This window comes from Notolepis coatsorum, assembly GCF_963971535.1.
Source record: "Notolepis coatsorum genome assembly, chromosome: 1".
NCBI classification, from domain to species: Eukaryota; Metazoa; Chordata; class Actinopteri; order Aulopiformes; family Paralepididae; genus Notolepis; species Notolepis coatsorum.
Window position 1 is genome coordinate 200,294,127 of NC_140165.1, and position 144,179 is coordinate 200,438,305.

The following is a 144,179-nucleotide window of genomic DNA, read 5'->3' on the forward strand; positions in this document are numbered from 1 at the left end:
GTTCGATGATGTATTGATGACCTTTAATTGTTTTCTAACAAACCAAATAGCAGAGAATGGGGAGCGTGAGTCCTGCCCTGTGGTCAACTAGCCAGCCAAGCAGTAGGAGTTAGATCATTTTGTGTACTGTACTGTGTAGGGACTGTCCTGCTCCACTAGGGGCAGGCTTTTCTCATTCACTAGGCTGGGGGCGGGGCTGGCTTTTCTAATTCACAGGAGCGATCTTTTCTACTCTACGTTGGCTTTGAGAGTTGTGAATGAATGAATGAATGAAAACTTTATTTAACAGATTGCAGAATGGGTACAATACAGTACGGCTCAATACATACAATTGTTAAGGGGATGCAGACCTGAGAAAGACGTTTGTCTTGTTTCCATCAGGGTCCCCCATTTTCAATTCATATAGACATTTATGACATACACAACATACATGACATTTATGGCATAGGGTATTAGGGACATATAGGTATTTAGTACTGATACATTTGTAAATTGTGACATAACCGGTATTCAAATATACAGTACTGTTACCCCTAGATCCTGACAGAGTATATACATATGATGGGGAGGGGACTGTACATTAGGAGGGGGTGGGTGGGTGGGAGAGAAATATACATACGGCGGGGAGGGAATATATACATGTTTGATTGATTGAATTGATTGAAAACTTTATTAACAGATTGCAGAATGGGTACAGTACAGTACATAGATGTAGCAGTAGGCCTACTGTCTATCTGTATGTCATGTATGGGGACCCTGATGTAAACAAGACGAAAGTCTTTCTCTGGTCTGCATCCCCTTAACAATTGTGTGTATTGAGCTGTACTGTATTGTACCCATTCTGCAATCTGTTAATAAAGTTTTCAATCAATCAATCAAAACAGCTCAATACATACAATTGTTAAGGGGATGCAGACCAGAGAAAGACGTTTGTCTTGTTTACATCAGGGTCCCCCATTTTCAATTCATCATACTGTGCAGGACAGTGATGCAACAGTAGCAGGACAGTGGATCACAGTGATGTACTGTAGCAGGACAGTGATGTAGCAGGAGTCAGGACATTGGATCACAGTGATGTACTGTAGCAGGTCAGTGATGTAGCAGGAGTCAGGACATTGGATCACAGTGATGTGATCATTTTGTGTAGTGTACTGTGTAGGGACTGTCCTGCTCCACTAGGGGCAGGCTTTTCTCATTCACTAGGCTGGGGGCGGGGCTTGCTTTTCAATTCACAGGAGCGATCTTTTCTACCACATTGTACAACAGAACTGCCGAGTCCCGAGGCTGGTAAGTGCTAGTTAAAATGTACAGTAGTGCACAAACTCTACGTTGGCTTTGAGAGTTGTATTATACTGATATAAAAGTTATGCTGTAGGTTGTATGTGGGAGGGGGGCGGGGGGCTGCGTCGCCCACAGTATTTGGTTAACGTTACTGTGGGAAGTTATGCTGTAGGTTGTGTGCGGGGGGGGGGGGGGTACGTCGTTCACGGTCTATTTAACGTTATGTACAGTAGTTGTGTTTGATTGATTGAAAACTTTATTAACAGATTGCAGAATGGGTACAGTACAGTACATAGATGTAGCAGTACTGTCTATCTGTATGTCATGTATGTCTGTCCTGATGAATTGAAAATGGGGGACCCTGATGTAAACAAGACGAAAGTCTTTCTCTGGTCTGCATCCCCTTAACAATTGTGTGTATTGAGCTGTACTATATTGTACCCATTCTGCAATCTGTTAATAAAGTTTTCAATCAATCAATCAAAACAGCTCAATACATACAATTGTTAAGGGGATGCAGACCAGAGAAAGACGTTTGTCTTGTTTACATCAGGGTCCCCCATTTTCAATTCATCATAAACAGGGGTGTAAAAAGTACCCAGAAATTATACTTTACTACTACTATTATACTAAGTACACTGTACAACTGTACAAGCAAAACTGTACATTGGAATATTGACGAAACCATACTTGGTAATTTACTGTACATTGGAGGGGGTTGGGTTAGGACATTTACAGGGTCCAGTTTCGAATTGCAGTCTCCCGTAGTTGCTCTTTGAGAGTGGTTTTGAAAGTGGGTAGTGATTCACATTCCTTTACAGCAGGGATCAGCAACCTTTTTGATACAAAGTGCCATTTTAAAATGTTCTTGTTAACCAGTGTGCCATATCAATGTTAAGGTTAATTATGACACCACATCACAATGTAAATCTCCAACAGATCTGTAATTCTATTCCATCCATATAGGCAACGTGCATAGCAATAGTTTTAATAACCATTTTCCTCTCATAAATATATAAGAGAATGCTGCCGTCTTTATGAGATGCTTGCTTGCCATACCTGGACACATTCAGCCTTGTCTGCCTCATCCTTTAAAGTTCTCATGTTTGGTCTCAAAATGGCGTTTAACACTCAATGTTCGGCAAACAACAACAGACTGACCCTTCTCATTGGCTCTGACCATGAAATATCCCTGGTATATCAGTCAACCTACAGTACCATAAATAACAGGCTGTGCAACTGCCAATGGCTGTGAAAGAGGTAACTGCATGGGGAGGTAACTCAACATTTCCAAAAAGGTTCCTCTTACACATTTGCTAGTGTGCCATGTTGGTTTAGATAATGTGTACCAATGGTGGCACTCGTGCCTAAGGTTGCTGACCCCTGCTTTACAGCTTTGGGTAGGGCGTTCCACATCGATGTGGCATAATTGCGAACCGTGTTTAGTCCCTTGTTTGAGCCGAATCTGGGTTTAACATGATTTGTGGAGCTCCCTCTGGTGTTGTGATCGTGGTATTCACTGACCTTTGGGAAGTATTTTGACATGTACATGGGTACCTTAGTCGTATAGTGTATCTTGTTGACCAGGCCCATTGCAAGTTGCTGTACTCTGTCGTCTACTCTAAGCCATCCTAGGTTGTCAAAGTGGGCAGGGGTGAGGTGGGTTCTAGGAGTAAGGTCAAGCAGTAGTCTGACCAGTTTGTTTTGAGATCTGCCAGGTTATGACATTTATGCTTCTACCTAAAACTAGGTTATGTGAGTAGCTGGGATTGGTTCAGGTTCTGATATTGCTGTACAGGCCAAGATTTCACTGATCGCTTTAGTACTTAGACACATAGCACTATGTTGTATCCTCTCACCAGGCTCCAATGCAATGGGGCACATTTTCACATGATGTTGCTGTCAATGACGCATTATACAAAATGGTCATCAGTAGTGGCCACAGAAATAAACCCATATTCCATAATTGGACTTGAGTATACTGAATATTTGACCATACCAAATACCAAATATATTGCCAAAAGGAAAGGCCAATTTAAATTAGTATTAGCAACAGTAACAGTGTATTGCACTACTATTACTACTACTGTTAACTGTTAACTGTTACCCGTTATTGCACAAATGTATTGTTACCTGCTACCTGTTATTGCACAATTTTATTGCACACATTTTTTTGTATTGGATTCTATTATATGTTGTACCAATTGCACATCGTTGCGGGCAAGACCACCCGCATTTCATTGTATATCCGTATGCCATGACAAATAAAACTCTTGACTTGACTTGACTTGATCTCATATAAAAGGCCTTCTAGTAGGCCAGTTGACTAACTCACATAATTAGCATCATATAGCCACAATACTAACTAACAATGCTTTACTTTTTCTCTTTCCTTGGCATGTCTCCCAGGGGGCCCGGAATCACTACTTACTGGTCTGTTTAGTCCTATCTCATTCCTCATCTCTCCTGCTCCATCCCTCATCTGCTGACTGTGGTCATCCTGTCCTGGGTGTGTTTGGTCTCCTGCTCCACTCTTCTTCAGGCTCTGTGATCCTGCACCTTTTTAGGGTGGAGGATATCGGCAGCCATTGGACGTGGTTGGCTGCCTGAATTTAGCTTAAGTCTATTGCTCTTTTTGCCCAACAAAGTAACTGCAATTTTTTTGAGGACCAGCACCATGAAAGGACAAGACAATCTGAATGTGTGCACATAACCTCACCATGCTCACTGAGAACACCTGCACAATGAGGATTACAGTTGATCACAAATGATGTGCTTGTTTATGTGTTGTGCTTGTAGTAGTAGTGTTAGCTTGTGTGCTATTTGATTGTTATTATTTACACTGTTTCTAAACAACTCCTAACTGATCAGAAAAAGTTACTGGAATATGTTGTTTCTTTACACATATGTTGGATTATGTAATTGGTTTGTCTTTTTTTATTGGTTTGTCATGACAAACCAATTACATAATCCAACATATGTGTAAAGAAACAACATATTCCAGTTAACGGTATATTTTTTTAATGATTCGTTACGGCGAAATCAATACTTCCATTTGTATAAATTGCATTAAGCGGACCTTAGTATTGCTGCCTGGCTGAGGGGCTTGTTGCGGCTCATGTGCATGCGCACGCTCGGCCAATCAGAGCAACGCGGAAGGGCTTGTTGCTTACCGAAAGTATTCACGCGGTTGGGGCTCCTTTTGCACAAATGACTGCATCAATACAGCTAAATATATACTTTTCCACGATATTCTAATTTATTGAGCTGCACCTGTACATCACTGTGCTCAGGAGGCAAAACGATGTCTAACATGCCTGCCATGTATCACAAACAGTACTGTATTTGCAAATCTGGTATGTCATAAATGTATAGATGTAGCAGTACTGTCTATCTGTATGTCATGTATCAAGTTTCAAGTTCAAGTTTCTTTAATAGTTGTCATACAGAAGTACAGAATACTTTTATACAAAATGCTTCTTTCTGTTACGCTCCAGAGACTGCTAGACAAAAGATAAGTGAAATAAAATAGTATAGCATGTAAAAAAAATAGAAGTAAAAATAGAAGTCACGTACGTAGACACAGTGTAAGGGCCATATGAGTGTTTTGATTATGTCGGTAGCTTCTCCGATATATATATATATATATTTTGTAATTGTGTTTAGTTTAAGGCACAATTAGGCGCCGGTGTGTAGAATATTAGAATTCATTTTGTCTAGAATAGTGTCTTATTTATGTTTGAACACTAGAGGGCTCACCGCCTCCATTATAGCCAGCTGGAAGTCATGAGATTACTTGAATGTAATTCAAGCATATATACCTTTAGGAGTTGAACATGAAGTAGTATTTTAACTTTGGGTGGAATAAAGTTTTAGAAACATTTGGGATGAATACACCTTTAAAGCTATTTGTGGGAATACACATACAAAATTAAAAACGAAAGAATGGAAAAACATGCAGAACTGATCGCTAATGCTGTCACGTCCCTGATGAAGATGAACAGGAGCACTTGGATTGGCAAGGTATTGTATTGGAGCGGACCCACGACAGGATGAAGGATGACAGGATGGGTCAAGCGCAGATGACATCAATGGCAACCCCCCCAAAGGAATGCGTGTGTGCTGCCCATCTCACATGTGTTACAAATAAAGACTTCATAGTCCCATTTCATTCATTTATTCATTCAAACTATTTGGGGTTATAAGCTTTAAAAGGATTTGGGGAAGACACCATAACACAATTGGGTATTAGAACCTTTAAAACCATTTGGGTGGAATACACCTTTAACTGTCCTGCTACTGTTGCATCACTGTGATGTACTGTCCTGCTAACCATTTGGGTGGAATACACCTTTAACTGTCCTGCGACTGTACACCTACTGTACTGATACTGTACACATACTGTACTGATACTGTACACATACTGTACACACCTCCTGCACATTGTGATGGGGCTGTCCTGCTAACCATTTGGGTGGAATACACCTTTAACTGTCCTGCGACTGTACACCTACTGTACTGCTACTGTACTGCTACTGTACACCTACTGATACTGTACACATACTGTACTGATACTGTACACATACTGTACTGCTACTGTACACCTACTGTACTGCTACTGTACACACCTCCTGCACATTGTGATGGGGCTGTCCTGCTAACCATTTGGGTGGAATACACCTTTAACTGTCCTGCGACTGTACACCTACTGTACTGCTACTGTACACCTACTGCACTGCTACTGTACTGCTACTGTACACCTACTGATACTGTACACATACTGTACTGCTACTGTACACATACTGTACTGCTACTGTACACACCTCCTGCACATTGTGATGGGGCTGTCCTGCTAACCATTTGGGTGGAATACACCTTTAACTGTCCTGCGACTGTACACCTACTGTACTGATACTGTACTGCTACTGTACACCTACTGTACTGCTACTGTACACCTACTGTACACCTACTGTACTGCTACTGTACACCTACTGTACTGCTACTGTACACACCTCCTGCACATTGTGATGGGGCTGTCCTGCTAACCATGAATGAATGAAAACTTTATTTAACAGATTGCAGAATGGGTACAATACAGTACGGCTCAATACATACAATTGTTAAGGGGATGCAGACCTGAGAAAGACGTTTGTCTTGTTTCCATCAGGGTCCCCCATTTTCAATTCATATAGAATTTGGGTGGAATACACCTTTTTAACTGTCCTGCTACTGTTGCATCACTGTGATCCACTGTACTGCTACTGTATTAAAACCTTTAAAACAATTTGGGTGGAATACACCTTTAAAATCATTCGATTTGGGTTATAACCTTTAACACTATTTGGGTGGAATACACCTTTAACTGTCCTGCAGCCATTTTACCACTGTCCACTGTACTGTACAGTCCTGCTACATCACGGTCCTGCTAACCATTTGGGTGGAATACACCTTTAACTGTCCTGCTACTGTTGCATCACTGTGATCCACTGTACTGCTATTGTATTATAACCTTTAAAACAATTTGGGTGGAATACACCTTTAAATCATTCGATTTGGGTTATAACCTTTAACACTATTTGGGTGGAATACACCTTTAACTGTCCTGCAGCCATTTTACCACTGTCCACTGTACTGTACAGTCCTGCTACATCACTGTCCTGCTAACCATTTGGGTGGAATACACCTTTAACTGTCCTGCTACTGTTGCATCACTGTGATCCACTGTACTGCTATTGTATTATAACCTTTAAAACAATTTGGGTGGAATACACCTTTAAATCATTCGATTTGGGTTATAACCTTTAACACTATTTGGGTGGAATACACCTTTAACTGTCCTGCAGCCATTTTACCACTGTCCACTGTACTGTACAGTCCTGCTGCATCACTGTCCTGCTAACCATTTGGGTGGAATACACCTTTAACTGTCCTGCTACTGTTGCATCACTGTGATCCACTGTACTGCTACTGTATTATAACCTTTAAAACAATTTGGGTGGAATACACCTTTAAATCATTCGATTTGGGTTATAACCTTTAACACTATTTGGGTGGAATACACCTTTAACTGTCCTGCAGCCATTTTACCACTGTCCACTGTACTGTACTGTACAGTCCTGCTACATCACTGTCCTGCTAACCATTTGGGTGGAATACACCTTTAACTGTCCTGCTACATCACTGTGATGTACTGTCCTGCTACATCACTGTAATGTACTGTCCTGCTACATCACTGTCCTGCTACATCACTGTGATGTACTGTCCTGCTACATCACTGTCCTGCTACATCACTGTGATGTACTGTCCTGCTACATCACTGTCCTGCTACATCACTGTGATGTACTGTCCTGCTACATCACTGTCCTGCTACATCACTGTCCTGCTACATCACTGTGATGTACTGTCCTGCTACATCACTGTCCTGCTACATCACTGTCCTGCTACATCACTGTGATGCTACATCACTGTCCTGCTACATCACTGTCCTGCTACATCACTGTGATGTACTGTCCTGCTACATCACTGTGATGTACTGTCCTGCTACATCACTGTGATGTACTGTCCTGCTACATCACTGTGATGTACTGTCCTGCTACATCACTGTCCTGCTACATCACTGTGATGTACTGTCCTGCTACATCACTGTCCTGCTACATCACTGTGATGTACTGTCCTGCTACATCACTGTGATGCTACATCACTGTCCTGCTACATCACTGTCCTGCTACATCACTGTGATGTACTGTCCTGCTACATCACTGTCCTGCTACATCACTGTGATGTACTGTCCTGCTACATCACTGTGATGCTACATCACTGTCCTGCTACATCACTGTCCTGCTACATCACTGTGATGTACTGTCCTGCTACATCACTGTGATGCTACATCACTGTCCTGCTACATCACTGTCCTGCTACATCACTGTGATGTACTGTCCTGCTACATCACTGTGATGTACTCAGCGTTGCGTTGTTATTATGGGCTGAGCCGCCACGCAGGATAATGACGCCGCGCGCACGCGCGCGCGCACACGCACGCGCGGCCCCGCGCGCATGCGCATATGTTCCCTCGCGCACAATAATACACTTTGTTTGTATAGCCTTTCATACAGAAACTGCAGCTCAAAGTGCTTCACAACAGAATTAAGACAGGCATAAAATGAGCACATAAAGTGCAGACATATAAAATCAGTTTTTCACATTAGGATCTAACATCCCAACAGGCAACCTTGTTTATGGTTTGATTCAGTTTTAATATAAATAATAAAAATAAAGAGAAGATTAATTAATTATCTACTCAGTCCCGAAGTTTGTGATGTAGATATGGAATGTCCCGGGTTGCTGCTGTTTGCAGAGTGTGTTGTTGTCCGGGGGTGAGTGGTGGTGGGTGGGCTAATTCGGAATTGACGGCTGTTTTGATTTGGCCCTTCGTTCGCCGTCGTTCACCTTTGGACGGCAGTGCACTCTGTGGGCAGCGGCAACTTGGGACGTTCCATATTTACATCACAAAGAGTCCCAGACTGGTTGAAGACACCAGCCTATAGCGGCTATTGTTATGATAATGCGAGGTAGCGCCGCAGGTAAACACAACGATCCGAGCCGAGCGCAGCGCGTTCTCGCGCATGTGCGTGCACGCGCTTCTGCTCAAATCTTTAATACTCAGTGAGGTACCACTGAGTGGTACCCCGTGCCATGAACAACGCATGCCTGGATGTACTGTCCTGCTACATCACTGTGATGTACTGTCCTGCTACATCACTGTCCTGCTACATCACTGTGATGTACTGTCCTGCTACATCACTGTCCTGCTACATCACTGTGATGTACTGTCCTGCTACATCACTGTCCTGCTACATCACTGTGATGTACTGTCCTGCTACATCACTGTCCTGCTACATCACTGTGATGCTACATCACTGTCCTGCTACATCACTGTCCTGCTACATCACTGTGATCCACTGTCCTGCTACTGTTGCATCACTGTCCTGCACAGTACAGGACACAAAATGATTTAACTGCCTCTCCAGCCAAGGCAGGCCAACCCAATTTGACAGCTGGTGGCTAAGGCGCATGCGTCAGACACCGGCGAAGGCAAGGCACTGGCAGCAGCAACCCAGCAACGACCGATCAACCCATACACACACACACACACACACACCTTCTGCCAAAAATAATGTCCCCGAGGTGACCGTCTCACCAACAAGAGCAGGAATGGCACTGGTCACCGTTCAGCGCTCGCCAACACCGAGCACCACCTCCAGCCCCTCCGTGTCTGTGAGTAGAACGATGACTGAAATGTGACTGTGTGTATTGGTGGCTAAACCCAGCCGGTTAGTAGCCTGACATCTTTGCTTGCCTGGAGAGGGAGGGCCATTCACAGTTCTGCACAAATGTGCAGGTATGTGAAGCCCTTGGCCTCGCGTAAAGTTACGGTATTTATTAGTATGTCTCTTGGCGTCAACCGGCGAAGTTTTGCACTTGCTGCTAACATAGCAATGTCTGCTAATGTTTGCTAATCAGCCAGCCTCCCTCGAAAGCCAAAACCGTCCCACCCCAGCAGCAGAGAAAACAGGATGTTTGACCACTCATATCACTGAATGAATTTACAACAATATTTTGCTTGTGCGTTCCATTTGTAGCAACATGGACATGCTGTTATCTTGATGGAGACATTCCAAAGTAATTTGACTTCCAAGACGCTCATTTAACGTTGCAGAGCCACTACTACTACTACTACTACTACTACTACTACTACTACTACTACTACTACTACTACTACTACTACTACTATTATTAACTTACTGCTGTTAATAACGCCACTACTACTATCACTGGTACTATTGCTACTACTACTGCTACTACTACTACTACTACTACTACTACTACTACTACTACTACTACTACTATTGCTACTACTACTACTACTACTACTACTACTACTACTACTACTACTACTACTACTACTACTACTACTAGTACTACTACTACTACTACTACTACTACTACTACTACTACTACTACTATTAACTTACTGCTGTTAATAACGTCACTATTACTATCACTGGTCTATTGCTACTACTACTACTAGTACTATTAACTTACTGCTGTTAATAACGTCACTATTACTATCACTGGTCTATTGCTACTACTACTACTAGTACTATTAACTTACTGCTGTTAATAACGTCACTGTTACTATCACTGGTACTATTGCTAAGTACTACTGCTACTACTACTACTACTACTACTATTAGCATACTGTTGTTAGTAATGTCACTACTACTATCACTGATACTATTGTTACTACTACTATCACACTGTTACTATTGCTACTACTACTATCACTGTTACTACTACTACTACTAACTTACTGTTGTTAATAACGCCACTACTACTATAACTGTTACTATTATGACTACTACTATCACTGTTACTATTACTACTACTACTGGTACTATAGCTTGTATTACTGTTACCAGTTTACTATCACTGCCACTAGCTGCCTGTCTGACAGACAGGGATGGGAGGAAAGCAGGTTAGTGTGACACAGCTGTCAGATCCCATTGGATGCAGGGGGAACCCTCTTACTCTCTCTGACACTGAGGTCCAGGCCTCTGTGGTGGTGGACAACCTTTACTCCATGACCATGATGCTCTGCTTTATCACACCTCCAGCGAGTAAAGCTACAGCACTAGGCCTAAAGTCACACTAGCGTGCTCTATATGACAAGAGACTCTTAGTTTGACCTCGAGGAAGCAGGACCACAACGCCTGTCCTTTATTTTGGACTTTCAATGCCGATCACTTTGCTTCCCTGACAGTTTCCAAAATGGTATGCCTATTGTGTTTATCTTGCTTGTGTGTACCCACCTGCTTCCATAGGAACCTACACAAGTAGGCATCTAGGTACTTAGGAATAGTTTGTTTCCCCATCCTAGAGTGTAGCTAAATGGACAAAGAATGGCTTCAGTGTTTGTCTGTGACCAACTGTTTTCTAGGCTAGTTAGCGATGCCTGTCCATGGAGGATCACATGAGACAGCCATGCAAAACATGGTAAATGGATTAGTCCATAGCAGCACTGTTAGCACTGTACACTGATTCCCATATATACCATAAAATGAATTTTCCAAACCGATACAAAAGCACTGATTCTTGTCTTAAATACACACAGTCCATCTTCCATAGCTCGACTGTGCCTCTCACCCCAACCTGGCTTGACACCACCACAAACTGGGCGATATGGAAAAAACTGAATACCATGATATTCAGAAGGCATTTAAAAAAAGGTATTCATATGTAGTAGTAGTATAGTTATATTACAATATCTGGTATGGAATAAAAAAAAAATCACATGTCAGATCATCCAAACGATGTTTATCATATTGGTCTTGCACGGTAATGGAAAGTGAGATACAATCAATGGACCTATCTCAAGCCTGCCCCTTTTTCGTGATCCTACCAATCACAACTGTTGCTTCCCTTGGACCGAGGCAAATAACAGTTTGTGATTGGAGGATCAAGAAAAGAGTGCAGTGTTTGACATCTATAGGTCAATTTAATCTGTTACCTGCCATTCTCAAACATTTCAGAAATCAATTAATTAAGAAATTAAGAAATCCATGGTAAGATATCACAGTTTGGACAACAGGCCTTTTTTCGGCCATTTTGACATGTCATCATAGGGTTACCATAGGTGTAGTTAATAATGTTATAACTGCATTAATTAGGGTTTCAGTCATTCGATTTAGGTGTGCAAAAACCATTTTAGCGAGACAGCATGCATGATACCACAGCCCTAGCTCCGGCACAACTGAATGGAGTGGGACCATATTAATTACACCTGTTTACCCTGCGACAATATTACAAAATGGCTGCCATGAAGAGGGCCCGTATAGACTATGTCGATATATTGTCCAGCGCTACAAATAGCCTAACCTATGAGAAACATTGCTATAACTAACTACAGAGAGTTCAAAACATATGAGCCCATATTAGTCCTATATTGAGGACTAATAAGGTGACTGTAGATACTACATACAGAACTGTCTACAAAATTATGGGCAATAAGACCCTGAAGAAATAGACCAAACATTTCACCTGTTTTTACTGTGCATTTTACAATTTGATTTGATTTGATTTGATTTGAGGTAGAGAGTATATTAATGCCAAACAAGCTGAATGATGTGAGTTTCAGAAAAGCTTTCAGAGTAGCAAGGTGAATCAATTCCTCTACTTATTTTAGTAGGCTAACCCTTGTTAGCATAGACTAGACAGACAAGGCCAATGTAGATTGAAAATTCACCCAATCAAAGTTAACATTAAGATAATAATGGGTAATTTTAGACAAATCTGTGATGTCATCTAGCAACTCTTCTCTGGAGATGCTCCATTGGCAGTGTAGGGCGCCCTACCTTTACCTTAGACACAGCCTACATAATAGTATGGTAGTGCTAACAGTCATGAGCCAGAGAAATGCACCCATTTCACCCGCCAGACGCCCTGGGTACCTTAACACTTTGAGTGCCAGCCACGAGAAATCTCGTTATTTCATGCCATGCGTTGAGTGCCAATGACGAGAAGTCTTGTTTTTTAATTGTTATTGCTTTTATTAGCGATATCCATAAATTTTTCATCAATCTAGCCTCACGTTACCATTGGGATTGGCTCTGAGCTCGAACAGGGAAAATACCGCCCCTTATCGTCTCCCGGATGGTAATGCATCCATTGGATTGGACTCAATGGAAATGGATGAGAAAAGAAAACTCCGGAATCCACATTTTACTTATCAGGCATGTAACCCGAGCCGATCCCATTCATTGTAGACACTCAGAACAGCGTGGAATATGTGTTTTGAGTACCTAACGTTGGATCAATAAACGCGATCGATATTTGGAATGGCGATCAGGAATTGGAATAATCTTTTTGCAGAACATCTGATGTGAGGTAAGGAATCTATTTTACCAGTTTTGTGTGTGTGTGTGTGTGTGTTGACCAGGAAATAGATAATCGATTTTTCAGCCCGCTTCTCTAGCGTGCATGAGTACACATATACTCTAGCGTTTATTTGAAAACTATTCATAAATAGGCCGAAAAATTACAACGTGTTTTGTGTATTCCACTAAAGGAGGTTTATCACAGAATCTTTTTTATTTTCTGGAAATGTCCAAAAACTAGCGTTTTTCAAAATGGTATAAAACGGAAATGTACCGATGAAAAAACTATCCGTTTCGTACATGTTGACTGCAAGCAAGTCATTGATAAGCGACGGGTGTATTAGACACATAGCCATAATATAGAATATAGAAATAGCTCCGTGAAAATTATGAAATATCGGAAAATCAGTCTAAAAAGGCTGGCATTCAAGCGATAAATCGTGCGCCCCCTGCTGGCACTCAAAGTGTTAACAGAGTTTTCAAAAAAGCTGCCTCCTTTTGATAGTCAGTGGAGCAGCTCAGCACGTCTCCACTCTAGGGTGGACTTTGAGCAGAGAAGTCAGGATATTATGTGTAGCCTTGTTGTGTAGGTAAAATACCTGAGGTTACCAGCTGCTTGTCATGAGACCCATGTTGATGTGGAACTTCCCAGCTCTCCAGCTCCTGACTCCTGTGAGATGCCCGGAGGAGGTGCACAGAGGGAGAGGACTGGTGACAGAGGAGGAGGAGGAGGGAGGGAGGGAGGGAGGGAGGGAGGGAGGGAGGGAGGGAGGGAGGGAGGGAGGGAGGGACAGCTGGCATGTCATTGCCGCCACGGCAAGTCATCTGTGAAGGGTCTTTCCGACGGGCCCTCATAAATCTCCTATTAGCGTTTAGCTAAATTAAAGCTAAGCGTTCCGATTATTGACCCCTTGATTAATTAGTCATTGTTTACTATGAGCACAGCAGGAGGATTGTCAGCCTACGTGGTTGTATAATCTGCCTAGCAGCACACTAAATCCTCTGTTTCCATTGGCTAAAAGACCTATCCCCTATACGTCCACATGTACTGCTGGTATGGTAACCATGGAGACCAGCTTGTCCATAGAATCATGGCCATGTTCAGGCTTATTATGGTATGTTGACTTAATCAGATACGGAACGTAGGTATATGGTCCCTGCCCACGACTAAAATGTGTGTGAGTGCTAGTGTAATGGTGTCCTGGTGGTATCCCATTTCACATTAGCCCTAGAAATCTGCCTGGCTAAGCATTTTTTTCAGAGGCACGTGTGTATGTGTGTGTATATATATATATGTGTGTGTGTGTGTGTGTGTGTGTGTGTGTGTGTGTGTGTGTGTGTGTGTGTGTGTGTGTGTGTGTGTGTGTGTGTGTGTGTGTGTGTGTGTGTGTGTGTGTGTGTGTGTGTGTGTGTGTGTGTGTGTGTGTGTGTGTGTGTGTGTGTGTGTGTGTGTGTGTGTGTGTGTGTGTGTGTGTGTGTGTGTGTGTGTGTGTGTGTGTGTGTGTGCGTGCGTGCGTGCGTGCGTGCGTGCGTAATGTGTGTTTGTGAGTGTGATTCCATTGTGTGGTACAGTAGATTTCTCCTTGCTACAGTGTCCTGTTTCTCCAGTGTCACCATGTTCCCTCCTAACTACATTTACCCAACATCGTTAGACAGCCAGAGGCAATGTCAGTCTAGCTAATGGGATCAGTGTGTGTGTGTGTGTGTGTGTGTGTGTGTGTGTGTGTGTGTGTGTGTGTGTGTGTGTGTGTGTGTGTGTGTGTGTGTGTGTGTGTGTGTGTGTGTGTGTGTGTGTGTGTGTGTGTGTGTGTGTGTGTGTGTGTGTGTGTGTGTGTGTGTGTGTGTGTGTGTGTGTGTGTGTGTCTGTGTGTGTGTGTGCGTGCAAGCTGACGGCTGCCCACACACTGACAGCCCAGGATTGACAGCTTGATGCCAAAGAGAGAAAGTTCCCTGAGTTTTTCAAGGGGGGGGGATTACTGATACAAGCTCGGATTAAAATTGTGTGGTGCGTGCGCGTGTGCGTGCGTGTGTGTGTGCTGTGCGTATTTGGGATGGTTGTGGTTGTGGGAGGAGGAGGATGATTGGATTTCAGAGAGAGAGAGATAATGAAAGAGAGGGACAGTCTTATCTCTGTGCCTTGTTCTGGCTTCAGTTAAAATAGCGGGCCGGCCTCACCCTGCGACTGAGCCACAGATGAAAGGGGTTGACGTTAGCCACCCCCCAGCTAATCTGACACTCTTTAAAGAGAAGGTTAATTGAGTCTGACTCAACTGGGGTGGGTGGGGTGATGATGCTAAAACAGCCAGGCGCCCAAAACTCTGCAGACAATTTAATGCCAGAGTATGTATGTGCTCTTTCTGAAATGTTAGGCTGTCATATCAGTGGCCTGTTTGTCAAAGAAAATATTTTCTCAGTGGCAGCATTTATGGGTATCAGTGTTTACCAGTAGTCCACTTGTCAGACTGTAATACCTGTACTCTCTCTCTCTCTCTCTCTCTCTCTCTCTCTCTCTCTCTCTCTCTCTCTCTCTCTCTCTCTCTCTCTCTCTCTCTCTCTCTCTCTCTCTCTCTCTCTCTCTCTCTCTCTCTCTCAGGAGGCGGGCAGTGGTGATGATGACCGTCGCTCCCAGACCAGGAGGTGAGACCACTGTTTTTGTCTTCCTACAAATCTGTCCACTCGGTCATCTGCACGTCCATAGGAATTCTGGTTGCCAGTTTAATTTCAATGTGACCACTGTAATTCTATGCTCAGGCCACCAGGGGGGGTTTGGACATCAGTATTTAAGAAGAGAAGAACCAGAGCCTTGATCCAGTTTCCCCTGCTTGTTGAGGCTTAGGTGGGTTACATCATTGGTGACGTGGGGTTCTGGCGCTGGGATGAAGGGTTCAAAGTCTCTCAAATACCACACAGTGAACTTATGCCACAAACATAAGGCTATCAGAACCCATTCACGAGGGCTATAGACTTAAAAGACACTTGGCCTAGAGGTCAAGAGAATGGCCTAGAGGTAGAAAGGCCAACAATGTTGCTGGTTCAATCCCTGGCACTGATAGGAGGGTGTATTCCAGCTGTGAGCTGGTGACTGAAGGGTAGACAGGAGGGTGTATTCCAGCTGTGAGCTGGTGATTGAAGGATAGACAGGAGGGTGTATTCCAGCTGTGAGCTGGTGACTGAAGGGTAGACAGGAGGGTGTATTCCAGCTGTGAGCTGGTGATTGAAGGATAGACAGGAGGGTGTATTCCAGCTGTGAGCTGGTGACTGAAGGGTAGACAGGAGGGTGTATTCCAGCTGTGAGCTGGTGATTGAAGGATAGACAGGAGGGTGTATTCCAGCTGTGAGCTGGTAACTGGAGGATAGACAGGAGGGCGTATTCCAGCTGTGAGCTGGTGGTTGAAGGGTAGACAGGAGGGTGTATTCCAGCTGTGAGCTGGTAACTGGAGGATAGACAGGAGGGCGTATTCCAGCTGTGAGCTGGTGGTTGAAGGGTAGACAGGAGGGCATATTCCAGCTGTGAGCTGGTGGTTGAAGGGTAGACAGGAGGGTGTATTCCAGCTGTGAGCTGGTAACTGGAGGATAGACAGGAGGGCGTATTCCAGCTGTGAGCTGGTGATTGAAGGGTAGACAGGAGGGCATATTCCAGCTGTGAGCTGGTGGTTGAAGGGTAGACAGGAGGGTGTATTCCAGCTGTGAGCTTGTAACATAAGGGGTTGCTAGTATTACATCTATGCCTATCAACTACACAGTGGTTCCCAAACTTTTTGTTTATGCGGACCACTAATTGTTATAAAAAAAAATTGCGGACCACCTCATATGCAAACAGTAAAAAATAAATAAACATCAAACTAGGGATGTCCGATATTATCGGCCTACCGATATTATCGGCCGATATTGGCATTAAAATGTGATATCGGAAAATATCGGTATTGGTTTAAAAAAAATAAAAAATAAAAAATCTTTTTTCTATAACATTTATTTACCCAGGCAAGCAAGTAAGAACAAATTCTGATTTGATTTATTGTCAAAAGTATGCATAATGTTGTGTTAATTCCACAACAAGAGATATGTAATGTTAATTACCTGAAATTATTCCATTTTTGGGGGGGGGGACTCTGCATATATCGGTATCGGAAATTAAGAGTTGGACAATATCGGTATATCGGTATCGGTAAAAAAGCCAATATCGAGCATCCCTACATCAAACATATATATAAAGTAAAGACCGGAGATGGGACGTGCGCTCGGCGGATGGGTACCGAATTCGGTACTTTTAAGGTACTGAACCGAAACACGTCGGTACTACCGAGTATCGATTCAAGTGAGATACTGAAAAAAAATATTCATTTTTTTTAACCTTTTTTATTTTCATGTCAACGTTCACACGCACAATATATGCTTACCTAGGATTTGACTTGATTCAACAACAAAGCAGTCGGAGCAATGGCAAGCCGAAAACGGTCGAAATTGTAGTTATTTGAAGTTTGGATATTTTTTTTACGACTGAGGTGGGTAAATAAAATTAAAGTACAGAAAAAAGGTACCGTTGGGTACCGGTATTGATTCACAGGTACCGGTACCGGTACCGTATCGGTTCAAATGTGAAAGGTACCCATCTCTACCGCTTGCGTGCACACACACACACACACACACACACACACACACACACACACACACACACACACACACACACACACACACACACACACACACACACACACACACACATGTTTACGCTTATAGCAGACTTAATGATTTTAGAATAGTTCAGCTAATGAAGTTAAATCAACTATCCAGTTCGTTTTATAGTGTAATTTGGCTACTTGAGAGAGAGTGAGAGAGAGATATAGAGATAGAGAGAGATTCTTGTTACGCACGGCGTGCGGAGTGCACACTGAGTCCGTTGTCTCAGAATGGATTTGGTAAAGAGAGAGAGAGAAAGAGAGAGAGAGAGAGAGAGAGAGAGAGAGTGGAAACGGATAACGTTATCACTTACCTAACGAGACAGGTGATGTTGCTTCGCGTTTGTCTTGCATGTGAAAAAGTGTCACTGACGTCCCCTGAAGACTCCGATTGAGTCCATTCAAATGCTAAAAACATCTGCCATGTATGCCAATTTGGCAAGCCACTGAGCATCACAGAAACTATGCGAAAGATAAAAAAAAAATTGTATCCTCTTTTTCTCCGCCTGATTTTTCTGTGCTTTTTCCTCCCATCCCAATTTAGCCGTTATGCCAATTCCCCCCTCCCCTACCTGGTTGTTGTGCGCATGTGCCCCCTACTGGTCGGTCAAGGGAGCCCTGAGGTCTACCACATGCTTCCTCCGACACATGCGGAGACAGCCATCGGCTCTCTTTTCACCTGACAGCGCGGACTCTCATTGGTGAAGTGTAACGCGTGGGAGGTCACGCTGCCTTCACCACTTCCTGTCTTTTTTGCTGTGCAGGCGCCCTGACCTGTAGGAGTCGCTGTCCACAACGCCAGATTACCACCCCATCGACTTCCCTCCCGCTAACTCAGCCAAACGAGTTAGTATGACGGCTGGCCAAAGCCGGTGGCAAATGCTGACACCCGGATTCGAGACCGGAGTCTCTCGCATTGGTGACGAGCGCAATCTCCGCTGCGCCACCCAGCCGCCTGAAAGATCAAATTCTGAGTCAAGTAAAAACATTCAAACTTCCTCACACAACTCGTAGAGCCGTGCACGCACCTTTCCTCTCGATAGCCAGCGGTTGCCGGTGATCACTGCCCATCTCATCGCATAAAGCTGACTGTTCTTACCGCTTCGTCCAAAACAGTTTTGAGATCAGCAGGCATTTTTTTGGCAGCTAGAGCCTCCCTGTGGATGCAGCAGTGAATAGATTTAGCTTGCGGAGCTCAGCTTGCGGAGCTCAGGGACCTGGGCTTGAACTATGACCTCTGCCAGTGGGTCTTGGACTTCCTGACTGGCAGACCCCAGGTGGTGAGAGCAGGCAACTGCACCTCCTCATCCATCACCCTCAACATAGGGGCCCCCCAGGGCTGTGTTCGGAGCTTTTACACGAGTGCAGAGGTGCAGGTGTGTTGGTAAAACTGTCGTCATGCACAAGCACCACTATTTACCCATAATGATTAGCCTAATTTGAGAGAATAACCAACTATAATACCATGTTTATATTACACAACAGTTAAAAAAATTATTTCAAAAATAATTTTGCTTTTTTTCCACGGACAACCTGCAATACCCTCGCGTACCACCAGTGGTCCGTGGACCACAGTTTGGGAACCACTGATCTACCATGAATAGGTGCCCATGAGCCATGAGCAAGGCGCTGATCCCCCAAACCAAACCAGGGGCACTGCAGGCAACCCTGCAATCTGACCTCTCTGATGAAGGGGGGCTGTGTGTATGTGTAACTAGGAGGGATATTCAAAGAATATCAATTTAAATTGCCTTGTGCAAATAAATAACAATAAAGTTATTTTAATACTAATGGAACTCTGGTCTACTCACAAAATATATTGCGTATTTGAAATGTTCCTCTAGGTTACTGGTTTCTTACCATCTCCAAAGGGACCTCAATAGAAATAAGCCTTGGGGCTTTATTGTGTTTTCCTGACCTTTCAGTTTAATGTATGCACTCACTGCCCTGGCAGAGCTGTTGTTTTGTTTTTAATTAAATTGTCAAATAAAATCAATCATTCAATCACCATTTCACAGGTGGGTTGCAGCAGGATTAAAGTAGGCCTATTGGGAGCGTTTAATTGACCATAAATCACATTTTGCTCTCCTTAAAGGAACCCAACCTGAGCATGACATAAGAGCAAAATGGCTGCAGTGTGAATATGGTCAATGGTATCTAAGTTACAAATGCTCTGTGAACAAACTAGACAACTAATGATACACTATTTTGAAAATAACCCCCACCTCTCCTGTCATGGTGAAGTTTGAGAACCCCACCTCTCCTTGTAGGACCTGTCATGGTGAAGTTTGAGAACCCCCACCTCTCCTTGTAGGACCTGTCATGGTGACGTTTGAGAACCCCACCTCTCCTTGTAGGACCTGTCATGGTGACGTTTGAGAACCCCCACCTCTCCTTGTAGGACCTGTCATGGTGACGTTTGAGAACCCCCACCTCTCCTTGTAGGACCTGTCATGGTGACGTTTGAGAACCCCACCTCTCCTTGTAGGACCTGTCATGGTGACGTTTGAGAACCCCCACCTCTCCTTGTAGGACCTGTCATGGTGACGTTTGAGAACCCCCACCTCTCCTTGTAGGACCTGTCATGGTGAAGTTTGAGAACCCCACCTCTCCTTGTAGGACCTGTCATGGTGAAGTTTGAGAACCCCACCTCTCCTTGTAGGACCTGTCATGGTGAAGTTTGAGAACCCCACCTCTCCTTGTAGGACCTGTCATGGTGAAGTTTGAGAACCCCCACCTCTCCTTGTAGGACCTGTCATGGTGACGTTTGAGAACCCCCACCTCTCCTTGTAGGACCTGTCATGGTGACGTTTGAGAACCCCACCTCTCCTTGTAGGACCTGTCATGGTGACGTTTGATAACCTGTCATGGTGACTTCTCGCATTAAATGCTAAAATCCGAGCCGTTAAAGTGTTTTGCTGGGAAAGACTGTTCATCACTGCATACAACTTGGTTTAATCCAAAAGTCCATTTGGAAACTTTGTATTATGAAATATGACATTTGGGGGGATGTCTGGTCATGGTACTATTCACGAATGTAAACAAACGCGTCACCAGCCACCTGGGAAGAGAACAAGTTCAGCCCTATTTCTCTTCCCCTTGGGCAAGCACCAGCTATTTTTTAGAAAGTGTGTTTGTACCGTTGGGTACTTAAGGTTTCCATCACATCACGTAATATCATATCATATCAGATAATTTATGGTTTCCAAGGAACGGTTAGCCCTGCATTATAGTAATACCCTGTAGAGATACCAATGCCCCTTTATTGGATATGGAGTGAGCTTTCTGGATTTTTTATCTTAGTGGACTTTGGACAGCACTTTATTAGACTAATCTAGCTTTGTTTAGTCTAGCTGAATAGCCTGTCTTTGCTATTTGGCGTTTTATCAATATAAAATCATATTACAGTAACACCAAGTGCTGTTGTTGAAATGTCAAAATAGGATTATACAACAAATAGTTTCAGCTCAGCAAGCTGTGCTTTCTGAGCCTGTAAAGCAACTCTACCTTTGTGGATGGGCTGCTGGACAAACTAGTGGTAACTAAGGAGATATGAGCCTGTAAAGTACATCTACCTTTGTGGATGGGCTGCTGGACAAACTAGTGGTAATGAAGTACATAGTTTATTATATCCATGTATGATTTCTATATTGAAATGTCCAACAAACATCTTCTACCATTAAGGCCCACATTTCTCTAGCTGACCTGCAGCTTACAGTGTAGGGTTATAGACCAGAACAAGAGGCCTCATGATAAGATATTTGGCCCATTGGAACAGAGCACAACACAACACAATCACAGAACATTCTCTATGTAGGTTTCTGGGCCTATCACACTTTTCTGAATTGAAACACAGTGACCTCACCCCTAAGAGTCGTTTACCCCCCCCAAATACTGCCTCCCTCGCAGGACATGTGGACCCAATTATCTGTTAGGTAATACAGTGGGTCTGCAGCTGGTGAAGTCATACACATACACATGCACGCACACGCACGCACGCACACACACACACACACACACACACACACACACACACACACACACACACACACACACACACACACACACACACACACACACACACACACACACACACACACACACACACACACACACACACACACACACACACACACACACACACACACACACACACACACACACACACACACACACACACACACACACACACACAGGCCTCTATCACCGTCCCCCATTAGCCTAGCATGAATGTGATATTATTTTGTCATTTGGCTCAATATGCAAGCTCTCTGTCTTGCCAATTCCTCTTGCGCGCACGTGCACACACACACACACGCACGCACGCACACACACAGAGGGTGCAGCCAAAGGCTTTGCTGCCTGACCCTTTGTGCCTGTTACATAAGAGTTTAGCTAATTTAACTGTGTGCTCCACACCCTGCATATGGATCTAACTAGTTGTACCTCTAGTATATCTGGCTGTCAAATCGGGGGGGGGGGGGGGGGAGTCTTTATTTCACTTTCTCTCAAACACACACACACACACACTCACACAAACACACAGAGACAGCTGTTGATTTCCTCGCACCACGCAGATCAAGTGTAACATTACTGCAGAGCAATAACGACTCTCTGCCATGCCCTGCTGCCTCTGAGCGTTAAGGACGGCATTGTGCTCTAGAAGCCTTCTACTTCTTCAACGTGCAATCAATAGCAATAGCAAGGTGGAAGGCTGCTTAGTTAGTTGAACAGCAACAATGCGCTCACAGGGGATATGGTGGGGTTTCTTATTTTCAAATACACACAGTGTGATAGAAAAACCAGCAGAAACAAAGCGTCAACCTCTCTCTGCTTTCCTTTATGTTTGGCTTGTGGATGAATGAGTGCTGCTCGGGCCTGTGTGAAGCAGTAGCCCTGTGGCCGGGTCACCTCAGGATTGACTCAAGGCCGTCCTATTGTACCTATAGCAACAGAAGCGGTGGAGCCAGGGACGGATGTTGATCAGTGGGAGCAGGAGGAGGGAGAATGTTCAGCTTGTTCTCCCTCTGACCTCGCCTGTCCGTTGTCTCCGCCGCTTCCTCTCAAATGTCCACCGACTGTAACAGCAGCCCCTGGTGTCAGATTTGAGCAGTGGGTATTTCTGTTTGCGGCATCCGTGTTGCTAGTCATTTTAGTTTTCTTCAGATGCAGATGCTTTTTGACTGCTGTGGGTGGTATTTTGGGCTGCTCTATATCAGCCATGTTGGCAGGTGAAAAATGTTAGAATCATTCCTATCCACCAGACATTGTCAGTTAATGGAAAAAGTTTGTTTCCTTCCCTGAGCCTGAGCCATGTAGTGGGCTATTTCATTGTTTTCAGTACCTGTGTTATTGGCTGTGTCTGTATTTGTTTAAGTTCCCATGCAGTAGGCTATTATTTCAGAACCATGTTTTTCAAATTCTGGGACAGGGCCCAAAGTTGGGTTGTGGGATGATGACTAAATCCTAGAGAAAGTAATTGCTAGCTTCAGCAGCTGAAAGTCTTTGACTGAAAATGTGTAATTACCTCCACAAAAAGGTTATGTTTTCGCCTTTTGTTTGTCTCTCTGTCTGCCTGTTAACAAGATATCTTGAAAAGTAATGGCCAGATTGCCATAACATTTGCTGTGAAGATTCATGAACCTGAACAGAAGACACATATTGATTTCAGTGGCCCCCTGACCTTTCCTCTAGCGCAGGGGTCTCAAACTCAATTTACCTTGGGGCCGCTGGAGGTAGAGTCTGGGTGAGGCTGGGCCGCATCAAATATTCCACAAAAAAAGGGTTTAAAGTATTCCAAAAAAAGTACAACTGATCCAATCTTCTCACAAACTCACTAAAACCTCACAAACACCAGCAACTGAGCATTCTCAGTGGTGTCAGTGGACTCATCCACAGCTATGGAAATGCACTGTGCATTTTTTTTTATTCTATCACAAAGCTGTTTAATCAAATCATCAGCCAGTATTTCAGTTATTCTGGTTGCGGTGCTATCTGAGGAGGATTTGCTTTTGTTTGCCTTCAAACATGGTCTCCATCACTTCAGTCATACATTATTTTATTATTTATGCATCAGAGAATGGCTTCTTGTGTTTAGCCAACACCCATGCCACTGAGTGAGGACTTGGTTGCTTTTTCTCGTTGTGACATAGCTTTAACAATAATTCTGCTTGCAGCTTGATATGATTTCATTAAATTTATTTTTGTGGTTCTTAGCACTGAATTTTGAGGAAAGGCTGCATCAAAATAACTGTGTTTTGTTTCGTAGTGGCGTTTCAAATTGCCACTTCACAAGAGCATATTAGGCACATTGGTTTGGTGCTGGGAGGATGCACGCATATTTTTCAGTCCATTCACCTTTGAATTGCAGTGATTGTCACTGTCGACTTTTCTTTTACTGGCCATCTTTGAGCATGCCATATTTTTCTACTAACTGCCTGCTGGCCAAACTACATTTATCTCAGGGGGATAAAACTGGGAACGAGGTTACTAGCTACAGTACCTGCAGATTAGACTACCAGTAGATGCGCTTTCAACTCTCGCTCTGACTCGGACCCGTTGAAAGACAACACGCATTCCGTGAAGACACGCCTTACTCTGCTCTGATTCGCAGACTGTGGGTGAGGGGGGGGAGAAACGCTGACGGGACGCTGAATGTGATTGGACCAGAGTAGCCAGACAGACACAGACAGGCATAGCACTGCTTGCAGAGGAGACAGCGGAGAATTTCGAGGATGCCTGCCATACGCACTGGATATATTTTCCTTCCACTTGCTATCACTCCGGAATCACGTTTCAACCAAGTTGCTGTCATGAGCCTGCGGCCCTGCGCTATGGTAGCCTACAAGTGATAAAATAAATAAAACATCCAACTCGCACAACGACGCAGCAAAAAGTTGCGCGCGGGCCGCACTAACACTAAACTTTGATGTCAAGTAGGGGGCCGCAAAATATCATCCAGCGGGCCGCAATTGGCCCGCGGGCCGCGAGTTTGAGACCCCTGCTCTAGCGCAACCATCAGGCATACATCAGGTATACATGACCCCAAGAGGAAGAAACCTATTTTGGTGACCCGATGACCTTTACTCTAGTGCACCATTAGGTCAATATTCAAATGAGCATATTTTCTGACCTGGTAGTCATACATTCACAAAAAGTTACGGAAAATTGGGGAGATTGTTGAGCCTTGGCGGAGGTCTCAAGTTTGTAGGCTAAAAAACAGACACATTTTGTAAAATGTTCTGCAAACAGTGGTCCACAAAATCAGTTTGGATCAAGATAAACATTTTAAAATATGGATGCCTAAAGGGAAATGTTTGAGCGTCTGTGCTTTGGAACACAACAGCCTAGTTCTGAATCCTTCCAAATCATTGGTGGTACAAGCCGCTACCTGCAGTGTTTTAGTATACAGGCTATGGTCCTCTGGAGTCCTGCACATGACCCAGATCCACACCGGAAGAGCAGGTTAATCAGGGAGCAAATGACAAGTGTGCACTGTGCACCACCACTGCACACGGGAGGGGCAGCAGGGAGGAGGTACAGCAGCAGCAGTGCATGTTGAGACATGCCTCTCTTTCCTCTCTCTCTTTAGGCACCTGTCTCCTCGCTTCCTACACCTGCTCTTTGAACACTGAGCACTCACACCAGGAAGTAGGTTCCCACAGAAAGAAGTAGCAACCGACACAATAGATGCAAGTGGCCATTGACAAGTACTTGAAGACAAAGTGCTGCTGTCATTCAGGCCAAAACAAAGCTCAGACAGCTTTATGAGGACTATGTGCTGGTAGAGCCCTAGCATTTCCTTCTCTCCTACTGCATTCCTGTAACAGGCCTGTCTTTGTGTGTCTTATCGCGCTGTTAAAATAGGCCTCTCTGCTTTCCCCTACTAGGTTAAGTGCTTCTATCGTATCAAAAGTGTGGGCTGAGTGGTCAGCAAATATGTGAGCTAAAGGTGGCGTAGCCTAGACTACTCTTTGGTTTGGCCAGTCTTTTGTTCTAGTCTTTGGTTGGTGTAATTTAGCTGCAATAACTATTTTCTGACAGTATTTTTCACATTTTCAAAACGTCTTTATGACCACCTGCTTTCAGAAGGTGTCATTGAGTCTTCTCATCGAACAGATACAAATCCTTTATTTACTGGCTAGATCAATGGTAAGAATCGCCATGTTTCGGCCACAGACTGGCAAGAGTACAAAGCAAAGTGAATTAGTTATGGTAAATTATTCCAATTTGTTATGACATTGTAAAGATCTTTTTAGGGAGTTAGTTCTCTGACAGGACTGCAAAATCTGTCCATAATCCACATTTCAGGTGTTGTGCTTTGTACAACATTAGTAAAAATGGTTGATGTATATGAATGATGTTACTAAAACATGTGAGGGTTTGGTTAATTTATATTATCAATTGCTAATGCCGGAGTGCATATTAATTGCATTGACTGTAGATTGCTTTATCAATGTTTTTACCAGTAGACTCATACAACAATCCCAGTGTATTCCCTGGCTTTTAGAGAGACCTACATTGGGTGTGGTTCACATGGGAGCTGGTGTTTAAAGACCCTCCCCCCCAAAGAGCACACAACAACAACAACGATAGTGGCTCAGGAGCGTTATTTTCTTTCGTAGCTGCATTTTGCGGAGACGCTCTCTGATTGGCCACTTCATGTGACATGTGCACCAAATCGTGTGACGCCTGTTTCTACACCGGTTAAGCTTAGGCACTCGTTCGAAGTTGGTTAAGGTTAGAGTTTGTCTTAGAGCAGGGCGATAGAACACCAGCCCTGATTCCAAACTCTAACCTTAACCAACTTCGAAAGAGTCGCCTAAGCTTAACCAGTGATAAACTAGGCGTTAGGTAGTTTGCAGGCTGTTAGACCCGGAAATGGGCAAAGACACAGCTCGTCACGCGATTGGGCGCACATGTCAGTGGCCAATCAGAGAGCGTCAGTCAGTGGCCAATCAGAGAGCGTCTCCGCAAAATGCGGCTACGGAAAGAAATAACGCGGCTCAGGAGGTAGAGTGGTCATCAGGTAATCGGAAGGCTCCCGGTTTGATTCCCGCTCGATTCCCCTTTGCTCCCTTTGCAGGTTGGCACCTTGTTCGCCTCTGCCGTCGGTGGGTGAATGTGAGGAACAAAAATGTTAAGTGCTTTGGATAAAAGCGCTATATAAATGCACCATTTACATGACGTTTTTCAAGGCCATTCTGGATCTGTAAGCAACAAAACATACAAGGACTACATACATACAAAACTTGTAAAATCTCAGATTTATTTATTGTTATTTTAGTTTTCTTTTAGTTGGTTGCCCTGAATGTTTAATATTTAAGGAAAAGCCTGCACTCTGTGCAGTATGTAGATCATACTAGAGACTATAGTAGGTGTGTTATCCTGCACTCTGTGCAGTATGTAGATCATACTAGACTATAGTAGGTGTGTTATCCTGCACTCTGTGCAGTATGTAGATCATACTAGAGACTATAGTAGGTGTATTATCCTGCACTCTGTGCAGTATGTAGATCACACTAGAGACTATAGTAGGTGTGTTATCCTGCACTCTGTGCAGTATGTAGATCATACTAGAGACTATAGTAGGTGTGTTATCCTGCACTCTGTGCAGTATGTAGATCATACTAGAGACTATAGTAGGTGTGTTATCCTGCACTCTGTGCAGTATGTAGATCACACTAGAGACTATAGTAGGTGTGTTATCCTGCACTCTGTGCAGTATGTAGATCATACTAGAGACTATAGTAGGTGTGTTATCCTGCACTCTGTGCAGTATGTAGATCATACTAGAGACTATAGTAGGTGTGTTATCCTGCACTCTGTGCAGTATGTAGATCACACTAGAGACTATAGTAGGTGTGTTATCCTGCACTCTGTGCAGTATGTAGATCATACTAGACTATAGTAGGTGTGTTATCCTGCACTCTGTGCAGTATGTAGATCATACTAGAGACTATAGTAGGTGTGTTATCCTGCACTCTGTGCAGTATGTAGATCATACTAGAGACTATAGTAGGTGTGTTATCCTGCACTCTGTGCAGTATGTAGATCATACTAGAGACTATAGTAGGTGTGTTATCCTGCACTCTGTGCAGTATGTAGATCATACTAGAGACTATAGTAGGTGTGTTATCCTGCACTCTGTGCAGTATGTAGATCATACTAGAGACTATAGTAGGTGTATTATCCTGCACTCTGTGCAGTATGTAGATCATACTAGAGACTATAGTAGGTGTGTTATCCTGCACCCTGTGCAGTATGTAGATCACACTAGAGACTATAGTAGGTGTGTTATCCTGCACTCTGTGCAGTATGTAGATCATACTAGAGACTATAGTAGGTGTGTTATCCTGCACTCTGTGCAGTATGTAGATCATACTAGAGACTATAGTAGGTGTGTTATCCTGCACTCTGTGCAGTATGTAGATCATACTAGAGACTATAGTAGGTGTGTTATCCTGCACTCTGTGCAGTATGTAGATCACACTAGAGACTATAGTAGGTGTGTTATCCTGCACTCTGTGCAGTATGTAGATCATACTAGAGACTATAGTAGGTGTGTTATCCTGCACTCTGTGCAGTATGTAGATCATACTAGAGACTATAGTAGGTGTATTATCCTGCACTCTGTGCAGTATGTAGATCATACTAGAGACTATAGTAGGTGTATTATCCTGCACTCTGTGCAGTATGTAGATCATACTAGACTATAGTAGGTGTGTTATCCTGCACTCTGTGCAGTATGTAGATCATACTAGAGACTATAGTAGGTGTGTTATCCTGCACTCTGTGCAGTATGTAGATCATACTAGAGACTATAGTAGGTGTGTTATCCTGCACTCTGTGCAGTATGTAGATCATACTAGAGACTATAGTAGGTGTATTATCCTGCACTCTGTGCAGTATGTAGATCACACTAGAGACTATAGTAGGTGTGTTATCCTGCACTCTGTGCAGTATGTAGATCATACTAGAGACTATAGTAGGTGTGTTATCCTGCACTCTGTGCAGTATGTAGATCATACTAGAGACTATAGTAGGTGTGTTATCCTGCACTCTGTGCAGTATGTAGATCACACTAGAGACTATAGTAGGTGTGTTATCCTGCACTCTGTGCAGTATGTAGATCATACTAGAGACTATAGTAGGTGTGTTATCCTGCACTCTGTGCAGTATGTAGATCATACTAGAGACTATAGTAGGTGTGTTATCCTGCACTCTGTGCAGTATGTAGATCACACTAGAGACTATAGTAGGTGTGTTATCCTGCACTCTGTGCAGTATGTAGATCATACTAGACTATAGTAGGTGTGTTATCCTGCACTCTGTGCAGTATGTAGATCATACTAGAGACTATAGTAGGTGTATTATCCTGCACTCTGTGCAGTATGTAGATCATACTAGACTATAGTAGGTGTGTTATCCTGCACTCTGTGCAGTATGTAGATCATACTAGAGACTATAGTAGGTGTATTATCCTGCACTCTGTGCAGTATGTAGATCATACTAGAGACTATAGTAGGTGTGTTATCCTGCACTCTGTGCAGTATGTAGATCACACTAGAGACTATAGTAGGTGTGTTATCCTGCACTCTGTGCAGTATGTAGATCATACTAGACTATAGTAGGTGTGTTATCCTGCACTCTGTGCAGTATGTAGATCATACTAGAGACTATAGTAGGTGTGTTATCCTGCACTCTGTGCAGTATGTAGATCATACTAGAGACTATAGTAGGTGTGTTATCCTGCACTCTGTGCAGTATGTAGATCATACTAGAGACTATAGTAGGTGTGTTATCCTGCACTCTGTGCAGTATGTAGATCATACTAGAGACTATAGTAGGTGTGTTATCCTGCACTCTGTGCAGTATGTAGATCATACTAGAGACTATAGTAGGTGTGTTATCCTGCACTCTGTGCAGTATGTAGATCATACTAGAGACTATAGTAGGTGTGTTATCCTGCACCCTGTGCAGTATGTAGATCACACTAGAGACTATAGTAGGTGTGTTATCCTGCACTCTGTGCAGTATGTAGATCATACTAGAGACTATAGTAGGTGTGTTATCCTGCACTCTGTGCAGTATGTAGATCATACTAGACTATAGTAGGTGTGTTATCCTGCACTCTGTGCAGTATGTAGATCATACTAGACTATAGTAGGTGTGTTATCCTGCACTCTGTGCAGTATGTAGATCATACTAGAGACTATAGTAGGTGTGTTATCCTGCACTCTGTGCAGTATGTAGATCACACTAGAGACTATAGTAGGTGTGTTATCCTGCACTCTGTGCAGTATGTAGATCATACTAGAGACTATAGTAGGTGTGTTATCCTGCACTCTGTGCAGTATGTAGATCATACTAGAGACTATAGTAGGTGTATTATCCTGCACTCTGTGCAGTATGTAGATCATACTAGAGACTATAGTAGGTGTGTTATCCTGCACTCTGTGCAGTATGTAGATCACACTAGAGACTATAGTAGGTGTGTTATCCTGCACTCTGTGCAGTATGTAGATCATACTAGAGACTATAGTAGGTGTGTTATCCTGCACTCTGTGCAGTATGTAGATCATACTAGAGACTATAGTAGGTGTATTATCCTGCACTCTGTGCAGTATGTAGATCATACTAGAGACTATAGTAGGTGTATTATCCTGCACTCTGTGCAGTATGTAGATCATACTAGACTATAGTAGGTGTGTTATCCTGCACTCTGTGCAGTATGTAGATCATACTAGAGACTATAGTAGGTGTGTTATCCTGCACTCTGTGCAGTATGTAGATCATACTAGACTATAGTAGGTGTGTTATCCTGCACTCTGTGCAGTATGTAGATCACACTAGAGACTATAGTAGGTGTGTTATCCTGCACTCTGTGCAGTATGTAGATCACACTAGAGACTATAGTAGGTGTGTTATCCTGCACTCTGTGCAGTATGTAGATCACACTAGACTATAGTAGGTGTGTTATCCTGCACTCTGTGCAGTATGTAGATCACACTAGACTATAGTAGGTGTGTTATCCTGCACTCTGTGCAGTATGTAGATCATACTAGAGACTATAGTAGGTGTGTTATCCTGCACTCTGTGCAGTATGTAGATCACACTAGAGACTATAGTAGGTGTGTTATCCTGCACTCTGTGCAGTATGTAGATCACACTAGAGACTATAGTAGGTGTGTTATCCTGCACTCTGTGCAGTATGTAGATCATACTAGAGACTATAGTAGGTGTGTTATCCTGCACTCTCTGCAGTATGTAGATCACACTAGAGACTATAGTAGGTGTATTATCCTGCACTCTGTGCAGTATGTAGATCATACTAGAGACTATAGTAGGTGTGTTATCCTGCACTCTGTGCAGTATGTAGATCACACTAGAGACTATAGTAGGTGTGTTATCCTGCACTCTGTGCAGTATGTAGATCATACTAGAGACTATAGTAGGTGTGTTATCCTGCACTCTGTGCAGTATGTAGATCATACTAGAGACTATAGTAGGTGTGTTATCCTGCACTCTGTGCAGTATGTAGATCATACTAGAGACTATAGTAGGTGTGTTATCCTGCACTCTGTGCAGTATGTAGATCATACTAGAGACTATAGTAGGTGTGTTATCCTGCACTCTGTGCAGTATGTAGATCATACTAGAGACTATAGTAGGTGTGTTATCCTGCACTCTGTGCAGTATGTAGATCACACTAGAGACTATAGTAGGTGTGTTATCCTGCACTCTGTGCAGTATGTAGATCATACTAGAGACTATAGTAGGTGTATTATCCTGCACTCTGTGCAGTATGTAGATCATACTAGAGACTATAGTAGGTGTGTTATCCTAATGGTAGAAACATAGGTTAGATCCCTTATATGTCCTTTTGTAATACAGTACAGTGTGTGAGCAGAAGCCCAACTCCAGTTTGGCCTCATGCTCAAGGCTGGGAGGGAAGCAGGATGGTAGGGCCAATGCAGGGGGGACTCAGACAGACAGAGCCGAAATATCAGTGTCCTGCCTGCTTTTGGCAAGTTTCTACTCATAATTTAGAGAGAAGGGGCAGAGGGTAAGAGAGAGAGAGAGAGAGAGAGAGAGAGAGAGAGAGAGAGAGAGAGAGAGAGAGAGAGAAGGAAGAGGAGGAGGGGGAGGAGGAGGAGAGGAAGACGGTTGTGCAACTCCTTCGTCTAGTTGCGCCAAACAGTACAACAACACCATCTCATGTTACCAGACCACAGACGAATACCACATTACTGGGTATCGGTCTGTTTGAGGTCTTTAAGCAGAACCACATGACTTGTGTGTGTGTACGTGTTCAGTGGTGCTGGTAACTGCCTCGTGATGCAGCTGGGAGGACGGTGAGGCGATGTCTGGTGCAACGTAACCAGAGGAGTGCAGGTGTGGTTCCTGTATGTTCATACATTTTCTTCTGTTATGTAATCAACTGTTGGGGGCCAGTGCTGTCCGCATCTCACACATCACTACTTATTATATACGGTAGTCATTTACTTCTACCAACATTGTCCTTTGCCATATGGTTAGTCGCCTGTTCTGGGCAAACTACTATATTTCATAATATTGCTGAGTAGATTTATACGCACATCCTGGTTGGTGCTGAGTCAAAAGATCACGACAAAAAGAAAACTCTTGTATTGTAAGTAGGGGTGTAAAGGTTTCAGTGTGTACCGTACCGTACCGATCGGCTGTGTAGTGTACCGAACGAATACAACGGTATGTTAACCACTAACGACCGCCCACCGGGGGCTGTTTTTTTCACAATCTAATATAATTATTATTACTTTTAAACTTACTTTTTTTACGAGTCGATTATTAACTCATTCCCCGCCAACGACGAGTATACTCGTTATTGGGCGCCAATCGTTGAATGCCAACAACGAGTATACTCGTTATTTTATCATTATTTCTTTTATTCGATATTTCTATTTATTACAGGCTCACAGACTCGGGGTTAACATGGGGAATCCTCATGAGAATGTAAAAGTGCAATACCGGCCGCATCACGCTAGACGGCGGTATCGAGCACCCTTTCTACCCTTGTATCTTTCTCTGTGGGACGGCCCCAGGTCTCCGGTTTCATGTTTCCTTGTCGGGCAAGGGCAGTCGTTCTGCCGGTTCCATCGAAGCACGTCAAATATCTCCGATCCATATGTTGTGGTGAATTATGCCATAGACAAAATGGACATTGGATATACCAGTTTTAGCTTGATCCTGCAATGCTTTCATACCGATCGAGCTGATAACCGTTTTTAGTGTTCAATGCGAATGCCGTTACTGACAATCAAATAATCAGAAACGACCCCCCCCCCCCCCCTTTCATGCATTCATGATGGAACATAATAGCTATGATATAGATTTGATTTTGGGATAATAGCGTATACAGGCAAGACATGGCATGTCTATAGTGGAATCGACGTATAGGACTTTAACTTCACCTGACCGCTCTAAAACCATACTTATATTCACCACGGTATAACACGGGAACGTATGGATGGAAAAGATTATTCGTTCTCACATATTGAACGATAGATAGGTGATGTCAAATGGGCCATAGTATTGTATCCATAGCTATAATATAGAATATAGTTATAGCTCTACAAACAAGGGGACTCAGTCCTATATTTTAACGTGTGGCAATGCGACCACAGGGCAATGGCTAATCCCCGGCACTGAATGAGTTAATTTCAATATAGAATATTCATTGACAGCCCTACAAGTACAATTAGTTACTGCACACTACAGTACATCACCCCTGAGTGGAACATGGAAAGCCAAACGTTCACCCACTGTACCGAAAACCCGTACCGAACCTTGACTTCAAAACCGAGGTACGTACCGTACCGTGGTTTTTGTGTACCGTTACACCCCTAATTGTAAATAAATTGCTCCCAGAATGAAAAAGGTTACAACGTGTCGATCCCATAACGGATCTCATCAACTCTGGGGACATAGGAAACTGCCCTAAGTTTTCATTTAATATTTCATAATATACGGCGGCTAAGTGGCGCAGTGGGCAAGGCGCTCGCCACTAACGCAGGAGATTGCTTCCGGCTTGGCTGGTCGTTCATACTAATACAATTGGCAGTATTAGGGGGTGGGAAAGCCGGTGAGTGGGGATCGGACGTTGTGGACAGCGACTCCTACAGGTCGGTTGGTGCGCCTGTACAGCAGAATCAGGAAGTATCGGGGGCAGCGTGAGCCTCCCACGCATTACTCCTCGCCACTGAGAGATCGCGCTGTGCAGGTGAAAAGATGCGACGGCTGCCTCCTCGTGTACCGGAGGGGACACGTGATGCAACGCTTCGTCCACATTGCAGCCGACCAGTGGGAGGCATGGTCTAACAACGTTCGAGACAGGGGAGGGAAGAATTGGATAATACGAAATTGGGATGGGAGAAAAATAGAAAAATGGGGAGAAAAAGTAGATAAAAAAATATGTATTTCATAATATACCTGAGAATGAACAAGCCTAATAAGAATACTCTGTTATTTCTAGATCCTCTACACCTAGTCTGGGTTGTTGTAGAGTAGATATAACATTGACATACACAATGGAAGGCCTACTACTGTACATCCTGCTGCACTGAGTCTAGTGTCATTGTGCCTTGCATCAGCTATACTGTAGGCCTGTGTATACATCAGGGAGTGAACAACTGACTTATATAACCCATTCAAGGATCCAATGCAAGGAAAGTACGGAACTTCAGAAGAACAAGGAATATGACTCTATTGTCAGTTTATATAGTTTATATAATGCTAGTGAATGAATACACATACTCATAGCCCCGAACACAGACACACATTCAGAAGGCTTGTTTAAGGAAAATATAAAAAAAATATCGTATGTGCTGAAATGTTGCTCTTAAATGGTCAGAAACAACACAGCTTGGTTGGCTGCCTAAGTGTATTAGGCAGAGACAACCCTGGTACATTTGTCATTAGGGCTGACCTTCAAAGCTTTTTTTGGCCGTCGAAGCTTCGGGGCCGAGATTCGATTTTAATTCGAAGCTTCGAGATAAAAAAAATTTATAATTATAATTATAATATTTTCTTTTTCTTTTTTTTTTATCTTATGTTGTGGGACTTGTACAGCACTTTGGTCAACTTTGTTGTTTTTAAATGTGCTCTATAAATAAAGTGGATTGGATTGGATTAATTAATTAAATGAATAATGAGTCTGGAGCTGCGCTGCCTGGGTGGCTGCTCTCCGTTACACAGCCAACAACATTACATTACATAATTATGTTGCAACCTTCGTCTATAAAGCAAACAATTATATAAATATATTTATATGTAGTTAATAGAGACAAAGGCAGAATTCAACTTAATCTTTTATTAAGACATGTTTTTATATGGGTCGGGACACTATAAAAAATACTATAGAGAATTGTCAGTGCTGTAAAGTTTAAACCTTTTTAAATCTTAGACAAACGAAACACTTTGCTTTTATGAAATATTGTAAGCCATCATTTGAGGCTTCATAAAAGCAGCACAATGAACACAAATCTGTCAGTGCCGAGTCCGATCTCATCTTAAATAACAAACGGCATTGCTTGTTGTAGTTAACAAAGAGAGGCAGAGTTAATGAGGCGTATGATGTTCGTTGCATTGGAGGCGCAAGATTTTGCAGGTGGGAGAGGGAAAAAAAAGAAAAAAAAATGGTCATACATGGATTGGTATTGTTTACTTTAGCTGCATAGACATGGAAGGAAAGAACCGAAGAGAACAGAGGAAGAGATGTGTTCTCTCACAACACACGTCCCCCACTACACACACCCTCTCTGTATTGTACATGTTTTGCGTCAGTTGTCCTCTGTCCAAGGTCTTGTAAGTGCTATGAAGCTAAGTGACTTTCCAGGCATAACGTTACCTTGTGCTTACTACTGTGGCCAGAAGGACAATGAGGAAGAGGAGACCGTGCTCCAGCCTCAGGTCATTAGACAACCCTACTAAAACAGATGTTGTTGTTGTTGTTATATTTAGTACATTATGTTTCTTACTGCACGATTCATCTTGCCATTGAATACGCTGGTCTTCCCATATTTGATACGGATTTTTCATTTCCTTTAACCTTTATTCCATTCTATAAAACCATTGGTGGTCCCTCATTTTCAATGATGCCAGGATTACAATAGGCAGAAAGAAAACAACAATAACACAAACAAGGATAGTCAGACAATCAAAACACAAATATTACCATTTGTTCAAACAAATATGCTCAAAAAATATTAAGATTTAAAAACATATAATGCTTATTTTTATCCACAGCATTCACAATATAATCTAAAATGAAAGATGTTGCAGAGATGGTGTTATGGTTAGTCCTGAAACCAGACTGGTGAGGGCTCAACGCAGAATACCCACTAAAGAGAAAAGTATTGATTAGAATTCGACTTGTTGTGTTTAGGCCTGTTTCACCTCTCTGTACATAAATCATAAATCAAAGGGACTGGCAAGTTTGTACAGTACATCCTCAAAGGGTGGTTCTAGCAAATTACAGTTGGCTTAATGATGAGTCTGGCTTTATTTCATGCATAACCATATGCCTGCCCAAACACAAACACAGAACACAGTACACACACACACACACACACACACACACACACACACACACACACACACACACACACACACACACACACACACACACACACACACACACACACACACACACATGCACGCACGCACACACACACACACACAGGCACTATGCAGATTACAGAACAATAGGCTTGCAAAGTTTGTAAACACTGAGATGAAGTGTGTTGTATAACAGCAGGGTTTGATAGGCCTCTGCTGTTTCCCATTCAGACGCCCTATCATTAACCAGTCTGCACTGATAAGCAGCCAAAACATGAAGCTGCCCTATGATAAGCAGCACGGTGCAGCTCAGTTTTGATACGTAACAAAGAGCTGCTACGTTTTAAGGCCACTCGCATGTTTGCTTAGTCTGAATAAGGTACTTCATTCAAATGACGGGTATGTTCTTTGTTATGCTAGTAACACATCTGTGGTGAATTGTATGGACACAACATGGGGTGTTTTTAATAGGCTATAATTAGCCTAAGCTTTGTCACCAACTAATAGCCTAGAGCCAGTGATAGAGTATAGATAGAATAGAGTAGCTAAATATGTCTGGGCTACAGTAGTAGTGAAGTATATATTTTTCTATGGTTGTGAAGTATGTGTAGTTTTGTAACTTGTACATGTACTGTTGCCTGTTCTTGTGATTATGCAGTTTGTGTATATTTGTAATGTGTCTGATCTGTTAACATCAACCTGCAAGGGACTAGATTCAAGATTCAATAGTTTTATTTGTCACATACATGACTACAGGTAGAAATTAGCCTCTGGCTAAAATGTTAAATGGCTGCATTTATTTATATAGCGCTTTTATCCAAAGTGCTTAACAACTTATGCCTCACATTTACCCATTCACTCACACATACACATACCGTTGGCAGAGGCAACCTCATGCCTCATGTTATCATTGGGACTGTCTATGAGCTCGAACAGGGAAAATACCGCCCCCTATCGTCTCCCGGATGGTAATGCACCCATTGGATTGGACTCAATGGAAATGCATGGGGGGGGGGAAACCCGGAATCCACATTTTACTTCTCAGGCATGTAACCCGAGACGATTGCATTCATTGTGGACCCTCAGAGCAGCGTGGAATATGTGTTTCGAGTACATAACGTTGGATCAATAAACACGATCGATATTTGGAATGGCGATCAGGAATTGGAATAATCTTTTTGCAGAACATCTGATGTGAGGTAAGGAATCTATTTTACCAGTCTTGGGGTAATCAGATGTATTTTTCACATATATCTCAACGTGTCCCCTATGTGTGTATGTGCGTGTATGACGTTAGCGCTGACCAGGTCATATATAATCGATTTTTCAGCCCGCTTCTCTAGCGTGCATAAGTACACATATACTATCGATAATCTAGCATTTATTTGAAAACGATTCATAAATCAGCCAGAAAATGACAACGTGTTGTGTGTATTCCAGTAAAGAGCTATTATCACGGAATCTTTTTTTTCTTCTAGTAATTTCCAAAAACTTCAGTTTTTCAAAACGGTATTTACCGATGAAAAAACAATCCGTTTCGTACATGTTGACTGCAAGCAAGTCATTGATATGCGACGGCCTTATTAGACACATAGCCATAATATAGAATATAGAAATAGCTCAGCGAAAATCATGAAATATCGGAAAATCTGTCCAAAAAGGCTGGCATTCAAGTGATAAATGGCACTCAATGTGTTAATAGAGATGGACATGGTTAATCGACTATTTCAAATGACGTAGGTATTAGACTATAGCTGATGGTTTTGTTTGTGTCAACAGATTCAGCCTACTGTAATGTTACTGATGTTTGAGTTTTCTTTTCTTCTATGTCCAATAGGGCTGGGTATCGAAATGTGATACTTTTATGGTATCGATCGAATCGCTTCAATACTATCGAGTATCAAAAAACGCTGTGGTATCGGAATTTGGTATGGAGTGAAGTCATTCGATACCACATTTCTATACGACAGTAGTTAATCTCATCAATGTCAGCCAATAAGCATGTTTGTTCCAATATGTAATATTTCTTCTGGTTCAGAATCATCCGAAATGTAACAACCTCCGATTGGCTCACACAGCACATAGAATAGAAATACTTTTATTATCCCGAGGTAAATTTGATGCACAAATCCCAAGTATCGGTATTGGCAACTGTATCGAATATTTTCAAATGATACCCAGCCCTAATGTTCAATAAATAACACATTTTATTAGGGATGCCCCGATCACGTTTTTTGCCACCGATCACCGATCGTCTATGAGCCGTATCGGCCGATACCGATTGTTTTTGGTTTTATAAAAAAAAAATGTATATTATTTTTTTTATAAAATATATATATTATATAATCATACTTGTAGTTGTATTATCTGCGAGACATCGCCACCACGCAACAAGTCAAAATGCTCGCTATCTGCAAACAGCTCCACTGTCTGTGTGTATTCTCCGGCGCTGCAGCTGGACCCTATTGGTATACTCTGCTTTGGTCAAATCACATTCAGCATACCCTCAGCTAGCCCCTTTCGTGACTGCGATGCAAGCCAGGGGCTTGAATACGCATCGAATCAATGTTATAAGACATTGATATCAGGAGCTATCTATAGCTACTGCTAGCCGGCTAGATAACGTTAAGACAACGCCTCAGTGAACTATTTAGTTTAACTCTTTCAGTGCCACTCACGAGATTTCTCGTTTTTTTTATAGGTGGTTGCATGCCACTCACGAGATTTCTCGGAATTATTATTTTTTTATTTTTTTTGCGATCTGAAAAATTATTGCATCACCCGAGCCTACCCGAGTATAGCCGAGCTGCGCCGGTGATCACTGTGGAAAAAAGCGCCCCCTGTCGTCTCCCAGATGACATAAGTGATTTTGGAATGGACTCAATGAAAATGAATGGGGAAAAAAATCCGGTACTCCACATTTTCCAGTTCACTGATCCAGCCGGGGTTACCACAGTTCATTCTGGAGCCTCAGATCCCCGCGGATCATGGAGATCTACTGTGTCGCGTTGGATCCATACATGTATCGATTTTTTCGAATGGTGATCAGGAATTGGAATATACCAGTTGGATACCATCTGATGTCAGGTAAGGACTCTATGTTATCAGTGGTAGGATAATCGGAGTAAGTTTGATGAAGTTATAAGCTGTTTTGTGAAATGTCTTCTTTCGGTTTCACTGTAAAAGTCTGTGAGGAAATCAACGGAGCGATTATCAGTGCGCGGCCGTAATGTGCTTGCGTGCACGTATAATATTGATCATCTAGCGTTTATTTGAAAACGATTCATAAAAAGGCCGACGAATATCAACGTTGTGGAATATTCCACTAAAAGACGATTTTCATAGAATGCTCCAGAATGAGCTGTTTTTTATATCAAAACGGGGGCTTTTCTAACTGCTCTGAAACGGAAACGACGCGATAAAAAAACAATCTGTCTTCACAGCACTGACTGGAAAATAGTCTTTGATAATGCGATGGGCAGATTAGACACATAGCCATAATTTAAAACATAGATTAGGTGATATTAACGTTAACATTGGCGCCGATGGTGGCATTCAAGCGGTAAAACGGAAAACCAGGCGTGGCACTGAAAGAGTTAATGGGACGTTTCGTTTTGAACAGTGAGCTAACGTGAGCTAACGTGAGCTATCATGCACGTCTACTAGACTATTTTTGGAGCATTTGTTGATATCAGGAGCTATCAGTAGCTAGCCGGCTAGATACCGTTAACAATGCCTCATGTATTAAACTAAAAGTGAATAGTTGACTGGGTCATTCTGTTTAAACAGTAATGGTAGCTAACGTTAGCTCACGGAGCTCGCATGCACTAGGTTAGAGCAGACTATTGCCCGAGCTTGTTTACACGGGGAAGGGAGGAGGAGGCGGAGGAGGAGGAGACAACGGAGCGTCTGAGACAGAACTCAGCGAGTGAGATCTCGTTTTTCGATCGGTTTTGACGATCGGCGAAAATAAAGCATTATCACCGATCACCGATCGCATATTTATACTGATTATCGGCCGATAACGATCGGTGGCCGATCGATCGGGGCATCCCTACTAAAAACGCTGATCAGCTGGATCGGTATAATAACATTGCACGATCAAGCTAGAATTGACGTCAGATAGTCCCTACCTGTGATCGGGAGTATTCCAAAAATAATATTCCAATTGTTTGATCGCCATCTGGTCCATCCGATGTCCATTTGGTCCACGACATAACCCACCACAACATATGGATTGGGGGCATTTGACGCGCTTCAATGCAACCGGGAGAACCGCTCGACTCGCCCAACCCAGAAAACTGCACCCGGAGACATTTGAGTGTAACACAGGCCAAGATACAAGGTTTCAAAGGGTGCTCGATACTGCCGTCTAGCTAGATGCGGCCGGTATTGCACTTTGGCGATCTCAGACTCATTCTATGGTAACACCAAGGTCCCTGGATGAATAATGAATAAAAATATCGAAAAAAAGGAAAAACTATCAAACCCAAGATATCTCGGGTCTGGCGTCCAAAGCATGGCGAGTTAACCCGACTTATCTCGGGTCTGGCCTCCAATGAGTTAAGGGGCGACAGTGGCGACAGTGACTCAGGAGGTAGAGCGGTTGTCTGGTAATCGGAAGGTTCCCGGTTAGATTCCGACTTCACTCAGCAGCGTGTCGAAGTGTCCTTGAGCAAATCTCCTTAACTGCTCCCCTGCTCCAGATGAGCAGGTTGGCATCTTGTAAGGTTGCCTCTGCTGTCGGTGTGTGAATGGGTGAATGTGAGGCATAAGTTGTAAAGCTCTTTGGATAAAATCACTATATAAATGCAGTCCATTTACCATTTAACCAGACTTGAAGGTGTGTGGTCTAGGGGTGTTGGAGGAAGAAGCTACAGTAGATTGTTCACACCGAGCTGCCAGTCAGCCAACTATTGACACTGTAGCCTTCCTGCGGTGTGATTCCTAACACAATGTGTCGTCTGCTTTCTCTTTGTTCTGGTTACTGATGTAATGACACAAGGCTGCTGGGAACACAGAGAGCAGAGAGAGAAAGGCAGAGAAGTGTAGAGAGCAGGTCATGTGGCCTTAGGCTGCGGTTACACTATGGCCAGTTTTCGTTTCGTTTTCAGGGTCAGTTTCGCTTTTCAGAATGCAACGTAATGGCAGGCAAGTTAGACATCGTTTTTGCCTCCTGAGCACAGTGATGTATATACATGTAGTACAATGCCAAAGCAGTAGGTGGCAGTAGGTGGCGATGTAGTTCAAACATGAAGGCCATTTTCAACCAATCAGAAAAGTTGAATGTGCCAATACACTTACTGCTAAAAATCAACAATCCACCATCTTTAAATGCCTCGCGTGAGCCATTTAGCCAACGTAGCATTTATTTTTCAGCAAAGAAAGTGCAATAAAAGTGCAATAAACAAAACAGATACATTCACTGTGTGTTCTGCCTCTCATTTGTTGATGAAACAAAACCAACATCAACACAATTGACCACCAAGAGCAGAGTTTAGTCTCACAAAAAGATCATCGCCGATTTCGTTAGCTTACGTGCTAACGTGATTGGAATATGCCAGTATAACAGTATAGCATTGTGGCTAGCAGCGTGGTAACGTTAATGCTAGCAGAATGAATGGATATAAATATTATTTAACAAAAGGGAATGCAGACTGTTGTAGCTTGGACTGGGCTCCTTATAACAATAACTTGACAACACGTTGGTAGCCGCAGCTAACAGGGTCTGAAAGTAACGTTAGCTAGGTAGCTAACGTTAGCTCACGAGCGACGCTAGCCAGCCAGCACCAAACTGATGATATCAGACGTTGATATCAGGAGCTATCAGTAGCTAGATAACATTAGACAACGCCTCATGTATTAAACAAAAGTGAATAGATGACTGGGCCATTTTGTTGATGACTGGCCAAACGTTGCTGTATTCCCCAGTGTAACCATGGCCTTAGTTGACTGTCTTACATCCACCATCACCAGCACTAGGGCTGCAACTAACGATTATTTTGGTAGTCGACTAATCTGTCGATTATTTTTTCGATTAGTCTATTAATCTAACGATTATTTCTGTCACACCCTCCATCTCTGCTTCCTGTGGGCGCGGCTCATTTTCAGGGCTCCAGTGCATGTTTTACCTCACCCTCCCTCTGCCTTAACATGATCCCATAGCAAATTTAAATAAGGACTCATGAAACATTTGAATTTGGATCTTAATTAAACTTGCTTAATCAAATTTATTTTAATAACAAATACAATAAATTATCAATCATAATGAAAACAAATCCTTCTTCTTCTTTTTCTTTCGGATTTTACCGTCGGGGCTCGCCACAGCGGATCATACGTTTCCATCTGTTTCTGTCATCTGCGTCGTCCTCCGTCACTCCCGCTGCCCGCATGTCCTCCTTCACTGTGTCCATAAACCTCCTCTTGGGCCTTCCCCTCCTCCTCTTTCCTGGCAGCTCCATCTCCAGCATCCTCCTCCCGATGTACCCCACCTCCCTCCTCCGCACATGTCCAAACCATCTCAGTCTTGCTTCTCTCACTTTCTGCCCGAACTGCTCAACATGGGCCGTTCCTCTGATGTAGACATTTTCGATTTTGTCCAACCTTGTTACTCCCAGAGAGAACCTTAACATCTTCATCTCTGCCACCTCCAGCTCCGCCACCTGCTTGTTGGTCAGTGCCACTGTTTCTAGACCATACAGCATAGCTGGTCTCACTACCGTGCTGTAGACCTTTCCCTTTACTCTTGCTGGTACCCTTCTATCGCAGATCACCCCTGTCATCCTTCTCCACCCGCACCACCCGGCCTGCACTCTCTTCTTCACCTCCCTACCACAGTCCCCATTACTTTGGACTGTTGACCCCAAGTACTTAAACTCGTCCACTTTTGGTACCTCTACTCCTTGCATCATCACCACCCCTCCGTCTTCCTCCCCTTCTCTCCAGTGCATGCCTCCACTTCTCCAGGTTCTCTTCCACCTGCTCCCTGCTCTCACTACAGATCGCAATGTCATCTGCGAACATCATGGTCCACGGGGACTCCTGCCTGACCTCCTCTGTCAGCCTGTCCATCACTACTGCAAATAAGAAAGGACTGAGGGCCGACCCTTGGTGCAATCCTACCCCAACCTTGAACCCTTCCGTCACTCCCACTGCACACCTCACCACAGTCGCACTGCCCTCATACATGTCCTGTACTCCTCACAAACTTTTCAGCTACTCCTGACTTTCTCATACAGTTCCACACCTCCTCTCTTGGTACCCTGTCATACGCCTTCTCTAGGTCTACAAAGACGCAATGCAGCTCCTTCTGGCCTTCTCTATACTTCTCCATTAACATTCTAAGGGCGAACAATGCGTCTGTCGTGCTTTTCCCTGGCATGAACCCATACTGCTGCTCACTAATCCTCACCTCTCCTCTTAACCTAGCCTCCACTATCCTTTCCCATAGCTTCATGCTGTGGCTGATCAGCTTTATTCCCCTGTAGTTGCTGCAACTCTGTGCGTCTCCCTTATTCTTAAAAATCGGCACTAGCACACTTTGCCTCCACTCCTCTGGCATTTTCTCGTTTTCCAAGATGTTGTTGAACAATCTTGTTAGAAAAACCACTGCCATCTCGCCTAGGCATCTCAAGGCCTCCGCTGGTATGTCATCTGGGCCGACCGCCTTCCCACTCTTCATCCTCTTCAAAGCTGCCCTCACTTCCTCCTTACTGATCTGTTGCACTTCCTGGTTCACTGCCTCCACACTGTCCGAAATGAAATAATGAAAACAAATTAAATAACACAAATTAAAATGCAAGTTTAAATGTAAAGATAATGTGCAAATAATGTTTTAAAAGTAGCAGCCTCTGCCCCAGCACTGCGGTTCTGATGGGGCTGTTAACCTGGTCCAGGAGGGTGATGTGGATCCACTCACTAGGCTCCACCATCTCCAACAGCTGTAGGGGGAGAGGAGGACGAGTCAGATCAGACAGACTTCTAGGTCTTTTGTTTGCTGTGTGTGAGTGAGAGGAGCTGTGTGTGTGTATGTGTGTGTCTTACTCTGATCTCCTGCAGAGGAACACACCATTTACAAACAGCATCCATAAAGGAACCCCGTGATTGCATTGCTATAGCAAACTTATAAATCATCAGATATAAGATAGCTAGCACTAACGTTCCCTGTCTCTGCAGTCTTAGCCCAAAAAGTTCAACTTTTTTCAACTGAGAAAAAAAAGCAGCCTAGTCTAGACCATGGCACTATATAGACAGTGGACGTTAGCACTAGCTATCTTAACTTACCTAATTAATATTCCAGTCTGCAAAAATACGACACTTGGTGCTAATTCACGGAGCTGTAAACACAGGTAGCCTAGCCAAGCTCTAGTAGTATCCGCTTCAAGGCCCTCGACCTAGCATACCGTGCGGCAAAGGGAACCGCTCCCGCCTACCTCCGGTCAATGGTCTCTAACTACACACCCTCAAGACCCCTACGCTCTGCGTCTTCTGGCCGCCTCAGATCTACTCCTATCCAAGCTCCCGGAGGGGCATCAAAGAGAAGCCGCCTATTCTCAGTCCTTGCCCCACAATGGTGGAATGAACTACCCATCCCAGTTAGGACAGCCGAATCCCGTCCAATCTTTCGCCGTCGACTAAAGACTCACTTCTTCAACCATTATCTGAAATGATAAAAAAAAAAAAAAAAAAAAAAAAAAAAATCTAACCCCGACTAACCTTAATGTCATGCACTTGTCCTAATAAACTAACCTACACTGTAACACGCAACACTTTGATGAACATTGTTACTCAGCTGATAGAGTTATACCCTTCTTGCTGTCTTGTCGCACAGAACTTGTAAGTCGCTTTGGATAAAAGCGTCAGCTAAATGACTAAATGTAAATGTAAATGTAGGCTGTAAGCTTGGCGCTGTTTAGCGTTAGCTAACATTACATAGTAGTTGGTGGACACACAGCCTCAACAACATATTAACTGAAATAGCGTTCGCTTAGCAAGCATTAGCCATGAGACATTCTGTTTTCCAACATGTAAGCTAAAACGTACCCATGATCCGAGTAGCTGTCATCACGGTTCGAGGGTGCTTGCTCGTGCATCACTGCTTTCTTCTTCTGTCGTTAGTACACAGAATGCATGGCAGACAAGGGAAATTATACTGTCCCCGCACTTCCTGTAGTGCATTTGTGGAGTTTTGAATGAACGTTACCGGCTCTCTGTTTACTTTTTATACGACACATCGACACTAAAATTCCCGTTGACGAATTTTTATGATCAACGTCGTCGATTATGTCGACTAATCGTTGCAGCCCTAACCAGCACACATCACCTCCTTACTGTGTCATAGTGTGGTCTGACTGGTGTCTCCGACATCAATGTCCAGTCAGTTGAAGATTAAAAGCTCTGTCAGTGATGAACAGGCTTATAAGTCAGTTTCCCTTTTGTGAAAATGCACTCAACACGAGACACCACTGTAACTGTTTAAAAAATATGATAATATTTGCCATTAAGGCCATTAACCACATGGCAATGAATATGATGAGGTAAATAAGATAACACTAAATAAAAGAAAGAAAGAAAAATAAATAAAAGCAAAAAAACAGAGCATGTACAGAAGTACATGCATATGTTTATGTTTATTAGGATCCCCATTAGTCGTCACCAACGTGTTGACTATTTTTCCTGGTGTCTGCACAGATATATACTGTACACATACAAATATGAAACATTCAGTATAAATCAGTCATATATCACATACATAATCAATACAAAATAAAACAAAAGAAGGTCATAGGTGAATCCATTTCACCATACCTTTAAAACAAAAACAAAGTAAACAGAAGAAGTTTGGATAACATGGCTACAGCTACACTCATGCATGACATATATTGATTTCCTTCCCGATTATGGCTCCTTTAAGTTTATTTTTGAAACTGTCCTTGTTTTCCGTTTGTATGATATGTAATGGGATCCTATTCCAATATGTTATGGCTCTATATGCATTATGATATGACTAATACCAGTAAGTGTACAAGTGGCTGCTGAAATGAACAGTACCATGTGAGAGAGCACACGGACTGCTGCCAGCAGCCGGAGAACTAACGGCGGCAGAACTAGAGAACTACTAGGAATGTCTGATCACTAAGGCTGCGGTTACATTATAGCCAAAACGATTTCGTTTTCATTCGCTTTTCAGAACGCTGTGTATTGGCAGGCAAGTTAGACGTCGTATTGTCTCGTGAGCACCGAGTGATGTATATATATGTAGTACAATGCCAAAGCAGTAGGTGGCGATGTAGCTCAAACATGAAGGCCATTTTCAACCAATCAGAAGAACAGAACGCGTCACTACACATCCTGCTCAGTCAAAACAGAAATCCGCCATCTTTAAATAGCTTGCGTGAGCCATTTAGCAACATAGCATTTATTTTTCAGCAAGAAACAAAGTGCAATAAACAAAAAAGGATACATTCCCTGTGTGTTCTGCCTCATTTGTTGATGAAACAAAACCAACATCAACACAATTTACCACCAAGAGCGGAGAGTTTAGTCTCACAAAAAGATCTCTGATGTTGTTAGCTACATGCTAATATGATTGGCATATCCCATTTGTAGCTGAGGGGTACAATTCCCTGACTGTATTGATAAGTATGGTATCATTAAACCACTACCGCTTGATGTACTTTAACTTCTGGCCATCCAGTACACGATATCTAAGTATGATGAACACTTTCCCACATATGAAACCAGGTCCACACAAATATAACAGTCGAAGGTTTAATATAGCAAAGGGTATATACAACATTCACTTAATTACATTTATGATTTGAATGCACTTGTAAGGCAAATGAGTATTCGTAGGCAAATCAACACTGAATGTCCAATCTCTGGTTACGCAGGAAGCAAGTATACAACCTGGTTCTTTAGGGAAACTATAGCGATGGTACTTAAGGATTATAGCGGGATACTAAAGGGGTCCTGCTGGTTGTAAGTCAGTAAGGGGGGGGGGGGGTTTGGAGAGCCGTCAGCTGCATCCCATCTGGCCAACGATTCCTGGGGAGAATTCAGGTACAGAAAACAGTGCCCGCAGGATCTTGATCCACAGATGAATACACTTGGGCCCTCTTGTAGACGGTAGCTGTAGGTCCACAACGAAGGAGAAGCGAGGCGGCCTCGGTCTGGGTTGAGCGCCGTCTCACCTGGGCTCCTCTCGGGGGTAATTCCAACACTCACTGGCGTTGGCTGTTATCCGCTCCACAAATCAAAGCACCCAAAGCAAATAGATATTCCATGCCGTATAGGCTCAGCAGTCGTCCGGGTAGGTAATCCAATGTGCAGGTCCACTCGTCCTCGCCCAGAACTCCTCGGATGAAAGCACCACGCGTGGTCTGCCCAGCCTGGTTAAGACTCTAGATAACGCGAGGAAACGATGGGGGTGCTGCTCACTTTAGAACTTTAACCGAACGATGCACCATACATAATAGACTATTATTACTTAATAGAAATACGTCCCACTCGACGGTACAGTGCCAAACTATGACAATTCAGCTATGCATTTACACGAGGTCTCAATGCCTATTCTGGGGCCAAAATAGGCCATACTGCACCACACGTGGGTCGTGGGTGAGGCTTCACGTCTGTTACTAGGTTGGAGGGTAAAGGACTAATGGACTAAAAGAAAGTTCTACTTTACTTGCGCCCTATTTATATGCACGGTGAACAAATAGTACCATTCGTATTTCGGTAGCCGTATTCCTACGCGGAACCGGGGCTAGTTGGGACATGTTCGTCGGCACTATTGAACTTGACTCAAGGGGCCTGTCTGCTGGCGCCAGGTTCTTGTCCAATGAGAGAATGAACTATTATGGGCTGTAGTAGACTAAAGGGATATTCAATGTATATGTACAAAGAATATACAAGGGATATCAAACGATATACAAATACTATTAAATATATATCCATAAATAAATATATATATTCGGTTTAATCTGATCCTTCACAACAGCCGCCCCCTAATTAGTCCCACCTAATTAGCTAAGCAGAGACAGATTAACCGCACTGTCTACCACTCAAGGTCCGCTGTAAGGGTCAGTCAACTCACAAAGTCGTGGGGTCATGGTCGTCATCGATAGTGTCTGGGAGTCTTGGCAGTTCTATTAGCCTCGCCACGGGTCGTGTGTAAGTTCGCCCTTGGACGAGCACTTCAGCTGCTCGGACCTTGCCATCGGCACCGGTGATCACTTTGCTTACGCGGCCAGCCGGCCACATAGCTCTGGGTAGTGACTGGTCGATAATCATGACGACTGTTCCTTCTGTCAAATTGTCTCTCTCTTTTACCCACTTCTGGCGGGTCTGTAGAGACGGTAGATAGTGGAGTAGGAAGCTATTCCAAAACTTGTCAGCCAGTACTTGACTGTACCTCCACATTCTTCGGCCGTTCGCTTCTTCAGGCCTGTACATTGTCTGGGGTAGCGCGGGGTCCAGCCGCCCCATCAAGAGTGTGTTGGGGGTGACTGGGTCGACATCTGCTACATCACTTGAGACGTAACCGAGGGGCTTGGAGTTCAATACTCCCTCGATCTCCGTGAGGACTGTCATTAGGACTTCTTCCGCCACAGTCTGGGCCCCAAGCACGGCGTACAGGGCTGTCTTTATAGAACGTACTTCTCGTTCCCAGGTTCCACCGAAGTGGGGTGCGTTCGGGGGATTAAACTGGAAGTCAATCTGGGATGGAGCGAGGTGGGTCTTAAGTTCTGGGCCCATAGCTTGGAAGCTCTCTCTCAGCTCTCTTTCTCCGCCTTTGAAGTTTGTCCCGTGATCAGACAACAATGTAGACGGTTTTCCTTTCCGCGATGTGAATCTTCGGAAGGCCATAAGGAATGAGTCTGTGCTCATGGTTGGAAGGAGTTCGATATGTATCGCTCTGGTGGTCATGCATTTGAATACAATACCCCACCGCTTCTCGGTTCCTCTTCCTTTCTTTATATACAACGGGCCAAAACAGTCCATGCCTGTGGAGTGAAAGGGCTTGTCGCCGAGTCGGAGGCGACAGGGAGGTAGGTCAGCCATCCGGGGTATGCTGGGCTGCGCGCACCACTTTCGGCAGTCTAGACAGGTTCGCTGGAAGCGTCGCACTGCTTCTCTCCCTTGAAGTATCCAATAGCGACGTCTGATCTCCGCGAAGACTCTCTCTGCTCCTGCGTGGTGCACATCCTCGTCGTATTTCTTTATGATCAGCTCTGTGACCTTGTGTCGGCTGTTCAAGACTATCGGGTACTTAACGTCATCCGGTAGGTCGGGGGCTCTCCGCAGACGACCACCCACTCTGATGAGATTATGGGCGTCACTCTCGGGTGCCAGGTGGAGCAGTCTGCTGTCTGATGGGACGGGCTTTCCTCCCTGTAGACAGTCTAGCTCATCGGGGAACGAGTCTCTCTGGGCTCGTTGTAGTAGAAGAAGTTCTGCTTCTTCGTAGTCAGCTGCTGAAATGTCAGTGGTGGGCTGAATCTCTGGGTGGTGCCACAGGAATGTCTTTAGCTGCGCACTCTGTAGGGTGAGGCAATCATCTATGTTGGGGGCTGTGGAGGCGACTCTGCTCAATCCACAGAACATAGGTTTCTTGTTTTCAGCCTCCTCTTTACTCGCTTCCCGTGGGGTGGGCGTAGGCCACTCTTCTTCCGGGAGCTTGAGGAACTCTGGTCCGTCACTGTAGATGTTGTGACGGGTGAGGTCATCTAGGGACATTCCCCGGGTGATGACGTCAGCTGGGTTGTGTTTGGTGTCCACATACCGCCAGCTTGCTGCTTCTGTTAACTCTTGAATCTCTGTGACTCTGACTCCCACGAAGACCTTGTATCTGCATGAATGAGACTTGATCCATGTGAGTACTGTCGTAGAGTCTGACCACAAGATTGTTCTTTGCACCGGGATGGTGAGTTCACGTTGGATTAACGTGGCTAGATGCGCTCCTGCTAGGGCTGCGCAGAGCTCTAGACGCGGGATAGATTGTTGCTTTCGTGGGGCTATTCTTGAGCGAGCCAGGATGAAAGCGGTGTGTATCTCTCCTCCCTTCTCTTGGGCACGCAAGTAGGCCACAGATCCATAGGCTACTTCGGAGGCATCGCTGAAGACGTGTAGATCCATCTTGCATGTCTCTGGCCTCACTGTGGGTGGGAAGTAGCTGCGGCGTATGTTGACGCCTGGGAGTGAGCGGAGTTCCGTCTCCCACTCTCTCCATGTGGAGGCAAGGTGTGCGGGTATTGGGTCGTCCCAGCCCTGGTCCTTGTTCCATAGTGCTCGTACAATCATCTTTGCCCTGGTGGTGTAAGGTAGAATACATCCCAACGGGTCATATTGTCTGGCGAGTGTTCTGTACACACTCCGTCTGGTGGTCGGTATCGCCGTCGACCTTCCCTGCTCCGTGGTCAGGGGTTTGTGTCTATAGTGGAACGAGTCTGTTTTGAAGCGCCAGACTAGTCCTAGTGTCATTTCTTGGGCTTCTCCTGGGATGGTCGCCATCCAGGTCTCGCTACTGGCTGCCTTGTCCGCGGGGGAGAGGCTGCGCAATACTTGCGGGTCGCTGCTGGCCCACTGCCTGAGATCAAAGCCGCCTTTGATCAGGGAGGCGCGTAGCTTGAGTAGGAGAGCCTCGGCTTCTTCTTGGGTCGAAACGCTTTGTAAACAGTTGTCCACGTAGAAACTGTTCTTCACACTGTGTCGGACCTCTTCATCTGCTGCTGGGTCCTCTGCGACGTGTTTCTGCAGTGCAAATGTAGCACAGCACGGGCTGCATGTGGTTCCGAAGGGGAGGACTTCCCATTGGTAGATGGCTGGGTGCTCATCTCCGATCCTCTCTCTCCATAGGAACCGCAGTAGGGGCTTGTCCTCCTCCACTAGTCTCACCTGCAGGAACATCCCTTTGATATCCCCGCTGATAGCCACCTTGTCCTGGCGGAAGCGTAGTAGCACGCCTAGTAGAGAGGGGCCGAGTGTGGGGCCGGGCAAGAGCTCTTTATTCAGATTCTGGGATCCGATCTGGTAGCTGCAGTTAAACACAATGCGATCCTTGCCGTTGTGGTGGACCTTGTGGTGCGGCACGTACCATGATTCGGTCGTCTGATCGGCCTCTTTAATGTCAATCTTCATTACGTGTCTCGCTGTGATTAGCTTCTCAATCTCAGCGCGGTACACACTCTCTTGAGCGGGGTTTTTGGCTAGGCGCCGCTCTGTGTTCAATAGATACCGCTCCGTAGCTTCTTTCGTGGCGTGAAAGGTGGGCATTCCCTCTCGCCTCAGGAGTGGAGTTGCGTATCTCATCACTCCGCCGACTGTGACTCTCTTTGTCCCTTGCTCGAGGAGGTTTATGGCGTAAATGTCTTCTTTAGAACGAATGTCTTTCTTTTCGTTCTTAAAGGGCATTGTCTCTAGTGTCCATAGCCTCTCGACATGCTGCAGGAGAGTGGTGTCTTCTTCTGTCACTCTGGAGTGGAGGCAGCTAGTGGCTGCTGTTCGGTTGAGAGATTTAGCGAGGGGGCCTTGTAGTGTCCATCCTAGGCGGGTCTCGACTGCTGCAGGACAGCCTCTGGGTCCTGTATGGACCCGGTCTATCGGGACTATGAGGTCTGCATGGTCGGAGCCTATCAGCAGGGTCGGGGTGGCGCCGTCTATGAGCGGGATAGGTAGTTGACGCAGGTGCACATATTTATCCATCAGTTTGGCGATGGGGTAGGTGTACTGTGATAGTCCTATTTCTTGGCTGGTGAAAGCATTTGTAATCCTATACCGTCTCTCTGGCAGCCCGCTTGCTGCGGTAGTGAAGGAGACATTCTCGCCTTTTATCGTCTTTAAATCTCTTCTTATTGTCCGAATCGTCATCTGGTTCTCGCTCCCCCGCAGTCCCAGCTGGGCCGCAGCGGATGCGAGGAGAAGGGTCTTCTCTGACCCGTCATCAAGGACGGCGTAAGTGTCCATGACTTTATCTTGGTGGCTCAATGTTACACGGACTACCTTTAAGAGCACCTGGGCGCCGCTGCTGCTGGCGGGGTCAATGTACATGACACTTGCCTTTGTGCTGCTCAATGGTGCAGGTGCAGGCTTTCTTCTGTTACTGTCGTGTAGGACATCTAGGTGGGCTCCGTCACACCGACTGCACCTCTTCTTTAGGCGGCACTCGGCTGCCATGTGACTGCGCGCACATCGGTAACAGCGCCTGTTGGACTTTATCCATTGACTCACTTCTTCTGCATTCATCTTCTTGAATAGGTCACATTGTGACAGCCAGTGTTCCTTCTCGCAGTACGGGCACACCATCTTCCACTTCTCTTTTCTCGAGGGGGTACTGTGGTTCTTACTGCTCGGTACTGATTCTGATTGGTGCATGACAGTCACTGATCTTCTTCCATCGTTTACTCTCCTAGGTCCCTCTCTGGAGCTTGGTGTGCTCCGCACGAATGTATCCAAGCGTAGGCTGCTGACTTCTCTCGTCAGGAAGTCGGCTAAATCGAGGAGGGATGGTTCGGGACCGTTAGGATCACGGTGGTCTCTCTGCCGCCTAAAGCGCTCTTGTCTGGCGGGCGGCAGCTTCTCTAAAATCCTCTCGATGTTAGAGTTGGCGTATAGCTCGTGTATACCCTTTTCTCGTTGCGCTCCCAGCATCCCTACCAGGGACTGCACTTTTATAGACAGGTCGTCTAGTGAGCGATTGTCTGTTGCTGGGGGTAGGCGGTCAATATGCCTTATCTCTTGGATTACGTAATCCCATATACGTCCATATCTCTGGTCCAGCGCTGCTAGAGCCGCGGTGTATGGGGTCGTAGAGGTGGCATAGGCCAGCGCTATATTGTGCGCTCGGGGTACTTTCAGGTGCTTCAGTAATATTGCATACTTGTGGCGTTCGTCAACGACATCCACCATCATTGTCTCTAAGCACATCCGGAGCTCCGTGTACTGTGCTCGATTCTCATGGGTGAAGTCTGGAAACGTCGGTGTGCCAATGTATGACGCCGTGGATGGCTGGCACATCGGTGAGCGTTGGGAGAGAGGCCTCCTAGGCGAGTCTCCTCTTGCGCCTCTCTGTGGGCTGGTACCGGCAGGGTACCATGGCCCGCTGGTCCAGGTGCTGTTCCTCGGGGCTGGTCGTGCGTCATGCTCACCCGTGAATAGAGTCGGGGGTCTGTAGCGCAGCGCCGCGGGGGTATAGCCTGGGCTGTACTGGACCTCCTGGTCCGGTGGAGTACTGTGCTGTCGTCGGGCTTGGTTCTCCTCCTCTCCCTCTTCTTCTTCTGTCAGGTCCTCTAGATCCTGTAGTCGTTTATTTAGCCTCTCCGCAGTGTATGCTGCTCCTTCCTTGTAGCTGGGTCTCGCTTGGACCGGTCGGGGAAGGGGGTCTGCGGGGGGTATAGGCTCTCTCTGGTGGTCAAGTTCAGGGTCGCTTGGTCGGTTAGGGGATGCTGCCCTTGACTGTTGTCTCGACGAGGCCCTTGAACCCCTGGCGGAGGGAGAGGGTGTTGCCCTGGTGATCAGCTGCTCCATTAGCTGCGCTTGTAGTCTGTCGCGCTCGGCTTGTAGTCTGTCGCGCTCGGCTTGTAGTCTGTCGCGCTCGGCTTCACGCTGGATGAGAGCGATGACGCGCTCTGCTTCTCTTTGGGCACCGTCAGCGGCGCGCTGGGTGTCGGACCGGTCTCTTGCCATATTCTCTTCCGTCTGAAGGCGTCTCATCTCCAGGCGTATGTGCTCTTCTTCGCTCCGCTGCTGTGTTTGGAGTCGATCGCGTTCACCCTGAAGTCGATCGCGTTCACCCTGGAGTCGATCGCGTTCGGTAGAGGCTGTCAGGCTGACGAGGAACGCCTGTGACAGCATCCTCTCCGCCTCGCTGGGGGAAGACGCTTGTAGAGGTGAGCCGCTCCTGGCTGTCCTCGTTGGGGAGTCCTGGAGCTCTATCTCCTCGGCGCTCTCCTCATCTTGTTCCGTGCAGGGTTCCACCTCTGGAGGGTTGTCTTCCTCCCGGAGCTGGTCGGGGACTACTTCTTCGGTATTGGCGGGGGGTAAAGGCATGTCTGTTCCCTCCTGGTCCCCACCGTGAGCTTGGTCAGTTACATTAGAACCCACTAGGGCCTCTGTGGTCGGGGTAACCTGGTCGTTAAGGTCAGACATAATTTTACTTTCTACTTTTACCGCGTTTACCGTCTGTAGAAGGCTAGGTAGTTGACTGACAGCGTAATCCTCTAAGTACTGAGGTGTCTGTCGTCTGCGCCGCGGGCGTTCTACGTTAGGAGGACCGTTTCGTGGAGTGTTCATCATAGGCCATTTCAATATTAATAACACTATATTAATATTACACTAGTTACGCTCCGGCTCGAAGGACCAATTGTAGCTGAGGGGTACAATTCCCTGACTGTATTGATAAGTATGGTATCATTAAACCACTACCGCTTGATGTACTTTAACTTCTGGCCATCCAGTACACGATATCTAAGTATGATGAACACTTTCCCACATATGAAACCAGGTCCACACAAATATAACAGTCGAAGGTTTAATATAGCAAAGGGTATATACAACATTCACTTAATTACATTTATGATTTGAATGCACTTGTAAGGCAAATGAGTATTCGTAGGCAAATCAACACTGAATGTCCAATCTCTGGTTACGCAGGAAGCAAGTATACAACCTGGTTCTTTAGGGAAACTATAGCGATGGTACTTAAGGATTATAGCGGGATACTAAAGGGGTCCTGCTGGTTGTAAGTCAGTAAGGGGGGGGGGGTTTGGAGAGCCGTCAGCTGCATCCCATCTGGCCAACGATTCCTGGGGAGAATTCAGGTACAGAAAACAGTGCCTGCAGGATCTTGATCCACAGATGAATACACTTGGGCCCTCTTGTAGACGGTAGCTGTAGGTCCACAACGAAGGAGAAGCGAGGCGGCCTCGGTCTGGGTTGAGCGCCGTCTCACCTGGGCTCCTCTCGGGGGTAATTCCAACACTCACTGGCGTTGGCTGTTATCCGCTCCACAAATCAAAGCACCCAAAGCAAATAGATATTCCATATGCACGGTGAACAAATGGTACCATTCGTATTTCGGTAGCCGTATTCCTACGCGGAACCGGGGCTAGTTGGGACATGTTCGTCGGCACTATTGAACTTGACTCAAGGGGCCTGTCTGCTGGCGCCAGGTTCTTGTCCAATGAGAGAATGAACTATTATGGGCTGTAGTAGACTAAAGGGATATTCAGTGTATATGTACAAAGAATATACAAGGGATATCAAACGATATACAAATACTATTAAATATATATCCATAAATAAATATATATATTCGGTTTAATCTGATCCTTCACAACACCATTTATATAGTTAGCATTTACGTACATTAACGTTAGTAGAATAAATGGATGAAAACGTTATTTAACAGATTGCAGAATGGGTACAATTAGGCTTGGGCGGTATAATTTTTTTCATACCGTCATAACTTGATGACCTAATACCCCGGTATACGGTATATGATGTATGACTTTCATTTTCATCAGCGGGGGGGGGGGGGGGGGCAACCCGTGTTACCAAGTAAACAAATCACGGAGATGGCCAGTTAGCCCGCAGCATCCGAGTGCTACTATCGTTAGCTCTCAGAATGGTAGCCAGAAGCCCGCAGCATCCTAGTACTACTAACGTTAGCTCTCAGAATGGTAGCCAGAAGCCCGCAGCACCCTAGTACTAGTAACGTTTAGGGATGTCCCGATCGCCTTTTTTTGCTTCCGATCCGATCCCGATCATGTGATTTTAAATATCTATCGATCCGATCGTTTCCGATCCGATCTTTCACATTAGTAATCAATTTTGATGCATTTTTGTCAGAAACTGGCAGAGCGAGACAAGCCCATCTGTTGCCTATAGTCCGGGGCGTGAGCACGGAGGCTTTTGTTATTACATTCACCCTGAGAAATGTGCTTCTGCTTCATATGAGAAATATTAAAAGTTTCAATATATGTTTGCACATTAGTATACATTCAGTGTTCGACTTACGTAATGGTCCATTCTGGTCTGAAACGCAGACGATAATCCTCAGTCACGTTATCCTCCAGGTGAAAAGTTAGTCTGAAAACTTCGCCTCCAGCCTGTCCTCCTTGCAAACATTGCAACTGGCTTGACTTTCTATTTTAAAATGCTTAGTTCCAAACCTCTGACATTAAGTCTAGCTGCTCAAGTCAGTGGATATTAACCGTGTTTCGGGAGCGACGTGTTGTACTGTTGTTGTGATGTGGAGCGTGTAGCGTGTAGCCGGTCTAAATTAAAGGGAATGTGTTTGTTGCAACGGTGTAAATTAAAGGGGAATGTGTTTGTTGTGGACAATTATTCTGCTCTGTGTGACAATAAATACATTAATGATGATATATTATATGTAATTTAAAACCAAAACTAAGGCCTCCGTATCAGGGGCGGATTTAGGATTGTAGGAGATCCGGGGCTTAGCCCAGATGGGCCCCCCCTTTTTTTTTTTTTTTTTTTAATCTTTAATTTTTTTTTATATATATATATATATATATATATATATATATATATATATATATATATTTTTTTTTGGGCAGGCAAGGGGTGGTTTGGAGGGGCTCAGGCACGACCCCCTCCACGACAGATTTTTTTTGAATTTAATGAACCTGTACGTGCAATTTCCTGCAATATAGAGCCTTCAATCTTGACCAATAAAGCTGCTCTTTTCACTATAAAACTCAGTTAACCATAACGTAGTTATGGTTAGATTTATATATTGGGGGGGGATATATCATATTTTTCATATAATCAAAAAGTGGTGAAGCAAGATTATACCTTTGCTCCCCCAAGTTCAATAGTGGGAGAGCAGAGATGCTCCGAATGCTCTTATGGCCAGGCGTCTATGATTCACTGATACAAAGTAAAATAGTGCAGTGCAATAAAATAGTTAGTAAAATAGAATAAAATAATGCAATAGTGCATTGCAATAAAATTGTTATCATCGTATTTAATCGGGAGGCCGGTAAGGAGTGCATTACAGTAGTCGAGTTGGCTTGAGATAAAGGCATGGATCTGGTTTTCAGCGTCCTTTTGATTTATAAATGGCCGTACTTTAGCTATGTTTCTAAGGTGGAAGAATTAAGTTTTTGTCAACTTGTTGATTGTGATTTAAAGCTTAGGTCTGAGTCTACCATAACACCAAGACTTAACTCACTCAAATACAGTTAGCAGCTGGATAGACCACAGATGGAAATTAGCTTCTGCTAAATCTGGTGCAAACATATTTTCATGTAACAATGATGAATTGTAAAAAAAAAAAAAAAAAAAAAAAAAAAAAAAAAATATTTTTTATTATTTTTTAAATAGATTCGGGGCTTTTCAGAATACATCCGGGGCTTGAGCCCAGGTAGCCACCCCCTAGCTCCGCCCCTGCTCCGTATGAGTTTAAGACGTGGACATGGTCATGTTTGTTGAATAAAAATTTTCTTTTTTTGACTGCCGATTTTTATTATTATTTTTTCCCGATCCCCGATCCTCTGAAAAGCACGTGATCGACGCCGATCCTGATCACGTGATCGGATCGGGACATCCCTAGTAGCGTTAGTATTGTGTATTCAAAAACGCACCGGACTGCGACGTAATGTTTTACCGTTTATTTGCTTGCTCCACCAGTGCACAACAACACACACTCTCGTTACCACAACGCTTTACGGTATTTTCACAGTACTGTCGCAACATTACCGTAAAGTGTGAACACCGTTGTGATCCACATACACAACAGTTAGCTCTCAGAATAGCCAGTTAGCCAGCAGCACCAGCAACGGTAAGCGTGTCTCATTTAATTTGCACCACTGAAGCGGGGTTTCCCCTCCTCCTGTGTGTAGAAGACAACCAGCTCTGCGTGTGCTCGCTCCACTAGTGAGGACTGGTCTCGCCCTCTGCTGGCACGTGTGTGCACTACAACCAACCACTGTCAAAACTCCGTTTCAGTGTAATATAAACTGAAACGCATCTGTGATTTTGACGGTATTGATTTTCAATACCGTCGGGATTTCTAAATACCCTGGTATACCGTAATACCGTCATACCGCCCAAGCCTAGGTACAATACAATATGGCTCAATACAAACAATTGTTAAGTGTGCTGACTCTTACCACCTAACCTGCACGGACTACAACGTATAACGTATGATGTATATCATGCCAGTTAGGGTACCTTGTGTATACTGCACCTGTGTATACTGTATACTTTACTTTACTCATAGTATATATTCAGATACTAATTATTTATTACCCATAATTATTGTAACATGTAATATAGGGCATACAGACCCTCATCTGCACCTTTGATTACACTGTTTACTTTCTCATATTCATATGTTCAGATTTAATTCTTGTATTTTCTATATTTATTTCTACTATTACCATGCCCGTACCTCCGGTCAATGGTCTCTAACTACACACCCTCAAGACCCCTACGCTCTGCATCTTCTGGACGCCTCAGACCTACTCCTATCCAAGCTCCGGGAGGGTCATCAATGAGAAGCCGCCTATTCTCAGTCCTTGCCCCACAATGGTGGAATGAACTACCCATCCCAGTTAGGACAGCTGAAACCCGTCCAATCTTTCGCCATTGACTAAAGACGCACTTCTTCAACCATTATCTGAAATAAATTTAAAATAAAGAAAGAAAGAAATCTAACCCTAACTAACCTTACTGTCATGCACGTGTCCTAATAAACTAACCTACACTGTAGCACTCAACACTTGATGAACATTGTTACTCAGCTGATAGAGTTGTGCTCTTGCTGATGACTTGTCGTACAGAACTTGTAAGTCGCTTTGGATAAAAGCATCAGCTAAATGACTAAATATAAATGTACATGTACCCTCCTGTATGCTGCTATGACACCTGCATTTCCCCAAGGGGATCAATATAGTCAAGTTAGACCGCGCTCACAAGTTCTCACACTGGGTGCTGTAATCCCATAAAGTTCAGTATATCAAAAAACAGGGTAGCCGGACCAGCACTCACAGGTTCAATGTTTTTTAATGGCAGCCTGAATAAATAGCAGACATGTTTCGGACAATGTCCTTCTTCAGTGATATGGCTAGCACTGGAAATACATTCAAGGTGATAGTTAAATACACCTGGCAGGTAATTAGATGACATGACACGGCAGGAAATGACATCACAACGCAGGTGTGCCTATGCAATGTGACCAAAGGAATCAAAATAGAGTCCAATCATAAATTATAAATTATACATATATATAGATATATCTATATCTAACACCAATCTATATTATAAACAATACAAAACAAAACAAAATTACCAGAAACTTGATAACATATAACATGCCCATTAATTTCTAGGGCTAATTGAGCCACTTTACATATTTAATTAAATAGTTTCAAATTATACATTGGGCATCCTTGTGAAACATGCCTCTAGTTTAGCAACAAACAACAACTTTAATAAAACCAGAAATAACACTGTAGGTGTAAGGAGGTTAGAGGAAACAGGTTAAAACGTTCTCTTCATTCATTCCTCTAGGTTCGATGCAATTGAACAGGTGGATATAATAACATTCACGTTGCAACAGCAACTTGTGTCTGTCTCCACCTCGCGCTGGCCTGAGTACTAACTCTAGTCCCATATATTTGAGATCGTTGACGGTATGTTTACACTTAGAGAAATGTCGAGCTACGGACGACTTGACATCTGAATTTCTCACAGCACATTTGTGTTCACTTATTCTTGATTTAAAGGCTCTCGTTGTTTTGCCCACATAAGAAAAATTACAAGGACATTTTAGCAAATACACCAGATTGGACGAATTACATCGAACCTAGAGGAATGAATGAAGAGAACGTTTTAACCTGTTTCCTCTAACCTCCTTACACCTACAGTGTTATTTCTGGTTTTATTAAAGTTGTTGTTTGTTGCTAAACTAGAGGCATGTTTCACAAGGATGCCCAATGTATAATTTGAAACTATTTAATTAAATATGTAAAGTGGCTCAATTAGCCCTAGAAATTAATGGGCATGTTATATGTTATCAAGTTTCTGGTAATTTTGTTTTGTTTTGTATTGTTTATAATATAGATTGGTGTTAGATATAGATATATCTATATATATGTATAATTTATAATTTATGATTGGACTCTATTTTGATAGGTCATTCCTTTGGTCACATTGCACAGGCACACCTGCGTTGTGATGTAATTTCCTGCCGTGTCATGTCATGTAATTACCTGCCAGGTGTATTTAACTATCACCTTGAATGTATTTCCAGTGCTAGCCATATCACTGAAGAAGGACATTGTCCAAAACATGTCTGCTATTTATTCAGGCTGCCATTAAAAAACATTGAACCTGTGAGTGCTGGTCCGGCTACCCTGCTTTTTGATATACCCAAGGGGATCAATAAATGAATATCTTATCTTATCTTATCTTACACAGTATGTAATACAGAGCAGGGTAACATTAGCCAACTGATATTCCCATCATAGTAATAATGATAATGTAAAACAGTCAAATAAAATACAGTCAAATGGTTTTCCAGAGGTACAGCGATGAAGAAGGGGTTTGCTAACTGGCAGTAAACGTAATATGTATGTATTGTATATATAATATATATGTATATATGTATATAAAATGGCTAGAGAAACTATACAGGGTAACCTACAGTTTTGGCAAATATTAATAAGGTATTCAAAATTTTTTAGTTAACTAAGTAAATGTTTTCAATATGAGTCTGACAATAAAACGAGCAGTTTTAGTAAAGTATGAATTAGTAAAGTTAATATAGTATGATCTGATGATGAGTAAAAAGGGGTGGGATTAAATAAGTGTATGCTTCTTCCCACTCCTTTTCAAATATGTAAATTACCAACAAAAAAAAATTATTTAGTTTAACTTTTGTGTTTTTTGTTTAGTTTTTAATTACATTTTTGTTATATACATTTATTATTTGAACGGCTTAAGGCTATATCTGTACTTGATGTTTGTTGTTGCATATTTGAAATAAACTTCAATCAAATCAAATCAAATGTGCCCAAAAGTAACATAATATATATGGCATATAATACAAGCAGGGGTGTAGCTGGGGGGGGGGGGGGGTAGCCTAGGATGATTCCAAGGGCCCAGCACTGGGGGGGGGGGGGGGGGGGGCAGAGAACACTATTATTATCTTTTTATTAATATGGTTTTATTATTATTATCCTAAAGTAAGTTAATGTAATTGACTCAAACGTATTAATTGCCTGTATTAAAGAAAAACATCACAAAAGAAACAAACAGGTGCTTGTTAGTTTGTTTGACGATATGAGCACCCCTCCCTTCTTTCATTGCATGGTTCAGTCCACATACACAGCAGCGCACAGCGCGCAGCTTGAACAGAGTCAGACTGACAGGAAAATGTCCTCAGCTCATGTTTCAGGAGCTCAGAAACTATCAGCATTGCAAGAGGAAAATAATAAAATGTTGACAGCTAAAGTAGTCACCAAGTATTTTCACAAGAAAGGTATTTATTCACAGAACTTGTTTTGAAGCTCATAACAGCTTGGCCAACATTTTGTGGCTGACGTTAGCTGATTGATTGATTGAAAACTTTATTAACAGATTGCAGAATGGGTACAATACAGTACAGCTCAATACACACAATTGTTAAGGGGATGCAGACCAGAGAAAGACTTTCGTCTTGTTTACATCAGGGTCCCCCATTTTCAATTCATCAGCTACCTGTTGCTATAAAAAAATTAGATGAGTGTAGATGAGCCCAGTGCATTTGTATCCAGCAACTATGCCCTTTTGCTATGGCTAGCTAACCTAACCTGTATAATGTTACATGCTAACATTGCACTGCTCTAATGCACAGATGCGGCTTCAGGATCAGTACCCCTTGTCCCCTTCCCTCAGGCCAGCTCCCAGTTGAAGGAGAGGGAGGTAAGCAGCAGGGCTTGGGGTTAACAAACAGATTTTAAAATATGCTTACCATGCATGCATTGAATACAACTTTAGGTAATATTCACATTTAGTTACTCTAGTACTTCCAGTAATTGCAATACCATTGACCACTGGCACATTAAATTGAGGTTGTTACAGTAGCTATAGCTATATTTGAGCAATTGGAAAATATCTATACAAATTATTATTATTATTATTATTATTATTATTATTATATTATTATTATTATTATTATTATTATTATTATTATTATTATTATAACAATTAAGAGATAGCTCGAGCTGTACTGTGTTATTACTATTATAGGACATTTTATAAATCATGTACACTATGGATACTCGAGCAAGGCAGCCAACGAGGAGAGCAGAGGTGAAGAGGCAGAAGTAGTACAAGAAGAAGTTGAGGACCATGAAAGCAGCACAGATGAGGAGGAAGCAGCTACTGTATGGACAGTCAATGTCAGGGACAAAGTGAGGCTCCGACACAGGATTCCACAGATACTGAGCCACCTGTAGTGGTGTCTGAGGTAGAAGATCTGCTATTGAATTGAATTGAAAACCTTTATTTATCCCCAAGGGGAGATTCAGATGTCCATTACAGCATAACAGAAATTTAAAATCAGTTAGTGGAAACAGTTAATACATAACATACACGTATTAGTATGTGTTAAAAACAAGATGGACAAATACATAGGGATACAAAGAGCTAAAATAGGGCTAAAATAGAGCTAAAAGTGGTGAAAAGAAAAAGAAACAAGTCCAATCATGATGTTAAATAATAAAATGTATTGGTTACAGTCCACAACCCAGCTCCTCCAGTCCACGGCAGTTGGCCCGTCCTCCTGGCCCTGCCTGGTTGTGGAGCCTGATTGCCACCGGCACAAAGGACTGCCCGAAGCGCTTTGTGGTATGTCGGGGGGGGGGGGGGGATAAGTCTGTGGCTAAACGTGGACCGCATTGCGGTCAGCTCATCATGGAGGGGGTGGCAGGGGTTCTCGAGGATAGCATACAGCTTCCTCCTCGTCCTCCCCCACTACCTCCAGACTGTCCAGGTCCGCTCCCACCACAGAGCTTGCTTTTTTGACCAGTTTGTTTATTTTGTCTGTGTTGGTGTTGCCCCCCCAGCATACCACAGCGAAGAAGAGGGCACCAGCAACCACAGACTGGTAGAACATCTGCAGCAATTTGCTGCAGACATTAAAAGACCTGAGCCCTCTCAGGAAGAACAGTCTGCTCTGTCCCTTCCTGTAGAGGGCCTCGATGTTGTTCGTCCAGTCCAGTTTACTATCACTTGACTTGACCCAGGGTTGTTCCCAGCCTAGTGCGACTCAAGGTTCTTTGGTATAGACTATTGCATTGGTCCATTCATTGAAGATGAACGCAATGCGACATCCTCTACTAGGCTCACCCACCAACAGTGCAGGTGCTGAACTGCTGATCCGAATGTATATAGGTAAAAACCATATTATGCGTTTTCATCAATAAATAAATAAATGGCCAAAAAAAATTCTGTGGGCCTACAAATACATTCTTTCATGGGGCCCAGAATATACATTAAATTAAATGAAATAGATCATCAACCCAGCGGAGATGATGGGGAACTGAACGGGCTATTATCAGCAGACTCTCTCCGTATTGTCCATGCAGAAGTGCCGATGCGCTGGCCGTCGCGCTCCCCCCGCCCTCTGGCTCGGGCCCCCTCCCAACTCCAAAGCACATGTCTCTGTAACCCCTCCCTCCTCCTCATGAGTTTCACCGAAGTCGCTGTCCCGCTTGGAAGTCATTATGCCCACAGTGTATGAAGGACAGGACACGCTTATTTGGGATATGAATAGATGATTGTGTTTAGGTAATACTGCAGATTGGTTTTACAGCCTGTATCGCGTTGGGTGGCGATTGATTGTAAGATTTGTGAACTGTCGCAGCTGTCGGCACGCGTTGGAATACTTACCGCAACAAGGAACATAATGTGCTAAGCTTTCCGATGCGCTGCTCCGGGCGAGTTACTGCAGCAGCAGCGGGGACCTTTGGACTTGGACCTCGTTTTGGCTCTGCTTTGTTTTTAAGCGTGGTGGGGCTGTAAGCAGAGCGACCCTCATCTCATCCATCTTATTCGATTCATCTCGTCGGACTCGAAGTCGACCATGGTGGTCGGAGTGGAGTGAAAGTAATTCCCCGGGACCCCGATCTGTCTTGCTCCCCTCGGACCCGTGTCCCCAGCCCGGTGCTCCAGCCTGCAGCCCAGCAGCATGACTCTCGGGACGGGCTCTGCGGAGGAGAGCTGCTTCTGCTCCTGCTGCGGGGCTCAGATGCCTCATTTCACAGAGGACGCGGTAGTGTCTCACAATACGATCAATCAGCTGTAAGTATGTATGGCAATTAATGCTTTCTGAACGCAGTATTTGATAACAAGAGTATAATAAACTCAGCGCTGTCACCAGATGATGTTGTCATTGTCAACATGCATCATCAGCCTATGGGATTTGTTATAGGCAGCGATACACATGTGGACAGAACAGTAGTGTTCATGTGACAGTGTTCTATTCGCTGTATCCGGCAGGAAGATGATGCATGCATCCCTAGATTTGCAACAGGGGTGTGTGATGGTATGTCTTGGTGACGCATCGGGGCGTCAGTAGTGTTGTTGGTTCTTCCTGTCCTTATTGAGAAATAATAGCGCGACACGAGACATGAATCATCCCATCTCTTTACCTGTCTCACTGGTTCGGACATGCGCGCGCACACACACACACTACACAGACAGAGATAGCCATATAAAGCAACATGGTGTACTACAGTCAGAAGCCATAATAAACCCCAGCTGACCTTCATATCAAAATCAGTCATCTCTCTCTCTCTCTCTCTCTCTCTCTCTCTCTCAGATTAAAGTGTGCAGGTTGTTCATTTTATTTACAAGCCTTGAGACAAATATGTAATTACCCTATCTCCTCTCTACCTCTCTCTGTTTTATGGCTGTTTTGTAAGGGTGTGTGTGGGTGTTTAGTGTGTTCACTTCCCAGTAAGACTAGTCCTCTTCCAGATGTCAACAACACACTGATTTTTTGTGTGTGTGTCAGTGAGAGACAACTGTGAATGGGGCTTTTATCTATTGTCCTGTAGCAGAACAGAACTATAACCATATTTGATTATGGAAAAGATTGGAAGACCTTCTTATGCAGGTTAATTAGCCAAGCAGAAGTTGAGCAAACATGTTTCCCATCAGTGCTGCCTTAATGAGACATTTATTGTCTTGCCCTGAGATGAAAGCTCATCAAAACAGAGTGTATTATTTGGTACTCCTATGGAGACCAAGAAGCAATATGCCCGTGGGCCATAAACCAGGAAATAAGAGATATACTATCTTTGTTATGTTTTACTTTAGGCCTGCACTATTAGATTAGGTTCCCTGGCAACTAGGCCTGTCACTGGTTAGGCCATTCGTCCATAAATCAGTTTGTTGACCAAGACTTTCTTTAGTCAATTTAGTTGTATATATTTTTTCCAAAGCTTAATGAGTTAGTTATTCTCTGAAAAGTGACAAGCACTAGAATTAAAAGAGGTCTACATGCATGTGGGAAATACAATTTTACAGGTTTGTCGATTTATCGACTATTAGTTGATTTAAGAACTTATTTAGTTGGCAACGGGCGACGGCACTCCTGAGTCCTGGCAAGTGGCACCCCAGTTCTATGAGATGTTTACTACGTTGATTCATTGATTGACCACTGTTCAGATAGGAGCCTCTAGCTTAGAAGACATGCAGAGCTATCGTCTACGCTATGTTCCCAATGTGTGTAGTTGAAACTAGATGCTATCTTTCTCTCTGTCTATATCAATACTAGGGATGGGCACGAGTACTCGCATGAATTACTGAGTAGTGCTTGAGCAATTGTTTAGGGAAATCTATTTTTAGAACGCATTGGCATATGCCATGCATAGAAGTGCATGGCAGCAGCAAGAATGACATATTGTGTGGAGTCACACACACAATGCTATGACATGTCATGGACATAACAATGCACCGCAATATACCGATGCTTAATGCGTATTGTCAGTCAAAACAGTCAGTTACCATTTGTAATAATTACATTACCTCCACTGTCTGCAGCAGGGCTCTCCGCTCATGGAACGGCATGTCAGTATCAATAGCCCATGAACGCTACGCAAATTGGGCGACATGTTGTTGGCACAATTTGGAAATGCACAAACACGCGGTAAAGTTAAGCATAGTATCCATGCTCCACAGCTTCCAGCTTCCTGCAACAACTCACACCTCACAGGATTTCAGAGCAAGATTTCGAAGAGAGTTTTCTGTTTCATTGGCACAAACAGACACTTTTGGTGGATGTATTTGGTGGTAACCACATTTAAAAAGAAAAGAAAATCGAGCAGCGAGCACCCTAAAAATCACTCGAGTTCAGTTGAAATGGTGAGTAATCGATTACTCAGGCTCATTCCTAATCAATACTACAACAAAGATTGAGATAATTAGCATTTTCTTTTTCTGTGGCAATAGAGAGATAAGATAACTTGTGTGAGATGCAAAGCGTGTGTTGGACCAGTACAGTCGGTGTAGAGTTGGTAAGAAATGGGGTCATTAAGCTTACTGGACACAGAGGGTGTTTTATTGGAACACAGTGAGCGAGGATGGAATCCTACATTTACTCGAGAGTTCAAAGGGAAGCCTGCAGTGCAGTGTTCAGGATGTGCTGCCTTGAAATTGAGCTCAAATGTGAAAGAAACTAAAAAACATGGGTTTTTATCCTGTACTGATTTTGGAGAACGTCAACTCTATTCTGGCGTCGATCAGAAGTCAGTCACGTTTCAAACTGGTTCAAAATGCAGCAGCTAGGCTTTTAACGTTAATTACATTTTTGATTTACATTTTAACTCGCCCCAATTAGTAAATTCAGTTTTTAGGCCATGGCATTTATTATACTTAGGCCTAATTCTCTCAAGATTCCTGTGATTTGCTTCTTGGAGAGTATCTCTTTGAATTCTGCCATCTCATCTTGTATGATCACACTAGTTTTTATGTTAAATAATTGCCTCAGTACTTTGCACCGTGACCTGACAGCTGCCCAACTCTCACAGACGACGATCGTCATTAGTCACAGGTAGATTTCTGGTCAATTCTTTGTCTTCAAGCCTTGCAACACGTGCATGTGTGGTGAGGTTATTGGAACATAGCATTATGTCATTAGGTTCTATCTAGCCATTACACAAATTAATTATCTTTTCTCAATTTGGCTTTGCCCAATGTTGTTTTGTGGGTAGATGTTTTAGCAACACATACATACTGTACACGCATACAGTACATACATACAGTACATACTATACAGACATACAGACGCACACATACCACATCCTGGCAGCAGGCCTGGTAAGTGGCAGCAGATGGAGAAACCCTGCGTCTGACTTCCTTGTTTTCAAGCAGTGTTGTGTGATGATGGGGTTTGTTTTTCTCTGGAACTGTCAGGATGGACAGTAGGGATGGGTACCGAATTCGGTACCTTTTGAGGTACCGAACCGAAACACGTCGGTACTACCAAGTATCGATTCAAGTGAGAAACCAATTTTAATTTTTTTTTTATATGTCAACGTTCACACGCACAATATATGCTTACCTAGGATTTGACTTGATTCAACAACAAAGCAGTCGGAGCAATGGCAAGCCGAAAACGGTCGAAATTGTAGTTATTTGAAGTTTGGATTATTTTTTTCACGACTGAGGTAGGTAAATAATTTTTTTTTAAACTAAAGTACCGAAAAAAGGTACCGTTGGGTACCGGTATCGATTCACAGGTACCGGTACCGTATCGGTTCAAATGTGAAAGGTACCCATCCCTATTGGACAGTCACACTCTCAACATCTCACGTGTGACAGCCTTGACATTATATCAATTCACTGACAGACTGGCTGTCATTTATGGGACAAATATAGGCTGTGTCTTTTTCTATGGACGTGTGTGTGCAAGTGTGCAACTCTCTTGATCCTATGCCTCAGAGTGTCAGCAGGGCTTAATGTTTAACCATTGGCTGGTTGGTAATTACAGGCCTTACATTGCTATTGATGGGCACAAGTGTTATGTTGTCCCACTCATTTAAAAAAAGATACAGTTAAACGCCCCCTTCCGTTCCATTCCATGTTTGTGTGCATGCATGTTTTCCAGAGAAAACAGAGGAGACTGAAACTGGCAAGCTGGATGGTGTGTGTGTGTGTGTGAGTGAGAGAGTTTGGCAGCTGTACAAGGAAGGCATATATAGGTCAGTCTATGGCGTTTATGTGCTTGTATCAGGTCATGTTTTCATGTGTGTCATGCCAGTCAAATCCAGTAGTCTCAGCAGATGTTGTGCAGTGTGTTTTTATAGTTTGCACTATCAGTAAACCATGAGGAATGGGAATGTGATTGGCTGACACTGACTGTCATTGTCATTGCAATTGCTATGGAATCTTCATGGTAATCACCACATGGCATGTGTGGCTTAGAGACTTTACAGAGCAGTGGAGGCTACATGCAGGCTTGGCCCAGATGGAGGATAGTTGGACAGAAGTAATTTTTTTACCTGCTGATCGCACGTTTTGACCCACATCAATAAGGTGGAATGTAGCAGGATCTAATAATGATGCTCCCATTCCCTACAAGTGGAATCCACTCGGTCTTGTCCTATCTTCCAGCTTACACTTGGTTTTGCTGACCAAGATACATTGAAGGGTCCCGGTGCACTCTCCAATTTCTCTGCGTGACCTCCCTGACCAGTCTGTCAGATCCGTCCGTCCGTCCGGAATTCTATGTAGGCTAGTCGTGTCCTGGGGTGTACTTCCTCTCCTCTCCTTTCCACTTAACTCATCTCCTCTCCTATACCTCCTCTCCTAGCTCTTCTCCTAGCCTCTCAGAATAGAATGTATGTAGTTGAGTGACACGTTTGGCTTACTGGGCCAGTTTCCATCCAGCCCTGACCTGCACACGTCTAAAGAGAGAGCAACCTGAACTCGGAGGCAGTTCACACTCACACAGAATCCAAGAGGTCTACCAGTTCAGAGGGTTGCAGTCAGGGAGATATCCAAGCGCTATATAAATGCACCATTTTCCATTTACTATAGTCCTTATCTCTCTGTCCTATAGTCCTCATCTCTCTGTCCTATAGTCCTCATCTCTCTGTCCTATAGTCCTTATCTCTCTGTCCTTAGTGTCCTATAGTCCTTATCTCTCTGTCCTATAGTCCTTATCTCTCTGTCCTATAGTCCTCATCTCTCTGTCCTATAGTCCTCATCTCTCTGTCCTATAGTCCTTATCTCTCTGTCCTATAGTCCTTATCTCTCTGTCCTATAGTCCTCATCTCTCTGTCCTATAGTCCGTATCTCTCTGTCCTATAGTCCGCATCTCTCTGTCCTATAGTCCTCATCTCTCTGTCCTATAGTCCTTATCTCTCTGTCCTATAGTCCTTATCTCTCTGTCCTATAGTCCTTATCTCTCTGTCCTATAGTCCTCATCTCTCTGTCCTATAGTCCTCATCTCTCTGTCCTATAGTCCTTATCTCTCTGTCCTATAGTCCTCATTTCTCTGTCCTATAGTCCTCATCTCTCTGTCCTATAGTCCTCATCTCTCTGTCCTATAGTCCTCATCTCTCTGTCATATAGTCCTCATCTCTCTGTCCTATAGTCCTCATCTCTCTGTCCTATAGTCCTCATCTCTCTGTCCTATAGTCCTCATCTCTCTGTCCTATAGTCCTTATCTCTCTGTCCTATAGTCCTCATCTCTCTGTCCTATAGTCCTCATCTCTCTGTCCTATAGTCCTCATCTCTGTCCTATAGTCCTTATCTCTCTGTCCTATAGTCCTCATCTCTGTCCTATAGTCCTTATCTCTCTGTCCTATAGTCCTCATCTCTGTCCTATAGTCCTCATCTCTCTGTCCTATAGTCCTCATCTCTGTCCTATAGTCCTCATCTCTGTCCTATAGTCCTCATCTCTGTCCTATAGTCCTCATCTCTCTGTCCTATAGTCCTTATCTCTCTGTCCTATAGTCCTCATCTCTGTCCTATAGTCCTTATCTCTCTGTCCTATAGTCCTCATCTCTGTCCTATAGTCCTCATCTCTGTCCTATAGTCCTCATCTCTGTCCTATAGTCCTCATCTCTGTCCTATAGTCCGTATCTCTCTGTCCTATAGTCCTCATCTCTCTGTCCTATAGTCCTCATCTCTCTGTCCTATAGTCCTTATCTCTCTGTCCTATAGTCCTCATCTCTCTGTCCTATAGTCCTCATCTCTCTGTCCTATAGTCCTCATCTCTCTGTCCTATAGTCCTCATCTCTGTCCTATAGTCCTCATCTCTGTCCTATAGTCCTCATCTCTCTGTCCTATAGTCCTCATCTCTCTGTCCTATAGTCCTCATCTCTGTCCTATAGTCCTCATCTCTCTGTCCTATAGTCCTCATCTCTCTGTCCTATAGTCCTCATCTCTCTGTCCTATAGTCCTTATCTCTCTGTCCTATAGTCCTCATCTCTCTGTCCTATAGTCCTTATCTCTCTGTCCTATAGTCCTTATCTCTCTGTCCTATAGTCCTTATCTCTCTGTCCTATAGTCCTCATCTCTCTGTCCTATAGTCCTCATCTCTCTGTCCTATAGTCCTCATCTCTCTGTCCTATAGTCCTTATCTCTCTGTCCTATAGTCCTCATCTCTCTGTCCTATAGTCCTCATCTCTCTGTCCTATAGTCCTCATCTCTCTGTCCTATAGTCCTTATCTCTCTGTCCTATAGTCCTTATCTCTCTGTCCTATAGTCCTCATCTCTCTGTCCTATAGTCCTCATCTCTCTGTCCTATAGTCCTCATCTCTCTGTCCTATAGTCCTTATCTCTCTGTCCTATAGTCCTCATCTCTCTGTCCTATAGTCCTCATCTCTCTGTCCTATAGTCCTCATCTCTCTGTCCTATAGTCCTCATCTCTCTGTCCTATAGTCCTCATCTCTCTGTCCTATAGTCCTTATCTCTCTGTCCTATAGTCCTTATCTCTCTGTCCTATAGTCCTTATCTCTCTGTCCTATAGTCCTCATCTCTCTGTCCTATAGTCCTTATCTCTCTGTCCTATAGTCCTTATCTCTCTGTCCTATAGTCCTCATCTCTCTGTCCTATAGTCCTCATCTCTCTGTCCTATAGTCCTTATATCTCTGTCCTATAGTCCTTATCTCTCTCTCCTATAGTCTCTATCTCTGTCCTATAGTCTCTCTGTCATATAGTCCCTATTTCTCTGTCCTATAGTCCCTATCTCTCTGTCTTATATAGTGCCCACCCCTCTGTCCCATATAGTGTCCATATCTGTCCTCTATAGTGCCCATCTCTCTCTGTCCTATAGTCTCTCTGTCATATAGTCCCTATCTCTCTGTCCTATAGTCTATGTCCTATAGTCCCTATCTCTCTGTGGTCTGAACTCAAAAGGCCTTAGCCAGGGCCTGCATGCAGCCTGGCCCTATATTTATCCCTCTGCCCTCGTCAGAGTGACTAATATGGGCAGGGACAGGAGAGGGGTCATCTGTCTGCTGTGTGGAGGGGACCGTACATAGCGATGATTGGGACTGTGACTGTTGCCCTAACAAGTACCTACCGCTGCTGCCTACGGCCAGGGACGGCCATTTGCCAAAAACAACACAAAGTCCCCCCACCCCCCCTCTCCTCTCCTCTCACTCTCTCTCTCTCTCTCTCCATTCTGACTCTGTCTTTCTCTGTTCCTCATCCCTCTAGGCCTCTCAGCTAGCGTTTGAAAAAAACCTGTAAGTTTGGAACAGTTCTGGGACGGTTGTGAAAAATCTGAATTGTGAGACCCCCCTCCCTCCATAAATAAACTGCATTTATATAGCACCGTTATCCAAATCGCTTTACGACTAGTGTTGTCAAAAATATCGATTTTTCGATACATATCGATTCTGAATATTTAAAACTGTTTCAATACTAATTTCCCGCAATATCGATATTTAATTATTCATACATTTTTATTTTATTTTGTGTATAAGGAAGTTGCATTGTTCATTTCAATACCTGTAATAGTACAGTAGTCCACACACACACACACACACACACACACACACACACACACACATGTGCATTCAGTTAAGTTGGAATATGACTGTAATACAAACAGTTCAGTTTGTCAGGTACATGCAACACAGATTACAGTGTTTACATCTGTCTGCTTGAGAAAATACCATGTTCTGCAATACAAATGATTGAAGTGAGATGAACAGACTGAACTGTATTTTATTAGATAAAACATGTTGACAAAGTTTTACTTTGCAGTTGAAAAAAGGTAATCAATTAAATTGTATTAAAAAAATATATTAAAAAAATGTCATATGTTATGATGAATTGAAAACGGGGACCCTGATTTAAACAAGACAAAAGTCTTTCTCTGGTCTGCATCCCCTTAACAATTGTGTGTATTGAGCTGTACTGTATTGTAGGGCTGCAACGATTAGTCGACATAATCGACGACGTCGATTATAAAAAATCGTCGACGAGAAATTGTTGCGTCGATTAGTCATAAAAAAAAAAACTTTATTTAATTTTTTTATTTTTTTTTTGCACTACCTATCTTTGTGAGAGTGGCTTCTCAGGGTTCCAGACAACATCATAACATGATGATCCCATAGCAAATTTTGGACATTGAAAACATTGTTCCCCTGCAGGAGATGATGATCAGACTAGACACACAATACATTACACACGCACTCCTCTCACTCACACACAGCGATCAGAGTAAGACACACACATACACACTCCTCTCACTCACACACAGCCATCAGAGTAAGACACACACACATACACACTCCTCTCACTCACACACAGCGATCAGAGTAAGACACACACACATTCACACTCCTCTCTCTCACACACAGCGATCAGAGTAAGACACACACACATTCACACTCCTCTCACTCACACACAGCGATCAGAGTAAGACACACACACATACACAAATTACACAGTACACACCTCTCACTCACACAGCGATCAGAGTAAGACACACACAAATTACACAGTACACACACTCCTCTCACTCACACAGCGATCAGAGTAAGACACACACACATACACACACACACGGACTCCTCTCACACACAGCAAACAAAAGTTATTTAAAGTACACTTCCACTTTAATTTGTATTTAATTTATTTATCTTGTTATGAGTGATTGCTGTATTGTTCTTCAAATACATTTTCATTTAAAGTGGCTTAAAGATCCAAATTCTAATGTTTCATGAGTCATTATTTTAATTTGCTATGGGATCATCATGTTATGATGTTGTTGTTTGGTCCTGACAAGAGTCTCAAAGTCTGGGGTGATGGTAGACAAGCAACTCTGAGGTCATGCTCAATGTCCAATCTGTTCCTCTGCTCTGTCTTCAGCTGGACCAGAGCTGAGAAGCCACTTTCACAAAGATAGGTAATAATAAAAAAAAAAAAATCCTATTTTTTTTTTGTTGTTGTTTACATTGGTTTTCGATTAGTCGACTAATCGAAAAAATAATCGGCAGATTAGTCGACTACCAAATTAGTCATTAGTTCCAGCCCTACTGTATTGTATTGTACCCATTCTGCAATCTGTTAATACAATGTTAATACAATTTGCAATCAATCAATCGGTTATGCTTAACACTATTAACTTTACTTAATTTCTAAGATTATATCATTTAGTTATTTTTATATGTGTGATCTAAAGATAAACAAAGGGTTTTAAAAGTGTTCTATTTGTCTTCTCTTATAGTACCAGAGAGAAGCTGAGGAGAATCAACCAGCAACAAAAGCAACATTTATTTAAAAAAATATATATATATTTATCTTACATTACATTTTAAGATTGAACCTTTTTCCCTGTGGTATCGAAAATGGTATTGAATATCGATACTTTTCAAGGTATCGTATCGAAGTTCGAAATTCCCGTATCGTGACAACACTATTTACGACTGCACACATTCACCATTTCACTCACATTCACACACACCATCAGCGGAGGCAACCATGCCAGGTGCTGCCAACCTGCTCATTGGGAGCAGTTAGGGGTCTCTCTTGCTCTCAAAGACACTTTGACACGCCATCGGGAGGAGCCGGGGAAGGCATCCCCTTCACTCACTCACTCACTCACTCACTCACTCACTCACTCACTCACTCACTCACTCACTCACTCACTCACTCACTCACTCACTCACTCACTCACTCATTTTCTCTATCTTTTTTCGACTCCCAGACCCTCTTTCTCTCTGTCCATCTCTCATTCTAAACCAAGCCTATTTGGGAAGACTATTTGTGTGTCTTATCTGTCTGTCTGTCTGCCTGTCTGTCTATCTTTTCTGTCCTATCAAGTAGGAGAAGGTCAGAAAGGAACTACTAAGTCTATGTATAGGCTAGCAATGCATGCATGCACAGGCATCCACACACCCACACACACACACACACCCACACCCACGCACAGAGCCTTTTTTAAAGAGAATTTCACACAGACTTAGAACATATGAATGATCAGACACAGCCATACAGTGATGGCTGTTCTGAGGTCTGCTGCTATACTGAGGTCATACTAGTCAATGAGGTCATTGGGTCTCATTCTCCAACGGACTTAAGACAAAAAACTTGCTCTTAGGGCCATTTAAGACATCTTAGGGCCGATTTTGGGATTCCCCAACCGTCCCTACTAACACAAAAAGAAAATTATGATGAAAGAAAAAAAAGAAACAAAAAAATATATATTTAAATTTTTTTTTTTGCATTCGACTAAGAGGTTGGCAGTCGACTACGGCTCCTTTCGATCGATTAGTCGACTATTCGACTAATAGGGGTCAGGCCTAATATAGACAAGGAAACGCCACGTCACCATTCAACCACATGGATAGAATAGCTGTACTGTAATCCATAACGGCCACAGATGATTTAGTCAGATGTGGATTTAGGTCACTCTGCCATACAAAGGGCTCAGATTAAAGTCCTCATCATCATCATCATCACTGTGCAGTCGTCATCATCATCCATCACTGACACAATGATGTGTGTTATTATTACCCCTGGGGATAATAAAGTTTTCTCTTATCAATATCTCTAGGCCTGTATTACAGTGGAGTCTACCACTACCACCGTCGGATCTAATGAATGCAGTCTATCAATAGCCTACTGTATTCTTAGCTACAGTAGTTGACAGTCGTTTACACCTTGACACACAGTTTTAAATTCATAGAAATCTTAGTCAAACCTTTAGTATTATGGATATTAAACATGCTGGCAGAGTACATGCTGCATCCATGTTGTTGTGAAATTTATTATTAAATAAAGAAATTCCCTATCCATATTCGCCGTGGGAAAGAATAAAATAAAATAAATTCCCTACTTAACTGACAACCAACAGGAAACAAACAATATTTTTTGTTATGCCCTACTATAGAGGGTCACGCACCTTCTTTTGTATGCGCGTAAGCTTGCTTGTGTGTGTGGGAGGGAGGGAGGGGTTACTGATGCAGCAGCCTAGATGCTGGACCCGACTGAGGTGACTATCACAAAGTGATGCTTCTAGATCAGCTGTTCTCAAACTACAGGTCGCGACCCAAAGTGGGGTCGTGGGTAGGTGACAGTATTATTATGAATACATTTTTTTAATTTATGTTCTGGCAACATATTTTGGCTAAATATGCCTCGTTTTATAAATGTGTATTGATAACATAGTGCTATAATACATTTATCTAATAAATATACATTTTATTTTGATATTCCTTAATTCCATTTCCACGTTGAAATTACACGATACATTAACTGTGGGGTCGCCAAAAGAAATCCTAAATAAAATGGGGTCGTGCCGTCGTAGTATAAAAAAGTTTGAGAACCCCTGCTCTAGATCATTTTCTGCTACCAGGAAGCAATGTTCAAGGTTATTGAGCTTGAAGGAGGAAGGGATGATGACGGGACATATGATGACAGGACATATGATGACAGTCAGGACATATGATGACAGGACATATGATGACAGTCAGGACATATGATGACAGGACAGTCATGAAATGGAAGAATAGGAGGTGACTTACTGTAGAAGAAGGAGAGGTGTAGAGGAAGTGTGTGAAATGCTGTCATAAGTCTAGGAGAGATGCTGAGACACAGAGAAGAGGAAGTAAGAGAGAGACAGAGAGAGGAAACAGCTGGGTCAGGGGTGACTGGGTTATGGGAAATTAGCTCAGCACAGTCCAGCCTTTTTATGTCTCTCTCTCACACACACACAAACTCTCCTGGTTGCCATCAGCGCTGCACATCCTTTTGTTCTCAGCGAGAAAATAAGGAAGGACAGACAGAGGGAGGGAGGGAAGGAAGGAAGGAGTTCCAGGGAGGAGGAAGGACAGACAAAGGGAGGGATGGAAGGAAGGAGTTCCAGGGAGGAGGAAGGACAGACAAAGGGAGGGATGGAAGGAAGGAGTTCCAGGGAGGAGGAAGGACAGACAAAGGGAGGGATGGAAGGAAGGAGTTCCAGGGAGGAGGAAGGACAGACAAAGGGAGGGATGGAAGGAAGGAGTTCCAGGGAGGAGGAAGGACAGACAAAGGGAGGGATGGAAGGAAGGAGTTCCAGGGAAGGAGGAAGGACAGACGGAGGGAGGGAGGGATGGATGGAAGGAAGGAAGGAAGGAAGGAGTTCCAGGGAGGAGGAAGGACAGACAGAAGGGGATGGAAGGAAGGAGTTCTAGGGAAGGAGGAAGGACAGATGGAGGGAGGGAGGGAGGGATGGAAGGAAGGAGTTCCAGGGAAGGAGGAAGTGGGGGACGGGAAGTTGGGGGCAGAGACACTGAAGCAACTAGAGGGGTTTATATGCTGACTGTAGGCCGGACCTCAGTCAACTAGTGGGTTGTTTGGGTCTTAATCAGCTAGTCAACTAGTGGGTTGTTTGGGTCTTAATCAGCTAGTCAACTAGTGGGTTGTTTGGGTCTTAATCAACTATTCAACTAGTGGGTTGTTTGGGTCTTAGTCAGCTATTCAACTAGTGGGTTGTTTGGGTCTTAATCAGCTATTCAACTAGTGGGTTGTTTGGGTATTTCTTTTGTAGACTTTTTTATGTTGTACGTTTTTGTCTTTTTATGCTGAATGAATCCTAGAAAAGGATTAAGCATATTTCTGGCATCATAACAATAGTGACAAATAGCTTCTGTTAGTTTTTTAGAAAGCAATAGCACTCACACAACCAATCTTTCCACAGTCGAGTAAAAACACTTCTTCAATCAATATCTGACATTTTTAAGAATTAAGTTGTCTTTTACTATCATGCTCATTTCCACTAAATAATCTTCCTTGCCTATTACTACCTACTATAGGCCTATATGTCTTTACTACTAATGCACTCAAGACTGTAGCACCCAAGTTTCAACACTGTTTGTCTGATGAACCTTGTTACTCAGCTGAAAGAGTTGTACCCTTTGCTGACCTGTTGTACAGAACTTGTAAGTTGCTTTGAATAAAAGCGTCAGCTAAATGACGAAATGTAAAAAAGAAAATAAATTTTAAAATGCAATAGCCTACATGGGGTCCGCTTGCAGGAGTGCATCCTAAATTTACAGATAATAATGTTGAAAAAGAGATGTTGAGGATTTGTCAATTAAATCATCTAATTGATCGGTCGACAAAGAGTGTCGTCTTATGTAAGAATCTCTCCAGTGGAGGACGGCCGCAGTGGTCACTAGTCTACTGTCCTCAGTGAAGCTGCAGTGGTCACTAGTCTACTGTCCTCAGTGAGGCTGCAGTGGTCACTAGTCTACTGTCCTCAGTGAGGCTGCAGTGGTCACTAGTCTACTGTCCTCAGTGAAGCTGCAGTGGTCACTAGTCTACTGTCCTCAGTGAGGCTGCAGTGGTCACTAGTCTACTGTCCTCAGTGAGGCTGCAGTGGTCACTAGTCTACTGTCCTCAGTGAGGCTGCAGTGGTCACTAGTCTACTGTCCTCAGTGAAGCTGCAGTGGTCACTAGTCTACTGTCCTCAGTGAGGCTGCAGTGGTCACTAGTCTACTGTCCTCAGTGAGGCTGCAGTGGTCACTAGTCTACTGTCCTCAGTGAGGCTGCAGTGGTCACTAGTCTACTGTCCTCAGTGAGGCTGCAGTGGTCACTAGTCTACTGTCCTCAGTGAGGCTGCAGTGGTCACTAGTCTACTGTCCTCAGTGAGGCTGCAGTGGTCACTAGTCTACTGTCCTCAGTGAGGCTGCAGTGGTCACTAGTCTACTGTCCTCAGTGAGGCTGCAGTGGTCACTAGTCTACTGTCCTCAGTGAGGCTGCAGTGGTCACTAGTCTACTGTCCTCAGTGAGGCTGCAGTGGTCACTAGTCTACTGTCCTCAGTGAGGCTGCAGTGGTCACTAGTCTACTGTCCTCAGTGAGGCTGCAGTGGTCACTAGTCTACTGTCCTCAGTGAGGCTGCAGTGGTCACTAGTCTACTGTCCTCAGTGAAGCTGCAGTGGTCACTAGTCTACTGTCCTCAGTGAGGCTGCAGTGGTCACTAGTCTACTGTCCTCAGTGAGGCTGCAGTGGTCACTAGTCTACTGTCCTCAGTGAAGCTGCAGTGGTCACTAGTCTACTGTCCTCAGTGAGGCTGCAGTGGTCACTAGTCTACTGTCCTCAGTGAGGCTGCAGTGGTCACTAGTCTACTGTCCTCAGTGAAGCTGCAGTGGTCACTAGTCTACTGTCTGCTGTGAGGCTGCAGTGGTCACTAGTCTACTGTCCTCAGTGAGGCTGCAGTGGTCACTAGTCTACTGTCCTCAGTGAGGCTGCAGTGGTCACTAGTCTACTGTCCTCAGTGAGGCTGCAGTGGTCACTAGTCTACTGTCCTCAGTGAAGCTGCAGTGGTCACTAGTCTACTGTCCTCAGTGAAGCTGCAGTGGTCACTAGTCTACTGTCCTCAGTGAGGCTGCAGTGGTCACTAGTCTACTGTCCTCAGTGAGGCTGCAGTGGTCACTAGTCTACTGTCCTCAGTGAAGCTGCAGTGGTCACTAGTCTACTGTCCACAGTGAGGCTGCAGTGGTCACTAGTCTACTGTCCTCAGTGAAGCTGCAGTGGTCACTAGTCTACTGTCCTCAGTGAAGCTGCAGTGGTCACTAGTCTACTGTCCTCAGTGAAGCTGCAGTGGTCACTAGTCTACTGTCCTCAGTGAGGCTGCAGTGGTCACTAGTCTACTGTCCTCAGTGAAGCTGCAGTGGTCACTAGTCTACTGTCCTCAGTGAGGCTGCAGTGGTCACTAGTCTACTGTCCTCAGTGAGGCTGCAGTGGTCACTAGTCTACTGTCCTCAGTGAAGCTGCAGTGGTCACTGGTCTACTGTCCTCAGTGAGGCTGCAGTGGTCACTAGTCTACTGTCCTCAGTGAGGCTGCAGTGGTCACTAGTCTACTGTCCTCAGTGAGGCTGCAGTGGTCACTAGTCTACTGTCCTCAGTGAGGCTGCAGTGGTCACTAGTCTACTGTCCTCAGTGAGGCTGCAGTGGTCACTAGTCTACTGTCCTCAGTGAGGCTGCAGTGGTCACTAGTCTACTGTCCTCAGTGAGGCTGCAGTGGTCACTAGTCTACTGTCCTCAGTGAGGCTGCAGTGGTCACTAGTCTACTGTCCTCAGTGAAGCTGCAGTGGTCACTAGTCTACTGTCCTCAGTGAGGCTGCAGTGGTCACTAGTCTACTGTCCTCAGTGAAGCTGCAGTGGTCACTAGTCTACTGTCCACAGTGAGGCTGCAGTGGTCACTAGTCTACTGTCCTCAGTGAGGCTGCAGTGGTCACTAGTCTACTGTCCTCAGTGAGGCTGCAGTGGTCACTAGTCTACTGTCCTCAGTGAAGCTGCAGTGGTCACTAGTCTACTGTCCTCAGTGAAGCTGCAGTGGTCACTAGTCTACTGTCCTCAGTGAGGCTGCAGTGGTCACTAGTCTACTGTCCTCAGTGAGGCTGCAGTGGTCACTAGTCTACTGTCCTCAGTGAGGCTGCAGTGGTCACTAGTCTACTGCCCTCAGTGAAGCTGCAGTGGTCACTAGTCTACTGTCCTCAGTGAGGCTGCAGTGGTCACTAGTCTACTGTCCTCAGTGAGGCTGCAGTGGTCACTAGTCTACTGTCCTCAGTGAAGCTGCAGTGGTCACTAGTCTACTGTCCTCAGTGAGGCTGCAGTGGTCACTAGTCTACTGTCCTCAGTGAGGCTGCAGTGGTCACTAGTCTACTGTCCTCAGTGAGGCTGCAGTGGTCACTAGTCTACTGTCCTCAGTGAGGCTGCAGTGGTCACTAGTCTACTGTCCTCAGTGAGGCTGCAGTGGTCACTAGTCTACTGTCCTCAGTGAGGCTGCAGTGGTCACTAGTCTACTGTCCTCAGTGAGGCTGCAGTGGTCACTAGTCTACTGTCCTCAGTGAGGCTGCAGTGGTCACTAGTCTACTGTCCTCAGTGAAGCTGCAGTGGTCACTAGTCTACTGTCCTCAGTGAAGCTGCAGTGGTCACTAGTCTACTGTCCTCAGTGAGGCTGCAGTGGTCACTAGTCTACTGTCCTCAGTGAGGCTGCAGTGGTCACTAGTCTACTGTCCTCAGTGAGGCTGCAGTGGTCACTAGTCTACTGTCAGTGAGGCTGCAGTGGTCACTAGTCTACTGTCCTCAGTGAGGCTGCAGTGGTCACTAGTCTACTGTCAGTGAGGCTGCAGTGGTCACTAGTCTACTGTCCTCAGTGAGGCTGCAGTGGTCACTAGTCTACTGTCCTCAGTGAGGCTGCAGTGGTCACTAGTCTACTGTCCTCAGTGAGGCTGCAGTGGTCACTAGTCTACTGTCCTCAGTGAGGCTGCAGTGGTCACTAGTCTACTGTCCTCAGTGAGGCTGCAGTGGTCACTGGTCTACTGTCCTCAGTGAGGCTGCAGTGGTCACTAGTCTACTGTCCTCAGTGAGGCTGCAGTGGTCACTGGTCTACTGTCCTCAGTGAGGCTGCAGTGGTCACTAGTCTACTGTCCTCAGTGAGGCTGCAGTGGTCACTAGTCTACTGCCCGCGGTGAAGCTGCAGTGGTCACTAGTCTACTGTCCTCAGTGAAGCTGCAGTGGTCACTAGTCTACTGTCCTCAGTGAAGCTGCAGTGGTCACTAGTCTACTGTCCTCAGTGAGGCTGCAGTGGTCACTAGTCTACTGTCCTCAGTGAGGCTGCAGTGGTCACTAGTCTACTGTCCTCAGTGAGGCTGCAGTGGTCACTAGTCTACTGTCCTCAGTGAGGCTGCAGTGGTCACTAGTCTACTGTCCTCAGTGAGGCTGCAGTGGTCACTAGTCTACTGTCCTCAGTGAGGCTGCAGTGGTCACTAGTCTACTGTCCTCAGTGAGGCTGCAGTGGTCACTAGTCTACTGCCCGCGGTGAGGCTGCAGTGGTCACTAGTCTACTGTCTGCAGTGAGGCTGCAGTGGTCACTAGTCTACTGTCCTCAGTGAAGCTGCAGTGGTCACTAGTCTACTGTCCTCAGTGAGGCTGCAGTGGTCACTAGTCTACTGTCCACAGTGAGGCTGCAGTGGTCACTAGTCTACTGTCCACAGTGAGGCTGCAGTGGTCACTAGTCTACTGTCCTCAGTGAGGCTGCAGTGGTCACTAGTCTACTGTCCTCAGTGAGGCTGCAGTGGTCACTAGTCTACTGTCCACAGTGAGGCTGCAGTGGTCACTAGTCTACTGTCCTCAGTGAGGCTGCAGTGGTCACTAGTCTACTGTCCTCAGTGAGGCTGCAGTGGTCACTAGTCTACTGTCCTCAGTGAGGCTGCAGTGGTCACTAGTCTACTGTCCTCAGTGAGGCTGCAGTGGTCACTAGTCTACTGTCCTCAGTGAAGCTGCAGTGGTCACTAGTCTACTGTCCTCAGTGAAGCTGCAGTGGTCACTAGTCTACTGTCTGCAGTGAGGCTGCAGTGGTCACTAGTCTACTGTCCTCAGTGAGGCTGCAGTGGTCACTAGTCTACTGTCCTCAGTGAGGCTGCAGTGGTCACTAGTCTACTGTCCTCAGTGAGGCTGCAGTGGTCACTAGTCTACTGTCCTCAGTGAGGCTGCAGTGGTCACTAGTCTACTGTCCTCAGTGAGGCTGCAGTGGTCACTAGTCTACTGCCCGCGGTGAGGCTGCAGTGGTCACTAGTCTACTGTCCTCAGTGAGGCTGCAGTGGTCACTAGTCTACTGTCCTCAGTGAGGCTGCAGTGGTCACTAGTCTACTGTCCTCAGTGAAGCTGCAGTGGTCACTAGTCTACTGTCCTCAGTGAGGCTGCAGTGGTCACTAGTCTACTGTCCTCAGTGAGGCTGCAGTGGTCACTAGTCTACTGTCCTCAGTGAGGCTGCAGTGGTCACTAGTCTACTGTCCTCAGTGAGGCTGCAGTGGTCACTAGTCTACTGTCCTCAGTGAAGCTGCAGTGGTCACTAGTCTACTGTCCTCAGTGAGGCTGCAGTGGTCACTAGTCTACTGTCCTCAGTGAGGCTGCAGTGGTCACTAGTCTACTGTCCACAGTGAGGCTGCAGTGGTCACTAGTCTACTGCCCGCGGTGAGGCTGCAGTGGTCACTAGTCTACTGTCCTCAGTGAGGCTGCAGTGGTCACTAGTCTACTGTCCTCAGTGAAGCTGCAGTGGTCACTAGTCTACTGTCTGCAGTGAGGCTGCAGTGGTCACTAGTCTACTGTCCTCAGTGAGGCTGCAGTGGTCACTAGTCTACTGTCCTCAGTGAGGCTGCAGTGGTCACTAGTCTACTGTCCTCAGTGAAGCTGCAGTGGTCACTAGTCTACTGTCCTCAGTGAGGCTGCAGTGGTCACTAGTCTACTGTCCTCAGTGAGGCTGCAGTGGTCACTAGTCTACTGTCCTCAGTGAGGCTGCAGTGGTCACTAGTCTACTGTCCTCAGTGAGGCTGCAGTGGTCACTAGTCTACTGTCCTCAGTGAGGCTGCAGTGGTCACTAGTCTACTGTCCTCAGTGAGGCTGCAGTGGTCACTAGTCTACTGTCCTCAGTGAGGCTGCAGTGGTCACTAGTCTACTGTCCTCAGTGAGGCTGCAGTGGTCACTAGTCTACTGTCCTCAGTGAGGCTGCAGTGGTCACTAGTCTACTGTCCTCAGTGAGGCTGCAGTGGTCACTAGTCTACTGTCCTCAGTGAGGCTGCAGTGGTCACTAGTCTACTGTCCTCAGTGAGGCTGCAGTGGTCACTAGTCTACTGTCCTCAGTGAGGCTGCAGTGGTCACTAGTCTACTGTCCTCAGTGAGGCTGCAGTGGTCACTAGTCTACTGTCCTCAGTGAGGCTGCAGTGGTCACTAGTCTACTGTCCTCAGTGAGGCTGCAGTGGTCACTAGTCTACTGTCCTCAGTGAGGCTGCAGTGGTCACTAGTCTACTGCCCGCGGTGAGGCTGCAGTGGTCACTAGTCTACTGCCCGCGGTGAGGCCCAACACAGAGCCTCGCCCGCTTTGTCCATGTCAGTGAAAATGAGCACAATAGACTAATTCTCCTCGTCATTAGGAAGGATTACTCTGCTCTGACGTGCGCTTTTGAAGGACATTTTGGGATTTGAGTGTTTTAGGTCAAGCCTCTCCTTTCAGCTCTGTCTATCAGTTTCTGGCCCTGCAGGATATGAAACCAGCGCTGTAAGTGGATCTAGTATCACAGAGTCCCACTCCAGGCAGGCTAGCCGTTAGCTTAGCATCATTCAACGTAGGTGTTGTGGGGCTGTCATTTGACACAGTCATCATAACTAGCTGCATAAGTAGGACTACGGGTGGAAATTAGCCCTGTGCTATTCCCGGCATATTTACGTCCTTATCATGCTGTGATGTTATGCATACACATGTAAATGATGTTCATTAATTTGCATTGTCCTTAATAAACAAATCTTAATCTTAGGTTTCCTTTCATTATTACAGAGAAGGTTATATTTGTGCCCCAGTAGGACACTGAACAAAAGCCATAGATATTCACATTTCACACACACACACACACACACACACACACGCACACACACACACACACACACACACACACTCTTCCCTCTCTTTCGAATACAAGTGGGTGACCTCACGTCACGTTACATTTGGTCCTCACTGACCTCAGTCATCACTAATCATATCAGGAGCCTCATTTATAAAACTGCGAATTCACACAAAATGTTTGCGTACGAAGGAATGAGGAAACATAAAAACATTCAGATGTATAAAGCGTGTCTACACCTACATATATACGCAGGTACTCTGGTTGTGTACGGCACTCCGGCACATGAACAAGCCTCGAGTCCCACCCTGTTAACTCCCACAGTTAACCATAAATGTCTGTTGAAACGCTCCATACCCACCATCTGATATCACTCTTGATGAGAAAATTACAAATGTAGACGGTAGTAGGCCTATTTACTGAGCAAACATTTGCCTTTGCCATCTGTGAAGTTGATTAAATAGGATATAATTTTGAAGAATGCTTGTTGACATCACACTACTAATAAAATTCACAAGTAAACTTCTGAATCGATCTCATCATCAATAAGCAGAAACGTGTTATGATCTGAATTCTACATCCCCATCAAAGTACTAGGCCGACTGTCTCCAACAGCACTAAAGCAGTCCTTACACATGGATAAAAATGTGTTTTAATTAAAGCAATGCTTTGTACCTAGCAATTAAAGTGTGTCCCATATGTGCATGCGTGCATGTCTTGAATTACTATAAGGAAACGGGTCAAACGTAATCAGGGTTATCTCTTGTTGTTTAAATCAGTGGTTCTCAAACTGTGGTCGTACCACTAGTGGTACTTGGTGGTACTGCTGGTGGTACTTGAAAACATTTTTATTATTTTTTTTTGCAGTCAGGCCACTGAACTTAGAAGCAGGCCAGGCCAGTGTTTCTGGTTGCGGCAGCGCGATAGTTAGATAATCTAAGTGGGGAACAACCAGGAGATCACTGTGACAGAGAGTAATGCAGTCTAAACAGTCATAAATCTTTAATTCAACTTCAGCCCTGATCATAACCATTTATTTTTAGATTTCTTGTAATGTCGGATAAAAAATGAAATACTCCCACTTTTCTGAAAAGAGTTGGTGTTAAATCTGACATTACAAAAAATCCATCAAAATATGTGTTGCTGCTAATCATTGACACATGCCTAGCCTGTAATAATCCCCCCCAGAAAAATGTACTTTGCATTTGATATATTGTAAATATTTTACTTTTTGTGTGTTTTTAACAATAATTTGTGATGCCATCACACAAACTGGCATTTAAAGGGTAAACATTCAAAAATGTATTGAATATGTGTTTTCTTTTCTTTTTTTTACAATAATTTGTGATGCCCATCACAAACACTGGCATTTAAAGGGTAAAAATTCAAAAATTCAAAGATTCCTGCACCAGAATGCAGGAAATTAAGTTTTTGTAACAAAATAATTGTGTGTGTGTGTGCGCGTGTGTGTGAGTGTGAGAGAGAATGACGGACAATTGCTTGCTGTGTGAGAGAAAGAGAGAGAGAGAGAGAGTGAGAGAGAGAGAGAGAAAGATGGAGAGAGAATTAAGTATATTTGCTGAAATACAGTTGTTCTTAATTTTCTCACTTGCTATGTGAGAATGTTAGTTATTATGTTCTCAATGCCCCTTGCATTGTATGAGTTGTGTGGAAGCATTTGCTAGTTCTAGTGCTATCCCTTTGTACATTGTGGCTGTGTCTGACTAAAGTTAACAATAAATAATGGTATTAGAAATACATTTGCCTCCTGCGTGAACTGTGCATAGCTAATAGACTGTATTTTAACGCCGGTCATATGGTGGTACTTGGAGAGCCAGCTTCGTTCTCAGGTGGTACTTGGTGTAAAAAGTTTGAGAACCACTGGTTTAAATGTTCATTTAAAAGCCACATCCAACATCATGCTTTGTGACGGGCCTATTTCAATAGTAACAGCAAGTAGAGTAATTGGAAACCTTGTCCCATACACATTCTTTGCAATCTTTTGAATTTATTTATTATATCCTCTCATAAATGCACACATCATCAAGAGCCAGAGCATCCACTTCAATTCACTTTCTCATAAAACTCAACTGTCTTCCAACAGCCCCAAAGCAGTCATTGTGCATCATTATGCACAAACACAATCCACCATAATAATTATAGTTGTGATAGGTTTGCGAGAGTTTGAGGAATAGCTACAGTATTAAAGCAGGGAGTGCATGTAAGAACATTGAAATTACTGTATTTAATAAAATCTCAAGTATATGCAGATTATATGTCTGGGTTAAAAATCAGCAAACTGAGAATTGTGAGCGCGGGATGAATTGGCATAACGACTCAATTGGGATGGGAGAAAAATACAGAAAAAAGGAGAAAAAGTAGATAAAAAAAAAGATAAAACAAGTAGGGGTGTAAAGGTATCCGTACCGAACCGTTTCAGTGTGTACCGTACCGAACGGCTGTGTACCGAATCTACCTTTACCATTTGCATCGCTAGTTCCCAATCCCTCCGAACTGTGCGTACACATGGTGTAAAGTCTCCACGGCTGGAAGCCCATTCTCACGTCACGTTTGCTCTTATAAATCCCAACGTCTGCTCAGAAAGTGGCATTTCAAGCCCTGTTTTGTGCTACGCAGTGGTTCTAAATGAGGCCCCAGATGTTCCAGATGTTCCAGAGAGAGAGATAGGCTGAACCCCTGCCAGCAGGGAGCACTGCCCTCGCCAGCAGAACATTGGGAGGGGTCTCTCTTTCTAGGACCCCCAGTTCCAGCCTTCCCTCCCACCCTGTCCCCGGTAGCAGCTGTGTGTGTGTGTAGTCCAGCTGTGAGGAGGAGCAGAGAACATTGTGTCCTGAGCAGTTGTGAGTTCAGACGGGGGCCCAGTGCTTGTGGCTGTCGGCTCAGTGTTTCGGCGAGTCCTGAGGCGAGCTGAATGGAGCATTGTGATGTAATAAACCCAATGACAGTGAGCACCCTTCTATCTGTTCATTGTCCCTCCCAGTGTGCCCTTTTTGGGGAAATCTAGGCCATTGTGAGTGGGGGAAATGGTATCTATTTCTAATGATGTAAACGGGATATTATTAGATAAATGTGTTCAAACCAGCCTCTCATTGTGACATGTTGCATAACCTCATGGCAGCTAGGGATGGGTACCTTTCACATTTGAACCGATACGGTACCGGTACCTGTGGAACGATACCGGTACCCAACGGTACCTTTTTTCGTTACTTTAGTCTCAAGAAATTTTATTTACCTACCTCAGTCGCGAAAAAAAAAATCCAAACTTTAAATAACTACAATTTCGACAGTTTTCGGCTTGCCATTGCTCCGACTGCTTTGTTGTTGAACCAAGTCAAATCCTAGGTAAGCATATATTGTGCGTGTGAACGTTGACATGAAAAGAAAAAAGGTAAAAAAAAAAATAATAAGTAATTTTTTTTTATTTTTCTTATTTATTTTTTATTTTTATCTCACTTGAATCGATACTCGGTAGTACCGACGTGTTTCGGTTCGGTACCTCAAAAGTACCAAATTCGGTACCCATCCGCAGCATGCCTCCATTCATTCATTGATCCCCACATCTGATTTTGTTGAGACACAGTGAAGTGATACATTATGATTGTGTAAATAATATCCGCAATGAACTAAATACAATATATGATTTGTTTATTTTTAGTTTGATTTAAAAACTCCAGCCTCTAGAAGTAGCACACCATGCATCGCGAAGCGGCCGTCCCGGGTTCGCTTCCCACTCCCGGTGACTTCCATTTGTCGCATGTCTAACCCCGCCTCTTCTCCCGTTCATCCTCTCCTCATCTGTCGGTCATGTCTGACCATGAAACGTGATAAACGCTAAAAATGTATCTTAAAAAAAAAAAAAACTCCAGCCTGTAAGTCTCTTTGCTTTATGATCTAACATTGACATCCTTCTCTTCTCCTTGTCATTTCCTCCCCTCTCCAGCATCAGTGAGAGCTTCTTGACAGTGAAGGGCGCCGCCCTCTTCCTGCCCAGAGGAAATAGCTCCTCCCCAGACTCATCCCAAAGCATCACCCAGAGCAGGAACAAACACACAGGTAAGACTCTTACAAACAACTGCAATGTTTCCTAATGCATCCTCCCCATCCATTTGACTGGCATCCAGTGGTCTGAAGCGGAGCCCCTAGTGGTCCATTAGATAAATAACAACATATTGTCCAGTTGGCTTCCTATTCCAGCTCATTGTTAGCCCTTTTACACCGGCAGGGCTCCGGTTCAAGCTCCAGCTCCGCTCTGGAGACTCTGAACTTTGGTGCTCTCTGGCGAACCGGCCCGCGTTCACACCCATTTAAGCAGAACCAACAATCCACCGTGTCCGTCATCAACAGGGGCTTTACTCAGGCGGAGGTAAAAATAATGTGTGGAGAAAGGCTTAGCGAGCCTCAATGCGTGAGCGCACACATGCACACACACGCACTGTATACGTTTGAAATTAATAGTTCCAGCAAAGTAGGCTTCTATTATTCGAATTACTGTTTTAATGGGTATCATAGTAGTAAGTCCTACTGTAGAACATGACATATTAGCATGAGTGCGGCACGGTGGTGTAGTGGTTAACACTGTCGCCTCACAGCAAGAAGGTCCAGGGTTCGAATCCCGCTTGGGGACCAGTTTTCCATGATGCCAGTTACCCAGGTGGGGTATCTCCCAGGCCTTTCTGTGTGGAGTTTGCATGTTCTCCCCGTGCTCGCAAGGGTTTCCCCCCCCGATAAGATAAACCCAATGGAAAAACATGCACAACAACAAGATCGCTAACGCTGTGGCGTCCTTGACGAAGACGGACAGGAGCACTTGGATTGGTCCCCTGGCGCGGCTCACGTGGCGCCTGTCTGCTCCCGGCTGCCCTTGGGGGGGAAGGACGACGGGATGGGTTAATCGCAGATACGCATTGTATGCATGGTTCGCATGTGTGCCAAATGGTGACCTCGGAGCAGGTCCTAAATTATTATTATTATTATTATGACATCTGATTTATTAATGCCAATACTAAAGATTAGGGACAAACGCAATTGGCACAAGTGTAAATGATGGATTAGTCACTCACAGTTAGGGATGTCCCGATCACGTTTTTTTGCTCCCAATCCGATCCCGATCATGTGATTTTGAGTATCTACCGATAACGATATTTCCCGATCCGATAATTTTTTTTTTTCTTTTTTTAACAGTTATTTTTTTATTCAACAAACATGACCATGTTCACGTCTTAAACTCATACTGAGGCGCCTTAGTTTTGGTTTTAAATTGCATATCATCATTCATTTATTTATTGTCACACAGAGCAGAAGAATTTTGCCAAAACAAACCAATAGTATCCAGCTGCAGAACGACCCAAACGCATTTCCTTTGATTTAATTATACATCAAATGATTTATGAAGTTAACTTTTCACCTGGATAACGTCAACATACAGGGTGAATGTAATGTGAGAAATTGGGATAAAAAAAATAATAATAATAATTTGGGTCTGAGAGTGTGGCTGGTCTGCCGTTCTGCAGCTGGATACTATTGGTTTGTTTTGGCAAAATTCTTCTGCTCTGTGTGACAATAAATAAATGAATGATGATATGCAATTTAAAACCAAAACTAAGCCTCAGTATGAGTTTAAGACATGAACATGGTCATGTTTGTTGAATATAAAAAAAAAAGGCAGATTTCTTTTATTTATTTTTTTGCCGATCCCGATCTTCGGAAAATCACGTGATCGGCCCCGATCACGTGATCTGATCGGGACATCCCTACTCACAGTTAGGGATGGGTACCATTCACATTTGAACCGATACGGTACCGGTACCTGTGAATCGATACCAGTACCCAACGGTACCTTTTTTCTGTACTTTAGCCTCAGTTGTAAAAAAAATTTAAATAAAAATCCAAACTTCACATTTTCAACCGTTTTCGGCTTGCCATTCCCCCGACTGCTTTGTTGTTGAATCAAGTCAAATCCTAGGTAAGCGTATATTGTGCGTGTGAACGTTGACATAAAAAAAATTAAAATAAAAAAAGTGTAAAAAAGAATAATTTATTTTTTTAAATGGTAAAACGACGTGTTTCGGTAAGTACCTTTTAAAAGTACAGAATTCGGTACCCATCCCTACTTCACAGTTAACATCCGACTGATTAGCTCAACTGGTTAGTCCGCTGGCTGTGGATCCTATGGTCACAGGTTCAAATCTCTTGGTTGCAAATGTTTTTTTTTAAACGTTAATTCATTTATCCAGTGCCAGCTGAGCACCGATTTGTCACGTTTTGAACCAATTAAATCCCGGTGTGAACACGCTGGCCGGTGCGAGATTACGTTCGGAACCGGCTCCAGCACGGAGCCTGGCCGGTGTAAAAGTGCTATGAGAGAGAGAGAGGAGAGAGAGAGAGGAGAGAAGAGAGAGAGAGAGAGAGAGAGAGAGAGAGAATATAATGTACCTCACCTTATTCCTGAATAGGCCAATTTGTTTAATTACACACTACTCACAGAGCAAGTATGCAGATATCTTGTTTATTTGATGTAACTGCCTTTAGTTTAATCTGCACTTTTAGTTTAAACTGGCCACTTATTGTAACCACACACTAAACACATAGTAACTATACAGTTAGCTTGTTTTTCCACTGGTGTTTTTCTTGAATGAATAAGCCAGTATAGAGATGAAAGAGATAGATAGGTGAGGCTGTGGTCTGATAGGAGTCATGCAACTGATGGTGTGTGTCCGTGTGTGTGTCCGTCCGTCCATCCAGGGGACCTCCAGCAGCATCTACAGACCATGTTCACAGTGCTGAGACCAGAAGACAACATCCGCCTGGTCAGTAACACACATGTACTGTGCATACTATAAAAAGAATCAAGAGTACAGGTTGTTCATTGAGTCTGTTGACTTAACATTTTAATCAGCTGAGGGATTGAGGGATTTACAAACTCTGAGACGAATATGTAATCATTTACAACACTCTTACCTTATCTTCTGTGCCCCCTCCCCCCCAGGCGGTGCGTCTGGAGAATGCCTACCCCCAGTCCACCCGCTACATGGTGGTGGTGTCCACCAATGGCCGACAGGACACTGAGGAGAGCGTAGTGTTGGGCATGGACTTTGCCTCCTCTGATAGGTCAGTGCCACAGTAACCGCCACAATGCTTAACACTTTCAATGCCCAAAACGTGATAAGACGTTTTATCAGCCCAATGCCTGAATGCCCACGACGACAATTATCGTTTTATTTTTTTATTAGCGATCTGAATTACCGTAATTCCTCTAATAGTAACCGGGTATCGAATACAAGCCGGGTCTCTATTAATGGCCGGGTGCGCTCTTGAGCTAAGCAATTATAAGCCGACCTCCTAATACAAGCCGGGTTACTAATATACTGAGCTGCATACTGAGCTAGTTACTTGATTTCACTTTGAAAACGTTGAAATGACCAGTGACCACCTGTAATTGCACTGTTTACTATTTCATACAGTACTTGGTTTCAATAAATTAACCCAGTACATTTTACGGGGTTCAAACTGACACAAAATGTTGATTTATTCATTATGATCCGTTTGAAAATTAGAAATATAGGCCTCTCTCTTATACATGCCTCCTCCTAATACAAGCCTGGTACCCGCTACAGTTGAGACAAATACAAGCCGGGGTTACTATTAGAGGAATTACGGTAATATTTCATCAACCGAGTCTCCCGTTGGTATGCAGCCCCTGTAGGAGCTCAGATGTGAAAAAACCGCCCCCTATCATCTCCCAGATGGTAATGCACCCTTTTGGAATGGACTCAATGAAAATGGATGAGAAAAGAAAAATCCGGAATCCACATTTTACTTCTCAGGCATGTAACCCGAGCCGATCGGATTCACTGGAGCCTCAGAACAGCGTGGCATACATAATACAGTATGTAGCGTTGGATCAATAAAAGCGATCGATCTTTGGAATGGCGATCAGGAATTGGAATGATCTTTTTGGAGAACATCTGATCTGACGTAAGGAATCTATTTTACAAGTCTTGGGATAATCAGAGTTGTATTCGCTGAGATCTCAGCGTTCGCCCTATGTGTGTGTGTGTGTGGGCGATCGCTTTGAGGAAACCATAGAATCGATTTTTCAGATCGCCTATATAGCGTGCATACGTACACATATACTATCGATACTATTGAAAACGATTCATAAATATGCCGAAAAATGACATGTATTCTAGAATATTCCAGTAAATTCCCTTGAAAACGAGGGCTTTTCAAAATGCTATAAAACTAAAATGAACCGATAAAAAAAACAATCCGCTTCGACAATGTTGACTGAAAAACGAGTCATTGATAAGCGACGGGCAGATTAGACACATAGCCATAATTTAAAACATAGATTAGGCGTTATTATCTTTTTTTAACTGGAACTAATTTTTTTCATTATGTGGGGAATGGAATGAATGGAAGCGGATCCGGACCACTGGCCTACTGTAGCTTAAAAGACCAGGAGAGGTGTTTTTGGCCACCAGCTAGGCTATCTGGTCCGTATCCGCGTCCGTACAGTATGTGCTAAGCTGGGCCTAACAAAAATAATAGTTGGTTTCAGGTTGGTTGTCAGTTTGGCCATGGGTAGGTAGGGAATTTTTTTTTTTTTTTTTTTTTTTTTTTTTTTTATTCTTTCCCACGGCGACTATGGATAGGGAATTTCTTTATTTAATTAACCCTTTCACTGCCACACGACAGAAGGTTAGCCCTTTACTATCACACAACCGACGGCGATGCTCCATCATTAGCATCATCAGGATGCGGAGCTAATGATGCTAATGATGGAGCATCGCCGTCGGTTGTGTGATAGTAAAGGGCTAACCTTCTGTATTGTCACAGTGAAAGGGTTAACCGGCTGTCGTGTGGCAGTGAAAGGGTTAAAATGTTCACAACAACATGGATGCATGTACTCTGCCAGCATGTTTAATATCCATAATACTAAATGTTTGACTAAGATTTCTATGAAACTTTATTCTTAAAAAAAAAAAAAAAAAAATGATTTTTTTTTTTTTTATATATAATTTTTTTTTAAAACTCATAAAATATATTGGGTCGCACCTAAATCGGCAGGGTCGGTCGGCAACCTGAAACCAACCATTATTTTTGTTAGGCCTAAGCTAGGCTAGCTTGCAGCTGCATAGCTTTCTACTGAAGGCACAGAGAGGAAATTTGTATCTATCTTCTTGTCTGACTCTGAACTCTTGTCTGCCTCTTTTTAGGGTTATATATGAGAAAACCTCTTCAAATAGCTCCTGATCAACTACTTTAGATGAATTAGAAGCTACATTTCAGCAGACCTTGAATTGGTTTTGTTTTGAACCCTTTTGTTCTTTCCTCTCTGCAGTGCATGCACGGTGGGGCTAGTTCTACCTCTGTGGAGCGACACCTTGATACACTTGGATGGAGACGGGTAAGACGCCATGCGTAGCCCCCCCCCCTCCTCTTCATGCTCAGTGGGCGGTTGGGGGTTAGAGAACTGTAGTGAAAGTGCATAATACTGTTGCATGTCAAAATGTTCATTGTTGTTAAAGGAGGGATCACATGAGTTTAATCACTCTGTCTTGGTCTGTGTCTCTGTCTTGGTCTGTTTCTCTCTGTCTTGGTCTGTTTCTCTCTGTCTTGGTCTCTCTCTCTCTCTCTCTCTCTCTCTCTCTCTCTCTCTCTCTCTCTCTCTCTCTCTCTCCCCCTCAAGGGGGTTCAGTGTGTCGACAGTCAGCAGGGTCCATGTCTTCAAGCCTGTCTCTGTCCAGGCCATGTGGTGAGTCTACTGTCCCTCCTCTCATCATCCCTCCATTAATGTTATTCTCTTCTCCTCTGACTTTGACCTCTACCTTGTTTCTTATCTTCTCGCCCTCTTTGCCATTTCCTCTTATCTTTTCTTCCTTATGGTCTTTTTTCTCGTTAATCTCTTCTCTCATTCCCTCGTTTCCTCATTTTTGTCCCTTGTTGGTTGCCATCCTCTTCTTGTCTCAACCTCTCTACAATCTCTCTCTCACCTCTGTACAATATTTCTCTTCCTCTCTCTCTACAATCTCTCCCGCTCTCTCTACAATCTCTCCCTCTCTACAATTTGTCTTCCCCTCTCTCTCCCTACAGTCTCTCTTTCTCTACAACCTCATCTGTGTCCTTTACTCTTTATTCCTGTCATCACCATGTTCTATCCATCTCTATTTGTGTCTTACCGTCATGTGACCTCCTCTCATCTGTCTTCCTTTCCACCGCCCTCTTATCCCGCTCTCATCCACTTCTCAATCGTTAGCAATCAATTTTGTTATTGTCCTTTTTTGTGTAAGGCACTTTTTATAGGGTTGTTGACAATGTTTTATCCTCCCCCTATCCCCCCTACCCTTTCTCCCTCCTTCTCTCTATCTCCCTACCCCCCATACCCTTCTCTCTCTCGCTCTCTCCCACCCCCTCACACCCTCTCTCTTCCTACCACCCCACCCTCTCTCTCTCCCTCTCCCCAATCCCCTCTCTCTCTCCCTACTCCCCCAATCCCCTCTCCCTCTCTCTCTCCCTACCCCCCCACCCTCTCTCTGTCTCCCTCTCTCTCTCTCTCTCTCTCCCTACCCCCCATCCCCTCTCCCTCTACCCTTCTCTATCTCGCTCTCTCCCACCCCCCTCTCTCTCCCTACTCTCCCAACCCCCTCTCCCTCCCTACCACCCTCTCTCTCTCCCTACCCCCCTCTCTCTCCCTACCCATCCTCTCTCTCTCCCTACTCCCCCAATCCCCTCTCTCTCTCCCTACCCCCCCACCCTCTCTCTGTCTCTCTCTCTCTCTCCCTACCCCCCCACTCTCCCTCTCCCAGGTCGGCGTTACAGTCTCTGCACAAGGCGTGTGATGTGGCTCGCTGCCACAACTACTACCCCGGCAGCCTGTTCCTGACCTGGGTCAGCTACTACCAGAGCAGGGTGTCTTCTGACCAGTTCTGCATCAACGAGTGGAACGCCATGCAGGATGTCCAGTCACACCGCGCAGACTCACCCGTCCTCTTCACCGACGTGTGAGTAGGAGTCCCCACGGCCAAGGAAATATAGCCCCCTCTCTAAATGTAAAGGCTTTGTGGTGCACTTCACACAAGCGCTAGATAAAGCATGGCCCATAGGCTTAAGGGAAAGAGGTAGCATGCACACACAACTATCATACGCACACACAGACACACACACACACACACACACACACACACACACACACACACACACACACACACACACACACACACACACACACACACACACACACAATCATACACACACACACACACACACACACACAATCATACACACACACACACACACACAATCATACACACACACACACACACACACACACACACACACACAATCATACACACACACAGACGCACAATCATACACACAGATTTCTAAGACAAAGTTTTAGTTTCATCACTTGAAATGAATACCCTGAAAGCCACACGGTTGAAACCTAAGCATCTCACTTGACATAATGGCCAAAATAAATGGGCGACATTTTAAGTAAGCCAACTCTCTCCTGAAGGTGTGTGTGTGCGTGTGCTACCTCTTCCCCTTTAGATATTTGATTGTGGAAATATGACTTTGCATTAGCACCACAGACACACTTTCATACATGGGGATACAGTAGATAAAACAGCTCGGAGGGAAGCACCTCCTACCTAGTACAGACTAGCGTACTGCACTGCCGCACGGGGAGAGGATCAACACACACAGAACGTACTGCACTGCCGCACGGGGGGAGGATCAACACACACAGAGCGCACTGCACTGCCGCACAGGGAGAGGATCAACACACACAGAGCGTACTGCACTGCCGCACGGGGGGAGGATCAACACACACAGAGCGCACTGCACTGCCGCACAGGGAGAGGATCAACACACACAGAGCGTACTGCACTGCCGCACAGGGAGAGGATCAACACACACAGAGCGTACTGCACTGCCGCACAGGGAGAGGATCAACACACACAGAGCGTACTGCACTGCCGCACGGGGGGGAGGATCAACACACACAGAGCGCACTGCACTGCCGCACGGGGGGAGGATCAACACACACAGAACGTACTGCACTGCCGCACGGGGGGAGGATCAACACACACAGAGCGCACTGCACTGCCGCACGGGGGGAGGATCAACACACACAGAGCGCACTGCACTGCCGCACGGGGGGAGGATCAACACACACAGAGCGCACTGCACTGCCGCACGGGGGGAGGATCAACACACACAGAACGTACTGCACTGCCGCACGGGGGGAGGATCAACACACAGAGCGCACTGCACTGCCGCACGGGGGGAGGATCAACACACAGAGCGCACTGCACTGCCGCACGGGGGGAGGATCAACACACACATTGAAGAATCAAGAGGTTTATTTGTCACATACATACCAGGGCATACAGTGAAATGCGGGTGGTCACGCCCGCATTGATTGTGCAAAATACAATAATAAAATAGGCATAGAAAAAATAAAATGGGTAAGACACAAGATATGCATGGTAAAAAAAGACATGCTAAGTTCCTGAGAAACTGGTTCCTATATACACTACTATACAATATACAATTTACAATCTTAACTCTTTAACTCCTTAAAGTATCTATTCTAAACTATACTATACAGTACCTCCTTCCTTTAAAGTGACTGCACTGCCACGTTGGGAGAGGATGGGGTGCAGGGAATGTACTGTTCTCTCTAAGAAACGAAACAGATGTTCTCTCTCGCACATGAGCTCGTGCATCACCGGTCCAGAGAAGCCAGAGCGGGTGTCACTGTAGATTTATTCCCGCACGGGAACGAGTCGTGACTGATGTGCGCTGTCACAACGGTGGAACAACATTGGCTAACCACCCCCCCCTCTCCCCGGGGTGAGCATGTGCCCGCGGTGTTGGTGCAACACTCTGCTCCAGGGGCTGTTTGTAAACGAGTCCTATGTGACCTGAACTCGGGAGCACCAGGGGTGATGAGGTCAATCGCACAGTTGACTCCATGCTGGCTCCCAAGGCAACGCGCACAAATAGTAACTGACGCATAACAAGCGCACACAAAGGCGTAATGTAGGCACTAGGCACGCGAGCAGTTGCACACACACGTCCAGGGCTATCTCAGAACCCTGTGCTTTTGAGGTCTCAACACCAACCAGGACGTGTAGCTACTTTAAGGCAACTGGGATCTATTTCTTTAGTGGTAGCAGGGAAATTCCCCCCCAGCAGCTCGCTCACGTGCCTGGGGGCCTGACCCACCCCCCCCCCCCCCCCCCCCCTCCTAATTATAAACACACATTCTAATGGCCTTGCTCTAAGGTCTAAGGTCTACCACACGCCTCGGTGTGTCTGAAATAGCTCCGCTCAGCTTGATTTACAGATGGAAAGAAGGGAGCCAGACAAAATAGACACACACACACACACACACACACATGGAGGGACAGGAGCAGGTGGTGGATGGAGAGAGAGAAGGAGAGGTGGATGGAGAGAATGATAGGGGGAGGGGCAATTCAAGAGAGAGGTGTCACAATGAAGACGGACACTCCTGGATAGAGAGAGATGTAAGAAGTAATACATGGAGGAGTGTGAAAGAGAGGGAGCGAGAAGGGGGGGGGTGAGGGTCAGAAACGGGAGGGTGAGAGGAGGGAGGGAGTTGGAAAAGAGGTCAGTGAGTGAAGGTATTAGAAGAGAGCGAGAGAGAGTCAGCTGAGTGACAATAGCAGAACCACCCAGCCGTTGTTGTAGTGGAAAGATATACACAGACACACAATCCCTGCTTTCACACACACTTTTCATTAAGGTTACTGTACACTAGGGCTGTCTTAAATACTTCGAAGCTTCGTTCGATGGGCATGGGATTCGAATATGAATTTTTTTTGAATATATTAAAAAAAGAAAAGAAATTATTATAATTATTTTGTTTTGCAAAATCAACTCTGCCTCTCTTTATTTATTTTTTAAAACTTTATTTTTTAGCGTTTATTGCTTTCCTGGTCAAGCATGACCGACAGTTGCAGGGTGAAACGGGAGAGAGAGCAGGGGGAGACATTCGGCAAATGACGGCGAGTCCGGGAATCGAACTCGGAGTCAACCAGATCCGTGACGCAGCACGGAGTCCCGCGCGAGCGCGGTAACATGGTGTGCTACTGGAGCACCCCTGCCTCTCTTTATTAACACATTCAGGGCCATTTGGATCCGTCTAATATCACTCTAGACGGCCAGCATTTATAAACAGACTTGCATAGTCCGTGAGGCTGTAGAGATAAATCTATACTTTATAGTATTGCTATCTGTCCATTCTCATTGTCAATTGACACCATAAACCGTCCCTTCAAAATGGCTTAAAGAATTTTTTTTTCATCAATATGTTCTCATTTTATAGCATCTTGAATATAAGCGTTATATGGGGTTTGGTCTAGTATATTTCCTGGAAGGCGAGATCTAAGGCGCTAAGCTACTAACGTTAAATCCAATGGTATTTCGGCTATACAGAAGCTACAGTTAAAAAATCAAACTGCATATGATCGGTATGATGGTCCACCATGAATGCATGAAAGGGGGGGGGGGGGCGGGGGACGTTGTTTCTGATTATTGATTACCAATAACCGCGTTAGCCTCAGTAGCCACATTAGCTGATCAGGTGGATGGCTATCATAACAAGGCCTGATCAGCGTGTAATTTACGTGAAAAATATCTTACCGTGGGCCGGTTGGATCCCCCAAAGGATTTTCCAGTTATTGATCGCCATCTGGTAGATCGATATGTCCATTGGCTGATCATATATTCCTTTACTGCACACTGAAATCCGCGTCCCAAAATGTATTCTGTGCTACATGCTATAGGCATAGCTTCAGGTTAGCAGAAAACTACATTGGAGATCCAGAAAAAACAAGACAACTTCTGCCACAGGGAACACTGCATTATCGAGATAGCGCCCCTAAGAGGATCTGGCCGGTAATGCACTTTTTCGAATTCAAAGAGTAGGGTACTTCTGCAGTGCTGCTCGGTGACATCGAGTAGGTTATTAAAATGGAATAAAACCAAAACAACCTTGCCACGGACATGTCCGTCATGGATGGCCCTCTAGCGGTGGATCCGAAACACGGACATCTCCGTGGTTGGCCGGGAAACGGTTAATTACAACAAGCAATGCTGTTTGTCATTTAAGATAAGGTCGGACTCGGCACTGACATATTTGTGTTCATTGTGCTGCTTTTGTCTAAGATTTAAAAAGGTTTAAACTTCACAGCACTGACAAAGTTGAACAAAGTGCTGTACAAGTCCCACAACATAAAAAAATATATATATTTTTAATTTAATTTTTTTTAATCTCGAAGCTTCGAATTAAAATCGAATCTCGGCCCAGAAGCTTCGAAACCAAAAAAGAAATCTGAAGGTCAGCCCTACTGTACACACAAGCGTGCCTGCCCACACACAGAGAAACACATCAAGTGTTTGTCGATCCTGTTGGGCTGACTGCCAATGTTGAGCGAACAGCTAACACTCGCTGACATACAGGCTTATTTTCCTGTATGGCCACAGAATGAAGGGTTGAGAGGTTTGATAAAAGCTGGATTGTGGTTTAAAGGTTGGTGTAAACACTGTTTCATGTGGGCGGGATAATACTATACGGGCTAAATTCCTGTAAGCTACTTCTTTTTAATCTGTGTTTCTCAGAAAATGGCTTGATATTTCTGTCTGTCGGCTCACGTCTGTCTGCATGTTTGTCTGGTCTTATGTCTTGCCTGTCTGTCTGTCTGTCCGTTTGTTTGTTGTTTATCTGTTCATCCATTGCTCAGCAGTGAGCTTGTTGAGACACGTTTTGAGTATTGACAGTGTCTTGGTAACCAAACACCACTGACTTCTTGGACAACTCACTCACTCACTCACTCACTCACTCACTCACTCACTCACTCACTCACTCACTCACTCACTCACTCACTCACTCACACACAGCAGAGCTAAAGGCCTTCTTCCCTCTTGGGATCAATAAGGGCTTAGGTATGATTATGTTCAGATAAACAGTCTGCCTTTTTCACATGTTCCCAGCATGGAAATACACACACACACACACACACACACACACACACACACACACACACACACACACACACACACACACACACACACACACACACACACACAGTACCTGCAGAGTCACATTGCCTGACCCAGTTTGCTGTGTATTGTATGTATACAGAGAGAGAACTGAGATAGAAAGAAAGGGGTTATAGAATAGAGACCCAGGCAGAGAGGGAGAGTGGAAGGTAATTAGGCCACTTGTTGCTATCAGCAGTGTGACGTGGACGGGCTAAAACTGTCCCCCAGCTCTGTGAGAGGGACCAGACGAGGCACTACTGACACATTCTACTAAGGGCCGGGAGGGTTGAGTTTGATGTCCCCACTGCAGTCTCACAAAGGCAGAAGGGTTCTTTGTTCAGACCACAGTGATCCCATTCAGAAGAAAACAAGTCAGAGAATTGATCAATAGAATGATGGGAGTCATGCTACTCTGTGAGGCCAGTGGCCAGAATCGTCATGGTGTTTGATTCTGTGAGAAACGAAATGTTGTGTGTGTGTGCGTGCGTGTGTGTGTCTGTAAAGTATCTAATGAGGGTGTGTTTGTGTGTGATGTATCCACAGGCCCACAGAGAGAGAGCGCACAGAGAGGCTGATCAAGACTCGTCTCAGAGAGATCATGATGCAGAAAGACCTGGAGAATGTCACCTCCAAAGAGGTGGGAGGATCACTCACTCACTCACCCATCCACTCACCCACTCACTCATCCCCTCATTGAATACCTGCACACTTGTAACTATACACACATATTGTACATACACACACACACACTGATATACTTTATGTCCATTGATGTGTATCTGCCTAACTGTGCTCATTGGACCATGCTGACCGGTTGCTGGTCTTAACCGCGTCTCCCTCCCTCCAGATCAGTTAGTCTTAACCGCGTCTCCCTCCCTCCCTCCAGATCAGTTAGTCTTAACCGCGTCTCCCTCCCTCCAGATCAGTTAGTCTTAACCGCGTCTCCCTCCCTCCAGATCAGTTAGTCTTAACCGCGTCTCCCTCCCTCCAGATCAGTTAGTCTTAACCGCGTCTCCCTCCCTCCCTCCAGATCAGTTAGTCTTAACCGCGTCTCCCTCCCTCCCTCCAGATCCGTTAGTCTTAACCGCGTCTCCCTCCCTCCAGATCAGTTAGTCTTAACCGCGTCTCCCTCCCTCCCTCCAGATCCGTTAGTCTTAACCGCGTCTCCCTCCCTCCCTCCAGATCCGTTAGTCTTAACCGCGTCTCCCTCCCTCCAGATCCGTTAGTCTTAACCGCGTCTCCCTCCCTCCAGATCAGTTAGTCTTAACCGCGTCTCCCTCCCTCCAGATCAGTTAGTCTTAACCACGTCTCCCTCCCTCCCTCCAGATCAGTTAGTCTTAACCGCGTCTCCCTCCCTCCAGATCCGTTAGTCTTAACCGCGTCTCCCTCCCTCCAGATCAGTTAGTCTTAACCGCGTCTCCCTCCCTCCAGATCAGTTAGTCTTAACCACGTCTCCCTCCCTCCAGATCAGTTAGTCTTAACCGCGTCTCCCTCCCTCCAGATCCGTTAGTCTTAACCGCGTCTCCCTCCCTCCAGATCAGTTAGTCTTAACCGCGTCTCCCTCCCTCCAGATCAGTTAGTCTTAACCGCGTCTCCCTCCCTCCAGATCAGTTAGTCTTAACCACGTCTCCCTCCCTCCAGATCAGTTAGTCTTAACCACGTCTCCCTCCCTCCAGATCAGTTAGTCTTAACCGCGTCTCCCTCCCTCCAGATCAGTTAGTCTTAACCACGTCTCCCTCCCTCCAGATCAGTTAGTCTTAACCGCGTCTCCCTCCCTCCAGATCAGTTAGTCTTAACCGCGTCTCCCTCCCTCCCTCCAGATCAGTTAGTCTTAACCGCGTCTCCCTCCCTCCCTCCAGATCCGTTAGTCTTAACCGCGTCTCCCTCCCTCCAGATCAGTTAGTCTTAACCGCGTCTCCCTCCCTCCCTCCAGATCCGTTAGTCTTAACCGCGTCTCCCTCCCTCCCTCCAGATCCGTTAGTCTTAACCGCGTCTCCCTCCCTCCAGATCAGTTAGTCTTAACCGCGTCTCCCTCCCTCCAGATCAGTTAGTCTTAACCACGTCTCCCTCCCTCCCTCCAGATCAGTTAGTCTTAACCGCGTCTCCCTCCCTCCAGATCAGTTAGTCTTAACCGCGCCTCCCTCCCTCCAGATCAGTTAGTCTTAACCGCGCCTCCCTCCCTCCAGATCAGTTAGTCTTAACCGCGTCTCCCTCCCTCCAGATCAGTTAGTCTTAACCGCGTCTCCCTCCCTCCAGATCCGTTAGTCTTAACCGCGTCTCCCTCCCTCCAGATCAGTTAGTCTTAACCGCGTCTCCCTCCCTCCAGATCAGTTAGTCTTAACCACGTCTCCCTCCCTCCAGATCAGTTAGTCTTAACCGCGTCTCCCTCCCTCCAGATCCGCACAGAGCTGGAGATGCAGATGGTGTGTAACCTCAGGGAGTTTAAAGAGTTCATTGACAATGAGATGATCGTCATCCTGGGACAGATGGACAGCCCCACGGAGATCTTTGACCACGTCTACCTGGTAAGACCACACACACGCACACTGGCCTGTCATATTCCTGGGTATTAAACTACATTTTCATCAACCGGCCACAGTGACGAGGGGGTTCCGAATCTCACCAGAAAACTCTGCTTGCAAAAAAATGCTGTTTAAACAGAGGTTCCTTGCCTTGCATTGTGGCTTGTAGAACTTCGAGATGTACCATACAAGCCACAGCAAACGTTGACCAGCTGTTGTCTGGTGGTCAGTGTTAACTTCCAGCCTTGCATCCTTTTGTCTCTTACTGTCTTATTGTATTACTTTGTGGAAATATTTCCTTACGTGTCTGTATTATTGACCATGTCTTATTGTCTGTAGGGGTCCGAGTGGAATGCTTCAAACCTAGATGAGCTTCAGAACAGCGGGTAAGAGATAGACATTGCTCTATTCTGAATGTTGAGTTTTTCACTATTATTAAGATGTCTCCATAAATACCCCTTGGCTATTCACAACCCAGAGGCAGGGTCCAGCATGTAAAGATAATACATTGAGAATTGACCGATCCCAAGCTTATTTTCTTGACCCTCCAATCGTACCTTAACCATTGCTAAGCGCCTTACGGACGCATTCAGCCCGACAAAACCTTTTCAGATTGAATGTGCCCCTGCATTCACTACGATTGATACTACTTAATAGGACTGATGATGACAGACCATGTTTGCTATCCACAATAGCATTCTGTGAAACAGATGTCCAGCGAACTTGGTAGCATTAACCTCCTAATGCTATCTTCACCACAGGAATAACATGCTGGTCCCGGCTGGCTAACATTACACAGGGCTGTCACTGCTAACTAGCATTAATGCTACATAACACAGCCGGGGACTAGCAAGAGGTAGTGGGAAAGTAAGCAGTAGAAAGTTGTTCAATAGCATTATGAGGTTAGCGCTACCATTAGCCTTGCTGAGCATTGCTTTTAGAGGGACAGCAAACATGATCTGCCAGCAGGTAGTGTTAGCAGTCGTTAACTAATGTCACGGTGACCAAATGCGTCCAAATTTGTATAGGATTCTATCACATTTTCATAACAATAGCGAATATAACTTACCCTGCGCCGTTTTCATTGAGGTTTCTTACAAATTAACGATGTTTTATTTGTCCTTTATATGCGGATAACATTAAAATCTTAAATTGTACCATTATGTTCCCCTTTACAAACATAATGCTAATGATGCACTTTTGTTAAGATAATTAGGTGACCATTCTCGGTCACTGTACTCGGGTCCCATTAATAGTTTAACGCTGTTCAGATCGCGTTTTCCTAATCCGGTGCTGACCTGTGAACAACTACTGTAGGTGATAAGGTCTTGGGATTTGTAGTCATTTTGTAGTCACCTTTTAAACCAATGCTGCCATCTACTGACAACAGAAAGTGTTGTGTATAACGTTAAGTTGATGGGCTACCCGCACACTTGTAAACACCGTCGCCCAAAACACATTCTAGAGATTCCCACTTTTTACTGGTACATACGTTCATATCTAATAGTCTTTAGCTGACTAAATATAGATGAATACTCATGAAATTTGATATATATATTCTAAAATAAGTATCATTTCACTTCACCTACCTGTCGGCATGAAATTCCCAAACGCTGACAGTAAAAAAAGCCTGGATGTCGCGCAAAATGGGGCGTGACCAAATTTGGTTTTGGGCGTTCCCAGACAAATAGAGTGACAGAGATTGGTCTATGTTCCGTTAGGTAACTAACTAATGTGTTTGTTATGGGCTCGGCTGCACATTGCCTATAATAGTCTAACCAGAGACAATCTATATAGCATTTATTACCCTTCTGTCATGTGGCAGTGAAAGGGTTAATGACATGACAGTCACTGATCTTTGAGCCGACGCAGCGTTAGATCCTGTGTTTGGTTTCCTCTGATGTTGAGGTCTTCTCATACTAGAGCCATCTTCCACATAAATCCAATGCTGACATTTGAGCAAATTCATTTTTGGTTCAGAGCAAGGATATAAATGGCACCCTCGCTTTTGTATGTGTCCACTGTCCACGTACATCTTTTAAACATCCTCCACTGTCCAGGTACATCTTTTTTTTTGTGATAAAATAAAAATAAATTATTAAAATGTTTACACAAAACAAGACATCACAGGACAGTACTATCACAGACACCACAAAATACATTTCTCCCCCCACCCCAGGACCCCTCAGTACCAACATTCCGACCCCATATTTTCGGCTGTATGGAGGCCGGTAGTAGTGATATATCATTTAGGAGTAGTGTTGATGCCGTCAGTGGAATTATCAAGTTACATATGTTTGAAAGTTTAGTTGTTAGAGCAGATTTCCAAAAACTAGCTACCGGTGGGCATTCCCAAAACATGTGGTGCCAGTGGCCCTCAAAACGCACAAAGTGCATCGAGAGTCGGCCACCAACCCCATAGCGTACAGCTTCCTAGGTGTGAGATAGGTCCTATGAATATAATTAAAATGTATTTGCTGGTGATTAGGGTTACGAGAAGCGAATGTAACATTAGTCCAGGTACATCTTTTAAACATCCTCCACGGCAGATAATCCCAAGTAGGCTACTTTTCATGTTGGTGTTCTGAGCTTGTCAAAAGGAATGGCCTGTAGGACAAGCTAACGGTGGGTGTCAAGGTGTTGCCAAGGTAGACTGGTGTGCTTGGGATCGGTCAATTGAAATCCAGCTAGACTGTGGATCAGGTATTGAGAGGTTTCTTCCCTGTTCTTCTGCCAGAGTGCATTACATCCTGAACGTGACCAGGGAGATAGACAACTTCTTCCCAGGGACGTTCCAGTACCACAACATCAGAGTGTATGATGAAGAGGCCACCAACCTGCTGGAGTACTGGAACGAGACCTACAAGTTCATCACCAAGGCCAAGTAGGGAAACACACACACACACACACACACACACACACACACACACACACACACACACACACACACACACACACACACACACACACACACACACACACACACACACACACACACACACACACACACACACACACACACACACACACACACACACACACAATACAAATACACACAGGGCAACATCACCTCCTGGTTTGGGAATAGCACTGCACAAGACCGAAGCAGACTACAAAGAGTGACACGTTCAGCCGAACGCACAATTGGAGGGGGGCTCCCCACCCTTCAGAACATTTACAACAAGCGGTGCAGGGGTAAGGCTAAGAGAATCATCAAGGACTCCAGCCACCCGAATAACTGCCTCTTTGAACTGCTGCGGTCAGGCAAGCGATACCGGAGTCTCAAGGCGAGCACAGAAAGACTCAGAAGAAGCTTCTATCCCCAGGCCATCAGGCTGCTCAACGAACAATAAACACTATACAACAACCATCAAATGCACACAGCACACACATCCACACGCACACACTCACTTTAAACAAACAAACACACTGCAGCACCCACTCTCCACACTTTAGATCACCGAAACACACTTTACACTTTATATTTATTGATAAAGGATTTGCACTACAACTCGTACACCTTACTGTAAATTGTACCTCATCCCATTTCTGCTTTGCACTATATAGTATTGTATATTAGTACACTGCATAGTATATTGTATATTATATGGTAACTCAGTTACGTCTATTCTGCATCGAACATTGTACATATGTCTATACTGAACACTGTGACCTCATTGTTTACTTCTAATTTACATGCTATACTATGTTATTTCATACTTATCTTGTCTAGCACAGTCTCTGGAGCGTAACAGTAAGAAGCATTTTGTATAAAAGTATTCTGTACTTCTGTATGACAACTAATAAAGAAACTTGAAACTTGAGATGTCCACTCGCTTTTCTTTGGTCTTCATGTCGGTTCAGTTTGAACTGGCTAGCATATAGATATAATACATTGTATGATAATGAACATACAATGCACGATACAACTGCTGTTATGGGAAAACCTTGTAACTCTGATTTTCTTGAGTTCCATTTCAGATTTCCATGTTTTTTGGGTAGAGAATGAATTGAAAACAAAACACATAACACAAAATCTGTTCATGTTGAACATTTTCAAAAATCTTAGAGATACAAAGTTTTCATCCACTAACTGCAATATGGAATGCATTTTGTTAGCATCTTAACTCATTGACCCCCGGGGATTAGACGGGCCCCGTTCTAGCACTGCCACGCTTTAAAGGGGAACTATTTTACTATTTCTTTCACTATTTGGGCACTTTTACACAATTCCTGTGAGTCTATGGAACACCTCTGTAATATATATATTTTTTTTTATTCATTGTTTTGTATTTCTAATCAAGTCCTCAAAAACTGCATTTTTCTACCTCAAGATTTCGAGCTGTTTTGCAGCCGCAGCTGCAGGTGCCACCTAAACCACTGTGCACCGTCGTGTTCGCCTGAACATTAACATGCAGCAGCGACTATGTGACATCACATATAGGCACATTTTCAAACGACTCAGTTCAGTGAGGGTGAATATTGTGAGAGGAGAATTGGAAGAATGCGCCAATATGAGAATTTTGAGACATAGATCATATTAATATAAGTTCACATAGCTAGGAAACAATGCTAAACACTCAAAAAGGCCACTTATAAGATAGTTCCCTTTTAAAAGATAGGAGTGCGTCACCTTGGGGCACCCAAGTGGCGACCCATGTAACGCGCTGCGTCACGAAGCGGCCGACCCGGGTTCGATTCCCGGAACCGGCGTCCTTTGCCGAATGTCTTCCCCCCGCTCTGTCTCCCGCTCTTCCTCTCTCTCTCCCTCTACCGGACTGCCCGGTAGTACAAACAAAAAAAAATCTACCAAGAACATAATTTAAGAAAAAAGGAGTGCATCACCTTGTTTGTAGAGCTATAACTATATTCTATATTATAGCTATGGATACAATACTATGGCCCATTTGACATCACCTATCTATTGTTCAATATGTGAAAAAGAATTAATTTCTTTATCCATACGTTCCCGTGTTATACCGTGGTGAATATAAGTATGGTTATAGCATGGTCTGGGGTAATTCCTGAAGGGCTGAGTAATAGCCTTATACGTCAATAAATAATCAACTATAAACTTTGCCGTTTCTTGCCTGTACACGCTATTATTCCCAAATTAAATCTATATCATAGGTATTATGTTTCATCATGAATGCATGAAAGGGGGGGGGGGTAGTTTTTTTATGATTTGATCGTCACCAACGGCATACATTGTGGAGTAACGTTACACAGACATGGTACCCCAAAAAGAATATTCCATCTGATTGCAAGTCCCAGTATTGGTGTCAATCGTGTCGCCAACATAATCCACCACACACAGGGGAGGAAATTAGGCCACTTTACTCACCAAATGCGAGTATTTTTTACGTTTGGCGAGTGATTCATGAAGAGCACTCGCCAGTCTGGCGAGTACTAGTAATTACAAAACAAAACAAAAAAATCATTCTGCAATCTGCTGATTCGCTCACTGGCACAAGCCGAACTCTGACTCCCCCCTTGATTCCTCCCATTTGCGCCTCATAATAATCCGACCATAACCAATGAACATCATCGTTGTACAGATGCGCTCTAAGCTCCTCCAATGAACACTCGTTTTCTAGAAGATGTCGCGCATCTAGGGGAAGTGGACAGACCACTGCGTGCGGACCTACAAACTCCTGTCACCGGCATGACAACGTAGACAGACTTAGACAAAAACACATCGTGGATGAAAATAATTGCATGTAGAGTCGTCACTTTCGGATATCAGTGCAGTCTGACATGGGGGCGAACAACAGCACACGACGTTCTCCTTCGAGTCGGATGAGAATGACAAGTGGGCGTGAGGCTAACCAGCATTAGCCGGCTAGCTACCTAGCATCAAGCTACCATAACGCGCATTCAACATAGTGGACTATACTGAGCGGCTTTGCTTAAATGCAGCCGACATTTTATTATTACCGGGTTTCCCCCCATATCACCACTCACCCATATGCCCTTCACAACGGTGATGTTGTCATACTTGGCATTCAGAATACACCTGCTGAACCCCTAGCGTTGTCATGAGATTCGGTTCCAATGTATTGTCATCATACAGCACAAGTACAGTACAACCAGAATACGTTTGGCATCCAACCAGAGTGCAAATGTAACAAGTCAAGTTCAAGTTGTTTTATTTAGCTATTACATTACAGTGAAATGCTTGGTTCTTTCACTGCCCAGCCCAGTCCAACCTAGACCAGCCCAACCCAGTCCAACCCAACCCAGTCCAACCTAGACCAGCCCAACCCAGTCCAACCTAGACCAGCCCAACCCAGTCCAACCTAGACCAGCCCAACCCAGTCCAACCTAGACCAGCCCAACCCAGTCCAGCCCAGCCCAGCATCTTTCACTGCCTAGTTCAGCCCAACCCAGTCCAGCCCAGCATCTTTCACTGCCCAGTTCAGCCCAACCCAGTCCAGCCCAGCATCTTTCACTGCCCAGTTCAGCCCAACCCAGTCCAGAATAGTTCCCTCTTTCATGTTAATATGTGATATCCTAATATTTTGAAGAGTAGAGACGGTGTGATTAATACATGCTGTATGCTAATATTGTGGAGAGTAGAGACACTTATTAATGTTTTATGCTAATAAATATTTTAAAGAGTAGAGACACGGTGTGATTATTATTATGATTGAAAATCTATTTAGACAAAGACATACAAAGAAGTAATTATCACAATTAGTGATTTATTTTTGGCTGGTAAAAAAATCTGTTTGACTGGTAAAAAAAATCATCTACTCACCAGTTGGCTGGTAAGCCAAAAAGTTAGTTTCCTCCCCTGACCACACATCATGCATCGGGAGCATTTGACGCTTCTCAATCCGATCGTTATAACCAGGGCTTGACGTTAACTTTTTGGCTCACTAGCCACTGTAGCTAGTGGTTTTCCAAAGTCACTAGCCACTCAGCATTTTCACTAGCCAAAAATCCCCACACACGCCGATCATAACCCAACAATGGTAATAATGTGATTATTAAAATGGTCATGTGAAAATGGGCTCCAGACTCACTTTTTTCACCACCGTGATGAATGAGAGACCTCCTCCAATGTACAGTTTATATGTCAAATGTATATACACTCTTTTCTGGACACTTTTTGTATCACAAACGGTACTGTATTTGCAAATCTGGTATGTCATAAATGTATAGATGTAGCAGTACTGTCTATCTGTATGTCGTGTGTGTCATATTTATGATGAATTGAAAATGGGGGACCCTGATGTAAACAAGACGAAAGTATTTCTCTGGTCTGCATCCCCTTAACAATTGTGTGTATTGATCTGTACTGTACTGTACCCATTCTGCAATCTGTTTATAACGTTTTCAATCAGAGAGAGAGAGAGAGAGAACAAGTTTTCATTATAAGCGTCTTGCAAGTTGCAACGCTGGTTAAGATATGAAAATACTTGCCAGTACTGTCTGTAAGGATGGTTGTAGGCAGCTGTGTTCAACGAGCTCAGCCCGCCAGCTTGATTGTGTATTGGCGACGGACTCAGTGTGAAAATACATTTTAAGAGAGCTGGTTTCAGGTTTCACATGACCAGCCAATCAGAGGCAGATCAGGGCTGGTCTTTGCATAATGAACGTGATATAGCCAATCAAAGGCAGACATTTTTTTTTTAGAATGCAGGGAGAAAAAGACGCTAAACACACACACATAAACACACACACATACACACAGACAGACTGACCACTAGCCAATGTGGCGGGTAGAATGACGGAAGTACACGCCCCAGGGGAATTCTACCCGCGTCTGGCGGGTGTCAATGTCAAGCCCTGGTTATAACCGCTCCATTCGCCCGACAAAGAAAAGTGAGCTCGGTGACATTTGACCGTTGGACAGGCCAAGATACAAGGTTACAAAGGGTGCTCGATACCGCCGTCTAGCTGGATGCGGCCGGTATTGCACTTTGACGATCTCAGACTCATTCCCTATGGTAACACCAAGGTCCCTGGATGAATAATGAATACAAATATCGAAAAGTGTAAACTTGTTGTTGGCGGGGAATGAGTTAAGGTAGAATAGTGTTTTGCCTACAGTTCACAACATACTTACTCACCTTGTTCTTGCATTTCCTCCCCCACCCCAGGAAAGCGGGTGCTAAGTGTCTGGTCCACTGTAAGATGGGTGTGAGTCGCTCAGCCTCCACAGTGATCGCCTACGCCATGAAGGAGTACGGCTGGGACCTGGCCACGGCCTTCGACTACGTGAAGGAGAAGCGGGCCGTCACCAAGCCCAACCCGTCCTTCATGAAACAGCTGGAGGAGTACCAGGGGATCCTGCTGGCTAGGTGTGTGACGCACGGAAACAGCCGTACTGCTTGTGCCAGCACACTTATTTATCTTACAGTCTGTACATTCTGTATATATATATATATATTATATATATATATAATATATATATATATATAATATATATATAGGAAAACACACAGTGACACGCTCAAACAAGTGGGCGACTATTAAAGACAAGGTTCAGAAAACACACATTTTACTTTTCTAGAAAGGTTCCAATGCCCTACTTTCCATTGTCTTTCATTGTTTTGTTGTGTACTGAACTCCTCTTCCCTCGTCTCTCTCCACAGCAAGCAGAGGCACAACAAGCTGTGGCGATCCCATTCCGACAGCGACCTATCGGATCGGCACGAGCAGCTGTGCAAGCCCGCCTCCCATGGCCTGGGCCGCTCCAACCCCCTCAACAACAACAACACTACTTCCTCTCCTTCCTTACATCACTTCCTGGGCGTGGCTGTGCTACAGGCTCTGGGCGCCGAACACCAAGACTCTGCCTCGGACTGCCACTCGGAGTCCACTGTCACCACACGCACCTCGGACTCGCACAACGGTGTGTGTGACTCTCCGGACGCGGAGGCCGGACCGGGCTGCGTCTACCGCCAGGATCCCCTCCTCCTTCCCCTGCCCAGGCCACGGGCGGCTACTGTAGTGCCTGAGGGGAGGATGGACAATTCAGCCATGCTGGCCATTACTCTGCCTGTCGCTGTTCCTCACCCTCCCCCCTCCCTGCATATCCTGCCCCCTACGCCTGAACCCCGACGCGCTGCCTCGCGTGCTTCCGTGTGGCGGTCGAGCTCGGTGCCTGAACGGAAACCAGTGGAGCTGTCCTTGGATTTGCCCGAACGGAGCAGCTCAGAAGAAACGTCCCCCCTCACTCTGGGTTCCAGCGACTCTGACACTCTAGATCACTCCTTGGTAGAGTCTGCGAGCAGCCAGGAGGCTGGTGGATCTGTGCCCATGTTGGTTAGTCCCCTCAGTCCCACAACTACCTTTGCTCTCCCACTGGACACTTCCTTGTGTCCCAACGATGACAACAACAACCCCAGTGTATTCCAGACAGGCAGTGCCTTGGACAGCCCCGGCGAGGCCGAGGGGTCCTCCAGCCTCAGTACAGACAGCATAGACTTCTTCAGCGCCAGAGAAAAGTTCCTGGGTTTGGCCCACGACAGGAGGACCTGCACACTTTCTGAGCAGGCACAGCAGAGGACACCTCTGTCACTGTCGCTCGAGGACCCTGGAGAAACGGCGACAGAGGAGGAAGAGGAGCCAGGGAAGGTGAGTGTTGGGGATTTGAAAAGAGTTTCTGTTAATATTTTACCATAATATTAGGGGTGTAACGGTACACAGAAGCCACGGTTCGGTACGTACCTCGGTATTGGCGTCACGGTTCGGTACGAGTTCGGTACAACAGAAAAAATATATTTATAATAATTATATATATATATATATATATATATATATATATATATATATATATATATTTTTTTTAATATATTATATTTATGATAATAATAATAATTATTAAATAGAATTATTTTCTATAGGCTTGCCGTGGTAGTCAGTGATACTGGTGTCATTCTGTGTTCAGGCATCCACTTGCCACTTTAACAACTTATCCTTGCGCATCCTTAACACTTTGATTACCAGCCATGCGGTGTGCCTTACCCCCGTTAAATGCCACCACCCACTTCAATGATAGCGTTGTGAACGCATAATCTCTGTCTTAAATTATGGCTATGTGTCTAATCTGCCCGTCGTTTATCAATGACTTGTTTGCAGTCAACATTGTCGAAACGGATTGTTTTTTAATCGGTTAATTTCCGTTTTATAGCATTTTGAAAAGCCCTCGTTTTCAAGGAAAATATAAAGATATGTGTACTTATGCACGCTATAGAAGCGGGCTGAAATATCGATTCTTTCATTTCCTCATCAGCGATCACAGCCACACACACGCATAGGGCAAATGCTGATATATAGGTGAAAATAGCTCTGATTATCCTAAGACTGGTAAAATAAATTCCCTACCTCAGATCAGATGTTATCCAAAAAGATTATTCCAATTCCTGATCGCCATTCCAAATATCGATCGCATTTATTGATTCAGCGTTGGGTACTGTAAATACATAATACACACGTTTTTCCGGGCCGGCGATCACAATGGATTCTTCAGATGCCTCGTCGGAAAAGTAAAATGAGGAAACTGCCCCCCCCCCTAAAGTAATGGGGTGCAGTTACACAGGGAGAGACGATAGGGGGCGGTATCTTCCCAATTGAGCTCAGAGAGAGTCTGCAACACTAACCTGAGGCTCGATTGATGAAATATGAATTCAAATCGCCAATAAAAAAAAATACGACAAACAAACGCTATATAGCGTTGGCGGGCACTCAACGGTCGACATGAACTAACGACAAAACACGTGGCTGGCATCCAAAGTGTTACGTTTCAGTTTCACTTCCAGAGAGAATTAACTTCACGACGAGACTGAATACTAGAGAACAGATGACATGTTACAGGATAGATTTTAAGGTTCTCCTATTTGTTTTTAAAGCCCTTAATGGTCACACACCCTCCTACATCTCAGACCTCCTATCCCCCTATTCCAACACCAGGTCCCTCAGGTCAGCCGATCAGAGGCTCCTGACAGTCCGGAGGTCTAACCTCAAGCTCAGGGGGGGCCGTGCCTTTGCTATCGCAGCCCCTGAACTGTGGAACAGCATCCCCACCTCCATTAGGCTCGCCCCCTCGATAGATGCCTTCAAATCTAGGCTCAAAACCCACTTCTACCTACTAGCCTTTCCCGTTCACTGACTCATGCCCTGTTTTTCTATGTGTTTGCCTGTGTGCCCTCCCATAAAACGGAGTGTGATTGTTGTCTATATGTATCTTGTGTAGTTACCCTCTGTACAGCACTTTGGTTGACACGCGTCATGTGAAATGTGCTTTATAAATAAATTTGATTGATTGATTGATTGTTACTTACAAAAATGGCAGAGGATTATTTGGATTTAAACACAGTGGAGCTCAGATGATCTGTCCGGAAAAGTATGTTTCTTTTTTTTATTTGATTGTGGGGAGAATGTTGATGTGTTTGTTGGCGCGTGTGTGTGTCGGCGACGCGTGTGTGTGTGTCTTTCCATTGGTTTAATTTGGTTAACGTTATTGAGCGAACAAGAAAACGAAAGAAAACTGTAATGACCCTGCAGCTGTTCCAATGTAAATGTGCCTTTCTCGTGCACTTTCGCCCGCTCTGAACTGAAGTCAGAGAGGGAGGGATGCGGAGCGTTTTGCGCGCGCTCCCGACTGCATGTGTGTGTTTCCCCACGTGCGTAGTGTGTGTGGGGTGCTCCGTGTCCCTCTCTCGCCCTCTGTCTCTCTCACCCTCGCTCTCACTCGCTCGTCACAGTCTGTATCCCGACTGTGACGTGTGCCGCGCGCTGTTCTCGCATGTGCGACTGGTGTGTATTTGCGCTGAGGCGTATTCGTCGTATGGCGCGCGTACCGCACCGTGATGGCCGTACCGTAAATTCCCGGGACGAATACACGTACCGTTACACCCCTAATATATAGATTATATATATATATGCTACAATAGCCACTTCTCACCATATGTTTTGCCCCTAACATTTAGTGTAGAATTATTCAAAACCATTGTACAGTATTTGTCATTCATACGTGTCCCATGCATTCCAGTAGATCTATTTATGGCGGCCTGCCACAAATACATTTCCCAAATTGTCTGATATTTCTAACAGTGCTTATTGTGTTACAGTCTTTTCTTCTTGTTACACGCAGTCTTTTCTTTTCTTTTTTTTTATTATGTTTTTGGTAGATATTTGTATTGGTTTTTACCGGGCAGTCCGGTAGAGAGAGAGAGGAAGTATGGGAGGATAGAGGGGGAAGACATTCGGCAAAGGTCGCCGGGTCCGGGAGTCGAACCCGGTGCGGCCGCGTTGCACCGCAGTGCTGTACGTTGTGTGCCACCCTGGCGCCCCGCACGCAGTCTTTTCTGCTGCTGACTATCCCCTGGCCTGCTGTACCATTATCACAAACAAGCTATGGGAAACGCCCTCCTTGACCGGTAGACTCTGTTGTATCACTTTCAAAAGAAGAGGAATGCCGTCCTCTCTGTAATAGTGAGTGGCACCCTATTGTCACCCTATTGTCTTCTAGTAAGGCTCCCCGTTGAGAGCAACTAAGTGATTAATCAGATTGTATCTCTTGATTGGCGATGTGGGCAATGGACTCAAGGGAGCTAATGGACTGAACCAATTAGATACGAACAGCAGCTCTTAGGCAGAGTTTTAACAGTGATTACACTGACACCTGCTGGAGGATCAGAGTATGAATGGACTGTTTCTCTTACTCTCTCATTGTATCTCTCTCCTTTTCTCTGTCAAATAGTAACACATGTGCTTTTCCTGTGCTTCTCTCCTTCAGTCATCTCCACACGGTGAAGACGGCTGTGACCGGCCCAGCCCCGACAAATCCCATCATCACCACGACAACGGCATATCAGTTCGCCATATCGTCACAGAGATAGAGTCCATATCTCACCCTGCCACCTCTCTCCCTCCTTCCTCCTCCGCCACCTCTCCCTCCTCCATCCCCACGTCTTCCCGTTCTTCCCCGCCTTCCCGACAGGACACGCAACAGGAGGACCGGGAGACGGGCGAGGTCACCCACGGCTCCTCAACCCCTCCCTCCTACCCGCAATCACCTTCCACGCCGCCGTGCGATTGGCCGGCCGGTTCGGTGCGCCGGGCCACCAAGCAGCTGGAGCGGAGGTTGAAACAGGAGCTGGAAGTGGCTGCTCCTCAGGCCACTCAGCGCTCGCCCATACACTCCCCCGGCACCGAGCACCCGCCCACGCCTTTCCTACACTCCCCCCCTGCAGAGCAGACGCCCACGCCTTTCCTACACTCCCCCGGCACCGAGCACCCGCCCACGCCTTTCCTACACTCCCCCCCTGCAGAGCAGACGCCCACGCCTTTCCTACACTCCCCCCCTGCAGAGCAGACGCTGTCCTCCGGACACAGACTCACTCAGGGAGAGGCCACGTCTGCCAGCGCCGAGCCCAAAGACGGAGATACTGATGCAGGGAGGGATTCACCCAGAGAGCTGCACAGACTGAACTCCTCAGACATGGATACACTCCCAGACCCCTCGCACTCCCCCGACCACAGTAGTACTACTGTACCTATCGCCATAAACACATCCACGGATAGCCATAGTGAGACACAGACCGAGGCCATTATCATAGACTCATCCCTGGCTGCCTCACCCCGACCTCGACCTCAAACTTTGAGCCAAAACCTTTCAGAGCCCCAGATCCAGTCCCAGGCCTCCCAAAACACACTGGCCCTTAACCTGGAGGGGGTGACGGCCCAGGACTTAGACACAGATGGGAGCCAGAGCTTTGACTGTGCCCCCTCCTGTGGTGCCCGGGGCCGGCTGACGCGCAGCAGCCAGGAGCTGGAGAGGATCCAGCAGACCCTTAGAGAACTACAGGCCTTCCTCCACGAGGCAGGGGGCCTGGAGACTGGAGAGACCACGGCTCAGCTGGAGGAAGCTCACCTTAACCAGGCACAGGGAATGGAGCAGATTCAGGGTTTGAGGGGGGGCACGGACAAGGAAGCAGAATTAGGGAAAGGGGACTTTGAGCAGGCTAGCCAAAGCCTGGAGCTGGGCCAGGGGAACAGGGAGAGACAGGGCAAGAGCTTCAGAGAACCAGCCGGGTGGCAGAGGGCCATGGAGCTAGAGGCTCGTATCCGTCAGGCAGGGCTCACTCCACCCTCCCTCATGAAGAGGTCGGCTTCCCTGGCTAAACTGGACTGTCTGGAGCTGTCTGCCAACGACCTGAGCGACTGGGACCTTAGGTCCAGCCCCTCCTCCGGGACTCCATCTTCAAACCCCCAGGAGCCCTTCCCCGTGTCCCCATTCCAGGGACCTCCCCACCCCAACTCCACCCCGGACGATATGTGGAAGAAGCAGAGGGTGCTGGTTCAAGTCTCTCCCATTGAGAAGACTGGTTGGTCCCATCATAGTGGGGGTCCTGACAAGCCTTCCTCGCCCCTCTCCTCCTTCTCTCCTTCATCTCATCATCATCATTATCAGGAGGAGACTGGGGAGGAGGAGGATGTGGTTGCCAACGGCAACAGCGTGGTTGCTATAACGACAGCCCGTCAGCAGGGGAAGGGTCACTCGTCAAGGCGCTCACGTAAATCCTCTGTGGACAAGAAACAGCGAACCGTCACTGTGCTATACAACACCATGTAACCTCACTGGACTGGAATGGAACAGACTGGAATAGAATGGACTGGAACGGGTGTATGTCTGTGCGTGAAATAGATGTCATAACAGGGTAGGAAATGAACAGGGGCTCGATACGAAAATTCCCCAGAAAGTTACTGAAATGCCGCCAAAATTGGTATTACAGGTTGCAAAACAAATTAGAATAGAAATGCACTTACTGTCTGAATACCCATAGTGTCATAACGATCACATTAATGTGATCAGAGAGTTGGCTTGTTTCAAACATCTACCCTGAAAACCCTTCCTACAAAATCACTTCACATGCATTTAAAGAAAATAAGAAGAAAATGTATTTCCTACCTTGTGGCATAATGTGTATGAATGCAAACCCATTTGTGTCTGTGTCTGCGACTATGGTCCAGACTTTTTCTGTGTGCGTGTGCGCGCCTGCCTGCCTGCCTGTGTTCAGAGTAGAAGGGGTAGCTTGGGTGAGCTATACAGTGTGTAAGTAGGAAGCGGATGAACCCTGTGTATGTATGTATGTATGCATGTATGTATGTCACTGAATGTGTGCAGATACATAGACCGGATTCACACAAGGGGATAAGCTGCTGGTCTGAAAGTGGGAGTGGCTATTGAGCCGCTGTCCAGTACGCATTAGATAAATGAGAGCCGTGTTCCTGGATCTCTCTGAAAGCATCAGAATGTCGCACTCTCTCTTCCTGGGTCTCTCTGAAAGCACCAGTATGAAGCACAGAGTTTATTCCCTGCACATAGGCAGTGGCTGAATGGCGCTGCACATGTCGGTGGGTGTTTTTGGGCGGATGACTGCTCTCCACTGAGAACCTTGTTGTGCCGAGCGTCCCCGCCCTGCCTGTGCTTCTATAATAACTCCATGACAAATTAGTGTGTAAACGGTCATCTGTGTGTGTATGTACAGTACTATGAATGTTCAAGCTAACGCTGAACCTATGTGTGTATGTGAGCATGTTCCTCTTTAGGTGTGTTTGTTTTGAGTGTGTGGTCCTCTCTGCCTGTTCAGGGTTTCTAAAACACAGACCTAGTTTCTAAAACTACCCGAGGGGGCTGTTTCTCAAAAACATGCACTTTACGCGTCTCGTATACATTTTCATTTTGAAGTTTAATTTGAAATAGTTTTTTAAGCTATTGTTTTTACCCAGGGGGGGGGGGTATTTTTGCACTGATTTCTATAGGGGTTAGCCTGTCTGTATGCGTGTGTGTTTTTGTTTTCAAGTCGACAGAAATATATCCTTATTCAGACTTGAAAACCTGGACAAAGTTGATATATTAATTTTTTTTATTGTTCTGTGCTTTTAACTGTTATTATAATTATTATTAAAGAAATATATTGCATTTATCATGACTAATTTGTGGTATTTATTTATTAACTTTTTTCGACCTCTTGGTCAGTGTAGATGGAGATCTTGAGAGTAGAGAGGCGTCTATACTTTCCGTAGCCGCATTTCTGGCAAGACGCTCTCTGATTGGCCGACGCCTGTTTCTACACTGGTTAAGCTTAGGCACTCTTTCGAAGTTGGTTAAGGTTAGAGTTTGTCTTAGAGCGTGACGGCAAGTTCTTTCGACGGTTAAGCTTAGGCACTCTTTCGAAGTTGGTTAAGGTTAGAATTTGTCTTAGAGCATGGCGATAGAACGCCAGGTAGTTTGCAGGCTGTTCGATGCGGAAATGGGCAAAGACACAGCTCGTCACGCGATTGGGCAACAGTGGCCAATCAGAGAGCGTCTGCCAGAAATGCGGCTACGGAAAGTATAGACGCAGTAGAGAGGATTTGCTGGTCCACCAGCTGTCATATTACGCTCGGCTACTCTACAGTAGCTACATGGTGTTACATTACAGCCGTGGACTCGTAGCCAAGCTCAGGTACCTGGGCTTGAACTATGACCTCTGCCAGTGGGTCTTGGACTTCCTGACAGGAAGACCCCAAGTGGTGAGAGCAGGCAACTGCACCTCCTTATCCATCACTCTCAACACAGGCCCCCCAGGGCTGTGTTCTGAGCCCCCTCCTCTACTCGCTGTACACACATGACTTATCAAGTTTGCTGACGACACAGTCGTGGTGGGCCTGATCTCTGCAAACGACAAGAGGGCCTATCTGGAAGAGGTAGAGGACCTGGCATGATGGTGTTGGGAGAACAGCCTCTCCCTGAACGTCAGCAAAACAAAAGAGATGATTGTGGACTTTAGAAGGTCGGGGCCAGAGACTACAGCCCCCTCAGCATAGACAGGGCACCGGTCGAGAGAGTGAGCAGTTTTAAGTACCTCGGGAGTCCACATATCCGAGGACTTGACATTGACAGTGTAGTGAAGAAGGCACAGCAACGCCTCTACTTCCTTAGGCGCCTAGGGAAGTTCAAAGTGAGTCAGAAGATCCTCAAGAACTTCTACTCATGCACAATAGAGAGCATCCTGACTGGTAACATCACCTCTTGGTTTGGGAATAGCACCGCACAAGACCGTAGCAGACTACAGAGAGTTGCCCGTTTAGCCGAGTGCACAATTGGAGGTGGGCTTCCCACTCTCCACGACATTTACAACAACATTTACATTTAATCATTTAGCTGATGCTTTTATCCAAAGCGACTTACAAGTTCTGTACGACAAGTCATCAGGAAGGGCACAACTCTTATCAGCTGAGTAACAATGTTCATCAAAGTGTTGAGTGCTACAGTGTAGGTTAGTTTATCAGACTAGTGCATGACAGTAAGGTTAGTTAGGGTTACATTTTTTTATTTTTTTTTTTTTTTTTTTTTTAAGATAATGGTTGAAGTGCGTCTTTAGTCGACGGTGAAATATTGGACAGGTTAACAAGCGTTGCAGGGCCAAGGCTAAGAGAATAATCAAAGACTAGTCACCCAAACAACTGCCTCTTTGAACTGAGACTCAGAAGGAGCTTCTATCCATCAGGATGCTCAATGACAGACACTATGTAACAACCCATCATCTGCACACACATCCACATGTACACACTCACTTTAAACAAACACTCACCTTACCACTTACTTTAACACACTTTATATTTATCTATTATTAAATAGATTTGCACCACATTCATACCTCATTTGCACCCTACCCTAAGTGTTGTACCTCTGCATTGTTACCTCACTGTTACTATATGAATTGAAAATGGGGGACCCTGATGGAAAAAAGACAAACGTCTTTCTCTGGTCTGCATCCCCTTAACAATTGTGAGTATTGAGCCGTACTGTATTGTACCCATTCTGCAATCTGTTAAATAAAGTTTTCATTCATCATTCATTCACTCATTTGACTCTGTATTGTATATTGTATAATGTATATTGACTTTACTTACTTCTTAATTACTTTTTTTACTTACTTTCTTTTTACTGTATGTAGCACACTCAGGGGCTCATACAGAAACAAGCATTTCATCATAAAGTATTCTGTATTTTGTTGTGACAAATAATAAACAAACTTGACCAACAAAGCTAGGATTAGGCTTTAAGTGCACAGGCACATTCCAGAAAGTACAAATAAGAAGATAACATTTATCATTCATTAAACAATGTTTGAAACATTCTTCATGAACGGCGATCGGTGTCTATTGGCATTACTTACCTGGTAATAGCGATATCAACATCTTCAAATTGAATTATTGTCTGCTGTGAGGGAAATGTATGTAGAGGCCCATTCTTAATATTGGCCACTTCAGTGATACTTGTGACTTCATCACCACCCGCTGGACAGAATAAGAAGTGCAGTTTGAACCAGGAGGAAAGGCCCACCTGCTAAACCCCCACCTATAACGGGAAACAAACTCGACAGATAATACAATAACATGTTAAAAAAAAATTAAACGTTGAACCTTTTACAGTATGTGAGGAGCAGGTAACACTATGGGCTGGGCCTGGGCTCAGACAAGTAGAAACAAACCTGCTTTTGTAGTTCATCTGAACATGGATTCCTTTTATGTCATCTTATAAGTTGTCATTCAGTGGCCAATAGTAGCTAACATGATAAACAAGTTCATACATTTCTGTGATGGGCAGTACCCTTTGGCAAACATTCCCTCCCTGCCCGGCAACCGTACTGAGGACTAGACTGTTTCATTCTCTACCCGGCGGCAACCATACTGATGACTAGACTGTTTCAAAGAGTCTTGTCTAGCCACTCTCTCCCTGGAGAATCACTCCTATGTGGTTTATTTAAGGCTGACATTTTCATCTGGGTAATTAATATACTGAGATGTAGGCCATTGGGCCGCCTGGTGATGAGACGCACGCACAGTAGACAGATAGGACTCTGAACTGAGCAACCATGAACTATTTGACCCCATATCACCACAGGAATGCATGCCAGTGGACTGGATGACCCACACTAGACTGACTAGAGAGATGGCCAACACTAGACACATAACTTTATTTGTATAGCACTTTTCATACAGAAATTGCAGTTCAAAGTGCTTCACAGCAGTAAAAAATACAAGCATAAGCGAGCATAAAAAAGATAGAGAGGTAGCAAGGTAAGATAAATCACAGTTTTTCACATTAGGATCTAGCATCCCAATAGGCCTCTCTGTTTATGGTTTCATTCAGTAATAAAAATAATAAAATAGAATAGACAGAGTAAAAAAGTGCGGTTTGATTCAGTTAAAAAATAGGCAAAACAGTAAAAAGTGTGATAAAATAGTTCAATAAAAATATAAGAGTTTCTTTACAAAGTTCTAACATACAACAGAGCAGTGCATCGCTCTTAACACTGAGTTTCTTTACAAAGTTCTAACATACAACAGATCAGTGCATCGCTCTTAACACTTTGAGTTTCTTTACAAAGTACAGTTCTAAATTACCTTATAGAACAACAGAGCAGTGCAACGCTCACAACTTAACAACAGAGCAGTGCATCGCTCTCAACTTTGAGTTTCTTTACAAAGTTCAGTTTTGAATTACAACAGAGCAGCGCTCTTAAAATTAGTGCATAGGAGGTAGTGAGATAAAATTTGCATAGAACTGACATGAATTTGATAGGAAGAGTATAAAAGTAGGCAGGGTAAGAATAGTGCAGGTAAAGTACAATTTGTGTCAGGATATCCCTGATGTTTAATTTAAATGCCAGAGCAAAGAGAAAAGTGCATTACAGTAGTCTAACCGGCTAGATATGAATGCATTAATTAGCTTCTCAGCATCATTTTGATTAATAAATGGTTGTACGCTATATTTCTGAGATGAAAGGGTCACTTTGTTAATATGAGAATTGAAGTTCAGTTCTGAATCTATGATAACCCAGAGACTTGTGACTTCAGATTTGATCCAAGGGGTTAGTCCTCCCAGGTTCTTTATTAACGTTTATTTCTTTGTTTTGGGGCCAATAATTAGAATTTCAGTTTTGTTCTCGTTTAGTTTTAGGAAGTTCTTACTCATCCATTTATTTATTGCCAATAAGCAGTCTGTAATGGATTTAATAGCTGTATCATTTGCTTCAGCAGATATGTACAGTTGTGTATCATCCGCATAGCTATGGAAACCTACATTATGTTCTCTGATCACCCAATGGTAACATGTAAAGGACCTAGGCAACTCCCTTGTGCAACCACATAGTTGTCAGTCTAGTTGTCTCTAGACTGACTACTAGACAGACTAGAGCGATGACCCAGGGTAGGAGAGATGGAGAGAGGCATTATGAATGGAAGAAAGGGTCATCCCTGTATCTAATATTATTGGGTTTCAAGGGTTTCTCCATTTCAAATACACACCACACACTTGAGCTTGTGAATGAGCAGCTGTTAAAACAGTGGTGGAGAATTTTCTTTCTTTTACCATATTCACATGGCTTTTCTGAAAGCAATCCCAACCTGAGCATGACATAAGAGAAAAATTGCCGCCATGTGAATATGGTCAATGAAGACGGGTATGAATAAAAGGGCAGTGGGGGGTGGATGGGGGAGGAAGGTAATGGGTATTTCATCCCTGGGTGCGGCTGTTCAGATTAAACGTCTTCCACTTGTGCATACTGGTGCTTCCTGGCCTCTCTCTCCCTCCTTATTGGAACACACACCTGCAGCATGGCTGCTTCATCTAGTCCTAATGTTACACACACCTGCAGCATGGCTGCTTCATCTAGTCCTAATGTTACACACACCTGCAGCATGGCTGCTTCATCTAGTCCTAATGTTACACACACCTGCAGCATGGCTGCTTCATCTAGTCCTAATGTTACACACACCTGCAGCATGGCTGCTTCATCTAGTCCTAATGTTATTCATTCAGTCTGTGTCACAATGATGGGGAAGCAGCTGCAGCAGGCCGCCAATTCACATGATCATTATTTCATATTCAAATTTTTCTTGTCCACTCTTTCACTCTCACACACACACACGCATACACACACACATCCAGCTGGGTGCTCTCAGGGTTGTTTAAATTGCATTTATTATGGGTGTTTAGGGTCTCTAAGCAGTCATTTCCCCTCCTCTCTCACGTCTAAAATAACTCCAACTCAAGAGCACCTGTATCTCACTGAGGAGGCCTGTTGAGCTGCGTAGGGAATCTATGGCGACCACTGCAGAGGCAGAAGGCACAGCTGAGGAGAAAACAGATGTAGATGTATGCAGCCAAAAGCAGACCAACTCTCTGCGACTCCCTGTGTTTGTGTGTGTGTGTTGGGGGAGCAGTCTCTGTGTGCTGTAGCTTTCACATCTAAAATGGAAAATAATTGTCCTTTCTCATTGTCCGCAACTATCGAAGCTGGATAACACTATGCTCAGCTCTGGGTTGGTTTTGTGTTGAAGTATATAAAACAGCACTCACTTCTCTGCTCAGCTCCGGGTCGGTTTTGTGTTGAAGTATATGAAACAGCACTCACTTCTCTCATGAAATGAGTGACAAGAAAAACACACTGTTGTTCAAAAATATGTTTTTCTTTTATTTGAACTGACTTCCCAGCATACGCCACAAAATGTCTCACTGTCTCCTTTTCAGAAAGGCAGCTCATCTTTAAAAAGTAAAAAATAACCTTTTTTTTAACCAGGCAAGCTAAACAATGAGGAGAGGAGAGGAAGAGAACAGAGGAGGGGAAAGGAGAGAGGAAAGGAGAGGAACTGTGGTCCATCCTGTTGTGCTGACATTCACTGCATTGTGACAGTGTGTTTTATGTTTGACATTTCTTTCAAGGTACTAAAAAACGAGCGACTGATGATACATCCTTCCTCCTCCCACAGAGAAGACATGTTTCTCAACGTCTGGCTCAGGTTAACCTTGAGGCCAGCGACAGTCGGTCAAGAATAGTCTAGTTGTCCTACACTTGGATCAGTGAGCATTTAAAAATAAGGATCCTTTGGAGCGATCTCTACCATCGAAGTACCCCTCATCATGTATGTAGAACAAGATTGGTTCTGCATGCAATTTAGGAGTGCAATAATGTAACCAAATGTTGTTTTTCATAGAATCCAAACTGATTCTACTCACCACTAAAGTCTCTGAGGAACCTTTAGTCTTTTCAGATTGTGGGCTGTGTGGTGTTGCTGGTCTCAGGGCTTTTTTAGGCTCATGTTGGATTATCAAACGTTACACAGGTGCAGGCCATGCTGAAATATCGTACACTATACCACAAATACAATACAGCTACGCAAAGTCATCCACTCATGTCAGCTGAGAAGAAACAGACCATATCACTTGTCCCCCAGTATGTCTGTCACCACTGACATGTGCCTTTTGTGTTAGTATTACAAAAAGGTCTGCGATACACTCATTCACAATATTGTGCATTCAATGTTCTAGTGTTCATCCAAAGCTTTGTATTGTATCATAGGGGCCAAGTTCCTTAACTCTATAGTCACAATCTATGCTCAACATTTAAACTATTTATTAGCATTATGAGACTAAGATCAGGCTTGATGTATAGAACTGGCCCCCCAAGCATCCTTGTGCTCAATTAATTTTCTATAAACCCTCTAGATCCATTAACAGTCATCATAGAATCCAAACTACAATCTAAGTACAGTACATCTTGCTGTTGTGCAAATCAAAAAGAAAGGTAGCAATCTGTTGAAAATAATCTATGGTTCTGGTTGTATATCTATGGTTCTGGAACTCAATCAGCACTAACATGTTGGAACCCAGTGATACCATGTTGGAACCCATTGAGAACATACCCAGTGATAACATTGTAACCCAGTGATAACATGTTGGAACCCATTGATAACATACCCAGTGATAACATTGTAACCCAGTGATAACATTGTAACCCAGTGATAACATGTTGGAACTCAGTGATAACATGGTGTAACCCAGTGATAACATGTTGGAACCCATTGATAACATACCCAGTGATAACATTGTAACCCAGTGATAACATGGTGTAACCCAGTGATAACATGTTGGAACTCAGTGATAACATGGTGTAACCCAGTGATAACATTGTAACCCAGTGATAACATTGTAACCCAGTGATAACATTGTAACCCAGTGATAACATGTTGGAACCCAGAACTAACCTGTTGGAACCCAGTGATAACATGTTGGAACCCAGTGATAACATGTTGGAACCCAGAACTAACTAACCTGTTGGAACCCAGAACTAACTAACCTGTTGGAACCCAGAACTAACCTGTTGGAACCCAGAACTAACTAACCTGTTGGAACCCAGAACTAACCTGTTGGAACCCAGTGATAACATGTTGGAACCCAGAACTAACCTGTTGGAACCCAGTGATAACCTGTTGGAACCCAGAACTAACCTGTTGGAACCCAGAACTAACCTGTTGGAACCCAGAACTAACCTGTTGGAACCCAGTGATAACCTGTTGGAACCCAGAACTAACACATTGCAACCCAGCGATAACACACAAGCAGTTAAAAAGCAGGTAAAAACGTAAGACCATTACTAGGTTAAATAATTAAATGTGTGTGCATTAGTGCTGGAGCTGACATCAGACCAGAAGTTGACTGATTGTTGACTGATTGACCCCCTGTACAGAGAGCTGGTATTGACACACACACACACACACACACACACACACACACACACACACACACACACACACACACACACACACACACACACACACACACACACACACACACACACACACACACACACACACACACACACACACACACACACACACACACACACACACACACACACACACACACACACACACACACACACACACACACATTGTACAACCTGGCATCCACTCACATCAGTAACAAGGCATTCCATTAAAAGACATTTGTTGTATTGGGTTTGACCTTGGTTGTAAACTGTTACTGGCTGACGAGTACAGTGTGGCACCGCAGAGAGGTTTGACAGTACAGCTGTCTGTTTGTCTGTCTGTCTCAGGCTGTACAATCACATCCAGCTATGGCTTGATGGGAGAGGCCTGGCTGGGGGCTATGGGAGAGAGAGAGAGGAGACCTATAGAGACAGAACACAGCATGGGGTTCACTGTCTGGAGCTAATGGACCAAGTCTGTTTGACTAACTTTACTTTTAAACCATGAACTCTGTGGCAAGTGTAGATTCTGTACTAATGTCTTTCATTATGCTGTCATATTACCCAATACAGTTTATTTATGTTTGTTATATAGCCACTTACAGTATGTTCAATCTTAGAATGAATTGCACCAGCCAGAATCGAACCTCCGATGTTACTGTTTTATCTTAGCATTTAAACTGAGCCTCTTTGCTCCCTCTCCCTTTTCCTATACACCCCTCATCCAGACCCCTCCCTCTGGACTCCAACTGGGCCAATCAGCTCTCATTTCTCCATGAGTGACAGCTGAATGATCCTCTGCAGCTCCTCCTCCTCCCGTCGCCTGCGAAGCTCCGCATCTTCTTGCTCCCGTGTCGAGATCTCCATGGCGATGCGGAGCTGCTGGTCATAGCCGCAGGTGGTTGGCAGCTTCTTGCTGGGGGTGGAGCAGAGGCTGGAGGGAGGGCGGGGCTTGTGCTGGGGGGTCCTGGATGGAGAGATGAAAAAAAAGGTGAGACAGAAATACATGAGAGAAGGAGAAGTCTTACAGAGTTAACATTGCATACATACTACCTGGTGACTGGATAACTGTTGCTGCTCATCTTAGAGACATTTTCAGTGTGTGTTTCTAGGGGAACAGCTTATTGATATTAGGAAACACTGGAACAGGAAATAAACTTTGGCCCATTGTGCTGATAATGACATAATTTCCCCATGGGGATATACTAGACATAAGCATACATACATAAGGGACAATTCTGTACTGTAGATGGATATATATATATATATATATATATATATATATATATATATATATATATATATATATATATATATATATATATATATATATATATATATATATACAATATGGACAATATATATATCTTATGTGCAAAAAGAGAGTACAGACAGGCGAGAGAGAGAGAGAGAGAGAGAGAGAGAGAGAGAGAGAGAGAGAGAGAGAGGATAACAGAGGGAGGATGAACAGGCTAAAGTCAACAGCAGCATCGGGTGCTGTACAAGCAAGAAACTTGTCCTCTAGCCTGCCCCCATCACACACGCACACACACACGCATGCACACACGCACACACACACACACACCACGCACACACACACACACACGGTAGAGCAAAGAGGGGGACAGCAGAATGCTTTAGAGAACAGAATGGGGGAAGACAGGAGAGGAAGAGGATATGAGTCAAGGATGGAGGGTAAGAATGACATGATAGAATATAGACAAACAAAAAACAGCAGGATACCAAAAGCTGAGAGGATGTCTAATATAATATGATATAATATAATATGACTTAGATAATGTCTAACATAATATGATATAATATACTATGACTGGATGAACGTCAGAATGTCATGCCTTTATCCATAGAAAGAGATTTAGTATCAGGATGAAGAAGAGAATGTGTAACTAACTATTCTTTGTTTTCGCGTGATGTCATCAGGCCCCTCAGCAGCCATTTTGCATCCTTCCTAGTAAGCATTCCATTTAATAAAATGTGGGGCTCAAAATGATGTATGTGGAAACAACCCATTCATTGACACAGTGGAGAGAAAGCGGAGATATTGGGATTGAAATGGGAAAAATAGTGAAGAGTAAATCTTTATTGGACTGAACCTGTAGGACAATGTGGTTATAGTTTGTCACCATGAACACAGTACAAATATTCATATATCAGGAATACTGCACATGAATACATACAACCAAGGATCCAGTATGTAGTATATTATACGGTATAATGTCATCACTGGGGATTGGACATAATCAGTGTTTTGTTTACAAAAGTATTAGATATTTGGTAATAGACCAAAGTAAAAAGTAATAAAGTGAAGAACAGCGGCAGAATGAAAAGAACGACTGACCTCTCAAGACGACTGGGGTCACAGGAGAGGGGGTGGGCTCCAGGCTTGCTATTGGTCAGTGCCTCCCAGATGGTCACCTTCACAGGAAGAGGAAGTCACACAGGAAGTCAAACAGTGAGGACAGGAAGGGCAAAGCCAGAACAGGAAATGGATAGATAGAGAGAGAGGCAGTGGGTCACTTAAAAGAGGGACATCCTCCATAATGGCTTTTTTAAAGGCTACTGTAGAGTGTAAAGTATCTTTCCAACACAGAGGGTTGAAACAACTCACACACTCTCAGCTGCTCAGTGCTTTATGTCCCATGCTGTCTCACAGTTACACCTACCCTGTATACACCTCTCTTTTCACATTCATTAATTATACCCACATGCGACTTGTAAGGGGGTATTCTATCCTACAAGTATCACTTGTTTCAGTGTGTCTGCCTGTTCATAACCATGATAACTTGCGTATTTCTTATTTGGCCCAAACCGGGTGGATAGGTTGACAGTCAGCCAATGACAGTGTGCTATTTGTTTATTTATACCTTTTATCAACTCGGTCAAAGATCAATGGTGTTGATCGAGGTCAAAGTTTTAGCCATTGGTGTATGTCGTACCACGATCAAGGTGACAACCAACAAGATTTCTGACTGGCGCTGAAGAGCCACAAAGTGTAAATTCTCGAGCGAGCAGGAGCCCGGCTGTTCACACCAGAAGCAATTTCTCCTCGCTCCTCCTCGTCAACAAGGGATTGTGCTCCTCTTCTCCGATCACACATAGAGACACTTGCGGCTCGCTGAGAAAATAGACCAGACGCCAAAACTATCACTGAAGATCAAGCTGGCCACGGAGCCCTGCGCCATGGGCCGGTCTGAACGGTACAATCTGTTAACAAGGGTGCTGAAAGGAAACTGGCTGCTCTTCCCGGCACTTTGTCCTAGGTGTCCCTAGCGTCAGGTAAGCAAGATGAGGATGCTAGCAAGGTTGACGTTACACAGTATTATAACGTGTCTCCTCTGTCTACGTGGTATTCTCCTAGACATTCATGACTGGAAGGTGTGTTTCCAGGTGGAAGTCTGCTGTAGCAGCGTGTAGCATCTCTCCAAGTGCCATTCCAGTTTGCCCTTGGTAAAGCCTGTATGTACAGCACTTGATAATTATATTCAGTGTCAGCTACTGGCAGACTCTGGCAGATGGTGGATATTATCGTAGAAGGGTTGAATGGTTGCACATAAACCGGACTGGCCCCCTGCTTCCTGTCCTTCAATATGGACCTTGCCCTTAGGTCGGCCAAGTCATTCTGTGCCTGAAGCGAGGCTAGTCCGATCCGTTGTGATGGCTGTGGCACTACAAGTACTATAAATCTGACCATAAATGTGATTATAGGCAATAGACGTATCCTAAATATAAGTCCTGGTCATTTAGAAACGGTTCGGACTTCAACAAATTCACTGATACACCATGCTCTCTCCACTCTTTCCACTCGTAATGTTAATGCTTCAAATCTAGTCACAATTCCTCTACAGCCTATTAGCATCACTTCTGTCCCTGTACCTAGGCCCCAATTTGACCCGACCAGCTTCAAGGGTAGGAACGGTCTGTGTATAATTCATCTAAATATAATTTATAAATTAAATGTAATAATAAAAAAGCCTAATCCAGAAACTAGACTATGTGAATACATTCATTTTACAATCTGACCATGATATCCTTGTCCTTAGTGAATCATGGCTTAAGAAAAGCATTGATGATTCAGATATAGCTTTAATGGGCTACAATCTTTACAGGGTGGATCGAGCTGGGATGGGGGCTGGAGTGGTCGTATATGTCAAGGCAAGTATATCTGCTTTAAAGATCCAGTTATGGCTCTCCTCAATGGTTGTAATATGTGTGTATAGACCCCCAGTTGCTGACACAGAAACTGTTGACACTTTAGCAAACCTTTTCTGATTATGAACTATTATTGGTGGTGGGAGATTTGAACTTGAACTGGCTAAATAGGAACTTAGATCACCTAAAGGATGTCAGTGGTAACCTAAACCTAACCCAGATGATAACAGAACAAATTAGACCTAACTTGAAAGACTTTTCAAAATCCACACTAATTGATATTTTTTCTCCTTATTTTCTATTTTTATCCCATCCCAATTTTGTGCATCCAATTCTCCCCTCCCCTGTCTTGAACGTTGCTCGACTATGCCCCCCACTGGTCGGTTGTAGAGAGGATAGAAGCCTTGCATCACGTGTTCCCTCCGGCACACGAGGAGACAGCCTGTCACATATTTTCGCCTGCCAGCGCGGACTCTCATTGGCGAGGTGTAACGTATGGGAGGCTCACACTACCCTCGCCACTTCCTGTCTCTGCTGTGCCGGCGTCCCCCAACCAACCTGTAGGGGTCGCTGTCCACAATGTCCAATCCCCACCCATCGACTTCCACCCGCTGACTCTGCCAAATGAGCCAGTACGACGGCCGGCCCAAGCCGAAGGCAATGCTGAGACTGGGATTCGATACCGGAGTCTCTTGCATTGGTGACGAGCGCAATCTCCGCTACGCCACTCAGCCGCTTCACACTAATTGATCTTGTATTTTCCAATAGAATTGACAAAATTGTGGCCACTGGTGTTTTTGATCTAGGTAATAGTGATCACAGTCCTACTGCATGTGTGAGGAAAAAACAAGGTCACATACGGTCGTGAAAAGGAATTTAAAATGTTTAAATGAACAAGCTTTCATGAATGATATTATGCATAGCAACCTCCTCTTCATGGCAGAGTCCGCCAATATTCAAGTGACCCATGACCTCTTCACAAATACTCTTATTTCTCTGATCAATTAAATTAACATGCTCCTCTCAAGAGACTAATGTCTTTTGTGGTGTTATTTATTTATTATTATTTTTGTTATCGTTATTGTAGTTATTATTATTGAAGTATTGTCTTGTGGTGTCTTATGTATTATTGTATTGTGTTTTGTTTGTTTTGAAAAAAGGAAAATAAAAAATAAATGAAAAAAAAACAGGGAGTAACCCACTAATGAAAAAGGCCCTCACAGCCAAGTGAGCAGGAACAGGGAAACTAAAGAGACGAGGGCAGAATGCCCTCTACAGCGCCAAGAGGGCACCACCTCAGAGGAGAAACTAAAGAGACAAGGGCAACATGTCCTCCACAGTGCCAATAGGGCACCAGCTCAGAGGAGAAACTAAATGGTGTTTAAATCTCGCAGATAGGATCGGTGCGGTAACTTCTGTGGATCTGGACACCCCTACACACCTAGAGCCTGACACAGGATGATGCTCTCACTACCTCTAACAACGAGTCAGCGTTGAACACTGGAAGCCAGGGACTAGATATAGGCTTCACACACCTGACCCTAATCGGGGACAATCAGAATCACACACTTGCCCCTGATCAGGGACAAGGAACCCACAGAACCCAATGATTGACAGGTGCCTCGCAGCAATATTGTGTGCTGCAAACAGCGCTGAGACCTTGCTGTGGCCCCACAGCACCATGTAGCTTATATTAACTTCAGCAAAAGAAGACTGGACTTAAAATGTGGTTTCAAATTAGTCACAAAGCAACAGCAGTGGACGCTTACCCTGCACATATGTTCAGTACAACCAAGAGAAACATCTCTTTTCTCATCCTCTCACACAGCTCTCCTCTACATACCCTGTCCTGTATTGTATGATACAATTACAAAGGATAAAAAGGACATTAGCAGTCAAATCAACACCATGCCCTGTCAGAAACAAGCATGTAAATAAACAATGACACAGTATATGAGACGTACTGTATGTGTAACCATGGTAAAACCAAAATGAATTACCATTCTATCCATATCAGAGCTATTTATTACCAGAGTTTGGACAGTGTGGTTTGGTTTTAGTGTCAGTGGCTTATGACTCAGCATGATAAGGTGGCCACAACATGGCGTCTATACTATCCAACCTGCTCAAACTCTGGTAATAAATGGGTCTGATCCAAAATGTCACACCCTATGCCTGCCTGTCTACTCTCTCTCTATTATTCTCTCTAATTACAGACGTGGAGTCAGGTGTGGGGAAGCTCTGGGAGCAGCTGATGGACATCTGTGTGCTGATTGCTGCACCTACTTAACCCTGGCGCAGATGTCGGCATGCTGCCAGATCGTAGCTTAGTATTACCCAGTCAGTTATAGGTCTTTGCTCATTCTAGTTAGTCGTATATTCCGTGTTCCTTGTCTCGTGTCTTACCCGTTCTGTCTCTCCTTTTCCCAGTCCCTCATCTGGCTCCCCGTGCTGTCTCTACTCCTGGACCCCTTGCCTGACTGAGTATCCAATTCTGTATACGACTTCTCGCTTGTCTGACTACCCTGCTCCTTCTCTTAACCCCTGGACAGTACGATTTTAAAACATTTTAAATGTTTTTATGTTTTAAACCTTTTTTTTTATCTTTTTATTTTTATTCATTTGAATGTTTTCTTGTTTTAAACCTTTTTATTCTATGATTCAGGGGCCATCAATGGCTCCATTCTCCCATCTCCTGCTGTAAGACAGACAGAACAGAATGGGAGAAGAGAGGAGAGGAACATCCCACATTTTATTTTCTGGCAGTGGGAGGCAGGAATATTTTTTCAGTATCAGTATCAATATCAATAGCAATATCCATATCCATATCAGTATTTATAATAGTATCAGTATCAGTAGCGGTATTAGAATCAGTATCAGTAGCAGTATTAGAATCAGTAGCACTAGCAGGAGCAGTAGCAGTTGTGGTATCAGTAGCAGTAGCAGTTGTGGTATCAGTTACAGTATCAGTATCAGTATTAGTATTAGTAGCAGTAGCAGTTGTAGTATCAGTTGCAGTGTTCCGGGTTTCAATGTTTTTCACAGGACCATTTTGCATACACTTAAATTGACTGGCGCATTGCACCGAATACTACGGTACTCTGTTGCGTGTGATGTATTCCCAGAGACGACTTGCTTCTTGCTTTGTGGGCGGCTCTACTACGCTCACACACAAACAGAGGAGGAAGCGGACAGATCGGACCAGCATTGATTCTGCTCACAATGCTAAAGCGAAAATGTACATTACAGATGAACTGCAGAGAAAATCCCCAATTTACCGTCCCGGTCGAGACAAATGGGAGGCGGAGTACGTGTGCAAAGCTTGACCATTATGTTTCTGTGTCTAATAAAGGTGCCGGATATCTCAAAGCTCACATGGACACAGAAAAAACCTAAAAAATAAATCTGTGCGAGGCGAGAGTTTGATGGCAAAGTTGACCGAATTGATTGAAGTATGCAGCTATACAGAGAGAAAGAAAATAATTTAAAACAATTTTGATGCCTCAAAATAATGTTTTGGTTTGATTTATGATACAATCATTCTAAGGATTATGTGTGTAATAAATTCATTTTGTACACTAATTGCAAGTTACCGGTTATTTAAGACATATTTGTTCTCATCTGCAGACTACTTGCACTTGTTACTAATTGCATCTGATTTACTGTGTTATGGTTTACATGTTTACAGATCAAACTGTAAATTTGTATGTACACTTAAAATGGGAACATATCCTCTTTGGAGGAATCAGTGTGGACTGTGGGGGTGAGCTTGGGAGAGCGTCTGTCAGTGTATAAGTGTATTTTGTTGTCCTGTGTTTTGTTTTGTTTTGTATTGTATTGTATGTTTTGTATTTTATGGACCCCCTCGAAAACGAGATAGCATATCTCAATCAAGGGGTTTATCCTTAAATTTTTTTTCAAATTATGCAAATGTAAACAAATCTGAAACTGCATAGTGCACTTTTAAATTAGAGTGTTATAATGTGGGTTATTTTCCATCAGAAAACCCCTCCCAAGGGACCTCAGGGCGCGCTAACAGCAAGACGCTCAGCCAGTACTCATATAACTAGGTTATATACATAACCTATCGTTATATAGTCGTACTGGCGAATCGCGTCTTGCTCTTTGCCATCGAGATATGGGGACAGAGCAGACGTGAGGACCGACAAATGCACCCCCTGAGGACCCGTAAGCCCACATCAGGGGGGAGGGGAGTCCCGTCACCCCTCCTTCCTAGTGAAGAGGGGGCGGCAGTCAACTCCACCCAAGTGCGAAAAAGAGGGAACTAGAAACCTCCAAACGCACAGCACAGGCGGGACCACGTGTGACACAACACCTTGTGATCCACACCCACACATCCCTGCTAACCCACCGAAAGGCGGGAAGCAGGGGAGGTTCCAGACCTCAGAACCGCCTGGGAGACAGAACCCCCGGTCATGTCCATGAGGTAAAACCTTACGAAGGGACCCGGGGAGGACCATGAGGCCGCAGCACAGATGTCCTCCACCGAGGCCCCTCCTAACAGGGCGGCAGAGGCCGCCACCCCACGAGTGGAGTGCGCCCTGACACCCTCAGGGGGGCCAGCCCAGCCAACGTGTAGCAAAGGGCAATGCCCTCGCACAACCAATGGGACAGGCGCTGTTTCGACAGTGCCTTACCAGCGCGAGAGCCACCGCAACAGACAAAAAGTTGATTGGTAGCCCTGAGGCCCTGAGTACGGCTGAGGTAAATCCCCAAGCCCGGACCGGACATGACAGGTGAAGGCTCGCCGCTAACTCACTAGCGTGAGGAGGCGGATGAAAACGCCTGAACCACAATATCCCCGGAGCAAAAGAGCTTCGGATATTTTTTGGCACGAAGACTGGGTTAGGCCTCAGAGTGGCACTGCTATCGAAACGAATAGACAGACACTCAGGCCGCACCGAGAGAGCACAGAGCTCACCCACGCGCTTAGCGGAGGTGATGGCCAGCAGGAACGCAGTCTTGAGCGACAGCTGTTCCAAAGGCGCTTGCTCAAGAGGCTCAAACGGGGCCTCGGACAACCGACCGAGGACCAATTGAAGATCCCAACTCGGAGCCAGAGAACGTTTCACCGGCTTAAGGCTCCGAGCGCCTAGCAGGAAACGCTTCACAAGAGGGTGTCTTACACCACTCTTGGAAAATACGCCACCTACCCGCGTAACCCGCGATAGTGGAGGGAGCATGCGTGTTCCGGATGGTACCAACCACAGAAGGATCCATCCTCTCAAATCAAATCAAATCTAATTTATTTGTAAGGCCCGACAACACACGTTAATGTCCCCATGGGCCGTACACGTCTTCTTTAAACAAGTCAAGAAGAAACATAACAATAAGTCAAGAACAGAACAAGAACACCATAAGGTCCAACAAATTTAAAATAAATGCAAATAAATGAAAGAATGCAAGTACTCCCAGACATACCCCACACGAAGGTAAGGAAAAACTCACTAAAACCTAACAATAGGGGAAAAATGCTCCACAGGCAGTGTGGAGGAGAGAAACCTTAGAAGGGCCATTCAAGGGGGGATCTCCCTTCTTAGATGTCTAGTAGTGTTGCAGACTAACAGTTGGTAAGCATGCACTCAAGTGTGTAGTGAAACACAGATGAGTGCATGCAATAGCAACTGAACATTTTGAAAGATTGAAGATAGAGCTGATAGCAACTGAACATTTTGAAAGACTCACCCTCTCACCAGCCAAACCATCAGCGGCTGGCCCAGCACAGGGAACTAACACAGAGACCTGTGCGCTTGAGAGAGGGCCCGCGATGACCAAGGACAGGCCAAGACGGGGCTACCAAGAGCTGGATAAGGACCGGGAACCACACAGCTGCGCCCCGGTCCGGCGCAATCAGGATCAAGGACCTGCGCTCCTCAACGTACCCGCCCCAATAACTGACCTAACAGATGTATGGGGGGGGAAGAATCCCAGGCGGCGCGGCATCGGTCCCAGACCTGCCTGACTATGTCCGGATGTAATCCCGACCCGTTAGGGTGAGGACCGCCCGCGACATCACACCTGTACCCACATTCACCCTGCCGGGGATGTGGAGAGCCCTCAGGCTGCGCAGATGGAGAACGCCCATAGCCAGCCGCCCGCCGCCCGGTGCAGACGGGGGGAGCGTACTCCTCCCTGCCTGTCGATATATGACGCCGACGTCGTATCGTCCGTCCTGATCAAACACCGTTTGAGGACCAGAAGGACTGCCTTCAATACCAACACATTGAACGTAGCGCAGACCGGGCAACATGGCTTGCCAGCTGCCCCCTACTGCGTTGGCCCGACACGTCTCCAGCGAGGGAGGCGTCGATGAAAAACGTGACGTGTGACAGCCTACTTCCCATAGGGACCCCCCTGGACCCCCCAGGCCCTCCCCAGGGGGCGAGGTCCTCCAGTACTGACACAGGAACCTTAGCCGCTTCCACTTGCCTCTCACCGGGTCTATTTTTATACTGGAAAAAAACCACCTCCGTAACCTCCTCCTGGGGTGAAGAAGAGGCCACGAGGGACCACGGAATGAGCAGATGCCATCATACCGAGCAGGCGTATCACAGACAGCGCCGTAACCGTCCTAGGACGGAACCTCCCGAGCGTGTCGACAACACGCTCTGAAAGGGATGCCCATAGCACTCCACCCGTTGACTGGGAAGAGGAGTACTCCACTTCCAGTCTACAGCAAACCCCTGGCTGGTAGGAAACCTGCCTGGTATGAGACCTGACGATCCACCTTGACCGCCAAGGACCAGAACGTCGTCAGGGCAGAATACACTTCGTAACCCCTGACGAGGCAGAGGCCCCAGTGCGGCCTCCACGCACTTGGTGAAGATGCGGGGAGCCAGAGAAAAGCCGAACGGCAGCCTCTGGTACTCATACGCTAAACCCTGCAAAGGAAGCGTAGGTAAGCCCTAGGATGGAAGATCGGGGATGCGAATACGCATCCTACAGGTCTATGGAGGAGAACCAGGCCCCCAGCTGACAGTGTTCAACAGGTAGGAGATGATCCAAAAAATGCTGAACCTTCCCATGGGACAGGTCCAGCATGGGTCTGACACCCCCCCTCCCGATTTCTCGGGCACCAGAGAACACCGGGAGGAAAATGCCACGACAATGGCTTGCTTCGTCCACAGAGATTGGATCTCGTTGACCAGAGCTGTCACTGCTGGTGACCCTGACAATAGGGTCTGTACCAGACCCGAAAACGAATTGGGTTGTGTAAACACAAGTCCCCGCCTCAGCGTTCTCTCCATCCACCTCGATATTATGGTACTGCTGTAGCCATATGTGATGATACTCCCAACGCACCCGCCGCCATTTGGCGCAGGTCCGCTAGGAACTGTAGATAGGCGGCCCGGTCCCACCCGCTGTGCGTAGCCAACCCTGGACCAGTGCAAGCAGAGCGTTCCGTGGAGTTGGGACATCTGACCCTGACACTACCCACGAGGCAATCGCACCCAAGGGGGGACCCCGACAGAAAGGGCCGGTTTGATACGGGGGAAGCTGACATCAGTCTAGGTGACAAAAGCTCCCCCACTGAACACCCCTCCAGAACATGCTGAGGAGTTGTTCTGCAGCTGGACATGCAAGGTGTGAGGCCCCCATGGGTTCCTACACACCGTAGCCCTGCAGTGATATTACTACCACCCAAATCACACGCGCCTGCGAGACCACTGCCAATCTTTCAGGAGTGGGAGGCACCAACATGATACCCGGCCTGGCGAAGGCGAGGTCGGGGAAGCCTGCACTGTGTGCCTCAAAAAGGTCTCGAGCCCCCCTGCTGACAACACTTGTAGTTGACAGACGTAACACCAGGCTCAACCAAACACAGCTTATGGTGTGGGAGCCGCTTGACAGCACAACATTCTCACGGACAGACCCAGGCTCAGCCATCAACTGGGTGTCAGCCCCTGTCCCCATGAGAAGCGAAACGTGGGGCCGCATGCGCTTCAACGAAGGCTCGCGGCCCGCAGCCAAAGGAAACAAATCAGAGCCCCTTTTCCGCTGGTGTTGGGGGAGGGAGTGATTGGAGAGCGGGCTGCTCGCGGCAGGACGGCGACGGTTTCTCAGGCCGTGCTCATCCAACATGGCCGATCCCTCGGCCGCCAAGGCTGTCGGCCTTGTGGACACCTGTTGACTCAACGCCCAGGATACCTCTGGCAGGGGAAACATGGCCGCCTGTCGAGGGCCTCGCCATAGTCGCTGACGAGGCCGTGCTCTCACCTCTGGCTGCGCGGCGTGAGGCGGTGTGGGGCCTAGGACAAATACCGCCCGCGCTCCAGCGGAAGACCAATATCCTCTGCGGAGAGGGGAGCCCTGAGGAGGGAACCTCCCTGCGGTTATAGCTTGCGGCTAGGTCAAAGCTAATAACGTCAACAACCTCGCGCGATGTTTCGACGTCGGCTGGCCATCATGGCCCCGCCACCAGACACCATTTTTGACAGAAAAAACAGCAAGTCGAACAAAGTTACTAATCGCTGCCAATTCCATACCGTGGCAGTACAGGCTTTAACAGCCCACCAGCCACTCGCCGGGCCGATCCACCTCATGGCGTCGGCCGGGCGGGGCACTGTTTCAACATGTCAGAGGCAAAGGACTGATGCTAAACACGGAGCACCAGTGGTGATTGCAACCAACAACCTCCACTGTGGTGTGCACCATGAAGGGGTTAATGAATAAATGAACTAAACACCACCAATATACTGTAGAATGGGCTAGCCCATACACACACGTTAAGGGTATGCGGACCAAAGAACCAGTCCCGCATATCATTCATATATTCACAAACAGCACACCAGCCCTAGGCCTCAGCCCATTCACCCATGAAAAGGTAAACAAAGCCCCCCCGCAATACTCCCACATTAGACACCGATTGACCGTCAGCATGAATGGTTAAGAGAAGGGAAGACTGTAGACATACATCCCGCAGCGGGGAGACAAACAGAAACAGTAGCCCAGCATAGCATAGCGTTAGCCGCACGCTCCAGGGTAACGGGGAAAACAACAGCGTTTACCCAGACATCCTGCCCCTGGCGCCGATACACAACTCGGTTGTCTCCCGGGACAACTCGATCAACATCACCAATGCCAGCATCGTCATGCCTAGTGACATCCCACAGCGGGGAACATTAGAACAGTGACCCAGCATTATAGCATTTAGTATTAGCAGCGCGCTCCAGGGCAGCCTGGAAAACGTCCAACTCAGAGGGACGTTCACCCAGACATCCTGCCCCTTGCGCCGATACACAACTCGGTTGTCCACAAGCAGCATTACTAACACCAGCGTTAATGCCTAATGGCACAGAGCCTACCTGGTGCGAGTTAGCTCGATAGCTAAACATCGCACACTGTCCCTCGAACCGCTGCCAAGAGACGAGGAACACCAGGACAGACCCGACGTGCCGTTGGAACATGCCGAGAAGATTCCAGGGGTTGGCAAATCTCCGGCGAATACTCAACATTGCGCAATTCTCTATACTTTTCATAACGCTAGTTCACAGGGTGCAAGCATCCGCCATGATGGAAACGAAATAGAGGAAGGGCGAGTGGTGACCACGCCTGGTGCCTTATAGTACGGCACTGGGGCGGGGCCTGGTCAGATGCTGGGTGCATTTGTTTTTCATTAATGAAGTACAGTAGGTACTGGAGATGAGGTACATCTCGATGGCGAAGAGCAAGACGCGATTCGCCAGTACGACTATATAACAGCTGTGTGTTGCATTGGACCTGTATTGCATTTGACAGCTTGAAATAAACATCACAAACGAGCATTCGGACTGGACCTTTACATTATTACAGTGAGGTTACTGTTTTATCATTTACATTGAAAAGATACAAAGATATACTTTTTAAAGATGGATTTTCTAATACAGAAGAGGTATTATTTAGAACATTAATTCATATTATTATAATTTTTTTGTCCAGTAAGACTTGAAAAGAGCTATTATTTTGTTATAGGTTGATTTCTAAGTTATTTTCGTCTAGCAGGCTCTGCTGGATAGCAGCCTACCTGATTCTATTCTGACCCAGCCTCTAGCAGGCTCTGCTGGATAGCAGCCTACCTGATCCTATTCTGACCCAGCCTCTAGCAGGCTCTGCTGGATAGCAGCCTACCTGATCATATTCTGACCCCGCCTCTAGCAGGCTCTGCTGGATAGCAAACTGTAGCAGGTCTTCCTCCTCCTCCCTCATGTTGTCTCTCTGCTTGCCTCCCAGGATGCTGTACCCCGCTGGGGCCTCAAACACACACGGGGGGATCTCTCCTGTTCGACATGACACTGGAGCGCACACACACACACGCACATGCACACGCACACACACACACACACACACACACACACACACACACACACACACACACACACACACACACACACACACACACACACACACACACACACACACACACACACACACACACACACACACACACACGAGAGGGACAGGAGAGAAGATTGGTTTTGATTGAATTGATTGATTGAAAAGTTTATTAACAGATTGCAGAATGGGTACAGTACAGTACATCTCAATACATACAATTGTTAAGGGGATGCAGACCAGAGAAAGACTTTCGTCTTGTTTCCACCAGGGTCCCCCATTTTCAATTCATCATAACATATATGACATACATGACATACAGATAGACAGTACTGCTACATCTATACATTTATGACATATCAGATTTGCAAATACAGTACTGTTTGTGATACAAAAGTGTCCAGAAAAGGAGTGTATATACATTTGGCGTAGAAACTGTACATTGGAGGAGGTTGGTGGGGTGGGGTTGGGTGGGTTGGGTGAGGGCTGTACATTGGAGGTGGGGGGGGGGGGGGGGGGGGGGGGGTTGGGTAGGGGACACACACACATTTTACACTGTACATTGGAATGTTGACAAAGCCTTACTTGGTCATTTACTGTACAACTAGGTTAGGACATTTGTAGGGGCCAGTTTCGAATTGCAGTCTCACGTAGGTGTTTTTTGAGAGTGCTTTTGAAGGTGGGTAGTGATTCACATTCCTTTACAGCTTTAGGCAGGGCGTTCCACATTGATGTGGCATAATTGCGAAACGTGTTTAGTCCCTTGTTTGAGCCGAATCTGGGTTTTACATGATTTGTGGAGCTCCCTCTGGTGTTGTGATCGTGGTATTCACTGACCTTTGGGAAGTATTTTGACATGTACATGGGTACCTTGGTCGCATCTAATAATAGAGGGTAGGCCACTTAGCCTTACAGCTAGGTTGTAAACATCTATCTTATATAGGCCAGAAATGACTGAAAAGTGCAATGTGTAAAAAAAGAAGCAATGTTCTCAAGAAAATCACTGCATCTCTGTGCGACAGATGGAGACATTGTTGCAGAGAGAGAAATAATTGCCTATAACTGAAATAATTTCAGTATACAGAGATGATACTGCTCACCGTTCCTGCAACCTGAAATATTTATTTCACACTTTAATCTGGTAAATTCACAAGATAAGTTCTTCCCTCTTAGTGATATATAACATAAACATTCATAATTTCTTTTGAGTGAATATGGTTCTAATAATATTGTGATTACTCTACAGGGCAATAGCTCCAGGCAGAGGACTCCCAAGGGATGCTATCTAGCTATCTATTATAGGATCTTTAGAAAAGTTCCTTGGAATGGTCAAACGATAAATCACCTCTCCTCCAGTCTGTCGCTGATTTACATTTGCTGTCACGCCACTTGATCAAGCGATACCATGAGGAAAATAACTCCTAGAATCTCACACATAACACAAGGGGCATTGTATTAATACGTCAGCTCTCTTCAGTGTGATGCCAAAACATCAGTGGGGAGAAGCGAGAGGCAGTTTGAAGACATAAAAATATCATGTTGTAAAGGTTATTGTACAATTAATGTTTTGAATATAGCTCATTGTTGTTTCTTCTTCTGTATGTTCCCCCTCCCTTGTTAACCCTGTGTACGTGTGCTATGAGGCTGGGGAGCCAGAGGGAGGGCTGGTGGTTGACAGAGAGAATGGGATGTAGCAGTGGTTCTTAATGTGTCTATTCATATTCACGGTCAAGCTTAAACTAAATAGTGACATTTTGCACCAAAGAATGATTCTTATTTTCCGCTTTCAGGCCATTTAACTATAGTTTCATAGTTGGAGGAGGGCTATATCTTCTATAATGTATTCAGATGTATTCCCACTGTCTATAGTCTATAGCAGGGGTCAGCAACCTTTTTGACATGGAGTGCCTGTTTGAAATATAGTTGTAACTAGTGTGCCTCAACAATATTCCATGCATCGTAATTCTTTTCTCTCATAATCAGGTCTTTTTAATGATAATTTTTACATTATTACATCATTATTGTTATTGTTATTATTAACAATATTATTATGATGGTTGTATCAACCCTAAATCTGAGTTGGGGGGGGAGGGGGGGAATGCAATGCAGACAAACAGCTGCATACAGTGCGACCATTTCACTCACATTTCATTCATTTTTGGACTGTGTGTACTGTACGTGTGCTGTCATAGCTCCACCTACAGGCCTAATGGAGAACACCAGGAGAACACCAGGATGTGAATGGAGGGTGAATGTGAGGTATATCGTGTAAATAAGTTTTGATTGATCTGTAAAAAAAATTATAATAATAAGTTACCAGAACTTAAATCCATAATAAGTGTGAGGGATGGCCCAGTACTGTTAACAGAAAAATAAGTACACAACCACATTATTTCAACCTAATAAAACTATGTTTATTGTCATTGTTTTAAGAACACAAGTTGACTTGGTAATACTCACATTTTGAGTAAAAAAAATGGCTTTTAACATGTGCAATGTTCAATGAAATAGAAAAATAAATAATAAAATGTTGTGGTGACCTATATTAAGAGACATTCACCAAGGTGGGCTTGTGCCTTTAAGAGTGTGGGTTGTACTGTTTAGGGGACAGGTTAAATACCACTTCCGGTTCCGGGTTAACTAGGTTGTCATTTGTAAATGCTATGTGAGTGAGAAGTAAAGTACCTCAACTCGAACCACGTCTCTGGCTCGCTACTTTCTTATCGCCACATTGGTGACCCTGTGAAGAACATTTGTAACGTTAACAGCATTTAGCGTTATGTCTCAAGACAACGGCGTCGCGCAACCGCAAGCTCCCGCGCCGAATGCTAACGACGCTAACATGCTACAAGCGAACATTTACGCTGCGACCGTCAAGTTGCCCGACTTTTGGCAGCATAATCCCCGGCCGTGGTTTCAACACATCGAAGCCCAATTCCAGCTGAGAGGAATAACACAGGATATAACTAAGTACTTCCATGTTGTGGCGGCGTTGGATGCTTCAACGACGGCACGGGCGATGATGCTGTTGGAGGACCCCGCCGGCAGCTGACAAGTACAATGCGCTAAAGACATTCCTTCTGAAGCTATATGAACTGTCAGAACTGGAGAAAGCGGACCGCCTGCTGTCCCTCAACGGCCTCGGCGATG

At 44.8% G+C, this 144,179-nt stretch overlaps 2 protein-coding genes across 3 annotated transcripts in view; one reads left to right on the forward strand and one right to left on the reverse strand.

Moving 5' to 3' along the window:
• The first annotated feature begins 9,481 nt into the window (after positions 1–9,481).
• On the forward strand, positions 9,482–118,906 carry ssh2a (slingshot protein phosphatase 2a). Of its 2 annotated transcripts, XM_084313791.1 has the most exons (15): positions 9,482–9,555; positions 15,808–15,851; positions 88,311–88,423; positions 91,112–91,176; positions 91,356–91,477; positions 93,714–93,779; positions 94,062–94,127; positions 95,179–95,373; positions 100,991–101,084; positions 102,844–102,972; positions 103,309–103,355; positions 105,707–105,853; positions 111,078–111,278; positions 111,573–112,557; positions 115,721–118,906. In XM_084313791.1, the coding sequence occupies exons 1-15, from the start codon at positions 9,493–9,495 to the stop codon at positions 117,557–117,559; spliced, it is 4,176 nt and encodes a 1,391-aa protein (XP_084169917.1). In that variant the 5' UTR covers positions 9,482–9,492; the 3' UTR covers positions 117,560–118,906. The 2 variants fall into 2 exon arrangements, with proteins under 2 accessions (XP_084169917.1, XP_084169916.1); XM_084313790.1 differs by lacking the exons at positions 9,482–9,555; positions 15,808–15,851 and adding an exon at positions 64,236–64,798.
• Positions 118,907–127,292: 8,386 nt separating this feature from the next.
• Positions 127,293–144,179, reverse strand: part of ankrd13b (ankyrin repeat domain 13B) — a gene marked incomplete at its 3' end in the record, with an annotated part of 252,431 nt that continues 235,544 nt past the window's right edge. Inside the window, exons 13-15 of the mRNA XM_084314118.1 lie at positions 140,826–140,989; positions 128,887–128,963; positions 127,293–127,494 (exon numbers count right to left, since the gene is read on the reverse strand). Of these exons, the coding sequence (XP_084170244.1) occupies positions 127,293–127,494; positions 128,887–128,963; positions 140,826–140,989 (443 nt within the window). The remainder of the gene's footprint in view (positions 127,495–128,886; positions 128,964–140,825; positions 140,990–144,179) is intronic.

Coding starts and splice junctions, on each gene's coding strand:
- ssh2a (XM_084313790.1), top strand. CDS start 64,686: ATGACTCTCGGGACGGGCTCTGCGGAGGAGAGCTGCTTCTGCTCCTGC. Junction 64,799..88,310: donor CACAATACGATCAATCAGCT/GTAAGTATGTAT, acceptor TCCCCTCTCCAG/CATCAGTGAGAGCTTCTTGA. Junction 111,279..111,572: donor CAGGGGATCCTGCTGGCTAG/GTGTGTGACGCA, acceptor CTCTCTCCACAG/CAAGCAGAGGCACAACAAGC.